General features: G+C 38.8%; 4 protein-coding genes across 8 annotated transcripts; all 4 read left to right on the top strand.

The window, feature by feature from the left end:
- Positions 1-33,945: 33,945 nt before the first annotated feature.
- Positions 33,946-41,069, top strand: LOC104451657 (jacalin-related lectin 4). Of its 2 annotated transcripts, none has more exons than XM_018876777.2 (8): positions 33,946-34,546; positions 35,531-36,569; positions 37,065-37,511; positions 37,763-38,206; positions 38,657-39,184; positions 39,305-39,730; positions 39,891-40,340; positions 40,600-41,069. In XM_018876777.2, exons 1-8 carry the CDS (start codon positions 34,041-34,043, stop codon positions 40,864-40,866), a joined length of 4,107 nt encoding a protein of 1,368 aa, XP_018732322.1. In that variant the 5' UTR covers positions 33,946-34,040; the 3' UTR covers positions 40,867-41,069. The 2 variants fall into 2 exon arrangements, with proteins under 2 accessions (XP_018732322.1, XP_018732321.1); XM_018876776.2 differs by having other exon boundaries at positions 39,891-40,358; positions 40,603-41,069.
- Positions 41,070-42,099: 1,030 nt separating this feature from the next.
- On the top strand, positions 42,100-45,233 carry LOC104448871 (ribonuclease P protein subunit p25-like protein). Of its 4 annotated transcripts, none has more exons than XM_010062798.3 (9): positions 42,100-42,201; positions 42,511-42,640; positions 43,302-43,382; positions 43,470-43,558; positions 43,649-43,723; positions 43,833-43,894; positions 43,988-44,047; positions 44,278-44,502; positions 44,867-45,233. In XM_010062798.3, the coding sequence occupies exons 2-9, from the start codon at positions 42,518-42,520 to the stop codon at positions 44,950-44,952; spliced, it is 801 nt and encodes a 266-aa protein (XP_010061100.1). In that variant the 5' UTR covers positions 42,100-42,201; positions 42,511-42,517; the 3' UTR covers positions 44,953-45,233. The 4 variants fall into 4 exon arrangements, with proteins under 4 accessions (XP_010061100.1, XP_010061099.1, XP_010061101.1 ...); XM_010062797.3 differs by having other exon boundaries at positions 42,114-42,239; XM_010062799.3 differs by lacking the exon at positions 42,100-42,201 and adding an exon at positions 42,274-42,293.
- A 4,806-nt stretch (positions 45,234-50,039) lies between these two features.
- On the top strand, positions 50,040-51,631 carry LOC104448870 (expansin-A11). Its single transcript, XM_010062795.3, has 3 exons — positions 50,040-50,254; positions 50,521-50,842; positions 50,980-51,631. The coding sequence occupies exons 1-3, from the start codon at positions 50,116-50,118 to the stop codon at positions 51,284-51,286; spliced, it is 768 nt and encodes a 255-aa protein (XP_010061097.2). The 5' UTR covers positions 50,040-50,115; the 3' UTR covers positions 51,287-51,631.
- Positions 51,632-68,880: 17,249 nt separating this feature from the next.
- Positions 68,881-70,859, top strand: LOC104430774 (peroxidase 64-like). The gene is made up of 4 exons (XM_010043492.3): positions 68,881-69,130; positions 69,384-69,572; positions 69,714-69,876; positions 70,129-70,859. The coding sequence occupies exons 1-4, from the start codon at positions 68,927-68,929 to the stop codon at positions 70,521-70,523; spliced, it is 951 nt and encodes a 316-aa protein (XP_010041794.1). The 5' UTR covers positions 68,881-68,926; the 3' UTR covers positions 70,524-70,859.
- The last annotated feature ends 62,942 nt before the right edge of the window (positions 70,860-133,801 follow it).

Here is a 133,801-nt window from a genome sequence, read left to right as displayed (position 1 = left end):
AAGAGGACATAAAGTCCTATAATTTATACACCAATTGATATGGCTCGTGTAGCCTGGTACAGATTGAGTAGCCTTTTTGTTGATATTATGGACTTGAGGTCCAAGATTGGGAAAATAAAGAAAAGAAAGAAAAATGAGTATGAATGTTGACGAGAATGAACATGAAATAGACATTATCATGCGATTGGGCAATAGTATAGTTATCCTTACTGATATAGAGAACACTTCTGATGATTGGGTTGAGAGGTGGCAAAGATGTGTATATGATTCTTTCTCCATGAGTTGGTGGTGATGATATCTTATTAATCGAGATGAGTCTTATCTAGTGTTTAGTAGAAAATAAATAGTCACCGATGTATATTGGTAAGCCACTACATGGCATTTGCGCATCATGAGATTTATACATTCATTCATATGCATTTGAGTGTTAAACTGGATATTGGCTCATATCATCTATTTTTACTTATTGAACTCATGACACACTGTTTACGTTATCTTAATGAGCTCAAAAAATATGTTCGTTCATCTATTTACAATGATATGTGATATTACTTGCTAATACTATGCTACTGTGATTTCTGATCAATATGTGAGTAGAATTACTAATTTAGACCTAGATTTTTATATTTTAATGAGTTTAGACTCACTTCAAAATACTTTATAGATTGGTCGAGTTTGGAGTTCTAGGACATTAGACTAGTGCTCCCAAAGATATCATTGAGGATTGGATAAGCATGCGTAAGAAAATTAGGAGCATATTTTATGTATTAGGAGTTTTTATTATTTATAACAATAATAATAATAATTTGTGTACATCATTTGAGACTATAATAATTTATTCTTTTGAGATATAAATTGTACGAAAGATTGATGTAAGTGACATAAGGACCTCAAGATGATGGCTGAAAGTGGTGGTACTAGTAACTTATGGAGATATATGACCAACAAGACTAATAAGACCAAGTCTTTTTTAGACTATTAGTTAATATAGATGGTTTTGTATAGGTCTGTTTATAGGGCATCTTTTCATTCGGGTATGTCTTGATGGAAGTATGGATCAATTTAGAGCGGACTGATTGGTTAAGGTTATGTACATTCTTGCCATATCTAAAGTCTGTCAAATCAAAACATGTGACCGAGTAATGTTGAAAATTTATGTAAATGACAATTTCCACTTTCCTCCTTTCCGCCATTGTCTTTGATCGACTTTTATTATGGTTTATTAGCTATTTTCTGGAAATTGTTTATCCAAGGGTTAAGCTTTAAGGGTTACCAGGGTCTATTTGTGGTTTGAGTCACATACGAAATTCATGTAAATGAATGGCAAAGATTCTCAGAGTTATAGACACTTGAGTCACCAAGAGTTTTTTCATCCACTCATTTGTTGCCGGGCCGGTCGCCACCATGCACGGCGGAAAAACCAACCTGCTCAAATCAATTGCAAGACTCCGTGTCCGTCCGTTTCTCAAAGCACTAATCATCACGGTCGCAGTTGGACGCACATAAGAACTGAAAATACTTCTCTATCTCTCCAGAAATTTGAAAAAAAAAACAAGAGCGAAAAGAATGGAAAGCTAGCACGGGCTTTGATGATCTCCGGCTTCTTCGGCCCACGACCGAGGCTCGAGCTTGGCCCTGCAAACGGGGCACACCGAGCGCCAGGCGAGCCACGCGTCGGCGCACTCTTGGTGGAACCCGTGGCGGCAACCCGGGATCACCCGGGCTGGCTCCTCTCCGGCGACCTCGTCGAGGCAGATGGCGCACTCCGTCCCTGCCGCCAGCTCCTTCCCGGTGACCCTCGGCATCTCCGCGAGCTCCTGAGGAGGAGCAGGAGTGTTAGAGAATCAAGACAGCCCAATATTGAGATGAGAACTTATAGAATCAAGCCTTGAAGAAGGGTATTTCCATTCAATTGAACAAAAGAAGGCTTGTCCGTTCTGGCCCGGCGATCAGCGCCGTAATCCGTGTCTTTGAGGATCTCCACGTTGAGGAGGCAAACATAGACCAGGAGCATCTTCTTTTTGTTCAATTGAATGGAAATACGTAATCGAAAACTTCTTCACAGATCATCTGCTGTCATTCTTCATCTTCATCTTCGTATTCTTGATTCTATAAGTTCTCATGGTATCGAGGGGAAGATCAACTGCGTCGAGAATAGAATCTATCAAGTAACGGATCGTGAATCGAACAGGCTTTGAAGCCCTCGGTTCAAGGTAAACACATACAGGTTTAGAGCTCATAAGCACTACTGTTATCATCTTCTTCAAAGAATCATATTAATGGCGATTAGAACTCCAAAATATCCTTTTCCGATACATGTGAATATCACAAACCGGCGAACGGAAGACAGATATTCCTTCAGAAGCCAGAGGATGAAGAACACTGAGAGAAGCATCATTTTCTCGAAAATATTTTGAGCCTAATCTTGCAAACTCTTCGAAAAGGTTTGTAAATCAATTGCTAGAGAGTTTGAATTGTGCAAACATGTCATAAGCATGAACAAACTTTGATTAGAATATAAATCCAAACTGAATTGAAGGATGATATAACCAAGATGTGGTGAGGGTTGTGTATGAGAACTTTCGGACAACCATATATTGTTTAAAGCCTCGGCCGAGTATGATGAGGTTATTGCTCAGGCCATCGTCGATTTTGGCTTCTTCCTCCTGTTTTCAAGCTTCGGATTTATATGCGAAGAGGAGGATACGGAGGTGGTCGGAAGCTATGGTCGTGGCGGGCGGTAACAATAGGGGTCGTGGTTTTGAGAGATATCGGAATTACAGAACAGATATCTTCGAGTCCGGGCAAGGAAATCAACACCTAGACAGAGAAATGTTATCCTACAACAAACCAAGGGTTTAGGCCCTATACTACTTACTCACGAGGTACCAAAATGTCAAGACTTATCCTTACGCAAACTCAAGTAAAAATTTGCGAATGAAAAAAAACAAGTAGCATTCCTAGAGTGTCAAATATGTAAAAGTCTGGACATGATGCTCTTCCCGCCGGGTATCGGTTTGACAATTCTTATCAAACGAGAAGATATTCCAGCAGCCTCAAACAATGCATATTGAAGACTCAACGGGCGGTGAGTGGTAAAGCTGGCTCACATTAGTGCGATCCTGGTATGCTCCATACTTTTTCTAAATATCAAGGACATGATACTGTTATGATAGGCAATGGATCATGTTTACTCCGTAACTCACATTGGCAACACGGCTCAAAACAAAGAACAATACATTACCTCTTAACGATGTTCTAATTGTCCGAGGAGATAAAGAAGAACCTCCTTTCTGGTATGCTCCATACTTTTCTAAATATCAAAGGACATCTAGGCAAACTCACGTAACTCACAGATGACTTCCCTTGTTCTTTTATTTTTGACAAAACTGGTGTTCTTTTATGTAAAGGACAACAATACCAACACAAGCTGTGAAGCTCGGAAGGAAAATTAGGGGTCTTTATCAAGCTAATCCACAAAACCACGAAGCCTTCTTTACTCGGCGACAAAAGACGGTCGGAAGACATATGGCATCAGCGTTTGGCTCATACAAATGCTCAAGTAGTTAAGCATCTACAAAAACAGAAGCTTATACAATTTGCTTCTTCATCTCAAGTTGTTTGCAGCAGCTGTCAAATAGCCAAAAGTTCAGCTCTATCATTTCCTTTTTCGGATTCTCGTATCAAGTTCCCCATTAGAAAGAATTCATTGTGACATATGGGGACCATCACCGATCTGTTCCTTTCAAAAGTTTAGATATTATGTGATTTTTGTTGACAATTTTTCTCGATCTTTGCTGGCTATATCCCATGAAGTTGAAATCTGAGTTTTATGATATATTTGTTCAATTTCAGAAGCTAGTTGAACGACAAAAGTATAATCATCGAGATTAAAATCTTCCAAAGAGTGATGGAGGTGGAGAGTTCGTAAGCTTTAGATTTCAAAAATTTCTGAGTCATCATGGAATAAGACAGTTCATATCATGTCCTCACACTCCGAACGAGAATGGAGTCTCGAAAGAAAGCATCGACACATCGTTGAACTTGGATTAGCTATGCTCTATCACTCAAAAGTTCCACTTGAGATTTTGGGTGGATGCATTTGTGACGGCTAATTACATCATCAACATTCTTCCCACACCAAAGTTGCAGATGAACACACCCTATAGCAAACTTCATCATAGACAAAGGTATGATCATTTAAGAGTATTTGGTCTGTGCATGCTATCCTTGCTTAAGACCATATGCAAGTCATAAACTTGATCCTCGATCTCTTCCCCTGTATCTTCTTGGGTTATAGCACTCAAGACAAAGGGTATCGATGTTTGGTCCCAACTAATAATCGTGTATACATCAGTAGGCACGTTGTCTTTGATGAGTATTCCTATCCTTTTACAAAGAAGCTGATCAATGAATATGGACATTATACAAACTTATACAAACTATGGAGTGAAGGCCTACATTTCCTTGAGTCATCAAGCACCGAGTCACCAGCCTACTAGATCCACTCATCGATCGGCCCACACACGGATCCATCCCGATTTCCATGATTGCTGTACCTATCATCCTTGTCACGCAATACGGCAATCTCGAATCATTTCCTCAAGGAATATGCAAGATGAGACAATGAGGAAAGGACAATTTATAGATGCTGTGCCTCAACATTGTTCTATTTCTCAAGAACAAAATACTACCAGTTCCTTATCCTCACACAATGATCTACGAGCTGAAGGAAGTTCTAATGAAAGGCACTCCAACTCCAATTCCATTCTGTCATCCTCTCAAGGTACAAGTAATACTCATCATATGCAAACTCGACTAAAGTCCGAATTCAAAACCAAATCCAAAGTATGCTTATTTAGCGATTATCAGTTCTCCTATGGAACCAAAGTCTATCAAGTCGGCTTTAGCTAATCAAGCTGGTATAGGGCTATGAAAGAAGAGATGGATGCACTTGCTGAAAATCAAACATGGACATTGATTCCTAGAACTAACCGAGATGCATGTAATAGGCTGCGAGATGGGTCTATAAGACCAAACTCACACCAAATGGCAGTCTTGACGGACTCAAAGCTCGTCTAGTCGCCAAAGGCTTTCACCAAGAAGAAGGACTAGACTTCACCGAGACTTTCGATCCGGTTGTGAAACACACAACAATTCGAATAGTGTTATCTCTTGCTATGATAAGACACGCTTGGCCAATACAGCTTGATGTTAAGAATGCTTTTTCTTCATGGAGATTTGAACGAGACGGTGTACATGGAACAGCCACCGGCTTTATCAGTCCTCATCGGCCAAACCATGTCTGTTTTACTCCACAAGTCTCTATATGGTCTTCGACAAGCACCAAGAGCTTGGTTTGATAAATTCAGCAAGTTTTTAATCGAAAATGGTTTCTTCGCAGCACACCCGATCCATCGTTATTTGTTCTACATACAAATTCACATACAGTTCTCTTGCTCCTATATGTTGATGATATCATCTTGACTAGGAGTTCACCACATCTCTTAAGCAGTCTTATTGAAACTTAGTCTTCGTTTCATATGAAAGATCTTGGGTATCTTCACTATTTTTTTGGGTATTGAGGCCAAAACGAACTTCACGAGACTCTCTTTCGTGTCAAACTAAATATGCTATTGACTTGTTGAAACGAGCTTATATGGCCGATCGTAAACCGGTCTCAACACCTCTGCCTCTTCGATCAATCTCCATGGCCGACACCGCAAATCTACTTACGAGATCCTATGGAATACGAAGCTTGGTTGGTGCTCTTCAATACTTAACCATTACTCGACCAGATCCGGCATTTGCTACTAATCTTCTCTGTCAAAAGATGCAACAGCCTCTTTTGTTGGAGATTTCCATCGATTAAAAAGAGTACTTAGATATGTCAAAGGTACTATACATCTTGGAATCTATCTCCATTCTCAAAGTTCGGTACATCTCTATGGTTTCTCTCGATGCGGATTGGGCTGGTTGTCCAACAACACGACGTTCCACAACAGGTTTTTGCACGTTTCTTGGATCCAATCTACTATCTGGTCGGCCAAGAAGCAACCTACTGTTTCTAGATCTTCAAGCGAAGCGAGTATCGTGCACTTGCTTCGACCACGGCTGAACTCTGGATCACATTTGTGCTACGAGATATATTTCTCTTCAGCCACCTACTACTATATATTGTGACAACAAATCAGCAATTTCTCTCACCGCCAATCCAATATTACATGCTCGAACCAAGCACATTGAAGTTGACTTTCACTTTGTCCGTGAGAAAGTCTCTTGGATCTATTCGTATTCGCATATATTTCTACTCATCTACAATTAGCGATATATTTACCAAGTCTCTATCCCGCTTATCTCATCTTACTCTGAACCAAATTGGGAATCGAATCTTTTACTCTTCCCAATTTGAGGGGGAATGTTAGAGAATCAAGATCGAAGCCAAGTCTCGCAATATTGAGAAGTCAATCACAGGAGGTGAAGTCCTCGACAATTATAGATGTGGATCACCGAAGGCAGTCAAGAAGCAAAAAGAGTTGAAGAAATTGATAACTCATGGATAATGAGTTTCATCAACGGTGGAGATCATACGAGATGTCAAAGACACGGATTACCAAAGTCTCAAGATTGCTGAGTCTCAAGATTGCTGCGGATTACCAAAGTCTCAAGATTGCTGTTCTGTTTTGCTTAGCTGTAAAGTTTGTTAGCGAAAGTTAGTTAGTTTGTTTTTCTAGTTGTTAGTCCTCTGTTTTCCGCATATATACAGAGAGGTATTGTAATCGGTTGATGATTATGGAGAACATCTTCTTTTGTTCAATTGAATGGAAATACAGAATCGAAAACTTCTTCACAGATCATCTACTGTCATTCTTCATCTTCATCTTCTGTATTCTTGATTCTATAAGTTCTCAAGGAGCACCGCGCTCCCGCCGGCGAACGGAAGACAGAGAGCCAAGAACACTGAGAGAAGCATTTTCTCTCTTGCTCTGTGTGTGTGTGTGTTGAACTTGAGAAACTGTTGAAGGTGGGTGGAGAGGGTTGTGAAGCAGGCCATCGTCGATTGGCTTCTTCCTCCTGTTTTCAAGGAGAGGCCCGGGAGGAAAATGGTGAGCGTTTCTATGGATCGCGAGGGTCTGATCTAGTCCTCCCGTATATGCTACTGCTGGTTATTACAAGAATTGTGAGCAAATCCCTCTCGTGAATTTATTAATTGTTCCTGTATCGTGTTTGAAATTACGGTAAAATATATGGCTTTATCTATTTATTAATATTTTCTATGTCGTGTTTGATATTACGGTAAAATATAAGGCTTTATATATTTCAACGAAAACTCAATATTTGGAAATCATTTTTTAGTAATTGATTGGTTACATCGCTTGATAAAATGTTTTTATTCTTGACAATAATTTATGTCTAATTATTTTTGTAGGGAATTAAAATATTTCTCACTCACTTATTTTTGAATGTGATACAAGCGATTAATTTTTTGAAATATTTTTGGAATCTTGAATTTTCCATAAAATAAATGAACTCTAATTATAATTACCATGAAATTATGGTATGAGACATGTTTCAAAGCGTTTTATGCTTGCAAGATAGAGATAGCTATATAACATGACTCTTTTAATTTCATGGAAAATGAACGATTTAGAAGATATATTCATAAAAATGATTGTTTATATCATTTTAAATAATAATGTAATTGCAAATGTTTTTATAATCTATAATAACATACATTTAAACATTTTCGTGGATGACAAAAATAATTTTCATTTCAATATTTTTTGCAAGTGACACGAGCAACTATTTTGGAAAAACATCTTTTAAGATGATAATTATGGATATCAATAACAAGCACGAAGCATCACGAGCAATGCTATATTAGGCTTTTTCTTTTGCGTTTTTGGAGAGTTTAGAATACCCATAAAAGTAAACTTATTAATTACGAATCCCTTTTCAATTCTTCGAATCTTTTTTTTTCCGCTTGCGGTCCAACCAAATCATGTGTAAAAACATAAAAGTAAATTCACTAATTAACAATCCTTTTTTAATTCTTGTAATATTTTTTTTTTCCTCTTGCGGTCCAACCAAATCATGTGTGGTAACACCTCATGAAAAAACGCATGTCGTTTTTTAGGGCCTGTTTGGTAACCGGCCAAACAATGTCATATTCTATTCTTTTATTTCTGGGAGTAGTTTTGGAACAGAATAACGTTTGGTAAAATTTTTGTTCCTAGGAACATATTTGGTGTAGAATCTATAATGAAAAAAGAGAGTTAATTCTTTGTTCACGAGAACAATTCTAGAATCAAGTCTACCTATTCTTTCTTTTTCCTCATCTCATAAATATAAATACTAAATAATAAATTAAAATAAAAAAAATAAATATGTATTCTATATATAGCAAAATTTCAATTCCTACTTCAATAAAAATTTGATTAGTTAATATTTTTATTACTTAGTATAAATATAATTAATCAGTATAATTTCTATGATTTGATACAATTTTAGAATTGAAATAGAAATTTTATGTAGTTATCAAACGCATTTATATTCTTTTTCTATTTCAGAATCAGAAATTTTGTACAGTTACAAAACGTGTTCTTTTGCTCAGAAATTGTTTATGAAAATATAATAAAAAAGAATAATTTCTGATCAGAAATTATTCCCCGGAATCGAATGATTACCAAACGCGCACTTAAAATCCTTGAAACTTTAAAATGCTCCTTCCCTAGTGCTTCCGTCCGTGCGTTGACCTCTGTTTTCCTTGCTATCCGTTCGATCCCGTCAAATTCAGTTTCCAGTCAAAACGACGGTGGCGATGACGTCGAGCTCTCCGGTCTGCTGCTTTGGGCCCTCTCCTTCTTCGCCACCCACCGCGCCCTTGTTGGGAGCGCCCAGCCGCTGCCGCCGGCGAGGTTCGATAGGTTCGTGTATGCAGAGCACCGGGTTGGCGCCTGCACCGTCGTGATTGAGGCCTTCCTAGACCCGGTCTGCCCATACAGCCGGGACTCGTGGCCGCCACTGAAGTAGGCCGTCGAGTACTACAGGCCTCGCGTTTGGCTCGTTGTCCACCTCCTCCCTCTGCCGTGAGTGGCGCGAATCTCTCTCTCGCCGTCGTTGGCATTATCAATTGCTTCTTTTTACTTCAACTTTCCAATGGATGTACAGTTTTTATACTCTCAAAGCTTATCTGGTCCTTGAGGTTCGATTTCTCATATGGTGTTTTATCTGTGTCTGCACTCCCATATACCATTGGAAAGATTTTCCAAATGCCACATAAATAATCTTCAATCGATATTTCACATGTTCAGCGACATCCAATATGCATTAGGATGGCAATGCATCTAACTGTTTCATTAGCTTGTGTGGTCGAATTACTATATGCATGGATCCGCTCTTCTAGTCCGGTATTCTCCACACTAGATTGAAGTTTTTATCTTCGAAGTCATCTTCATAAATTATCTGGATCGAGAGAACATGTCTGATTTCTGTATATAGTTTTTCTTGGGATTAGAGATCTCAATATTGTTATCACTATCCACTAACTTTGCTTTCTAACCTTTTGAACATGCAGTTATCATGATAATGCTTATGTTGCATCTCGTGCGCTGAACATTGTGAATTTGCTAAATACATCAGCAACGTTCCCGCTGCTGGAATTGTTCTTCAAAGAGCAGGTCGGTACCTCCTGTTCTCGTGTCATTGGCGTTTCTTATTACGATGAAGAAAAGCTTGATGGATCACTTACAGGTGATTTTGCCTGAATTGATATCATACAGGGGATTGACGTTGATATTTGACCTATTGCGCCGTCCTTTTTTGTTTATGATACATGGTGGAGCTTTTGGGGTGCGGTCGAGAGTAGCTCATGAGGTTTTGTGATATTAATGTCTTTGGGGGAAATCCGGAGCTTGATAAACTTTCTGAAAAACTGTATGATCTCTACATTGTCTTTTGTGTGTCAAAGGATGAAAGGAAGGTTTTTTTAGCCTCGCCTTATGGAGAGTAGGGTACATACTCTACCCTCATTCTTCTGTCCTTTTTTGATACTCTCATCTCTCACTCACCTTTTTTTTTTTTTTTTCTTTTCCTGATTTGTGTACTTTCATTATTTAGTATATTGTTTTATTCAAGTAATGATACACACCTTATCAAAGAAACTGTTAATTCACACCTGATGCATTAATCACAGACTATGACATGTTTGGCTTGGCTTTCGCCTTTTATTTCGTCTTTTTCTATTTTCAATTTGCAAGTGGATTTTTTTTATTATTTCTATCTATCTAAAAAAGAAAAATACTAAATGATGGTTATTGACACCTAAATTTTGATTAGGTTTTTAATTCGGCCTTAGTTTCTCTATTTATGTTTTTCGGATAATAAATAATAGATAATAACAAGAAAAAACAACAAAAAAAGAAAAAAAAAGAAACAACAATCCATTGGGGCTGGGCCTTGCACCCAGCCCCCTTTTTTCCCCCTTCCGCACGGCCCCAGGCCCATTCCCTTTCTTTTCCTTGGCTTGGCCCCCCCTCCATTCTTCTTTCTTTTGTCGTCTTCTTCCTTCGTTGCCTCTGTGCCTCACGTGCAGAGGCTGGCGACGCGCCAGAGGACCGCCAGCCTAGCCTCCGCCGACCGGCCCCCCGCGCCTATAAATAGGGCATCGAGGGAAGGCCAAAACTACACCGAGAAGAATCACGAGCTGCCAGCTTCGATGACTTCCCCTTGAGAGACTTTAGGGGAGGCTCGAGCAGGCTGAGATTCGGGATATGGCCGGAGGAAGGTGTTGGAAGTATTCCCTAAAGTTACTATGTAATAGTTACTTGTTAGGGATTTTAGTTGTACTATAATTATTATTATTTAATTAATGACAATGACATACTTATTCATTTGTCCAATTATTTTATATTTATGAATGATTCCATAAGATCAGTTGTAACTAAATATATTTTTTGAGACGTCAAGAATATATGTGATGAGTTCATAGTTAGACTAAATCTTTAAATTGTTTCCGGTCGATGGATTATTGAGTGGATATTAATAATCCTATTGAGACCGGTGTGTTCATAACCGCACTATTAAGTATTGGATACTTAAGGGAATGATGAGTCATAAGTCATTGGGTATTGTGATGCCCGAGTTAAGAACACAAGTGCTTGTATTAGACAAGTTCACTGAACGTGACGCATATGGAACAATTAGCGACATAGAAGCTTTTAGCGTGGTCAATGTCTAATTGTTTTTTTTTCTTTTGGTACTTAGGGAACCCCGTACAACCGGTAGTTGGCGGGTAAACCCTGGGCCGATGCTAGCGGAGGACCTACCACCCCTACGTCACGTCAATGTCTAATTGTTCATGCTTTGGTCTTGTGTAAATAATCCTTAAACCTGATGCACAGTGTTAACTTATGTGTTGAACAACTATGGTTCACGGGTACATGTAATGTTGGGTCGTTGATCAATTTTTATACCTGATGGTTATAGTTTGTTCATATACAAAGTTGTATGTGTGCGCAATATGGAATATGTCTCATTGTTACATGTAAGGTATAATAATGATGTCCTATGCGATCTAATATGACACTGCGTTGAAATCCTCGGCCGGGGTTGTAACCGAGAATAAAATGTTTACGTCTTGAATAAAATGCATGTCGATTAGATTTGTGCATATGATTGAATTGGTGACTTGACAAATATTCCATAGTTTTTATTTGATCGGGACATAGTAAGAAAGATGGATTAATTACACTGTAGTCAAAACTAACAGATTCATTATGTTCTTAAAGCATTCATACTATCTGGGTAGTCATGACATATTGCTAGATGTCAATCATGACTTATAAGACCTAAAGATTAATCGGGACAATTAATTCTTTTGGGAATACTAATGTGTTAGTACAAGTCTTATTACCAACTTAGTGATGAACCTAGGGGTATTACACACCATAAAAAAATTAGAATAACGTGGAACAAGAGAGAAATATTGTTGTAAATGTATTTGCAATTACTGCAATCGAATTGAGTCGATTTAAAATTAAATTAAATGACATTTAATTTAATTTGTATTATGTCATGAGCCTATGTGCATATGATGCACACGTATGCCCAAAGTAAATATATGTTGATGTATTCCAAATGCACACGTAAAGATTATATCCTCCTTATAAATGGATTGATTAATTATTTTATTTAAAATGTGTGTTTCTTTTAATAAAAATAGAAAAAATAATAAAGAGGGTGCATCATGCATGAATGGTCAGCAATTGCTGACCATCATGCATTGCTCATGCACAACCGAGCAACCGTCATGCATGAGCAGTTATATATTTTTATTTAAATTCTGTTTTTAGAGGACAAAAAAAGGGTCGCTGAAAATAGAGTAAAAGGTGTGTGTTTTTGTGTTCTTTGAGAGACGCGAGAAAGAAGAGTGTTCTCTCGTTCGGGCTGTGAGATTGCTAGTACGATCATAATAGTGAATATCCGAAAGTTTTCTATTCCATTCGACATTAATTGTTAGTGTGTCTGAACTAAAGGTCCGACGTTTGTGAGGCTCGAACTGTAAAACGTCCGAACCAATTTGTATAAAGCATGTTTCAAGAGGTAATTTGTTTAACTCTCTTTTTATATATTCATATTTTTTTTTATTAAAATGCATGAATAACGCCTTCGGAGAATTATGTATAAAATATATCATCTTTATTTCCGCTGCGTACTTTTGTTAAATTTTACCTATACATGATTCATGAAACTCTAACAAAAGGGTGGCCGGAGAAGAGACGCCAAGAAGGATCAATGGCTGCAAGCTTCGAACCTCCCCGGAGAGACTTCAGGGGAGGCCCGAGGACAAGTAGGCCGAAATCTGAGGTTGGTCACCTCAAGTCATGCCGCCATTCCCCCCTAACGTCGAGCGAGTCAACCAAAGAGGGAAAGTGAGGGTTGGTGGAGCACAGATCTGATCGTCTATGATAAGATCTAGGAGTTGAGCATCACGCTGTCCCTGTTGCGCCGAGCCATTGCGAGATCTAGCTCCGTCGTAGCACCAGCCTAGTGCCACCGCCATCCTCGACGTCGTCACTGTGACGCTATCCACCCCCCAACACTAGATCTCTGTTAAGCTGTGCTGTCACTGTAGCCTCGACACCATCCCCAGCAAACCAGCCGTGACCCCTTGCGGTGCTGGGCTGCTGCCATTCCTTGACGTCCTACTATTGACCCCCCTGACACCATCGCTGCACCGGACTTCCGTCATCATCTAACCACCACTGACAACTCTAGCCGATCCCGCAACCCCCGACGCTGTCCTCGACGATTCGCCGAGACCCCCTGCCGAGTTGGGCCGCCATCACTCCTCACACTGCCATCGTGCCGTCGCTCGCCATGATGCCACTATCGCTGTGTCACTTCCCTGCGATGTCCCAGCCATCCTTCATCGGTGCCGCAAAGGGGTAGGAGAAAGAGAGCCCCAAAATCGGGTTAGCATTGAGTCGAGTGAAAGCCTCCAATGGGTAGCCTTTTGGCCAAAAGTGAGTTGGCTGTGGGTCTCAACCAGGTAGGGCTCTGGCCATCTTGGGTCATCTGCTTGTGGGCGTTGTAAAATTCGTGGGCTGACTTCATGGGCTGAATTCCTTTAAAAAGAAATAAGGAAGCCCAACTTGGGCTCATGCGGCAGGCCCATTTGGGCCGTTGGTGGGCGACTTGGGTCGAGACCCTACCGGGGATCCGACCCAGTCGTTTTTAAAAAATATTTTAATATATTGTAATAATAAAAATAATATTTTAAATTAAAAAATAAAAAATACTTTATTTTCAGAAAAATAAAAAAAAGAAAAAAATCCTATATTTTCCCAAAAAAAGCCAAAAAAGATTTATATTTTCAAAAAAGGTCAAAAATCCAAAAAATATTTTTTTATGTCTAAAAAATAGAAAAAGACCAAAAAATGTTTTTCCTTTATAAATGCATGGAAAATCCCTAAAAAATCCAAAAAATCTTAGGGTTTAAACAAATTAGGTACCGAAAGAACATTAGCGATTAACTAGTGTAATCAAGTCCTTGATCCTAATTTCTCTGGTTGTGCAAGAGTGGTACATCTCCCGATATTTTGCTTAGGTTTCTAATCGACCCACCCCAAACTTATTAGTGTGGCGACTCCTTTTTAAAATTAACTTACAGGTTAAAAATTTGGACTATTAAGTTGTGAATTTGTGGATTTGGGAGAGTCTAGGCTAAACCTAATAGACCTAGCCAAACCATTAGCCTTTGCCGGCGCCCATCCTAACCGGGCTTCAAAAAAAGAGATTGCGACAATGGTGCAGAAAACCCTCTATTTTATTCTATCCTAACTACTACTATGCTACTAACGGAGAGTTTTAGAAGGACATACGTCCTTTCCTTGCTCCCCTCTTTACTTTTATCATATTTACTTCTATTTTCTAATTGTCTATCAATTTTTACCTTTGCCCATTGTTCTCCTTCTTTCTTTGAGCCCTTTTTATATCAAATTTCCTGTACTTTATTTTTCAAACTATATTATATCATTCTTTCAAATTTAATTAGAATTTTCTTAATCATAAAACTTGCAGCACAATCAGGAATTTTGATGCTCACATTTATAATGTCAAAATTTCTGTTTAAGCTTCTCAATGAAATAAGTTCACATTATTAATATACAACTTCATAATTTTAATAACAATGACTGCATTAAGAAAATGTCATACTTGGTTGTGAGTTCACTATTTGTATTTGTAGAGGAGACAATCTATTATTGATTACCTATTCTTATGCTCAGGAGTCCCCGAAATATTTGAAATGAACATAAGATACCATTTAAAAAAGGGCAAATACCACCAAAAAAAAAAAACAACAACAACAAATTATGCCCACTATGACACAAACATCTCATTTCTATTTTTGTATCATTGAAAAGCCTAAGTTTGTCCACTGTGACACAAATACCCTTAAGTTTTTGTTTTGTGTCACAAAAAGAACTTAAATTTACACGTGTGACTTATATACCATTTATTTCAGTTCCATCAAAGGCATATTTGTCATACTGATGTAGATTCGGGATTTTTAATTATAAAAAGCTTGGATATTCGTTTCACAATAGGCAGGTTTAGGGTTTTTAGTGGCACAAAAAGAAGTTCAGGGTATTTGTATCACAATGGGTATTGTTTGGGCTTTTTTGTGGTATTAACCCTTTAAAAGAGTGTCCTATTAGTTTTGTTGTGACAAAACATGGATGGTCCCAAAACTATTCATACCCTCAACTTAATTTGACTAGCATTTCTATATAGGACGGTAGCTTTAGAGTCATTTTTTCATTTGGTTAATAGAAGGGTCTCCAAATATGTTGATATACATGTTGGAACCGTCTGAACCTTACTACAAGAAAGTACTTAGATAGATTGAGATTTATAGAGAATGCTACAAATGTTAAAAATTAAAAAAAAAAAAATGACATGCGAGCTACGATGTTGTGAAAAGATTAATAATGTTGTGATTTTGAAATATTCTCGTTCAAGGCAAGGCGTGGTTAATCTTCTAGTTTCTTTTTAACCACAGTGACTAGCTAGCCTGCAATGCTTTTGGTACTATGTAGCATCCATTGTAATAGCAGATTTAACTCAAATATCTAACTTGGAAAACTCAGCAGATATATCTACAATCCGTGTAAGATCTCGATTCACACAATGACAACCTGTAAGTATCTCCAGCCCCCCTCCAGTGGTCTCATTCAAAAATAGTGACAACTTATGCTATGATGTTATGGTGACCATGTAGACTTTTCAGCAGTAAACTTCACTTTACGCACATTCTGACATTTCTCTTTCTTGGTTGTTTTCTTTCACTGCATAGGCAGCTCTTCTTGGCTGCTTTTCACATCTTACTGAATTTTCATTGATGCTTGGCCAGTTGTTTGCTCCTAGGCTTTGTTTGTGGAAGCAGGGGAGGTGAGGAAAATGGAAGGTGTTTTGTAATATGGAGAGACTTTCAGAACTTTTTGTGAGAAGATAAGAGAAAAGTTCTTTTCTTTCCTTTCCAAACTTTCCTCCCTCTAAAACAGAGCCCTAGTAGCACAAAATGTTTGTTGCATGCAAAAAAGAAACAGTTTATGTATGTTTTTTGTTTTCAGTCTTTTTGGTTTTGAAATACTTGAATTCGTCGAAGGGATTAAGTGTTCTTAATATGTTCGGTACAGGTGAAGTTTTATAATGCCCAGACTGTAAACATGTCAAAGGCAGCTGTGGTGAATTACATTGCAAACTTTGCCACACAAGTCGTCGCGAACTCCTTGAAATATGCAGTTCTGTCAGGGTTCCAGAATAGTCAGACTGATCTTAAAACAAGGGTTTCTTTCAAGGTTAGTTTGGGTTCTGGATATTGATTCAAGGGTCAATTCAGTTTAAATCTGTAGCTTCAGCAAGACGACCTCGCTGGAATTATAGATGTGGCATTACTCGCTTTAAGCATATCTCAGTACAGCTCGCTCATTTGGAATGTTGCTTCTGTTGTTAAAATATGGCTTCAAATTGGGTTGAACAATGAAATCAGATCGAGTAATCAAATCGGACTTTGAGGCGTGATATCACTTTCTTTAAGGATTTATTTGCCCCACTACGTTGCTAATGGTCATCGGCAAATTTCCTCCAGGATACAACAAAGTCTCAAGTGAGAATCTTGGATAGCAATTCTAGTATTTCTCCAGGGTCTCTCATGAGAAACAATTGGAAATAATGGCTGTAGTTTCTCTCGAAAGAAAATGAAAAATGGAAGAAGATTTGTGTTTGATCTCAAAACAAATGTATTTATCTTTTTCTTTCGAATAGAGGCAACTCTACAAAAGGTTGCTAAAGAACAAAGACAACCTTTCGTGAAAAAGTACGTCTCAAAGGTTACGTTGAAAAGATTTAAAAATTCGGAATTAAATAAATAAAAAATAAAAAATAATTGTAACTTTTCATGAACAGTCGCACTATTTCAACAAGATTTTGTAGTTAATATTTTATATAAATAAATCCGAATTTTCTCAATAAATAAAATAATGATCGTTGGTTAATGCCAAATCTCGTCCACGTGCGCACTCACATCTTTTCGATGTGGGACAAGGCACCTCTCAATTTGTTTTATAAACAAATTACCAACAATCCCCCACTTTTGTTTATAAAACAAAAACAATAAATAAAACATTAAAAATATACAGCCAAAATTTCCGTGAGATTAATATATATACATAAAGGTCTCTTTCGAGTTAAACCTTTACTTAGTGCAAGCATCTCAAAGCTCTATCGAAGTGACAAGTAGCTCGGCTTTAAACTTGTACTTTTATATAATAGAACCGGACATACCGCACATACACTAACCTCTTGTTTCAGCGAAGTTCTATATTACTCCGCACTATTATGGCCTTGTGCTTGATCCTGTTTCATGAGCTCTCTAGAAAGCAACCCTAACTTTCGTAAGAAGCGGCACCACTTCTAAGCTCATATAGGTGAAGTATCTATCATGTGTTTCTGTTACTATCAACACATTACATATTTGTATCATACTTCATTAAGAATTCAATTCAGCCTACAAAACGTAACAGACGATATTGACTTCTCATATCAGGGCTACGTCAATATCAAACAATCACATTCAATAACTTGTTTTTACCCATTAAACCTTGTAACTAGTGATGTTCTAGAAAAATGTCGGGTTACCATTATTGGTGATTTCAATTAAAGGGTTTCAACCCCATTTCTTATGAGGTCATTATTACCATGTGTCTTGGTAAAGCCTTCGTCAAAGGATTGGCAAGATTTTTACTTGACCTCACATAGACAATTGTTATGGTACCATCTTTAATCAATTGTCTCACATATTCATGTCTTAGACTAATGTGTCTAGACTTACCATTATAGGTGCTACTATAGGCTCTTGCCAAAGTGGCCTGACTATCACAATGGATAGAAATAGGAGGCATAGGACTAGGCCATAATTTGATATCCAACAACAAATTTCTAATCCATTCAGCCTCTTTCCCAGTTGCCGCCAAAGCAATAAATTCAGATTCCATTGTTGAGTGAGTTATACATGTCTGTTTCTTGCTCGCCCAAGATACAACACCTCCAGCTAGTGTGAAGATCCATCCAGAAGTGGAACGCTCATCTCCCACACTTGTGATCCAACTAGCATCGGTGTATCCTTCTAATATAGCCGAATTATTATAGAACAATAAGATAACTCTCTAATGTTCTATATTGGATTACTAGTATTTACTCAACTTGCATATACAAAAGTAATATCGGGTCTAGTATAATGTATCGCATACATTAAATACCCATAGCACTCACATTAAAAACTCTCCACCATGAATCAAATGGAGTACTCATATATTTGAAAACAAGATGTTTAAATCTATACAACATCTTCTCCATTTAATCACTTTAGCTCAAAGAATAACCCCCACTTTTTTTTTTTTAATACTTAAGATAGTATCGGCTTCTCCTAAATCTTTCATTTTGAAAATGAAAGCTAGATACTTCTTAGTCTCAATGATTCCGATCCTATTATTTCCAAAGTCCCCTTCAGACATAAGCCCACTTCAAGAATATTCCAAGAGGTAATTAATCAAAATTATGCATCATCAAATCTTCATCCTCAATGAAATACATACGTCAAAATAGAAAACCAATGCAATTCTACTCTCTTGGCTCATTTATGCTATTCCATAGAATCAAATCTATGAGGGGCAAGGACAGCAAATAGAACACATTAGAACCAAACAAGGGACACTTGAAAAACCCATTCGGTATCTCCAAATTGCCTCCATAAATAGAGCACTACATATTAGCTCATGCAAATAATGACATTCTCTAACAATCCAATTAATGAGAGCAAATCGAGTATGGAGGTATCAAAAGCACATGAACTTGAATTAAAAGAGGTGAAAACAAGATACCGGCCATTCTAGGAATGGAATCAACAACATCATATAATCCGAAACCTTCTAAAAGAAATAATTAGAGCCATACCTCATTTCTTCATGATATTGAATTTCTGGAAGCTCTCATATCATCCTTCTTAAGACCCCACTGACAGTACCGTTGTGTTACAAATGCAACTGGAACAACTTTGAGTTGAGCACCGTCAAATAGCTAACTTTGGCTAATACCCCTAGGATTGACCGATAACATTATCTTTCTCTTCTAGATTTTTGAAATATTCCCAAAGCATCGTCCAGGAATCCCAGTTTTGTGTAAGAGTCAACCACAGCTCCTCCTACAATAACATCATTTTCTAAACCAACCTTAACAATTTGCCTTGAAACAATTTTGCCAAGCCAACACCCTTGACAGGTGACTAAAAAACTCTGTTGAAATTTTTCAGTTGAAATTCGTAAAGCCTGTGGTGTTTGGCAAGTTATATTTGACAAAACAACACCACTTGTACGAGACAACCCATTTTTTTTTTTTTTTTTAAATCTTAAGAGTGACTGCATCCAGATCATGCAAATGTTCAACAGGTCGCACGACAGTGCCATTTGAAAGGGGGCACTCATATCCCACATCACTAGATCTGGAAAGTTTCAAAACACCATCCACAACACGATATTCAGAGCTCGCCGACTTATCACTGCAATAAGTCTTGTCCACGCTTTGCATCCCATCCAATGGCACTGTAGCATGAGGATCATCCCAAGCCGCTATGCCATTGTGCTGAAATTTAGAAGACAGTTCAGGTAATTCCAACAGCGTACAGGTTTCTTCCATTGAGTTTCTTCATCTTGGAAAGTTCCTTTGAAAGGCTTCTTTCCCCCGCAAATCATACCATATCTGCTTCAAGGAAACAGGAATAGGCCATTCCTGCTCATACACATGAATTAAGTCAAGGAACAACCAAGTCCCTCGACTTTGCCATTTCTCTGTAATCTCGTCACAATCTTGAGTAACTTAGTGAGTTGAGTCAACATTTGATCACCCAATTCCGGAAAGAAAACATTTCTCTTCTCCGCACCAACATTATAAAAAAAAACACTCCTTCTCACCAAGCGTCCATGTGAAACGCATCCACACTCATTCCATATGAGAAGTCACATGGACCAGTTACGTAAATAGGCGGCACTGGCCTAATAGAAGCACGGTAATCGTGCTGGTCAACTGTGCAAGAGACTAATCCATCCACGGGAGGTGGTACACGTACAGAGTCCACGAGTTTGCCAGAGCCATCGTCCTCTTTCCGCGTCTCTTCGCAACAAAGAAGGCACCACAACATTTCAAGAAGCACATATAGCATAGTTTTCTTCTTCATCGGCTAAGCTGGATCCATCCACTCATTGATAGATTGGCAACTGGATTGATGGCTAAAACTTCTGTTACCATCGTCGTTCGCTTCAGGCTCTCGGCCATGAAGCAGAGCAGAACAGAGCACGTAGCCCGACGACTTGGGCCTCTGCAGGACGACACTCCTGTAGTTGCCCCCTTCAGCCCGAAAACAGAGGCGGAAACGGAAGCGTCCCCGACCGGAGTCGCCACCCTCTCTCTAAGTCTCAGTCGAAGTTTCAGTCTCTCTCTGTTTTTTTTTACGTAAGAACAACCGGTCACCGTAGCTTCACGAAACGAACCGACGCCGCTTCCGCCGCCCTGCGAAACCGACAAACTGCCACCCGAATCGGCACCCGCGCTGGTCAAACCGTCGTCCACAAAGCCCGCGTCCGCGTCCTTCCCCGCAACGACGCAAATGACCGAATCCGTACAATCGCCTCTCCCCTCATCCCCCATGCCGCCACCGGAGGACTCGCCGTGTCACTGATACCGCACCGCCCCCACCCCCGCGCCGCGCCACCTGAGACCGGACGTTCCAGATCGCGGGTCGCCGGTGATCTGGAACGCGAGTTTAAGTGTCTCGACCAACCGGCATAAACGGAGAGCGAAAAGGGGGAAAAACGGCGGTCAATAGCGGCACGGCTATGCTCGTCGCGAATACCAAAATGCGCCCGGAATCTTCAATGGCCATCAAACGAGAGGGAGAAGAAAGTCGTGCGTGCGTGTCTGCAAATCCTAGACCGCGAGGGTAAATTTTCTTCTTCTTTTTTTCGTCCTTCCTTCCCTCCTTGCTTCCTTCCTTTCCTTCCTTCCTCTTCTCTCTTACTTTGTGTCAGACTCTCCTTCCAGCGAATTTTCTCTCTCTGCCCTTCTTCCACGCACAAACCCACAATCTCAGCCAACTAGACCAAAGCAGGCTCGAAGTAAACCAAATTATCGTGCAATGCTCACACCAGCAACAGATTGTCCGCCAAGCATGCTCATAAGAGGCCGAGACATACAACTGGGCGACATATGCCAAGACCTTAAGCCTCACCAGCACCTTCTGCTTCCGACGATAAACTCTGATTTCATTGTTGCAAAATAAATCCTTAAAATTGTTGTTAAAATATGGCTTCAAATTGGGTTGAACAATGAAATCAGATCGAGTAATCAAATCGGACTTTGAGGCGTGATATCACTTTCTTTAAGGATTTATTTGCCCCACTACGTTGCTAATGGTCATCGGCAAATTTCCTCCAGGATACAACAAAGTCTCAAGTGAGAATACTGGATAGCAATTCTAGTATTTCTCCAGGGTCTCTCATGAGAAACAATTGGAAATAATGGCTGTAGTTTCTCTCGAAAGAAAATGAAAAATGGAAGAAGATTTGTGTTTGATCTCAAAACAAATGTATTTATCTTTTCTTTCGAATAGAGGCAACTCTACAAAAGGTTGCTAAAGAACAAAGACAACCTTTCGTGAAAAAGACGTCTCAAAGGTTACGTTGAAAAGATTTAAAAATTCGGAATTAAATAAATAAAAAATAAAAAATAATTGTAACTTTTCATGAACAGTTGCACTATTTCAACAAGATTTTGTAGTTAATATTTTATATAAATAAATCCGAATTTTCTCAATAAATAAAATAATGATCGTTGGTTAATGCCAAATCTCGTCCACGTGCGCACTCACATCTTTTCGATGTGGGACAAGGCACCTCTCAATTTGTTTTATAAACAAATTACCAACAGCTTCTGCTGTTGCAGTATAGCACATCAAGAAGAGTATTTGGCACGCCTACTTTCTTCGTCAATGGATTCTTGTTGCCAGATAGTGACTCGACCATAGATTATGATGGATGGAGAAGCATTATTGATCCACTGATGGCTGCACAAGGAGATCCGCTCCCGGCAAATGTTCATCCTTATTAACGATTTTGCTGTCAATGATGTGTAGTCATTCTAAGTCTCTCTCTCTCTCTCTGTATGCTTTTTTATGGATTTAACTTCGTGGTTCAAATGTGCTATGGTAGGTATCATTGCCGCACTGTATAAAAATAAAGACTTTTGACATGTTGATACGGTTTTACCTTAAGCATGTTGGTTCTGTGCATAATTAAGTGATGGTATCGTGCAGGTCAACACAATCTGTGGAAATTAAAAGCATCGCCGGACTTGATGTGCAAGGCCGAGGTCGACTTTGATCAGCTTGTGCAACTTCTTATTCTGAAGGAATTTATGCAACAGCGAACCACCTTGGGTTCAAATGCTGGAGACACCTGACTTGGTTTAAGATCAGAAGAACAGGTCGAGGCAATCATGGTTAACCTTGCATAGATTCCGTGTATTGCTTGTCCAGTTGCACACCTGATTTGGCTTAAGATCAGAAGAACAGGTCGAGGCAATCATGGTTAACCTTGCATAGATTCCGTGTATTGCTTGTCCATTTGCGTCTGGTTCTCTGCTCAGGCTGTACGTGCAATAGCACAGATTACATTATCAGTGTTCATCGTAATTCCGAAGTTCATCTAATGCGCAAAATCTAAGGGCAGAAAGTCAACTTTTAGAGCATCAGCACAATCCTTCGAATCCCACTTTATGGATCGACTTGAATTTGGAAAGAACAATGCGGCTAAGACTCGCCTTCTATAATTATTTGCAAAGTATGTGGCTGTATTTTGTCCTTTATTTAAATGTGTCCACTAAATTAAATAACCGTTCGCAGAGTGCCATATGATAATTCTAGAATCATGACCAACAATTGCTGTCACCTTAGATACACTGGCGACAAATCAAAATGTCGCAGTATCATATTAATGGTAACGAAATTATTTTGCTCTCTCACGGGCATCGGTTGTTTTGACTTCATATTCTGAGTGTTGTCCGCTGTCGTGAGTATTTTGAAACCATGCGTGCTTTGTCGATGAACCGTCGCCCTTGTCGGTCTTCCTGCAATTTGTCTCGGTTCAATTCTCTGTGCTAGGCTGGATGAGGGCTGCGACCCTCATTAGTGGCCGGTGAGCTCCGGCAACCCTTACTGGCCACAGCTTGCCAACAAAAACAAAAGAAGGAAGGAAGGAATAAAAATTAAAAAGCTAAAAAAAAATATAAAATCAAAGAAATATTAAAAATTAAAAAAAAATTGTCTACTTAGCTCCGACCGCACCACAAAAGACAATTGGTGTCTATGTCAATGATTTCCGATCAAATTGGCAAGCTGGATTGAATTGTCATAAATGCAAAATGTTTATTATTTAATTGACAAAAAAGATTTATGATTGAATTGACATAATTAAAATGGGTTTAAAATGTTTTTGGTAATTTTTCTGATAGTGTAATGATGAAACTACGCATGTAAAGGCATAAATAGTATATTAGTTTAATACAAGGGCAAAAACGTGAATTCATAGCATATACATTATTCTGTGAACAGTGAACTTTGTTAATTAAAACGATTGTTAGTGAGTGCGTAAGGTGGATAAATAAAGGAAAAGGAATTGGGTAACAAATCTGGTATTGCAGATTAGATGCTGTTTTATAATTAAAGCAAATTAGATGTCTCATCTTCTAAAACTGAAAATTTGGGGGGCTGTTGGCACGTTAAGGATGCCTATGATTGGAGGTTCTTAGTTCGTTTTAAATTAATTGCCTAATTTAGACAATTTATCTAACTAGTCAAAATTTGGACTTAATTACACATTTTAAAAAGTGGGTTGTTTTGTAATTTTACAAAAATCGGGACATTTATATAGTATCGATAAGATTCATATGGATCAATGAGAAAATGAATGACCTTTGATTCTCAGAGCTAGATTAAGAGATTTTGAGATGTAAGCCACATTGGGGTTTATGCCATGTGATTTGCACTAATGAGATTATGCGACATGTAGTGATTATGGCGGATATGATTCGTAAGAGCCCATTTTATCATATGGAACGCATCAAGAGATTAATGTATTGTAAATTGATGCACAATTATGGAGGAATGTCTATGTTGATATTCTTTGTGACATGTACAAGGTTATATTATTGTTGTTATATATGCATGTGATTGACGCCATGTACGAGGTGAAATGAGAAAGTTAAGTGTCCTTTGTGTAATGGATCACGTGGTTGGACATACATTTTAGTTTTTAATAGCAAGTTCCGAATAACAATAAATTTATGCAATGTAAAAATACTGTGAACTCTTATTCTAAACGATGACTGTTTAATGGATGAGAGTTTGTGGATTTGCAAATGATGATAAATAGATATTTGGTTTTCCTTATTAATATGGGAAATGACAAAAAATTAGTTTGATATTATTTGCATTATCATATATAATTGTACTTAGCAATTGTTGTGTTATAATGATGTGCATCTGAATGATGCCATGTAATGAGTATCTTTGTCATGGCTTATTCACGAGAGAGTGAATTCCTTCATTGTGTATGTGTATAAAACCCCAAAAAAAAGAAAGATTTTTTGTCGTTTAACATGGGTTTGTATAGGGTGACATAAAGTCCTACAATTCATACACCAATTGATATGGCTTGTGTAGCCTGGTACGGATTGAATAGCCTTTTTGTTGATATTATGGACTTGAGGCTTAAGATTTAGAAAAGAAAGAAAAGAAAAAAAAATTGAGTACGAATGTTGATGAGAATGAACATGGAATAGATATCATCATGCGATAATGCAATTGTATATTTATCCTTGTCGATATAGAGGACACTTGTGATGGATGGGTTGAGAGGTGGCAAAGATGTGTATATGATTCTTTTTCCATGAGTTGGTGGTGGCGATATCTCATTAGTCGAGATGAGCCTTAGCTAGTGTTAAGTAGAAAATAGATACTCACCAATGTATATCAATAAGCATTTGCGCATCATGAGATTTGTATGTTCATTTGTATGCATTTGAGTGTTAAATTGAATATTGGCTCATATAATCTATTTTTTCTTATTGAACTCATAATTATAGTGGTTCATATATAACACATGGTTACATATCTTCAATGAGCTTAAATAATATGTTCATTTATCTATTGACAATCATATGTGATATTACTTGTTGATTGTTACCATGCTATTGCGATCTCCAGTCAACATGTGAGTAGAATTCCCAATTTGGACCTAGATTTTTATTTTTTAACGAGCTTAGGCTCACTCCAAAATACTTTATAGATTGGTCAAGTTCGGAGTTCGGGGACATTTAGACTAGTGCTCCCAAAGATATCATTGAGGATTGGATAAGCGTGCGTAAGAAAATTAGGAGTATATCTTATATACGGGGAGCTTTTATTATTTATAATAATAATAATAATTTGTATACATCATTTGAGACTATAATAATTTATTCTTTGAGGTATAAATTGTACGAAAGATTGACGTAAGTGACATATGGACCTCAAGATGATGGTTAAAAGTGGTAGTAAGACTAGTAACTTATAGAGATATTAAGACCAACAAGACTAATAGGACCAAGTCTTTTTTAGACTGTTAGTTGATATAGATGGTTTGGTATAGGTCTATTTATAAAGCATCTTTTCGTTCGAGGATGTATTAATGGAAGTGTGGATCAATTTAGAGTGGACTGATTGGTTAAGGTTTTGTACATTCTTGCCATATCTAAAGCCTGTCAAACCAAAACATGTGATTGACCAAAAAAATAAAAAATCAAAAAAATCAAAACACGTAACCGAGTAATGTTGAAAATTTATGGAAATGACAATTTCCACTTTCCTCCTTTCCGCCATTGTCTTTGACCGACTTTTACTATGTTTTATCAGTTATTTTCCGGAAATTGTTTATCAAAGGGTTAGGGTTTGAGGGTTACTAGGGTCTATTTGGGGTTTGTGGGTCATTTAGGATTATTTAGAGTTTAGGTTTGGAGTTTATATAGGATTTAGGGTTTAAAAAATAGGGTTTAGGGATGAGGCTTTGCACAGCACTGTGCTTTTGGTCAATATGCAGCAAATGAGGTGGGGCATTAGCATGAAGAACACGGAATGCATCTTGCTCGATTTATTCGATTCCCACAAGATCAATGCGCCATCGTGTGAGACTATCAGAAAAGGGCGTGACGCTTCCTTCTAGATAAAATGTATTTGTCATAGAGAGGATACGAAAGTCGTAAGCAAGAAGTTACAACGAATAAAAGTTTCGCCATCACAACAGACTTTGCCTCTTCAGTTGAAAGTTCAGACTCAATTTCGGGGTGGACTTGGAATTGTACTAAAGAAACTGACGAGGCAACTTGCTCGCTCGAGGACGAATAGGTTTGAATTCATTCCACACGGCTTGCTTGCAGAAACAGATGAGAAATGATTGAACGACGATAGCCGCCCGTCTACTTTGACTGATTGGACAATTGGACGTGTTGAGGGAACGAAAAGGACGGGCAACCTAAGTGATATTTTAAGACGGGTCCCATGCTCGACGTGGAAAGTTGGATTAAAAGGGGAAATATGTGATTAGTCGATTTTGCCTTGCAAAACCGGTTTGTTTTCGTAACTTAGCCCACGTTAAATGAAAGTTACGGATGCAAAGATAATCACATTTATGTTTGATTAAGAAAAGTTGCGATGCATGAATAAAATTCCAGACACATAGGCTGTAAAACGTTACAAAATCAGTTAGATATCGTACTAACAATAATACAAAAGAAGCTTGCTTATTAACTGAGATTAATTACTATTTTTTGAACTGTTACGAACCATGGGACTTTAGAGAATTTGCGACCTCCAAGAAAAAATTAGGCCCTCCAAGAAAAAGCTGCGGAAGGATAGTTTACAATTAAAAAACTATTAGTGATGACAATTATGTACGCCAAAGGAAAGTTAAGATCCCTTAAGTAATTTACTAATAATAGGAAGAGATATATACAGTAAATTTAGGCAAATCACAATTTTTTATGGAACATTACAGACCGTAGTAACCGACGACAAAGGAGGAATTGCGTCCTATTTAGAAAAGTTACGAATCGCATGTAACAAGTAAATTAATTAGTGAGGAGCATTATGAAAGCCAAAGAAAAATCCACAATTCATCAAGCGAGATTGGTCCCCTTTTTCTCCACAGGACAGTAGGAGGACCCGAAACATGGCGGTAACTATATGTACACATTGAGCTTTTCATGATCACGAGTGCTTTTAATTTTATTGATATGGATTCAATATGGTACTGTGACAAATAAATAACACTTTTCATAGAGAGATTCCATTGTCGGTCACCATTCGCTTATCTTAAATGTCACAAAAACCTATCACTAGAGAATGTCTTTATAGTTTTAGTGAACTCACATATGCCTTGTCTTTATAATTAACATTTATTTATGTGTAACAATGCATATGCTCAAAATTAATAACTATATGCCTCTAGCCTTCAATCAAGGTTTTTACAATACATTGAGACTTTTATTAATATGTATTCAACATAATAACGGCACATTCATAAATATTTTATTAAATGCAAAAGTTGATATATATCAAATCGTTACTTAATGTAACAAATACAGATGTAAACTTTATTAAATCAAAACTGAAAATGCTCCCACTAAATAACGGCATCTCATAATGCTCCTAAGCCCATGTTAACGACATGTCATTCAAAAACACAAGGGCAAAGGTCTTTAATTAATGGATCAACAAAGATATTATCTGTGAAAATATGTTCTACTATAACGTTACTATTCTATACCATTTTTTTATAGTCAAAAACTTGACCGTCATATGTTTAGGCCTCTTGAGACCTTTGTCATTATTAAGAAACATCATTGAAGAGTTATTGTCTCAATACAACGGCATGAGTCTATCCGTAAAGTCAAATACAGTCAACTTCCAAATGAGATTTCAAAGCTTAATAGCTTGAGTAATAGTCGAAAAGCATGCTATAAACTCCGCTTACATGGTAAAGAATGACATAGATTTCTGTTTACTGCACTTTTTGCTAATATAAAGATGTATTCCGTTATTGACTTCATATCATTCTAATAGCTAGCAAAGTCTGTCTCCGAATTATTTACTAGCTACAGGATTTGAACATGTGTGCAAATCATTATATAGTCTTTTGTCTTCTTTAAGTATATAAAAACCTCATAGGCATTGACCCAGTGATCATGTTTTGGATTTAACTAATATTTGCCTAGAAGTCTTGTTGCAAAAGTAATATTTGGTTTAGTGCAAATTTACACATACATGATGCTTTCAAGTGCACTAACACAAGGTACATACTTCAATTGAGTTTTCTCAATGTCTGAATAAGGATAATGTGATATATTCGATTCATCACCTTTAATGACATGAGCAATTCCTAGTTTGCAATGATGTATATTGAATATTTCCAAAATTCAATTAGCAAACATCCTCTAGGCTAAACCCGATATGTGGTGAGAATGATCCTTATGGATCCCAGTGCTAAGAACAAAAGATGTCTCATCAAGGGCCTTAATGTCAAATTTTTCGATAATATCCGCTTTGTTGCATGCAGTAATTTAAGATCACTACTTGTAAGCAGGATGTTATGTACATAGAGTGTGCAAAAAGAAATTTCCTCCTGATGACCTTATAATATATATACTAATTTATTTTATTCTCAATTGAATGAAGTGACAACACTATGAAACTTTAACATTTTTCAATCTACACATAAGCTTATTTGAATCATCTGCTACAAAATCTTCCAGTTGCACCATATAGACTTCTTTATCAAAGTATCCATTTAGAAAGATAATTTTAATATTGATATGGTGTAACTCCATATAAAAATGAGCTATTAATGTCATGTTTACTTTGAAAGAATCTTTAGAAGAGACTAGAATATTTTTTTCACTATTCACCCTCTTCTTTTTGATTGAAACACTTGGCTACCAATTTGGCTTTAAACTCTCCAATCTTTCTTTGGAATCTCTTTTCGTCTTATTTACCCATTTGCAACTAATGAGTTCGTGACCTTGCAAGCAACTCAACAAGTTCCCAAACACAATTATGTTTCATAAATTCATATCGTCTTTCATCGCGTCTAACAGATCTCCTGAGTAGAGTTATAACCACTTCATTCTGCATCTAAGAAGCTTGAGAAATTTCATCAAGAATTATCTCATGAACAATATCCTGAATTTCAACAATCTTAATTTGTGGTGTAGGAGACTTCATAATTGTCTATATAGGCAAAGACAAAGACACAATGATCTCCACCATATTATTATCTTTAATAGTCTGAGAGCAGTTATCCTCTGCGGTTACGTCAAACTCTAAAAACTTGACTGTTTGTGATTCTATAATTCTTGTACATTCATTAAAATCAATACCCCTTTGAATGATCTGGGTAAGAACAAAATAATACCGAGTGGTTTTGGATTCCAACTTACTTAACATTAAATTATATAATATCACTTCTGCAAGACACTCTAAACCTTAAGATGGTTCGAGCTAGGTTTACGTCAAATCCATCACTCAAAGAGAATTAATGGAACAATTTTGGTAGAAACACGGTTTTGTATGTGAAAATGCTACTTTCAAAGTATCACCCCATAGAAAACTGAGTAAAATAGTCCTAATAATCATACTCATCATTACATCCATTATGATGCGATTAGGCCATACCATTTTGTTTAGGATTTTCGGGTATAGTAAATTAAGTTACCATCCCAAATCTTCCAAGTATTTGACAATAGCCCTTTAAGCTATGTAGCATTGCTATACTTGCCAGAATACTCACCACAACGGTCAAGTCTGACAACCTTTAAGACTTATCCCAACTGTTTTTTAATTTTTAGTTAGAAAAAAAATCTTTAATTTATCTAGAGATTCAGACTTTTCCTTACAGAAGTAATAGTCGTCAATGACTATATTGAAATAAAAAATTTCTACACAATGTTATCATATATGGTCCATTAAGATAAATGTAAATGACCTCTAACATGTCAAAACTGTCAAGAGTAGATCGAATGTCAATTTTATCAGCCTTTTTACTCTTTCTCTAGACATGTAACAAAGACGTTAATGCATAAGATTATTCCTTAGGCAAAAAAACTTTTGGAAACATCATTTTCAACCGTATATGCAATGTCTATATTATTGTGAGTTAAACACAATTTGTACAATCCATTTGACATAATGTAATACTCGATCCTATTCGAATTAAAGAACACAAAAGTGACATTTTTTTTTTAAATTTATAAAAAAAGTAGCCACATATGCTTAAACAAGATATGGAAACTAAACGTTTTTTTTCTTTTGATACACAGGGAACCCCGTACAACCAGCAGCCGACAGGTAAACCCTAGGGTAATGCTAGCGGAGGACCCACCACCCCGACGTCGCGCTTAAGATCCTGTGCGTCTCGCGGGATTTGAACTCCTTCGTGCTAGGTAGACTTCATGGGAGCTCTTATCTAGCTAGGCCACCGTAGGTGGTGGTGAAAATGAAAGTACATAAAACATGTTTCTTAATACTAGATTAAGGAAATAATCTAAAATTAAAATGATATATCCAAAGTCGACTTTATCGTTATTTTCCAACGTTGAGCTATGATTCATCTTGATTTAGATTCCTTAGATTTATAAATCCCTGTATAATAAACACAACAAACTTGCTGTCCCACTATCTAGCCACCATGAATTGGACGAGCTTATGATAGGTGTTTGATTCATAAATAATGCGAAAAAATCATTAAATATAGGCTCGCACTTAGACAACCAAATTTTGTTTACTTACTGCAGTGTATCTTTATGTGACCTTTCCTTTAAAAACAAGTAACAGTCGCTAATTCTTTTTGAAAGATTCTATCTTAGGATCCAAACTATTAGAATGACTAGTGATTTTATGAGTTCTTATATAGTATGATTTTTAGATTTCAAATCTATCATTCTTAGAACGTAATCCCTAACCTCATCATAACCATTATATCTTATATTAAAGAGTCCTTGCAAATGTGTCCTAGTCTCGATATTAGACAAGACATAATTTTAAGCCATCAAGGCTTTCATCATTTTTTTAGTTGTGCGGTCAGCTAGTAAACCATTTCTTTTTCAAGTGTTCCCAAATAGAGCGTTTCATGGAAAATAGACAAATCCGATTGCTCTTTTTCTAAACAGAAAATCCTCTTTCCATTACTTAAAATTTGAACTTCAATAGTTATGAGGTTATTAACTACAAATAAGGTGACTGAAAAACAAGTAATATATAACTAGCATCATGTGAGCACTGTGTAACTTGAAGACGTATAAGTACATGTTTAGAAAGGTACATGTATAATCACATAATCATCTTTGGGTAGATTACATGATATGTAGTTGTATACTCTCACATGGCAATGGCCATAAGAATATATTCAAACCATCGTGAATTTATCACTTTTGGGTGTATGAACCACTAGGATCAATAATTCCACCATACTAATGTATTCCTCAATAAACTAATACACAATCATTTCCTTTGGGAATATGACCGCGCATTAGAACATGAGACATCCCATCATTATACGAGATTGATATTTCTCAAACCCAATCAAGTGTGCCATTTTGGCGGTCACAACTCAATCGAATCCTCAAAACTCTCTTATACTGTGGATATAAATTTTACTTCTCACATACACCATATACATGTAATTTTAATTTTAGTGACATGGGTAATTTATCACTAAAATCACATATCATGCGAATTACAGAGCTTTATTCATTGATACAAGTTAAGTTATATATATTTTCAATAAATCATACTCTACACGATCTTTATGTGATGATTTACATGTGTGCTTATACTTGTATTTCCAAAATTATAGAAAAATACAGAAGATATCCTAAAAATACCCAAAAAACATGTGTGTTTAGGGTTCCATACATATTTTCAATAAAAAAAAAAAATACATCACACTGTAGAGCATCTCCATACGAACACAAAGACTCCAAAAACGCCTTAATTGGAGTTCGGACGTGCTTGCATGCATGTCTGGAGTGCACGGTGCGTGCAGTGCATGGTGCATGTAGCGCACGCATGGGCCATTTGGACTGGTTTGATCGCCGATCCAACTGGTTGACCGATTGGGTCAACAGTGAACCGGGTCGGGTGGGTCAACAGTCGGATTCAGGTCGGGTCAATGGGGTTGGTTAATGGTCAATCAAGTTAAATCAGCAGGTCAAGTTGGAGCACTCTTGGGGGTTGCTGACCTCAGCATGACGTCAACCCTCACACATGAGTAGTGCCTTGCCTGTGAGAGCACATGAGGGCGCGTGCTCGATGCCCCAGCGGTGCATGGCCGTGCGTGGGGGCACGTGCGGCCTCTTTGGGCAAAGCGTCAGCCATGGTTTTGTTTGTCTTGATGAACCCATTTCATTTTTATAATTAAAATTGATTTTTATTGAACAATAAAAAAAATGAAAATAGGGGCAAAAATCTATGCATTCGAGTTCTAAGTTATAGCTACTCTGATGCCACATGTAAGACGTGAAAACGCAACCCAAATCTCCATATTTAGATATAAGAACACATATGTAATTATGTAAAGACATTTACACACCTAATTTGAACCACCGTTCTTGATGCAGGATAGTGACAATCCAACTCAAGAACTTCTCCTCCATTGCTCCACAAATCATTGGCTCAATGAGATAGCCTCTCATCCTTAGTACTTAGTAAACACACATTTGTGAGGATAATTGTGTGTGTTACGGTTAGGGGAGAGACTTAAGCATTATTTATATAGTTTCCAACTAGGTTCTCTCATTATGGGCCAGGTTCAACTCGATTCACACTGGCCAGCCCCATATTAAACTAATTAATGAACATTCTATCTCACTTTAGACCAATCTTGTAAAAAGATAAATTATAAAATCAATTAATGTAATCCATATTAGGAAATTCCTTACAATAAGAGGCCTCAATGTAAGCATATTTTAATTCACGACTCAATTTATTAGTTGTCAACAAATGACAATTGTCTTCTTTGTAGAAGAAAGAAGGATCGATTTTTTTTTTCTATAAAAAAAGATCCATTTAATATAATTGGAAAACTTGGGAGATTTGGGGATTTTGGGGATTAGGTTTAAATTTGGGAGGTTTAATTTAGGCATTCAGACAATTTCAGACAGAAAAAGACCCTATCTGTGGTGTAGATAATGGCATGTGACATATATGTGGTTGTGGTTTGGCGAAGGTTTGTGCCGCCGGTGAAATGAGAAGCGTCAATGGAGATGAAGTCACGAACTTCCAGAGCTGCCACTTAAGTTTGTCTTAAAATTTCCCGCATGCCAAATTACTAATTAGGTAGTAGTACAACTACTAGTAGGCAAGAGAGGGAGAGATTTTACTCCTGCCTTTCCATCCATTTCCTTTTACCAATGTTGGTGGGAACTGATAAAATTCATCAAATAAATCCAAGTTGGACACGCCAGATTTCCTTATGGCAGTCACGAACATCATGTCTCCAATTGACTTTAATGACTTTTCCGGCCAAACAAATGCATCCCACACCATTCATTGCTTCCTGGGTAAAAATCCACGTTCATATTGAGTTTAATCATTTTCAGAAAATATGGAAAGAAAATAGACAAGGTTAAGGCTAATATTCAAGCAAGCTAGTTGGAGATGACCTGGCCCAAAAAAATAAAAATAAAAATACCCGTGTTGAAATTTATGTCAGTGTCAAATCGTGCATTGTTTCCTCGAAGTCATCGTGAAGAAGTCTCCTGTTAAAGTCTTTTCAACCTTGTACACTTATAGCCTCTCAATCAAAGTTTCTTCACCGCTTATCAACTAGACAAAAAAATCCATGTCTTGTTCTTCTTCTTCTTCGTCTTCTCATCAGTGGAAACACGACGTGTTCGTGAGTTTCAGAGGCATCGACCTGCGGAACAACTTCATATCGCACCTCTTCCATGGGCTGGACCAGGCGGGGATCGACTACTTCAGCGACGACAACAGAGAAGACACTGGGGAGGAGATCCAGGGCAAGATCTTCAGAGCGATCCACTGCTCCAGGTTCGCCCTTGTCGTGTTCTCCCCGAACTATGCCGACTCCAAGTGGTGCCTGTACGAGCTGGTCGAGATCCTCGAGTGCAGAAGGCAGCTCAAGAACCACGGCCACATGGTTGTTCCCATCTTTCACGGCGTAAAACCTGCTGACGTTTCGAACTTGACGAGCGGAAGCGAATTTGCACGAGGTTTCGAGAGGCTGTGTATGAACAAGAGAGACGATGCGCAGATACGAATATGGAGGGATGCCCTAACAGAGGCTAAGCATTTGTCGGGTTTTGATTTGAAGCACCACGTCAATGGGTATGTTCCTGTGATTCTCACTTCATGTCGAAGTTTATTATCTCGATCTGTGAGTTTTCTTTTTCTTTTTTAATGTTATTTCTTTAGGGAATGGAACAATTAGAAGTCTCTTTCGACTTTCCCGAATATTTTGATTCCCTTTTTCCAAAAATTATAAATAAAAATGATGTGAGCGGGGGTGGGTGGATGGGGGATGTTTGTCGTGGTTGTCTCTAAATTGTCCATATATTATTAAATCTATTATAGGATGGCCAATTAAATTATAAACTTTTCATTTATGCCAAATTTTTCCTAAACCTTTTCGACAATTTGCCAATTTATTTTAAACTTTTCAATTGTGTCAATTTAGTTTTAAAACTTTTGATGATGAGTTAATTTATTTTTAAACTTTTGACGATTGTTAATTTAATCATTTTGGCTAATTTTGACTGAAAAGTACTAAAATGACAATTTACTTAAAGCCAATTATCTTATATGCCATGGCTGATGCTGACCTAGATAAGTTTTGCATTTTTTTAAATTTTTCAAAATTATTCATTTTTCTTTTATTTTCCTTTTTCTTTTCTTTATCATTTTTTCAAACTCTAGTCCAGCGAGGTTGCGGGCCATAGGTGAGGGCGCTGTGGCCCTTGCTGGCCTAGAGTTGTAAAAAGAAGAAAGAAAATAAAATAAAAGAAAAATAAAAGAACAAAAAAAATAGAAAAATTACAAAAATTGTTCATGTTAATGTTGACCATCCTTTAACAGTGCCATGTAAGACGGCCGTCATCCATGTTAGCAATTTCAACTAAAATTGCATTAAGAACTAAATTGGCAAATCATTAAAAGGTTTATTACGCATAATTGAAAGTGCTTAGAAGTTAGAATTGAATTGAAAGTCCTATAATATATTTATAATTTTGTGTACAATTGTCCCTGATGTATGCCTATGTTTATTTTTCATACATAGTGCTCACATATGCTTTCCCTCACGTTTAACATCAGAAATGAATCGAAGCTCACCGAAATAGTAGTCAAGTACCTTATCGAGAAAATTCGACCAACACGATCTCTCTACTTCGTGAAAAACACAATTGGAGCAGATCATTTGGCAGAAGATATGATTTCCTTGCTAGGAATTTGCCCCTTAAGTAGAAGGACAAGAAAAAGTTTTTTGGTTGGCCAAAAGGAGGAAGTGCGCATGATCGGCATATGTGGTAAGGAAGGTATAGGTAAGACAACAGTGGCGGGAGTTACTTGTAATAACATTCTTGGCGATTTCGATTGTTTTGTCTTTCTCGATAAAATTGGGGAAGCAAATCGGAGTGATCTTCTCGGCTTGCAGAAAAAGTTACTTCAAAATCTCATGAAGGTGAAAGGACTGAAGACGTATGACGACATTCACACCAACATCAATGAGATAAAGAGTATCATGTATCGTAAAAAGATGCTTCTTGTTCTTGATGATGTTACTAAGAAAGAACAAATGGACTATTTTGGAGCTGGAGAGAGAGAATCGTTTCACCCCGGGAGTATAATCATGGTCACAACAAGAGATCGAACTTTGCTGAAAGTTCTCAAGGTAGATGACGAGTACATTGTCAAAGGATTGAGTCCAGACGAAGCACTTCAACTCTTTCGTCGCCATGCCTTCAAGAGAGAAGAACCTAAAGGATATGAGGAGTTGTGTAAAAATCTAACTCATTATGCAGGAGGTCATCCACTGGCTCTTAAAAGATTAGGTTCCTATCTTAGTAATAAGTCAAAAGATCATTGGCATGAAATATTGAATAAGTTGGTGAGGAGCCCTCATCTCGATTGCATTGATGGAGATAATAGTTCACTCTCTCCTCCATTGCAATCAGTTGGGCCATACGGAGGTCAAGGTGGCGTTTCTTATGATGATGGAACATACACTGGTGTAAGGCAAATTAGTGTCCTTGTTAAGTCGGTTATCGAATCCATCACCATTGATTATGATCAAGATGGGTGTTTGATGCGTTCTCTAAAGCATGGTGGACATCTTGATGGCGAAACTTATACGGTCAGTATCAGGTTATTCTTTAAAGTTTCACGGGGTTATAAGTTTTTCCCTTATTAATTATCATGATTAGGATATTAATATAAGTAATTAGGTGCTTAAATCACTCATTAGCATATGAGACAAGGAGTGATAACCGATCATATTAAACTCTTACATACTATTATTGTAAAGACGTCCATCTAGATGGTAAAATAGAAAAGTACGAAAAAAAAGAGAGTGAAATTTATATTTCACATACGGATATAACTATTATTGCTCAGTCTTTGATACAATAAAGAGGCCGATTGAGTTGCTAAGGTTCATTGTGCCAGCTCTCTCCTGACAGACTAGATTATAAATCCCCCTCAATCCCTTTAGTTGATCTTATGTTTGGACCTTAAATCCTTTCGTAATTTGTCAAATTCGGTTTAGTAATGAATATCCGTTGTTCTGATCCCAAAAAAATAAATAAAAAGAGGATGGGGACACTTACCAAAATTCTTGCACTTGTTGCAGGTCAAGCTAGATTATCCAAATGAGTACTTGACTTCAATCTCGGGCCATATAAGAGACGACCAAACTCCTATTGTCATTCAATCTCTCAAATTCCATACCAACAGAAAGACATACGGACCATTTGGCTCTGAACAAGGGGAATCTTTTCATTTTCCACAAGTTGATGGGGCAAAAATTGTTGGGTTCCATGGAAAATGTGGCAAGCATCTTGATTCAATTGGAGCACACTTTGGGCCAATTTCTCATGCTTATCCTTTTGAAGTTGTGGGACCATTTGGGGGTAGTCATGGTATGGACATTTGGGATGATGGGAAATACACAGATGTAAGGAAAATTGTCGTAGGCTTCGATTCAGTAGTCAAGTCTATCTCTACTTTATATGACAAGTATGGACATCCAGTTGGTCCCCTCTCACATGGCACAAATGAAGGAGGCAAAACATATGAGGTAAGTCATTAGTATTCTTGTTTCCTTTTTTGGATTGTATGGCCGAGTTGCGCTTGATTAAGCTATCGGGAAATAGATGGGCCCAAAAGGAGTTGATATTAAAATCAGAAGGAATGAAACATTACAAATCCAAGAAAAGCGAGCATAATAGTCGTCCTTAGATACATGCGATGTTCATATATTCGATCTCATTTCCTGTACTATTGTCTTGCTTTCCTCACCTCTTCGAATTTTGATTTTTTTTTTCCCAGATTAAACTGGACTACCCACATGAGTATTTGACTTCGGCCTCAGGCCACACAGAAAACGCTTCTGGAGTTGTCATCCTTAAGTCATTAACAATCCATACTAATGTAAAGAGTTATGGACCATTTGGAACAGCAGAAGGAAGGTACTTTTCATTTCCATACACCGGCGGCAAGATCGTCGGGTTCCATGGGAGTTGCGACGGCCCTCGTCTCGAGTCCATCGGAGCTTTCTATGAGCCGATTCCTCATACATATCCTGTTAAGGTTTTTGGGCCTTTTGGAGGTGCAGGTGGAGATTCCTGGGATGATGGACAATATGCTAATATAAAGAGGATTCTTGTCCGCTACGAGTCATCCATTAATTCCATTGATTTTGATTATTTCAACATGGATGGTTCTATTCGATCCGCTAGGCATGGTTCAAAACTCCAGGGACGTATTTATGAGGTTGGTAAACTCATTTTCTTTATTACTTCTCAATGTAAGGATCAAATAAAATTTGCGGTAAGTGAATGATTCTATTTTGTAATAGATTGAATCAGTCCCTAGGACTTCTATAATTAAGTTGTTCCTTGGCCAGATTTTTCCGGCACGGAATTTGTAATGATCCTTATAAAAACAATTAAAAGATGGTTGCTTGTGGTTTTCAAAGGCAATGCCACCTGAGTATAAAACTTTTATCAGTTCAATTGTGATTTTTTGTTTCTTTTTGAAGGAGAGGATTTAAAGTCCCGGCGAGGAAAAGAAAAGTCGATGATGATTTGTATCACCTTTCCAACTGATATTAATGATTTGCCTTATTTCCAAGAATACTAGCTGATTATATGCGAAATACAATGATTCACATCCATTGGACCCCTATATGATTTTTTTTTTCAATTTGCTTCCGATTTGCAGGTTATATTGGATTACCCAGATGAGTTTATAACGTCAGTTGCGGGTTTCTTCACCGCCACTATGAATTCGCTCACATTTCGAACTAATAAAAGAATATGGGGACCGATTGGTAGAGAGGACGGGCAGTACTTCTCCTTACCATCGGAAGCTGGCAAAATTATCGGATTCTTTGGGAGAAGTGGTGATTCTCTTGTATCTATTGGAGCACAAATCGAGCTACACTCTAACATGCTCTACCCCTTCAAGTCTGTGGGATTATTTCAGAGTTCAAGTGGGTCATCTTGGGAGCTCTATCCCTTTGAGCGTTTGGATTTATTTCGGAGTTCAAGTGTGTACTGTTGGGATAATGGCAATGAGCATACCAATGTAAGGAAAATCATTGTTGAATTCGAAACAAGTAAATGGCCATTCATCCGATCAATTCGGTTTCAGTACGAAGAGGAGAATAAAAAATTGTGGCAATTAGAGGCACATGATGGAGTTGATGGAAACACATTAAATATAGGAAGGAATGTCAAGATCCATACGGTATGTTCCCTTAGATACAAATGTTCTGTAAAATCCTTACGGAACCCACATAGCCTACAATGGCGGGAGACTCTTTTGAGACTTAAATCGTGAGTTTGATGGTTGTGTCTATTAATGCAGATTGAAATACATGATCCAGATGAGTATCTGACTTCTATATCCGGGGTCAGGTTGGGCGGCATTAGATCTCTCACGTTTCAAACTAACAAAAGAATGATTGGACCTATTGGTAAAGAATGGGGCAAACACTTCTCATCTCCTGCGACAGGTGGCAAAATCGTTGGATTTTATGGGACGAGTGGAGAACAACTTGAAGCAATTGGAGCGTATTTTGAACCAATCTCATGTCTTTACCCAATTAAGTCAATTGGACCATTTGGAGGCCTAGGTGGATGTGTGTGGGATGATGGGACATTCAGTGGTGTGAGGGAGATTGAGGTAATGTATGACTTTGTTATCCGTGGCATTATGTTTGTGTATGACAAGAGCGGTGAACAAGTTTGCTCAGTCATGCACGGTAGCCGCACCGGACAATTCAAGTCCAAGGTTAGCGTTTGTTTTTCCCTATCCGATTCGTAACTATTTACTGACTCATTCTTATTGGTCGATATGACATTAATATTTTTCGGATCATGTGATTTAGTAAATTAGACTTGGCAAATAAGTCTTGTTGATACCACTAGGATTTCCTTTTGAGATTATATAGGTTAAATTGGATTATCCACGGGAGTACTTGATATCGATCTCTGGTTATAAGCGAGAGGATGGCGACAACGTCAATAATGCTATTGTCGAGTCGCTCACATTTCACAGTAATAGAGGAAGACACGGTCCATTTGGCAAGGACACGGGGAAGCACTTTTGGTATCCATCGACCGGAAGCAAAATTATCGGCTTCTATGGAAGATGCGGCGAGGCTCTCAATTCGATAGGAGTGTACGCGGAACCCCTACCGCACCTGTATCCTTTCAAAACTATTGGACCCTTTGGAGGTACTGGTGGGACTCCATGGGACGATGGAGTGCATTCTGATGTGAGGGGGTTTGAGATCAATGCCCACTTGGTAATTCATTCCATCCGAATTCTGTACGATGACAATGGTTCCTTCGTCATATGCTCTCATCATGGCAGAGAAGAACACCAGTCTTCAAGGCACCAGTCTTCAAGGCACCAGGCTAGTCCATATCTCAATCCCTCTCTCTTAGTTTTTCGGTCTTTTTTTCTGTCTGTAAGTTATTCATGTAGACGTTGCTTCTCATAATGCTCTCAGCTTCATGTAGCACGGATTCATTTCATCGAAACTGAGGCTCTTCTTCTCGCATCCTACGTCTAGAGTTCAAGCTTCAAACCTTCATACATTTTCACAAGTAATACATGTTTGGCTTAGCTTTCTTTTTTTCTTTTTTTTTCTTTTGCAGGTCATGCTTGATTATCCCAAGGAGCGCCTAGTTTCGATATCGGGCTACCGGAAAGGAAATGAAAACAGTCCTGATACTACCATCTGCGACTTGAAAATACACACCACGAAGACCACTTACGGGCCGTTTGCATGGAAATCATGGTTAAAGGATGAAGGTGATTTCCATATCCCATCCGCTTTAGGTGGTGGCAGGATTGTTGGCTTCTTTGGAAAGGCAGGATCACATCTTAATTCTATTGGAGCCCGCTTGGAACCATACTAGACTAAACCCCTCCCACCTGAAGCTTTTTGTTTTTCCCCTACCTTGGCTTGTGATTGTAAGAATGTTCTTTGGAGAAATTGTTCAATCAATCATTAACTTATTGTATAGATGCGAATGTTCTTAAGAGAAATTGTTCGATCAATCATTAACTTATTGTATAGATGCGAATTTAATTCTATACATTTTCAATTTTACCCATTTAATCTTAAATCTTTGCGCAAAATACCAATGTAGTCCTTTTGCCACTTTTTGTTGGAAATTGCTAATATGGTGGTACACTATGTAGGACAACTAACAATAACTGGACCGTCACGTAAGAGTGGTGACCTTCCCAGAGGTGAATTGCTGAAGAGAAAGCTAATAGATTATTAAGTCCAAAAACTTATGTGGACTCTCCCAAGCTTATACTAATTGCAATTTCGAGATTGTTAATTTAATAGCTTTACATGCAATTTAGTTTATTTAGAAATCACTACTGATCAGTTATTGGTAGGTCGATTAGACACCTAAGTACAGTATATGAAAACACTTTAGTTCTATAAGCTAGAGATTCATGGATATAGGGACTAGACTATGTCTGATTAATTCAATGCCCTTTCAACATCATTTCCTTTTATTTGAAAAATATCTTGTAGGCAATCTTAGTTAATTTTAATTTAATCCACTAACATGTGAAATGTGATCACGAGGATGCACAAACAACAATTTGACAAACAATAATCAAGGTAATAAATAAATAAATAAATAAATTGTTAGAAATAATGTTAGCCTCAATATCAAGCAAAGCATATCCTCACTAATTAATTTCCAAATATATGCGAAGTGTTAATTAAAAAATGCATGCATGGCCTAATCATGAATTCTAAATAATACACAATTCTAACATATTCTCTTTGGGTTTATTTTTTATTTTTTTGTTTATGAAAACTAAACCATATTGTAGAAGACCTGTCAAAGCCCATTATCTTACGTCCAATGTGCCATGAACAACCCTGACAGGCCCACCATTGTGGCAGGATCGTGTGCCTAGTGCAACCCTTACAGGCCCATCAAAATTCCCTTCAAAGCCTCTTTCATTGTTTTACGGGCGCAGCGCTCCGGTTCGGGTCGTGCCGGCCCGGTCCGAGCGGACAACCGGTTCGGCTCCAGCTCGGAGCTTTCGGACCGGCTCCTGTGCTGGACCGGATAAAGAGTTGGTTAGGGCGGTTTTTCTCCTCAGGCTGCGGTTGGCGTATAAAAGGGTTTGAGACGCCTTCACTCCATTCCCTAGGGCGTAAAACGCAGGAAGGAAACCACCGAGCCGTAGCAGAAGAAGACGACGCAGAAGAAGAGGAGGTCTCTCTCTCTCTCTCTCCATCCATTTTGCCGGCACGGTAACCTAGCTAGCTTCCTTCCTTCCTTCCTCGTCTCCTGCGACAAATTCTGGTGTCGGTAACCCTAGTCTCGTCTTCCTCTCTCTCTCTCTCTCTCTCCATTTCGCGGTTGCTTCGGTTTCGGTTCGGTCTTTTCTGGTCGCGGGTCGTGAGCTGCGCAATGCGTTGCCGCGGCGTGCGGGTGTCTTCGGTCCCTCTCGTCTCTCTTCCTTTTTGCCGGTTGGGCCTTACGGTCGGTGTTGTGACGCTGGGGGGTGGGGGAAAATCTCAGGGAGGAGATGGATCGGTACCAGAGAGTGGAGAAGCCGAGGGAGGAGACGCCTATTGACGAGAACGAGATTAGGATTACGAGCCAGGGAAGGATGCGCAGCTACATCACCTACGCCATGACCCTGCTTCAGGTTTTTGTCTTTCTTTTTTCTTTCCCCGTTCTTTTGTCGTGTCTGGTTTTGTCTCCGCTATTTGTCGCAGGTTTATGATGATTGTTGTGCGCTGCTTAGAATGAGATGATGTTTGGTGGATTTGAGCCGATTTACGCGCTACGGTGCTAGGTAATATAGAGGATAGTTCGTACTTAGATTTGGGTTTGCTGATAAAGAGAAGTTACTGTTTGCTTTTCCTTATTTATGTATAGAATAAACCCAGCACGTTTTTCTTGTACGAAAACATATTAGAAAGACAATTGCAGATACTTTGAGAGAGTACAAGTGTGATTATTGAGAAAGATAGCAAAATGGGCCACGACTTGACCAACTGGACCATGAGCTTCTTTGGTAGGACCGCAAGCTTTCTTTTTTATTTTTGCTCAAATGCCACTTTACCACGACCGCTAGTGCTTATGTGTGTAGCGCCCCCCCTCCGATGAAAAAATTTCATGGATGAGTAGAAAAGGAGCCTTACCAGTTTTCAACATAGATGCAAATCTGTACGGTGAATCATTGAGACCATGGAAAACTTGCATGTACTTATTAAGCTTCACTTTCTGAATCTCCATTCACCGATGAAAGAAAATTTTTGTATATCTATTTCCACTTAATATACTTTGTTCACCCCATTATCCAGGAGAAAGGTTCGAAAGAAATTGTGTTCAAGGCAATGGGAAGAGCCATCAACAAGACTGTGACTATAGTGGAGTTAATCAAGGTCTGTTTTGAACTATTCCTTTTTGACATGCTATTTACTGTATAAATGTTAGCTGTGGTCTGAAATTGCTTTGGTTATGTATTGTAGAGAAGAATTGTGGGTCTTCATCAGGTAACTTCCATCGGATCTATAGACATAACTGATACATGGGAGCCTTTGGAGGAAGGCCTTGTCACGTAAGTGCAGTTGCAAACTATTACAGTGTTCATTTTCATTATCATAATTGCCCTTTTTTTCTCCATTTGATGTCTCTCTTGTTTGGATAGGTTGGAGACCACAAGGCATGTATCAATGATTACAATAACTCTCTCAAAGAAGGAATTGGACACATCATCTGTTGGGTGAGTTCGTGTTGTTCTTCTCTTGTCATTGAATCTTCATGTTGAGAGTTAGACATGTTAAGAGTTTGGTCTTCTATCCATCACAAGCCGCAAATGCCCTCTTTTTCAGGTATCAGCCTCCGTTACCTGCTGAGATGGTGAAGACATCACCAGAGCTTTATTATGAAGGAGGTACTTTGAGAAATTATTCTGTCACTATTGTTTATCAGTGACTGTTGTGTTGTTTCTTGAGTTTTCTTGTAATTATGTTCCTCATTACTATAGAGGGATCACCTAATGGTCGAGGAAGAGGCCGTGGTGGTAGAGGAAGACCAAGAGCTAGAGGTATAGAATTCACAGAACTGAGCATTCCTTTTAGATCACATGGAAGGGAGTGTTTCGTATGTAGTATCTTGCATTGTGGTTAACTAGATTGTTCTCATACTATGTTGTAGTGGTACCAAAATGCTAATGCACTTCTGAGGGGGGATGCTGATTGACATATATGCTTTGCTGCATCAGCGAGTCCTCAATGTTTGCTTTCAAGTTGTGATACGTAATATTGCTTGTTTCAGGGAATGGTTTTGTGAATTCTGAGTATGACGATGGAGGTTATGACCGCAACCAAGGTTATGCTAGGGGTAGGGGTCGAGGAAGAGGACGTGGTTTTCGTGGCCGCGGAAGAGGAGGATACAATGGACCTTATGCTGATACACAACAAGACAGAGGATACAATGGACCTTATGCTGATACACAACAAGACAGAGGATACAATCAAGAACCACCTGCTCAGAACCGCGGTACTCTTCTAATCATTCTTTTCGTCATGGACAAGTCTGATTTGATACAAGTTTTATGAATGATAGGTTTCAATTATATACTGAACTGGATATACTCTGAGGATAGTGCTATGGGCATGTGTTTTCAACATCTAGATTTTATGTTCTCCATTTAAATGGAGTCGAGATTAACAATTTGTATTCGATATCTGTTTGGATTCACTGATTTCATTGGACCTAAAGAAAAAAATAGGTCGTGACAATCTTAATTATGGTGGATTATGAACATCCCAGACATAGTTGAATTGCTTTCTGAGTTCTATTGGAGATGGTGAAAAAGCCAGTGAAATTATTGATTTTTATCTTTTGATTTCTGTGTATACAGGCCGTGGCCGTGGAAGGGGAACTCGTGGAAGAGGCCGTGGTTACAGATCAAATGGACCAATCCAGGCAACTGCACAAGTTGCATAATACATTCCTGAAAGATTGCGGTTCAATTCTCATATGTGCTTCCTCCATATTTTACTATTATCCATTGCTATTTTCTAGGTTACTCAAATGACATTGTGGCTAGGCTCTGTTTGTGTAACCATTTTAGACTTGATAGAGATTAGGTTCTTGTGGCCATTCTTTCTTTGTTGTAGAGATAGGTGATTGACATGTTAATTTTGACTGAGCAGCACATTCTTTTATTCTAACTACCAAGGACTGAGATTGTCATCACTTGATGTTTATCATTTTGTTGGGGATTGCTTTTAATTGTCCTTGGATTGTGGTTTGTGGTGTTGTATAATGCCCCAGTTAGAAATGGACAGGGGACTGCAGTAAGGTGTTTGGCTTTTGCTTCATATTCTGTGCCAATCTGATAAATGAACCTGTCTGATGCCGTGTGGTCTAAAACTGAAAGCTGTTTCCAAATGAATACAAGGAAGAGAGAAAGAGTATGCATTAACGGTTCTTCCCAGCCGACGAAAGTGGTCAGTGCAATGTGTGCATATCGTTGCACTAATTCTGATTAAATGTACCTGCGCATCGCACTGCCTCACATGTGTACATGTAAGTATTGATATCCTGTGGAAACAGAGCTATGTCTTTTCTTAATGAAATTGAGCACTGGTCACTTATGAATGGGGTCTGAGCCAAGGAAATCTTTGTCTTTTGTTGTTTGTTTGTTTTTGGGAAAGTGAGTCTTGTTGAATTTAAAATCACTGAAAGGCTGGGAGCATCGATTTCTCTACAAATCCTTATGTTACAAGGGTTGCGGACATATTTTATGTCTAAATTGCCCAATTAGGCTGTAGCGATTTATGTCCCACCACAAATGTCTTTATTAAGCAAAGAGGAAAGTCGCAGAGAGCCTCAATTGCCCCAGGAATGGAAAAGGTGACTCTAAAAGAAGTCTTGAGTGGTTGAACTGATAATGGTGTTTGGATTTTTTAATCTGAAGCAAGATCCGTCCATCCCTTGTGGCGAGAAATGAAGTATACCAATCAAAGCAATCAATAAAAATAACAGTAATGAAAATGGAAGCACCGAGAGGCTTCGAAGAGAATGGTCGTACCGAGATTTACGTGAAAACCCTTTGTATGTGAATAGGGAAAAACTACGGAGAAACGGTTCTTTAATCAACTTCGATCACGAGTACAAGCAGGTTGAAACATTCCAAGAGCTATGAAGACGCAAACTCTCACTTCTGCAAATCACCAACTTCAGTCAAGAGTACAAATAGGTGAACCGTCCCAAGAGCTATGAAGGCGCAAACTCTCACTCCTACGAAGCACCAAATCAGAGACTTCAAACGAGTCATGTGCGGCTAACCACAGTCTATAGGAGTAAAAACAACTTTTCTGGATGAACGTTGAGTATAACAAATTCTTAGTCTTATCTGAATGCAATGCAACATTGGATGTGTAGAAAGAGCAAGACTACTCTAAAGGTGTCTGGTTTAGTATTCTAAAAAAACTTTGGGTTTCCTTAGGTTTTTGGGACAAAGTCGAGGTATTTAGTTTCCTTAGCTAGCATTTCTAAAGTCCCCTAATCCAGTGCAAGTTTAAGCCAGGCATTCAATATTTCTGGACTATTGCTTTCAAGGTCAATGCATATTTTTTCGTCCAACTTGCCCTCATTAATATTTTCATATTCTAGTTTGCCATCTTAATCATTCTCTTTGGAACTCACGTTACGAATCTAGATTTGAGTCGTTAGTCTAACCTCCGCCAAAGATTGTGCGAGCCTTGTTGAGGATTGACAATGATTGTGGGTCTACATCGCCGAGGGCTGGATTCACACAAGTCTTGGTTGTTGAGGTTGAGCAACCTTAGCGTTGATTGCCTGAGGTCATGACCATGGGTTGTTTTGCCTAGCTCTTTGATGGTTCAATCTTTACCGGTGAATGATATGCTTCCACGGTTATTCGATATCTCCATTCTCCAGTCGTCATGCCCTCCGATTTTCCTCTCTTCTTTCAAAGATCTTTGCAAAAAATAAACAAAAGTCACTTAACCAAACGATATTTGTTTTGAGGAAATACACCTCGAGTAAAAGATCTTTGGAAAAATGGCTCAAGACTCCCAAAACCCACCTTGAGAGTAGCAAGAAACTTTCTTAGAAACAGACACACTACAGGGTCACGGACTTAGGTTACTACTGACGAGTCCCGCCCACTAAACACACTCCCCCTCTAGTCCCCCGAGGATTTGTTGTTAGTGGATCCCGTAACCGACCACTCAACAAAGTACCTATCCCAACCAAGCACCTCCGAGTTTCTTGCTTGACATCTGCAAGGGTCTTGATCATCATATCTGAAGGACTCCGGCTCGCCACAATCTTCATAATTTTCTTCTTTTCCTTCAAGAGCTTCTCAGATCCATTGATATCGATAACCGACGTGCTCTGTTGTAGCATGATATATGGCATTCATGGCAAGGTCAGTTGGTGTTCTGACAATCACAATACACCACATACACATCTTGCTTCATACCCAAAGGGGAAAAGAGAAAGATGGCTGATGTCTGGGCTTACTTGCTTCGCTTCTCATTTCAGATGGTGACGAGTCCATTTGTCTTTAGAGCATGCTTTAGATTGCATCCTATGTTTAGTAAGTTTAGGACACCTGCTTGCGCCCAACAATCAATGCAATCAAAGATGCTACATGTTTCCCTATCTTAATCAGAACTTACAGTAAGAATTAGGTAACCGCTGATTGCCCTCTCTATTAACATGTGAAAGATCGAAAAGCTGAAAATTGGAGATCTATAATTCAATTGTCTTCAAGTTTCAGAGTGTCCAGATCTTTATGCACCATTTTCCATGTGGTCCAAAATCAGGATAGAATGCTGCATCAAAGCTTTCAGTCCATTTCAATTGGCAACGGGAGGGACAGTCTGATTGTCTGAAGACACCACATTGCCATTAGAACTACTAATGTCTGTATATCTTGCTCATGTTGCTGAGATCCTGAGACTGGACTTGGTGAGCACCTAGGCCTTCTGTGATGGAGCAATCAAAGCCATTGCTGTGTCATGCAAAATTTGGATGGCGTCAAAAGAATCTGGAGACGTTCACAACTACTGGTGAGGCCGAAATTGATATTCAGCTCTGGGATTTGTGTCGTCTCATCTTGATGTGCATAATGAAGTTGTTGGAAGCACTGTAACTTCGATTGGACACCTAGAAGGAGGATAGTGGTTACGAGACACACAAGACAATAGCAGGAATTTGAACTCGTGGATCATATTGAAGGAGGACAGCGACAAAGTGGGAATTCTGAATTTGCCTTTAGGTTATCTAAGTGCTCAGAGCTTCTTTTTTACCGACACGCACTCTTGTTTGCTGATTGTGTATGTTGCTTTTGTCTAGGACAGTATAAATCTACTACGCCGATGTCAGTCGTATCTCAGAAAACATTCTTTCTGAGCCAAAACTTGTAGTCTAGGTTTAGGGTAACTTTTCCTATGTTCCTTTCTTTTATTGTCGATAAATATCAGAAGGAATGGAGACTAACAGCGGATTGGTTAACTCATCCTAGTCCATGTCCTTTATTTCATGTACGGCAGACAAGGTACGCCTCTTATTGCTTGTGTTGGCATAGAATACTTCATGAAGAGGCTCTCTCTCTCTCTCTCTCTCTCTCTCTCTCTTGTTCATTTTTAATTGGATTGGATGGGAAGAGCATGTGCAGCAAGGTGGCATTGGAGTTTTATTGAAAGCAGCACATTCCAAATCGTGCAATTACAAGCAACGAATCTGATAATAGACCCATTTTAAACTACCTCATGAAATGCCTGGACAACCATTACCATTTCTTGTTCACTTATTTAATCTCCCTGTCACATGGATAATACGCCCCTGGGATCAATTTGTGTCCTGTACAGACCCTGATCCTTAAGTCGTTCTTCTCATTTGTCCTTGAGGATATGCCACTGGCTCCTGCCGATGAATGCAACAATCATATGATTGCGGATTCCATCTCTCATTTGTTTAGGCGACAGTGATGGTTTTCCGGAAATTTAGCTTATAAACAATCTGTGAACTAGAAAAATGCTTCACAGGACCATGGAATTTTTGGACGGGCTAGGTTACTGAGTGTACATAATGCGTTTGCCAACAAACTAATCATCAAATGATTCCATCCACATTGTCCTCCATTGATTGAGTCGAACTAAACAAGGTCTGATTTGGTGGATTAGTGGTTATTATTACCATCTTAGTGTGGAACACTGCAGTAGTCTCTAATAATTCAATGAAAGATCCATGGCATTAAAAAGGAAAAGAATTAACTTCCTTCTGGTTTAATTAACTGAAAGCTGTCCAAATTGAACTAACTAGAAATGCCGAATTCTTGATACGCAAGAAATGCTGAATGCAAATACAAGGCAAGAAAGCGCCCCGACAAATGCTGCACCTGCATGTACTGTTTGGCGGGTTCTTCATCTACCTGTTTTGCTCAATGTTTAAGTACGATAAAGACCATTCATGTGGACCAAATTAAACCTGTTTGCAAATGGTGAAAACGTAATAGCCACTCATGGGCATTGCATTCCTTTTCAAACTGGGTGACGTGCAGAGGACAAGAATGAGGGGGTCTTGCTTCATACGTCAAAGAATCGCCAAACCCATGTGAAATACTTGGTACAAAATAAGAAACTCTTAACTCTCTCTCTCTCTCTCTCTCTCTCTCTCAAAAGTCAAAGCCATTTTAAAGATGCCCTGTAATCTTCAAATAGCAACAACCATATGCATTATTAAATACATATCCTCCAAATCATGAACAATTGGAATGGTGGTGGTGGTGGGATTAGATTTATTCACGGCTCTAATGTAGGGGAGAAACTGCATGTGGGACTTATGGAAGAGAACGTGGGAACAATTGAATGAGGCCTCTGAGATCCTCAGACTTTGCTGAGAATATCATCCAATTGATTAAATAACTTCTTGTCCTTAAAAAACTTTCCATGTCTGGAGAGATCACATGTGAAGGTGGTTGTGTCATGTGGGAGTCAATCCAGCCCCTTATTTAAGGTGCGGCACTTCAGGGTCTTTGTCCAAGCCAAGCAGCTCAGATACATCTCTCCCCCAATCACGTTGTCGTTCTCAAACCTCAAGCTCCTCCAATCCTCTCTCTCTCTCTCTCAGATGGAGATGTCCAGTTTGGCTCCGCTTATTGCGCTTGTGTGCTTTCATTTTGCTGTGAGCGCCAATGCATTCACTGCTTCGGGATGGACAAAAGGTCATGCCACCTTCTACGGTGGAAGCGACGCCTCTGGCACCATGGGTAAGTTTAAGAATATAACTTGTTCTCTCTTGTTGAAACGACTCGCCGGTCCACATGGACCCGGTTAGTCACGAAACCTTTCGATACAGATGCCTAGATTAGGTAATGGAATCAACGAACTTTGATTTCAAGAATGCTTTGGCTTCTGTAGGCTCATTGTTGACTACTTTGTAGGGTATAGAATGAGGTGATCTTTGTTTAGTAAGACAATTTACTGATGCCCAGATTAGGGGCTCTCGAGTTTAACATTAGTCGGTGACGTGCAGGAGGAGCTTGTGGCTATGGGGACTTGTACTCGACTGGGTATGGCACCCGAACTGCAGCGTTGAGCACCGCGTTGTTCAGCGACGGGGCTTCGTGTGGGCAGTGCTACAGGATCGTCTGTGACTACAAAACTGACTCCAGGTGGTGCATCAAAGGAACTTCCATCACGATCACTGCCACCAATTTCTGCCCTCCGAACTCCGCTCTCCCGAACGACAATGGTGGGTGGTGCAACCCGCCCCTCCAGCATTTCGACATGGCTCAGCCCGCTTGGGAAAAGATCGGCATCTACAGAGGAGGAATCATACCCGTCCTGTTCCAAAGGTCTGTAATCTAAGCTTTCTTTCGTATATTTTCGGTCCATGCCGTGATCGACTCAACCTACCACCTCACGTCACAACCATCTTAAATTGATCATTTGCTCTGAGACTAAGTCATAGGTGGGTCATAATCTTGTGCAGGGTTCCATGCAAGAAACATGGTGGAGTAAGGTTCACCATCAACGGGAGAGACTACTTTGAGCTGGTCCTCATAAGCAATGTTGCCGGAGCTGGGTCGATCAAGTCCGTCTCGATCAAAGGCTCGACCACAGGATGGACCGCCATGTCAAGGAACTGGGGGGCTAATTGGCAGTCGAATTCGTACCTCAATGGCCAATCCCTTTCCTTTCAGGTCACCACCACTGATGGAGTGACCAAGATTTTCACAGACATCGTGCCACCAAACTGGACATTTGGCCAAACCTTCTCTAGCTCGGTTCAATTCTAGTCGAATTCGAGAGCAGCTTTGGAGGTTCACGGTGATTGATTGGACCGGCCGAGGCGTGCTTTATTTATTTTTCATGAAGAGCAGCCCGCCACATTTTCAGTTTTGGGGAAGTGAAATCGATCCGTGAACTCAAAAGTCTCTGAAAATTATCAGTAATTGTTGAGCCAAAGTACAGAGCGAAGGTTTTGACATTAAACATACTCTGTGATCATCAACTTGTGAAGGTTTGAGGTTTGATCAATGTGATTTGTTGCTGCACTGTAATAAGAAGCTCGGTCCAAAGGGCATATATATAATATATATGATTCGCCTTATCTTTCGGATTCAGTTGCTTGTATAATTATAAATTTATAATACATGTATTACTAATAAAGTCAGCCAAATGTTAATTTTCGTCCCCTCTGTGATGGCAGGAGTACATGGTGTCGGTGATTTATACATTTCCGTTTTCTCCCTGTATATCTATGCTACTCTTTTTCTTTTGTTTTTCCTAATAAGACATGCAGCAAAAAATAAAAATAGTAATGACGCAAAAATTGAAGGGTTAATATGCAAAACAGCTTTTGCTGCTACAATTGTGGACGATATGGCGGAGGAAGCGGATCGCGATCCAACTCCCGACCGTGGAATAATATTACATGAAGTAGACCTTTCTTTTCAAAATAATTTAAATCCAAAGAAAGTTATTAACAAAATCTTTCTTTTTGGTTCTCCATCTTAATTTTTATTTTTTCATTAAATTTTTTCGAAGGCGGGAATCGTGAAAACAAAAAAAAAGGCTACCTAAATCGATTTGCAATATGCATGGGACATAGTTCTAGTTTCTTTTTATGTGGGCTAAAAGTGTTATTTTTCACGAAAGAAACTCATTTGGTACCTAGGGTTTTTTTCCTTGTTAATTGAACATTTGGTTAATGGATCTAATGTGTAGGAAAGGTAAATCTATGAAGCTCATTATGTCACACTCAAAATCCAACAGAAAAAAGGGGTAACAACACAACCATCATTCTCTTCATTTAAATGATGCAATTTCAGAGTCAAAATAATATATCAAAGTTTCTATGATCCAACAAAACTTATGAAAACATCTCCAACGCAAACCAAAAATTCAACTACTAAAAGTTTCTTATTATTAGCACCCTTGTCCTATTATATGTTAATTGAAGGACTGGAAAAATATATGAACAGAATGGTATGAGCAATCACCACCTGATTTATGGTACATCTCTTCTAAACAAATCAAACATTCACAATGCATATTTATAAAACAACTTATAACTCGTCAATCCGTACAATATACATAAAATAACAAAATGAGTTATATATTTTTGATGGAAGTTTTCATATGTAATCAACAATATCATATCATCAATAACAAATCAACAATGAATGATCCATTCCATTGATTAATTTCTATTGAATAAGGGCGCATTTGTTCATGTTTCGTTCAAGAATTGTTCGAGTTCGCCCAGCCAAGGCGAGGCCAAGCCTCGCCAGGGGTCGGCGACGCTTGGCCTCACCGGGGGCCGACGACCCTTCAACGAGGTCGCCGGCCCTCAATGGCCCTCAATGGCCCTCGACGGCCGGTCGCCGACCATGGCCGAGGCCGGCGACCGGCCAAAAAAAAAGAAGAAAAAAAGAAGAAAAAGAAAAGAAAAGAAAAGATATGAGAGAGAAACAACTTTTTGTTCTTCAAAAGTGTTTCTGGAACAAAAAAATAACTTTTTTTTGTTTCTTATTTTTGTTCTAATTTTGTTCCCAGAACAAAAAAAAAAAGGTTTTGAACAAAAACGCAAACAAATGCGTTTCTGTTCTTTTTTTGTTCCCGGGAACAAAAAAACAGAAAATCTGTTCATGAACAAAAAATAAATAAACACAAACATGCAGGGCCTAAATGTCGATATTCAACTCCATCGACGAATCTAATGCTCAATATCTAATTATGGTCACGCTTAATACCCATGACAAAGGCAATCAAGTTTACCCCATAGGCTAGATCTCCACCTATATCAACTGATAGTTTGATTCAGAAGGACGTTTTGATAACAATGTGCATACTTATTAAAAGTACTGATTTATCAATCAAGGAAGAAGGATTTGGAGATATCAATCAAAATCCAATCAAAGTCACAAGCTAATTCTTGGAGATGCTAGAATCAAGAGATTGACAACTCTTGTAATATATCTACCAATCTTAAAGTTGGGATCCTTTCCTTGCTCTTGTGGTGTTGTAAGGTTGCCCTTGTGCTGGTTGTTTTCCTTGTTAATAGCCTCTTTGGCTGCTTTTGTTGTTGTTTTGGCTTTGCCCTTGGTCTTTTTACCTTAGCATTCTTCCACTTGCTCTTACCTTTTGTCTTCGTGAGTTTAAGTTTTTGGTGCCGAGTTCTTGCTGTATAGCTATATATAGCTCTTTGGTTTAAAGTCAATATAATCTTACCTTTTACCCCCCCCAAAAAAAAAAGACAACTCTTGTAATATAATGATCTCTTCATTAATTATTGTTCACTATTATGTTATAAGTATAGCATTTGTAATATCTATATATATTGAAAATCATCTCAACAATTGTACATTGAGTTCAAGAATCAAACACTTCCGTTCTTTTATGGTGTCGGAGCAGATTTTTTTCGAAAGAAATCAATCCTTAACCATGGCTTTTACCAATCCTAAGTATCCATATTCCTTGTCTTTGAACATTAGCAATTTTGTGTCACCGCAACTAACACAAACAAATTATTCTTGTTGGAGAGCTGAGATGCTTGAACTAATTGAAAGCCAAGATCTGGTAAGATTCATTGATGGCGAGTACCAAATGTCGAGTCCAACAATAGTAACCTCCTCTGATTCTAGAAAAGAAGTTAGTGTCTCAAAGGAAGTGACAAATCCAGAGTCTTTACAACGGAGAATGTCAGATCGCCTTTTGTGGGGATAAATCATTGCAATGCTCTCCAAAGTAAGTTTTTGCTCAAGTAATAGACTTGAAGACATTTGCTAAGGTGTAGTTAACTTTACAAAATACTTTTGCCAAGGTATATGAGGAATGTGAAGTTTTAATATTTTTGGATAATCCAAAAATGTCATAGAGATATTTTTTTCATCTCTTCACGAGTATTTTGATGCTTTTCAAAAATATTTTAATGAGTTATTTGCTATCGAATATCCTCTTGAGGACAAGAAGAAGGGTCTCTTTGTTATGAATGGCTTAGGTGATCAATATGATTCATTCACATCCTCTATGTTGAAGCCTCCAGTGTTGGTATTATCTAACCTAATTTCTCAATTGCAAAGCCTTGAGAGTCGGCTCACAAATAAAAGTTCCCCTGTAATTCAACACAAGACGGCTTTCTTTGGTCAAAGAAGTAAATTTAAGAGCAGCAAAAAGGGGAAAATAATTCCACCATTCCAACAACAATTATTTTTCTTCCCATGGAAGAGGGTTTTCTCACAATGGTCTAAGAATGAAAAATTCTCAGGCTAATTTTATGCATTCACAAGGTCACAAGCCACAATTCAATCAGAGCATGACCAAGAAGCTTGTGAAAGGAGCATACAAAATTGTTTCTTGTCAAATATATAACAAGCAGAGACATGTTGCTTTAGATTGCTTTAATCGGTTTACTCAATCTTTCCTCCCATTAGATGTGCCAAAGGCATTTGCTGCACTTATTGTTGGAGATAATCAAGATTCAGAATGGTTCACTGATATTGGAGCTTTAAATTGCATGATCTTAGATGAGGGTAACCTTTTCAACTTAGGACCATTTACTGGGAAAGATTGTGTAATGGTTGGAAATGGTGATTCGCTTAAAATTTCCCATACTGGTGATGCTCATATCAATTTGGGCCAAAAGAGCATCGACTAAAGAGTTCTACTTGTTTCTTAGATGAAAAACAATTTATTATCAATAAGCCAATTTATGGCTGACTATCTTATAAATTTTGAGCTCTCTACTACTGGTTTTGTGATAAAGGACAAGAAAATGAGAAATGTTCCGACTATTGGAAATCATGAAGGTGATTTCTATAACTTGAAGACATCAAAAGAAGCACTATTTTTGAATCGGTTCAAGAAAGTTGATGAAAGTACTTGGCATAAAAGTTTGGGACATCCACAATCAATGACAATCCATCATTGGCAAAAAAAGAAAAAGAAAAAAAGAAAGAAAGAAAAAGGCGATATTGTAGTTATTGCTTGGAATAAATCTACTACCATATGTGATAATCGTCAAATGGGTCGATGATCTAAACTTCCCAATTTGCCTTTCAAATCTAGTACTACTAAGCCTTTTGAAAAGATACATTGTGATTTGTTGGGGAAAGGCTCCGATAATTTTATTTTAAAGGTTTTAGTATTATGTTTATTTTGTGGATGATTATACGTGATATAATTGGTTGTTTCCATTACGTCAAAAATCCAACTTTTGTGCATGTTTTCTCAATTTTGAGAAATATTTGGAAAGACAATTTGAAGGGTATATTAAAATATTTCAATCTAATGGAGAATGAGAGTTCAACTGAGTAGACTTCTTACTTCATTTGCAAAAGAATGGCATTATTAATCAAGTATCTTGCCCAAATACCCTAGAGCAGAATGGAGTTGCTGGTCAAAAACTTTCAAACGACAATTTTTCTTTTGAATAGGCTTCCTATAAGAGTGTTGGGCAAGAAATCATCATATGAATTCTTATTTATTAGAAAACCATATTATAATGCTTTGTGAGTTTTTGGTTGCTGGTGCTTTCCTTATCTTAGGGACTACACCAAAAATAAGCTCAATGCTCGATCAGTACCATGCGTGTTTCTAGGCTATCATGATCGTCATAACAGATGTCGATGTCTCTATCCTCCAATTGGCCAAATCTATATATTACAACATGTCATTTTTTATGGAACTGTATCTCCTTATCTCGTAACCAACTCAGTATTTTAGGGTCAAAGTGATAAAGTAGGATATCAAAATTGATAAGCTGGCCAAATCAAAACACGACAGCGTCGGACTCGGAATTTTCACCTTTGTATTTGCAAACCGCATGAAGACTTATTAAATTCTACTACCTATGATACTTCTCATGAAGATAATGTTGATTGAGGTGCATCGCATGTTTACCAAAATCATGTTGAAATTGGTGACTCATCAAGTGCTTTGCTTAATTCTCCATGCAATTTGGCAAATGAAGATTCTTCGATGGATGTCCTTTTTGATTCTTCAATAGCACGTTCACCCACTCCAAATCATTTAATGATTACTCAAGCACGTGCTGGTATTGCGAAGCCTAATCCAAAATATGCCAATTTACATATGATGGATTCTACACTGAAGGAGTTGAACAATGTAAAATCTATTTTGAAACATCCAAGGTGGTTGGCAGCAATGAAAGAAGAGCTCAAGGCATTGTATCATAATAAAATTTGGACTGTTGTTCCACGTCCTTCAAATACTAGTATTGTGTGATGTAGATGGATTTTTTAGTCTAAGTTAAAGGTCGATGGTACATTAGAAAGATCAAAAGCAAGATTGGTTGTTAAGGAATATACTCAAGTAGCAAGAGTAGATTGACTAGGAAGTATAAGAACAATCCTCACTATGTTTGCAAACTAGAGAGAGTTTTGTATGGTCTTAAGCAAGCGCCAAGAGCATTGTTTTGATAGTTTTGGCTCATTTCTTTTAGCATCCGATTTCTTTTGCAATATTGCAAATCCTTTGTTTATTAAAAAAATCATATCATGGCATTCTTGCTCTGCTTTTATGTGTAGACAACATGATTGTTACAAGTGATGATCCAAAACTACTTGATGGATTCATCTCTACATCGAGTAGTGAATTCACAATGAAGGATATGAGGCCGTTGCACTATTTTTTAGGAGTGGAGGTTAAGATATTCTCTAGTGGCCTTTATTTGTGCCAACAACAATATGCTTTGTTAATTCTTAAATGTGAGCAAATGGAGGGCTGCAAGCTATTATCCACACCTATGGCTGTTAGTTCTCATTCTAATACGGATGCAACGGTATTTCTTAATCCTACGCTATATCTAAGTACTGTTGGAGCTCTTCATTATCTCACGATTACATAGCCGGATATTTCATATTCAGTCAATTTTGTTTGTCAATTCATACATCAACCTATCGTGAGTCATTTTCAAATAGTGAAATGCATTTTGCATTATGTAAAAGGCACAACAAATCAAGGCATGCAAATCTTGTTCAAGTCGACTTTGGACTTGTATTAGACCAAAAAAAAAAAAAAACTTTGGACTTGCATGCTTTTAGTGATGCAGATTGGACAAGTTGTCGCTTGACTTGCTGATGAACTACCGGATTTTGTACTTTTTTAGGTAGCAACTATATATAATGGAGTGTTAAGAAGTAATGAACAGTTGCTCGATCTAGTGTCAAGGCAGAGTATCATGCAATGGTGTCAACAATTGTAGAGATTACATGGATATCATTCCTTTTAAGAGATTTGGGTATTCATCTTTTCCGTCTACCAATATTATTTAGCGATGATATTAGTGCACTTTACATGTCGATTGATCATGTGTTCCATGCAAAAACTAAACATATCGAATTAGATTATCATTATATGCGAGAAAAAGTGGCTCTTGGAACACTTGTGACTAAGTATGTTCCATCTGTGCATCAAATTGCTGATCTCTTCACGAAACCATTACCTAGAATGCATTTGGAAACTTATGTCACAAATTTGGTATTTGGGATTCTCCTATTTGCAATTTATGGGGGAGTAAAAGCACTGATTTATCAATCAATGAAGAAGAAGCTAGAGATATTAATCAAAATCTAATCAAAATCACAAGTTGATTCTTGGAGACGCTAGAGTCAGGGATTGACAACTCTTGTAATATAATGATCTCTTCATTTATTATTTTCCATTGTTATATTGTTTCCTCACGAAGCGTGACATTTATAATTTCTATATTAATGGAAATCATCTCAACAATTATATGTCGAGATCAAGAATTTAACACTTTTGTTCTTTTACTTATTCCCCCCATGGGTTCTTATCATAGTGATCTGAGCATTATCCATCGACCTCAATTTCCAATAACATGCAACCAAAGCTAAAAACCATCTCAAAACTTTAGTTTATTAGCCAAATAATATAACTTCTCATGATTCAATATATATCAAAATAACTTTCATAAACCACATTCATAAATCAAGAACTTTTCGTGGTTCTTTCATAAGAGGTTTTGCATACCATTACAGGCAATCGATGCAAAATGTAATCCAAAGTTATCTCACCATTTCAAAGAGACAAAACAGTAGTAGATGCTCAATTCAATTTTATACAACAGAAAAATAATAATTATTTCTTGACTCATAATATAATTAATTTATATTGCTTTCACAGTAAAAGTTTAAAGAGATAATACCACTCACCTAGAAAAGTTGAAAACCAACATATGAAGTTTACTAAACTACATTTAACCGTTGATAAAACGACTTCTACGCGCTAATGAAGAAACTTGTTAATAGAAAAGTTCATTTTTTATCCATTATGCATATTATCCGTTACAAGTAACTTGTACGCGAAATTTTAGAATTTCGTTCCCATCGAATTGTATTTCGGAATTAATTTTTGTCATACCCCATAGCTCCACAATGCCCTAGATATGTATTAGTTGTTGCAATTCATAACCGATTCGACTTGTGGATATCGGAATCAACTATACGCCAAGATGTTTCTCTCCTTTGTTTTGCCCTTTTTTCCTTTTCATAAGCGAGCTTGTTTTTCTTGTTTTTGCCGTTGCTCTCTTCCTCTTTCTTTTACGCTCACTTGCACTATTTGTTGAGAAGAGAGGAGAAAATGGGTTGGCCTTGGGCTTTATAATAATGGGCTGTGATTATTGGGCCATATATATTACACATTATGGGTGTGATGCAGGTGTATGGATAATGGAAATGAAAACTAAGACTCAAATCACGCAACAAATTTGCACATATTCATGTTAGCCATCCAGCATGTAAGTTTGTTTTCTTCTATTAAATGTCGTACTTCATATTATTACAACAACATAACTATACGGTTAAGTTAAAATTAGAGTCAAGTAGTACGTTAAAACTGCTCTATTAGAGTTAAAATTAGAGCCATCCAGCATTTTTTTTTTGTTGAAAATTTATGTTTATTAAAATTGCTTCTCTACTTTTGCGTGTTCGACTTATGTGAACGCAATATTTTTAGAGCTATAACAGTGACAATAATCATAAGACTGAAAAGGAAATATCACTTGAAATTGATATATATAGTTTGGAAGATTATTGAATATGATGGAATCATTAACATTATCAGATGCTGGATGCAATCCATAGTTATTTATATGTATAAATTGTTAATTTTCTTGAATTTTTCTAACCAGTTTCCATGGTCCAATGTCAGCGTACAGGAGCTGCTAATACTATTGTGTGTTAAGCCCATTAGATTCATCCTATTTGGGCCTCTTACACACTCGTTTGTTTTTTATTGGGCCATAAAATAATACTTCTCATTAAGGCTGTGCAGTTGGACTGGTTTTACTTAGAACCGGACTTGACCGCCCAATATTCGGTTTTAGTTTTCAGGTTCCAAGTGATGATCCAAGTAGGAATTGGACTGAATATTGAAGCGGTTTCATAAAACCTAAAAACTATCATTTTTCTCCATCTCTATTTTTCTATGTTCTCTTCAACCTCACTTAGACATTTGACAACTCTCTCTCTCTCTCTCTCTCTCTCTCTTTGTGGCTTGCGACTCATTCTCCTCCTAGCTTGCTCATGGCTCGCCCTTGCTAGTTTAACCCTCTCAACCGTTGCTCATTCTTGACTTTTCTTTGTTTGCTTCCCTTCATTCATCTTTTATGTTAAACTGTTTTGTTGCTTATATTATTTTGCTATAAAAAATGAAACCCAAAAAAAGGAATAAAAAAAAAGAACATGTTTTCATGTAGACCTTGGAATTAGACCCAAAATATAGGATATATTCCAAGGTCGATTTCATAGCTAACAAGATAGATTCTAGGTTCTAAAAATTGGAAACCGATTTTAATAGAGTAGGTTTTAGGTAAGGAAACTACCCGCTCTAGAGTTGATCACCTTTAGTTCTCAATAATCTCACCAATTTAAGTCACTTAACTACACTTCATTAAATATTCTTGTAAATAGTCAGTTATGTCGTAGGAATAATTCTATACGTGTTGATTTCACAGGAAAATTAACAAGAAAATCTAAAATCAATAGCACTTGTGCCAATTTAGTTAGAAACATCTTAATTTAGCAAATTAAGTCCTAAAATTTTTAACGATTTGCCAATGTAAATTATTTGGCTAATTTTAATTATAAAATGCTGTCGTGGATGCTGGTTGTCCTATATGGCATAATCAACGCCTCGTAAACAATTTTTGATAATTATTTTGATTTTTTTCTTTCTTTGTTTTCCCCTTTTATTTTTGCTAGTGGCTAGTTGCCAAGCCATAGGCAATAGTCAATTAGGGTCGCCCTCGCTTAGGCTAAAATTGCCCTTGAAGGTTGGCTTGATTAGATCTAGTGAGGGGGGCCCTTGTCTAGGCCAGGGTGGCCTTGCTGGCCCCCACCAAACCTAGCAAGGGGCTCTTGCTGGTGCTCGCCCTTCCCCAGGCAAGATTAGCCCTCAGCAGCCATTAACTTTAGTGAACGATCACTAGCAAAAAGAAAAGGCAAAGAGAAAGAAACAAAAAAATCAAAAAAATTAAAAAAAAATGATTCATATTTGTACCAGCAATATCACATAGGATGATTGGCATTCACATTAATAATTTTAGTCAGATGGACTACATTAACAAATCGTATAATATTTATAATTAAATTGGCTAAATTAAAAAATTTATGATTGAGTTGATAAGTGTAATATATTTAGAATTTTCTCGATAATTTATCCTTGATTCAGTATATGGAAATCAACAATATGATTCTCATTAAAGTTTGTGAAAATATAATTTCGGACGAGTAAGATTTTACATGTAACCGGGGTTTTGCCTAAGTAAAGTGAGACGTGTATCTTGGACAACCTTATTTTTCGGCAAGTATATCTCGTTTATATAAATAATCAGTGGGCCATAACAGATGTCAAGTCAAAGTTTTTTTTTTTTTTTTTTTTGGTCAAAAGAGGTTACTTTCATTACTTCCTGGGAACAAAACAAGGACATTTACCCAAATCCAAACATAAGATAGACGTAAGACAGTGAGGAGGATGAGACAACCAGCTCGGCGCAAGGGAGTCGTCGCGGCACGCCTTCGCGATCCAATCTGCTGCCCGGTTCATTTCTCGCGGATTGTAGCCCACGGACACTGCAGGTAATGAACCCAGCTTTTGTTTACACTCTTCCACCACCGATAGAACAGCCCAAGGTATTTCGGTCTGGCCCAGAATGGCTTCTGCTGCTGTTGAGTTGTCTATGACGATCTGAACAGGAAGTACTTTAGTTGGTCTCCCTTGTTTGTTGAACTGAAGGGCACTTGTGCGCATCTTCTCCACTAAGTGCAGCCCTTCCTTTAGAGCTAGGGTTTCTGCTACCAGGGCAGATTGAGCGAGGATTTTCTTGGCGAATCCACCCACAAGACACCCGTGATGGTCTCTGCAAATCCCAGCAACCGCACCCTGTTTTGAGGCGCAACTCCAAGACCCATCCACGTTCAATTTCAGCTCACCTTTTGTTGGTGGTATCCACTCCTCCCCTCTCCCACCTTGCTCGTTCTTTCGGTTCTGCTTTGTGGTATTGGGGCTCCATTTTCTGTAGAGTTCAAGATCATAGCTTGCGTCCTCCACAATTTGTTGTGGTTTTAGTTGACTGGATCTGAAAACCCACGCATTTCTTGCTTTCCATATCGACCATAAAATACCTGCAAGGAGTGCGTTTGATTTCCACTCATTCTTGTGAAACAAGTTCTCCAAGATCCATTTATCCAATCTTGTGACTTTCTCAATGGCTGTTTTCAATTGTATGCGGGGTCTAACCATATCCATTTCGTCCGGGGGACATAATAGGAGGAGATGTTCGAGAGTTTCTGGGGCTTCGTGGCAAATGGGACAAAGTGGATCAGGTAACATTTTCCTCCTGTAGAGATTTTCTCTTGTCGGCAACGCATTATTACAAACGCTCCATAGGAAAAATTTCACTTTCGGGTAGTGTGGGGTTTGCCAAATTGTTGTCCATAGACCTCGGGGTGGCTGATATGACGATGATGGTTGGTTTTCTTTCAGCTGTTTTTTCTGGGAGCATATTTTGTTGTAGCCACTTTTGACCGAATAGGAGCCCACATTATTGCCCATCCACGCTATTCTGTCCATTGATGAGTTTGAACTGAGTGGTATTGATAGGATCTCGTTGATAACTTGCTCGTCGAACATTTCCTTTAGCTTCGCCACATCCCATTCTTTTTCTTCGGGTACTATCAATTCTGCGACAGTCGTTGGTTCATTTAGATTTGCACCTCCTCCGATCCGGCCTCTAGGTAGCCACACATCTTCCCTTATTCTGATCTGTTTACCATCACCCACCAGCCATCTCGTCTCCGATTCAATCGCTTCCCTTCCTATCAGCAAACTTTGCCAGCCCCATGAGGGGCGACTACCCTTACCAGCTCGCCAAAACTCTCCTTGTGGATAATAAAGACCTTTAACAACTTTTGTCCATAGGGAATTCGGATCCTGAACAAGTCGCCACGCTTGTCTCCCCAGCATAGCCTTGTTGAAAGACACTAAATCTCTGAACCCTAATCCTCCGGTGTCCTTCCTTGTTCTCAAAGATTCCCAGCTCTTCCAATGAATTCCTTTTCGGTCAACGGTTTGTTTCCACCAAAAGCACGCAATTCTTTTTTCTATTGCTTTACAAATAGAGATCGGTATCTTGAAAATAGACATTGCATACTGTGGAAGAGCTTGTACAACTGTTTTGATAAGTACCTCTTTCCCTGCTTTAGTCAACAATTTCTCCTTCCAGCCCTCTAGCTTCGAGTTGACCCTTGCTAGGATCCATGCAAACATATGCTTTTTTGATTGTCCCCAGTCAGACGGAATTCCCAAGTATTTGCCTGTCTTGTCTATAATAGGGACTCGTAGTTGATTTGCCAGGTTTCTCTTTAGAGTTAGTGGACAATTCTGGCTAAAGAAAATACCTGACTTGTTTAAGTTGATGGCACATACGATGCATAACAATCTTGGTTTAGGATATTCGCCAGGTTTTGACATTCCATAATTGTTCCATCCAAGAAAAATATGGCGTCATCCGCAAATAAAAGATGAGAAAGAGTTGGACACCACCTATTTAATTTGATTCCCCTCAGACTTCCATCGATCTTTATGCTCATTAGTATAGATAGCACATTTGCCATAAGAATAAATAAGTAAGTCGAAAGTGGATCTCCTGTCTTATGCCTCGAGATGGCCCATTGCATCGACTCTCCATTAATTTTCACACTAAAAGATACTGTGGAGATGCCTGTTTCACACACTAGACCCATTCCTTGCAGAATCCATTTTCTTCATACACTCACATAAGAAATCCCATTCAACTCGATCATATGCCTTTTGCATGTCTAATTTAAGAAGCTGCTGAGCTTTCTTTTTCCTCTTGCGAATGCGCAGTTGATGTAGCACCTCCTGAACTATCAAGATATTGTCCTGTATTTGTCTTCCACTCACAAAGGCACTCTGTTCTATTGCAATGATTTCCGGAAGCCATAGCTTAAGACGGTTTGCCATTACTTTAGAAATGACCTTATAACTGAAATTACATAAACTGATGGGTCTGTATTGAGAAATATGTTCTGGTGTTGCTACTTTTGGGATGAGAACAATGTGTGTCACATTCAGTTTAGGATCGAAAGTACCCGTAGTGAGAAAGCTATCAACCATCTGGAATACATCTTGCTGAATGTCAGTCCAATAATGATGATAAAATTGCCCACCAAGCCCATCTGGTCCAGGTGCCTTAGTGGCTCCCATTTGAAAAACCGCCTCTTTTACTTCATCCATTGTTACCCTCTTCATCAAGGACTCATTCATTTCTGCATTGACAAGTTGTGGGCATTGATCTAGGACTGGTTGAAAATTTCTAGGACCTTCAGTGGTGTAGAGGGATTGGTAAAACTGGCCAATGTGTCGCTTTAGTGCTTCAGGTTCCCGACACCAATGATCATCATCCATTTTCAGCATTGTGATTCTATTTCGTACCCTCCGCTGGACCGTAGTAGCATGAAAGTATTTGGAATTTCTATCCCCCCACCTTAGCCAATTTATGCGGGATCTCATACTCCAGTACATCTCTTCCTGCCTCCATAATTGTTCAATCCGCTCTTTTATTTGTTTGATTTCCTCCCAGAACTCAGCTCCTTCTGGGCTATTTGTCAGCACAGTAAGTCTTCTCTTTAAAAGTTCTATCTGTTTATGTGCGTTCGAGAATTTCCGTTTACTCCATTCTCCTAATGCACTAGCCACCTTTTGTGATTTTAGAACTACATCTCCCAGTGTGTTATGGTGATCATTCCATGCTTCTTTAACTATATCTCTACATTCTTGGTCTTCTAACCAAAATGCCTCAAAGCGAAACTCTTTTTTCCTTCGGAGGATATTCGGGTGTAGAGTGAGGATAAGAGGACTATGGTCAGAACCTAATGCTGGCAAAGCAACAGCCTCTGCATTTGGAAACTCCACTCTCCATTCTATGTTGCATAACACCCTGTCAAGTCTTTCTCTTACCAGATTTTCCCCCCCTCTGTTATTTGACCATGTATAGGCACACCCCTTACTTTCAATATCCATTAATGCACAGTCATTCAGCACTTCCCTAAAAGCCACCATCCGATAATGATCCATCCCTCGGCCTCCTTCCTTTTCCCAGAAATTAAGAACCTCGTTAAAATCCCCCATGCAAATCCATGGTAGTGAGTTACTATGGTGGATCGCTCGAAGTTTCTGCCATAAACAAATCCTCTTCTGGAAATCAGTAGATGCGTGTAGAAAGGATATTCTCATCAGGGTACCGGAAGTAGGATCCCTACATATAATATCGATCAGCTCGTTTGAATGCTCCTTTACCTCCACCTTTAAGTCCTCATTCCACATTGCTGTTAGTCCCCCTGCCGTGCCAATTGGATCGATAATAAACGACTCCTTGAACTTAAGTTGCTGCCTAACTCTGTCCACCACTGCTTTTCTATTCTTTGTCTCCATTAGGAACACCAATTCAGGTCTATCAAGAGCCACAAGGGCTCGAGATCTTTGGACCGTCGGGCGGACCCCAATCCACGCGGTTCCAGCTCAAAACTTTCATTTATCCCCCGGTGGCTTATTAGGGCTAGCCACCAAAGCCCATTCATGCGCTCCCTTATCTACTTGGATAGGTGTTTCGAGAAGCAGAGTCTCGTCAATTGTATTTGCATCCATCCCCTGTAAATTATAACTCTTCGCCCTCTTCATTTTCTTGGTCGCTGGAGGAATATGGCCCTTCTTGCTCTTTTTGTATGTTGTTGCTGTGCTGTCCAACACTGTTTCTGTCCATGATGAGTCCGAGAGAAGGAGTAGAGGGCCCGTGTCTCTTTTGCCTTTCACGACCTTGGGCTCACTAGCTATACCTTTCCCTTTTAACTTTAGTAATTCTGAAGATTGATCTTCCAAGGGATAGTTCAATTGCTGTTCATAATTATCAGTACTGGTCGGGATCTTCTTAGTGCCAGCCGGTGGAGTTTCCTCAACTATTTCCTGCTCCTCATTTGGTATCTCATCCCCGTAATACATTTTCCAGAAAGGGCTATTTTCCTTTGCTTCCGCTTTCAGCCAAAATCCGAAGTTTCCAGCTACTTCCTCCCCCGGCTTTGGTTCCTCATAAGGGATTTCCTCACAGGTTGTGGCATAATGACCTATTCGGCCACATGAATAGCAATAGTAAGGAAGCCTCTCGTACTTAAAGTCCACCCATATTTGATCATCATCAAAATTCACCAATGCTCCTGGCCATAGGGGGCGTGATAGGTCTAGCATCACTCGCGCTCTGCCCACTTTACACGGACTGCCATCTTTGCCATCTATCTTCAATTCCACCACCTTGCCTATCTTCCCCACCACCTCCAGCATTGTCTTTTCAGTTATTCGAATTATCGGAATTCCCAACACTTGCACCCAAAATGCACAATGAGTAAAGACATGCCTGTGGATAGGTACCTTTGGTTGTAATTTCTGTAGAATAAGCAGGTTCCCTGAGAAACACCAAGGGCTGGCATCCAAGACTCTTTTCAAATCAGCTTCCTCTCTGAAAGTGAACGAAAATAGGCCCGACTGCACTACCTCACACACTACATTTTCAGTTTTCCAAGCCTTCTTCATTGTGGATAAAAAGGCCGGAAAGTTTACATTAGGCCTGGAGAATAGTTTCCCTAGCAATGTGAGATTACAAGCCTTCCATTTGTCCTCAGGAATTTCTTCAAACACGTTGGCTACGAAATCCTCTGACCACATTTGCCCCATTCGTTTACATAGTGCAGCCAACCTACGCTCTTTAACTGATTCATTCTCCATTGCAACCTCTTTCTGTTTTACAGGTGCAAATTCAGGACATCCTTCAAGACTTACCCAGAGCAGGAAAGACGTCAAAACTTACATATACCGAGTGGTGGAGCCGAGAAAAACGTGGATGAAGGGAGCTCGAATACCGCTGCTATCTCTGTTTCACACACCGTTCTTTGCCCAGAAAATCCATAAATTCCAGTCTCCATCCATGCTCGTAAGGGGCTGTTGTAATGAGTGATAACAGATAATGACAGTGAGGAGAGATTACTTTGTGACGATAGGTTCATCCATTTTTTTTGTCGGTGCGCGGGTTGAGGAATTTTTTGTCATCTTGTGTTTCGGGATTCATTGATTTTGGGAAATTTAGGGCTTGGGGATTTAGGGCTGTGGACACACTATCACCATGGATAGAGATGGAGCTCTTCCGAGAGAGAGAGAGACTCTTACGGAGAAGAGGGTCTTGAGTTTCAAGTCAAAGTTCAGAAAGCAAATTTATTATGAGTTGAAAACGCGACTTTACAACTAAATTTGAAGTGACAAGTTATGCGTAGCCTAGTACTCCTAGAATATATTATTTGTAAGTGGCTCATCCGATGAGAACTGTCTACTCTTGCGTTATCCGTCATGAGAACATGTTTGACTCACCTAATGCGCAGGATTTTGTCCGTGCCACTCAATAATTTCCTTATAAAAGAAAGGAGACGACGTGGGTTAGTTATTTAAATTTCTGGGAATAGCATTATTCTGTTATGCAGTAGTTGGATGCAGATGGACTAATGGATCCAACGGATTAAGTCTTTAAGTACTTTCAACTTATCAAGCCAAGATAATGCATCGAAGACTAAAACAAAGAAAATTTTATAGAGGGTGCAGCGCGTACTTGACGAATGCCCTAAGACAAAAAATATCAATTTGCCATCTATAGAGTTAGACCCCTGAACCATTTTATAGGTCACTTGTACTATTCATGTTGCGTAATCGATTGATTACATTGCTAAACTTGCTCTAATCATATGTTCTCATATGCCGTTAACTTTTAATCACGATTGGTGGCGCTATTCCGTATGTACAAAATATTCATCTTGACCTTGGATGGACTCCAATTTGATGAGCTAATCGAACAAGGAACAACTAGTTGACCCGGATTACATTACTCCAAAATGCCTTTAGTCGTTGGACCCTATCACCAAACATTATTCTCCTTGTCTCTCTTATATCATAGACTTTGCAGGGTCTACTTCTATGCTAACGAACTCGCTTTTGCAAGGTCTAATTCTTTTTTTTTTTTCGAACTTTAATCTCTCTCTACTTGGTTTCAAATCAATCCCAAAATTAGAAGAAGAAACGTGGATGAAAGTGACTTATCACACTATCGGCCGCATATGGCACTGAATCTAATATCGCATGCGCAGAAGGTGAGGCTAAAAATTAAAGTAATTACTATTAATTGTATTTCAAATTTGCAATTAACTGACCTCAGCTCGATTTGGTTTCGTATTGAGCTGTGAAGTTACTCGGCTGATTACAACAATTGAATTTAGTCCGCGTGCACAAGCCTTCTGAAGGATAGAACCCAGACACCCACGACGACTGACTCAGTAGATTCCGTGCTTGTGCTTAGAATGTCTCGTTCTGGATGTCCAGATGATGGACCGAAAGTTCTGTCAATGATAGTCGCCCATTCGACAAGGACCCCAGCTTCTACTGTCGGTCAAAACTTTCATATTTTTTGGATTTTAACTTGACCTATATGATCTTGAAACATCTGTTTAGACACAGGATCAAAAGACTATTCATTTCCCTCCTGATCGGCAATTACACCGAGTGGTTCAAACTAAAAAAGTAGTCATCAAATGTGACATCAAGTTGTCGTTTTATGCAACGAGTTTGCTTCAAGAACACTACTTTCCTAGACAACAGTGGTTCTTGATCACCAAATTTGCTAACCAACCCTATCTTTTCTCCAATTAACAACCTCAATCTGTGTGTCGCGTGATCCCTGTTGTAATCACTGTATAAATACCATTGTCAAGTCCTTCACGATTCATCAGGAAGCACTAGTCCCGTGTGACTTTTTCAAAATCTACTCAGAAAAAGATCCGAGTATGGCATCCCTAGTTGCTCTCGTCTCTGCTTTTCTCATCCTTCAAATTCTCTCTCCTGTCGACGCACTAAGTACAAACTACTATGACCACACTTGCCCCCAGCTCGAGGCTACGGTCACGGCTGCTGTCAAGCAAGCCATGATGAATGACAAAACTGTTCCGGCTGCACTCTTGAGGATGCACTTCCACGACTGCTTCATTAGAGTATACCTATTTCTCTACCTCTCCTTCTTAACCTTGGTCTTTCTTTCCATCTTTGTATAGTAAAACCTGCCCATACGGATTCCTGATTCGTATGGTTAGTTGGGTATTCCATCGATCCGGATTGATCCCCTTATTTAAGGCTCCATGTCATAAAACAATGTATTTTACTCCATTGATGATCACTTCCTCATGTATAGCTTAGGTTATATATGTGGACTTCTATGATGTATGTTGGCTTCTTTATGAAAAATAGGGGTGTGATGGTTCTGTTCTGCTGAACTCAACGGGAGGCAACACAGCAGAGAAAGATGGGCCTCCCAATATCTCACTGCATGCCTTCTACGTTATCGACAATGCGAAGAAGGCAGTGGAAGCACTGTGCCCCGGTGTTGTCTCCTGTGCAGACATCTTGGCTCTCGCTGCTCGCGATGCTGTTGCTCTGGTTCGTCCTCATAATTAGAATATGTCAATCTATATTGTGGTCATTTCGACTTGTGCGGTTCACTATTGCAAGAGGAAAAAGTAAAATAAACTTCCAACTCATGATGAATTTTCTTTTCTATGTGATGTTCTCGGTGTATAGTCTGGAGGACCCACTTGGAATGTGCCAAAAGGGAGGCTAGATGGAAGAACATCAAAGGCAAGTGACACCAGGCAATTACCAGCCCCCATCTTCAACATCTCTCAACTCCAACAGAGTTTCTCCCAGAGAGGCCTTTCCATGGAAGATTTAGTGGCTCTATCAGGTAAGACATTACACAAGCGTTTGGTAAAACTTTTAAAAGTTAAAAGGTTTGAATGGGTCAACATTTTTTCGCCTAGATTTGATTGCGATTTCAACTATGAAAAAGATTATATTTGCCTACTTTGCACTATCCATTCACAGGATACTTTTTTGACATGACCACTTAGTTTTTAATCGCATCATCACAGGATGTGATTTGGCAGCTACGCCGTGTTACCGTCATGTAACATTACTTTTATCCGCATGCATGCAGGAGGCCACACGCTGGGATTCGCTCACTGCTCATCGTTCCAAAACAGGATACACAACTTCAGCCCCACCACCGACGTGGACCCATCGCTGAGCCCATCCTTCGCGGCGAACCTACGCAACGTGTGCCCGTTGGGCAACACGGCAAACAATGCCGGATCGACGCTGGACTCAACCACCACCACCTTCGACAATGTCTACTTCAAGATGCTGCGTCAGGGCCAGAGCATCTTCTCTTCGGATCAAGCCCTGCTCACGAACCCGCAGACCAAGGCCTTGGTCTCCAAGTTCGCGAGCTCGCAGCAGGAGTTCAATAAGGCCTTCATCCAGTCCATGATCAAGATGAGCAGCTTGACCGGCGGCCAAGAGATTAGGCTCGACTGCAAAGTGGCTCGTTAGATACGTCTTATTTGACTTTAGTGTGCTTTCGTGTGTGTGAGAGAGAGAGAGAGAGAGAGAGAGAGAGAGAGAGGAAGATGAAAGAATATTTTTATTTGGAGAAAATAAGGTAAGGTTTATTAATGTGGGTGTCGATTTGAATAATTTGGGTTAGACTCTTGCTGTTGTGTATTACACCATTGAAAGTGAAGGGTGACCAACAGAGATGGAGCTATTAAGAGTGGTTAATAATTTGTTGATAGCTTGGTTGTCGAGTTTCAGATGTGATTCGTAGGTTCTGCATTTGTATTTTCCCAATCATATTTATGAAGGGTGTTGTGCTCAACTTGTTTTTTTTTTTTTTTGGTGGTCTTTCTGTCAGATGAGAAAGTGTATTTTAATCATATTATTAAAAAAACGTGATTGATTAGTATATCATAGAGTAATCTGTGTATTACGGGAAATGCTAAGACTTTTCTTGGACCTAAAAGAAATTACAAGATTAGATTGACGAAACGTGGTGTATCCATAGCAGCAATACTTTTTAGGGTGCAGTAGGACCATGCCCAAACAGAAACTATATCATTAAGAAGAATAAATATTTTGTAATATGTTGTCCTAGGAAACAAGCTTATTCTAGTAATTGCAAATATTTCTCTGCGATTAACGCAATAATTTACTGGCTCCCATGGGTTAAATCCAGGCCTCCTCAAATGAGCCCATCATGTAAATAGCCCAACAGAAGTAGAGATCTTTCGATGCTTTCTATCAATTGACAATAGAGTCAACGATTTAAGGATGGATTGATCCCCGGTAGAATCGAAATCTACCCAACTAGACTAGTTCCACATTCTAGTACCTGAGAACCTAGCCGGGTCACCCTAAAACAGTTTTAGAACTGAACCAGTAGATTCCAACGTCACCTCTAGATCCGGGAAGTGGGTCTTTTTTTTTTTCCCTTTCCAGTATATTAAACGGCTAACCCTGTACACAGTACAGTACTTTCGGGGAAAAAGAAGAAGGAAATATTGTCCAACACCTGTAGTTACAGAACTGGGAATAATATCAACCCAACAACCTCAAATAGAATATTTGCATTCGAAGATTTAGGTTAGCTGACTTCAACGCTTGGTTCAATCTCCTGAGTGTATCCGCTCTTCTTAGTATATCGGATGACTGAGAATCATCAGTTAGCTTAGTATATCCAGGTTGCTCGCTTATATCTAGTGAAGTATAATTTTCTTCGAACTTCTTTTTCATTGATTCCTCTCCTTGACGAGAGTTTTTGTTGTAAACTTTGCTCATTGTGGAATATTCAAGAAAGATTCTTTCATTTGATTTCTCATCGAGTGCTAAATATTTAAAGTGCCAAAATTTAGTACAAGTGGACACTTGAGTGTTAAAATTTTAAAAAGAGTAACTTAAATGCCAAAATTAGAGAAGAGATGAATACTTAAGTACCAACGGCGAAAATTTACTGTCAAATTGCTAACGTGACATTCTCCAGCAACATTTTTTTACTGACATGGCAATTATTTAATATATATATCCACATGAACAAGGCGAACGACATCACACCATCCATACAAGTAGAGGCGAACACTAAACAATGTCATTTTGGTGTGATTGATAAGTGACGTTGCTTAGCGTATTTAATCAAGCATTGTTTCATGCTCATCATCTTTCTCACACTTGATTCTTCACACTTGGTCGCCATTCTCACTAAGGCTCTATTGCTGCTTGCAGTTCACTCACGGTCGCTCATTGGTTGCCGTCGTCGCTAAGGTTCAAGTGCTGGTGCAAGCTAGTGCAAGCACTAGCACCTTACACTAGCACACTACCTCCACAGTGGTGGTTGGCGGTGGCAATTGGTGGTTGGTGGTCATGGTGGTTTTGGGAATTTTGGCCGATTTAGGGTTTTTAATTTAGGGGACAATGGAGATGATGTCATTCTGCACATTGATTATTGAATAGACATTTTGACAAGCCACGTAGACCATTTTTACTATTAAAATAAAGTTACGTTGGATTTTTGGTTAGTCCAGTTGGAGTTGACACTTAAGAGTCCATTTTATTTTATAAAAAAAAAAATGACACTTAAGTGTACCTTTGAAAGTTTTGACATTTAAGGATGCGTTTGGTAACGTTTCTATTCCGGAAAGTAATTTTTGAACATAATTTTTTTTTTTTCTGTTCGAGGGAACAATTTATTAGCATAAAAACGTATTTGGTAACTGTAAAAAATTTCTACTCCAGGAATAGAAACGCGTTTGGTAAACTTGCATAATTTTTTTATTTCTTTTAATTTTTAAATATTTTTATTATATTTTTCCTTTTTTTTTTTTTCCTTTTTCTTTTTCTCTTTGGCTGATCGTTGGTCATCGCCATGGCCCGCGACAAGCTGGGAGGCGTTTGGTGAGCTTGCTGGAGGCCAGCCTGGCCTTGGCGAGATTGCTGTTGGCCAGGCAAGCCTCGCCAAGCCACCAATGAGGCTTTGCCTCGCCCAGGCGACGCGAGGTCGGCCTCACCCTGGCCTGGCGAGGCCTGGCCTCGCGCCGGCTGGAGAGGCTGAGCCTCGCCGTGGCCACGTGAGACTCGGCCTTGCCGAGCTGTCGCCAAGTGATGTCGTCCTGGAGGTGGCCCGGCGAGGCTCGGCCTCGTCGGTGGCTAGGCGAGCTCGACCTCACCCAGCCTAGGCGAGGCTGAGCCTCGTGCGGCCATGGCGAGGCTTGGGCCGATGAGCCTCGTTGTGGCTTGGCTTCTCCAAGGGTCGGCGACGCTCCGGCGTGGTCACCGGCAAAATGAAGAAGAAGAAGAAGAAGAAGAAGGCCTCGTGCGGCCATGGTGAGGCTTGAGCCTCGTCGTGGCTTGGCTTCTCCAAGGGTCGGCGACGCTCCGGCGTGGTCACCGGAAAAAAGAAGAAGAAGAAGAAGAAGAAGAAGAAGAAGAAGAAGAAGAAGAAGAAGAAGAAGGCCTCGTGCGGCCATGGTGAGGCTTGAGCCTCGTCATGGCTTGGCTTCTCCAAAGGTCGGCGACGCTCCGGCGTGGTCACCGGCAAAAAGAAGAAGAAGAAGAAGAAGAAATTGTGTTCTGGGGAACATAAATAAAAATTTGCCAAACAAGGCTTAAGTGTTCATTCGTGCCAAATTTTGGTACTTGTAGTGTACTTTTGTCTTACTCATCAAATTAAACAACTAAGTTTGGTTTTTAAAATAAAAACACCACAAGTGCCATAATTTGAAGTTACGACCGACAACAATGCAGTTTATCTTAAATAAGTTGGATGCCTTACAATCCACAAGGTAAGGATAACAACTTTGTCCTCATCGAGTTTGTCCTTAATTAGTTGGATGCCTTACCTATGTGTATGTATAACTTTGCTTATCAAACTGATCCCGAAAGATTTATTTATTAGGTGATTGTCATCCCCGACAACAACCTCCATGACCTTTGTATTCAATCGTATAACCCATATGCCATGTTGCAACATAACTATCATTTAGAAAAACTATGCATACTTGAGTTGCCAATCCATTCAACTGGAATTGTTGAAGGACGTTCAGAGGGTAGGATCTCCACAAAGCCATCGGAGCTATCGAAAGAATATGGCATGTTTTTAATTCCCATCAGGCCTACGTCGAGTCGTTGGCTTCCCATTGAAGGACAAACTCCATTTCTTCCGACAACCCCACTCCTCCCCAAAATGTACGTGGTAAGCCACTCACTAAATATAAGAACATATATGCCTAGTAGCTAACTTCAATAAGTCCTTCGAGCAAAATCAATCACTAACTTTCTGTGATTTTGTTCTGATTAAAAGGAATATTGTTGAAAAATTTTAATGTGCACATCGCAAAAAAAAGAAGAGGAAAAATTGCTATAAAAGGTTCATCATGCATTTATCCTTCTCTTTATGTTACATACATGACACATCTACTATGGCGAAATTTTGTTTCATATGTAATGGTAATCAACTATGCCAATATTTGTCATTTATATGGTGCGATATCATTGTATTGTTAGGGGATTGATTTTTTTAATAAAATCCAATTGACTTGGATTATAAAATATATAAATATTGTATGTTATTTTTTATACCGATGTATTTTCTTGAGTTGATAATACTTACCATTTTATGACGAAATTTATCTTCCTCCAAGCATCCCCATATTCTTTTTGTGAATTGAATAATTCTCAGCTAAAGGGAAAAAACAATGGTGCTAGTTTCCTATAAAATCTTGCAAGTAAAAAGACTTACTTGAGAACCTCTCTTAATTTGCAAAAATGTCACAATCTTCCCTTCCTGTTGAAAGAAAAGAGGAGTAGGTTTAAGGATATTGCTTAAGGAGGGGAGGGGGAGGGGGGGGGAGGGCAATGGCCCTTGATTAGACATAAGCTCTCCCAAGTTCATATTTCATGCAACGTGTGAACTTCATTTTAAATCTTGATTAAGCTTGAGGGATTCTAGGAATAGCCACTAACATTTTGAGGTTAACTAACTAAAAACCAAACAAGGCACAACAGTTTTGTCTACTTTTCTATGCAACTAGAGATTTTTTAAACTTGGGGACTTGATTGCACTAATTATTTAATTAGTGTCTTTCGGTACCTCTAACTTGGTTTGGCTTTTTTGACCAATTATGAATCTAGAAGTACATCAAAATCGCTAAGTGTCCATGCAAATGCTGTTGAGGTGTTTATTATGATCTTAAGGGTTCTCCTAACCATTCTAATAAGGAAAAGAACAAATAATATATAGAAAGTGCAGGAATTAAATATCCAAGTATTGAAAAGGCTTAAAGTAAAATATGAGAATGAAAACCCAATACTCATCGCACAGATAATACACATGGCCACGTTATAAAACCTAGGACATGATCCCTTATGAGCTAAATTCACATTGAGTTCAATTTCTTACCTAAAAAATTCAATTTCTTACCTAAAAAATTAATTTCCAAAACTAAACTCATATTAAAGATAAACACCAAAATCCCTACACAAAAGGTCGTGTTAAATAAATAAAACTAGGCTACATCTAATACTAAAACTTGAAAAACTCTAATAAAGATCGATTTCGAAACATTTTCTGATTTTTTAACATTTTTCGAATTTATATTTATTAAAATTTTCTTAGCATTTTTTTAAGAAAAAAAATTTAGGCCCGGCCCGACCATGGACTGATCTGATCTCACGGGTCGGGGCAGTAGACAAAAATTGGGCCATAATAAGAAGTCCAGACACTAGGATATTTAAACTCAATACCGAGTAAACTCAGCCCAATCCATCAATGACCCGAAGCCCCCATCAAAGCAGATCAAGCCCGACTTATCAAGACAAAACCGACTGAAGCCCTAATCAATTAAAATTGGATCAAACCCAAACCCAGCAATATCTCATAGCCTAACTAGACCCATTTTTCTTACCATTTTCCTTTTTTTCTATTTTATTTTTCTTAATGGGCCCTTTATATTGCGTTTTCTCTACTTCCGCTCCTTTTAACTCCCGATCCGCCGTGTTCTTCCCAGAAACTAGCGACCATCCCCCACCCCATCCCCACCCCAAACCACCCCCTCCCTCCACGGGCCAATCGGACTCCATCTCCGGCTGTGCTAGACCTTCATCTCCGACCACCATCGTCCATCACTTACCATAAATCAGTCTAACACCACCGGGCCATCACTAACCACCGCCTTGATTTGCTGCTGGAAAACCAAGTTCACCTCCGACGACCACCATCAGGCCAGCCATACGTCGTGTTCAACAGAGAGAACACAGCACATGTCAAACGAATACAAAGACGCAGCAACTTCATTATTCATGAAAATCAAGCCTAACAACTTAGGATCAAACAAATCGCACCAAGCGCCAAATCACACCAAGCGCTTGGCATTGAAGAAGAAAAAAAAGGAACCGAAAAAAAAAAAAAAAAAAAAAAAAAGGAAAAAGGAAAAATATCTCTTTGATTTTTTCTTCTTTGCCCATGTACCTTTAGCAAGTGTCCCCAAAAACGAATGGATTAAGAATACTAAAAACCCAAAATTGTTATACATGTGTCTCAAGCTAATTTTTTTTTTATCATAAAAACTCCAAAATGGTACATCTTTGATAAATTTACCTCATGTTAGCTTTTGTTAAATTTTACAGCCAAACTGCTAAGTTAGATGGCATGTGACCTTTGACGAATGTTCCAGTTTAAAATTTTACTCTCAATTTGTCATAAGTATACAAGTTTATGATTTTTAATAGAGAGTAAATTTGTCATAAATATATTAGTTTGAGACTTTTGGTAATAAAAAAATTAGTGAAGAGTAGATTTTTTTTACAAATGTACTAATTTAGGATTTTTGATTGCCAAAAAATTAATTTAGAATAAATTTTTCACAAATATATTAGTTCATGGTTTTTGTGATCAGGTTATCTTATTTTCTGTCCTTTTTCTGCCACCTCCTCCGTTCAGGCTCCAAAATCTCTTTTTAACGAGAGAGTCACCCTTTTCACTTAAAAATGAAGAAGAGAAATTTGAGTTTTTATTTGGTCAGTGAGAACTTTGATTTTCAAGAGGACCCTTTTTATTTTGCACGGCCGCCAACCTCCTCTTTAAAATAGGTTTTTTTTTTTTTTCTTCTTTAGAGTTTTTCTTACCCTGATCCAGTGTGGGCCTTCCTTCTCATTTAAGTTCTATGAGCCATGGGATCCATGAAGTAATGGGCTATACTAATTTCTTTAAATCAAAATAGTGGGCTTGATAAGCTAGGCTCTTTTTTTTTTTTTTTTTTTGGTTAGAAAGGTAATATTATTATTACTACCGAAAAGTAGAAGGAGCGTTTTGCATAATATCGAAGGACAACATTTCACGCAAAAACAAAGGAGGATTAATAACCCAATCTGTAGGTAGCGAACCAGCTTGATGGGCCTTCGTGGCCCAGTCCGCAACCTTGTTCATTTCCCTCTTGCAATGGACGATCCTGAGATTAGGGCAACATTGAAGCAGCATCGTGCAGTCTTCGAGCAAAGATATGATCTCCCAAGGTGGCAGTTCATGGTTACGCATCGCCTCAACAAGAACTGAGCAATTAGTTTCCAAGGTCATTCGATCTGAGTTTTTGCCCGTGTTCAGCAAGAAGTGGAGCGTGTGGTTTAACGCCATTGCCTCTGCTTGCAGGGCCGAGGAAACGACCACCGATCGAGCAAAGCCATTGATTAAAAAGCCTGACGAGCTTTGACAAACACAGGCGATCGATGCTTCTCTGTTATGAGGCTGGTAAGTTGCATCAATATTGAGTTTCATTTCTCCTTGATCTAGCGGATGCCAAAACGAATGCTGATCTGGTTGCTGTGTTCCCTATCTCTGTTTCTACCGAGATGGATTTCGATTTGCTATGGTGCTGGCTATGGCTGTTTGCACTATGTGGTGCGGTTGGGGTTGCTGCTAGTGAAATATGTAGTTATTGCGGGCCTTCCAAATGTGTCAGAGGATGGATGCGATCGTTTCCAAGTCAGGTAAGTCACCTTTGTGTTCTGTTAAGCTGACCAGCCATGCTTCTACCCGATTTACTCCTTTGATATGATGCTGGATGTTGATTTCTGGATGTTCCCATATTTGTTGTGTATGATGCTCACTTTAGTATTAGAATTTTTCACCGGATCACTTAAGTGCCTAATAAGAGAAAAAACAATTACTTAAGTGCTAACGGTGAGAAGTACACGTGGCTTTTATAATTAAAAATTTCATATGTCTTGCTATATTATTGAAAAATATTCTAGTACACGTGGCATTTCCACGTGATGTGCTTGACACTGAAGTGATTGCTTTTTAACAACAATTGACACTAGAGTGATTACTTTAAATAAAATTGAGCATTCAAATGATCACTATTTATAACTTTTAAACGATGTCATTTAAGGATTATATGAAATTAATAAAATATAATTACATTGGATTTTCGAGGACCCAAATTGGAGTTGGCACTTAAGTGATCATTTTAAAAAAAATAACACTTAAATTATTTGAAAAAAAATTTTGGTATTAAATTGAACACCGTACACAAATTTGACACTACATGTGTCTTTCTTCCTTAGGAAAACTATGGGAGAAGTACACTATCAGTGCCATAAGTTGTGTATAGCGCTCACTTTGGTATCAAAAGTTTATGTTGGATCACTTAAGTGTCAAATCGGAGGAAAAACGATCACTTTGGTGCCACCGACGAGAGATTCCATCCAAAATGATTATATGGCTTTTATATTTAAAAAAAAATCAATAAGGCCTTTAAACGACGTTGTTTTTTGTCTTCCTTAGAAAACAATATCGTTTTTCCATCCTAAGTTGATGGCCTCGAGAAAACGACGTTGCACAACTCATTTGGGTTATTTATTTATTTATTTATTTTTAATTTGGGGATTGAAATTAGGGTTTTTGTCCGATCCTCGCCCAACATCGGCCGCCGTTGCTCGGTCTCTGTCGCTCGGCCTCCGTCGTAGTAGCACCGTGTCCTAATCATGGTGACATTTTACCAGCTTCAACATCCTCAAAATTTTTTTAGCAGGGACCACATCCAGTAGCTTTGAGTGGGCGTGGAAGGCGAGCCTTTGGCAGCTCTGGCCTTTGATCATGAGCCAGTGGCGGCACACAAGGGAGCACTGGCTTGGGTCGCTGGAGCCTAGGTACTGAGAGACGCAGGCTAGACACTTGTCGGAGAGATCAGAGATGGAGAGGGAGAGATAAGGGGTGGCGCACTCGTTGGCGGCCTCCCCGAGCATTGGCCAGGTCACGGCCTTCGACTTGGCCACCGAGTGGCTGTCCTCGGGGTTGGGGTCGGGGTCAGGGTTAGGGTCGGAGCCGTGACCGCCGAGCATGGGGCCGTTGAGGACGACAACTAGCCCATCGCCGTTGGCTTATCTTCTCTCTCTCTCTCTCTCTCTCTCTCTCTTTCTCTTTCAATTTAGGGATTTAAGGTTTTGAATTGGGGGAGAGACACGTTTTGTTGTTTAAATACTAATTGTACTCTTCGACGAGCCACATCAGCTTCAAAAATTAATAAAAAAGCGCTACGTCGGATTTCCGACCAACTATATCGGAGTTGGCAATAAAATGATCATTTTTCGAACTTTTTGGCACTTAAGTGATCCGAAAAAAAACTTTTGGCACCAAAGTGAGCACCGTACACAACTTATGACACTAATAGTGTACTTATTCCGGAAAACTACTCAAATTAGCAAACCAACTCAAACTAGGAAGCCTATTTAAATTGAGAAAATCTGTGCAATTGTTAGCAAAATCACTACAAGTGTGAAGGCAAACTTCAATCAAAACATTTCAAACTAGACTTAAATCAAAACAAGACTTATAATTACATCTACTTAAAGTCCGCATTGAAATGAATTACAACCAAGACAATCAAGGTGAAAAATAAGACAGGTTATAATATTAATCCAAAGCACACTAATCGCAAATTGAGATCAAACACAGGAGATTCATGCTCTTAAAAGAAAACATTCAAACAAGAAATCGTGCTGTGTTCTTGGTTTGAAGTTGCGAACACACTTGGCAAGATAGACGTTGGGCCCAAGTCAACGAACAATCTCTTTACTTCCGCTCCTTTAACTCCCAATACGTTGTGTTCTTCCTAGAAACTGGCGACGCCCCTCCTGATCGGACTTCATCTTTGGTTGCGCTAAACCTTCATCCCTAACCACCATCATCCATCACTTACCATATATCAGCCTAACACCACCGGGCCATCACTAATCACCACCTTGATTTACTGCCAGAAAACCAAGTTTACCTCTGACGACCACCATCATGTTGGCCGTTCGTCGCTTTCAACGGAGTAAACACGGCACATGTCAAATGAAATACGAAGACGCAATAACTTAATTATTGATGAAAATCAAGCCTAACAACTTACGACTAAACGAATCGCACCAAGCACTTGGTGTTGAAGAAGACAAAAGGAAAAATATGTCTCTGCTCTTTTCTTCTTTGCCCGAGTACCTTCGGCGAGTGTCCCTAAAAATGAAAGGGTTATTAACACTAAAAACCCACAATTGGTACACATGTGTCCCAAATGAATTTTTTGATCACCAAAAATCCCAAAATGGTACATTTTTGACAAATTTAACTCATGTTAGTTTTCGTTAAATTTTACAATGAAATTGCTGAGTTGGATGATATGTGACCATTGACGAGTGTCTTGGTTTAGAATTTCACTCTCTGTTTGTCATAGGTATATTGATTTGTGATTTGTAACGGAGGATAAATTTATCATAAATGTACCAGTTTTTGGTTTTTGATGGTAAAAAAATTAATTAAAGGTAAATGTCATAAGTGTACTAATTTATGATTCTTGATGATAAAAAATTAATTTAGAATAAATTTGTCATTAATATATTAATTTATGGTGTTTTGTGATCAAACTATTTTTTTTCCTTCCCTTTTTGTGCCACCTCCGCAATGTCCAAGTCCCTTTTTAATGAGAGAGCCACCGTTTTTTCACTTAAAAAAAATAAAAATAAAGAGAACTTTGATTTTTTTTTTTTTTTTTGGCTGGTGAGAACTTTGATTTTCACGAGGACCTTTTTTTCCTTTGCACAACCACCAACCTCCTCTTTAAAATAGGTTTTTTTTTTTTTTTTTCTTGTTTAGAGTTTTTCTTACCCTTGATCCATAGTGGGCTCTCCTCATTTAAGTTCTATGAGCCATGGGTATCGTGAACTAATGGGGTATATTAATTGCTTTAAATCGGAATAGTGGGCTTGATACTTTAGGCTTGGATGAATTGGATTGAATGTTCAGGCCTGTGTGAATTGACTAGGCCCAAAGAATCAGATCAGATTCAATTTCATTCATTTCTTTTTTCTTTTAAAGTTTGATTTCGTCGGTAAAACTTGAGATGTCAACATGATTTATATGGTTGTGTTTGGCCACCAATCCCCTTGACTCACTTCTTTTTCGATCAATACATGCCATCTCTCTTTCACACATGCATGTGTAGAGGGGGTGGAGAGAGGGAGAGAAGGGAGGGGGGAGAGAACAACCGATGAGTTTTTATTTTAATGTCACAAGAGATTTATGGATTTTCATTTTTTTTCAAGGAGCTTCTTGCGCATCCCTTTTTCCTCAAGATCTCCAACAAAACTTGTTCCTTGTGTGCAGTGGCAATTACAGGTAGAGTCATCTTGACACTCACAACAGCTTACTGGACCGCATTCTGAATCAATAACACATGACTGTACTTCCATGCTTCGCATACCTGCCATATAACATCAATCATCAATCAGTAAACATCTTTCTTATTCTTATTCGTGGAGAGAGAGAGAGAGAGAGAGAGAGAGAGAGAGAGAGAGAGAGAACCGATGGCAATTAGCAAAAACGTGAGCAACATAATGGATGTGGATGGTTTCACCATTGCTCCCAAGTCAAAAGGGCTTTTGCAGGGATAATATGTTAATGGTTTTGCTAAGGAGAAATACTTTAGTGATCTATTTGTTTCACTATGCTTGTAATATCAAGGTATATATAAGTCCAGCCACTAACGATGTTTAGAGAAGCTAATTTGTAATTGCCAAATAATTAAAATCATATCTTCTCTTTCATATCCCTTAATGTGTAATTACCCAATCGGTTTCTTCACCAACTATAAAATATCGACATTGCATTTTATACATATCCAACTTTATTAGCATTAACCAACAAGTTAATAAAGTTGATACCAATATCAGGGTATATATATGCCAATAAAGTTAGTACCAATATCAGGGTATATATAAGTCTAGCCACTGACGATAATTAGAGAAGTTAATGTGTAATTGCCCAATATTTAAAAACATATCGTCTTTCATATCCATTATTGTGTGATTGCCCTATATGTTTCTTCACCTATAAAACATTGACTTTACATTTTAAACATATCCAACTTTGTTAGCATTAACCATCAAGTTATTAAAGTTAATGGCAATAAAATAATATTTAAGCCATGCTAGGTTGACCATGCCAACTAATTGTTAATTATTTCAAATCTTGACGTCTTAGAAAATATTTCCCAAAAATGTCACATTTTTAGGGAAACAAACGAAATTGAAGTTTCCCAAATCATGAAATAATCTTAAAGAAGGAAACTTACTCAAATTAGAAGTCTATTAAAATAAAAATAAATAAATAAATACATAAACTAGGAACAAACCAATTTAAATTAGGATACCTATTCAAATTACGAAATCTATTTAAATTAAGAAGGCTATTCAATTTGGGAAACTTACTGAAATTAGAAAATCCGCTCATATTAGGAAACCTACTTAAACTAATTAATTTATTCAAATCAGGAAACGTACTCAAATTCGGAAGCCTACTCAAGTCAGGAACCTACTTGAACTTGGCAACCTACACTAATTAGGAAACCAACTTAAGCTAGGAAATCTACTAAAATTAAGAAACTTATTCAAATTAGGAAACTTACTTTAGGAAATCAACTTAAATTAGGAAAGCAACTTAGAATAGGAAGCCTATTCAAATTGGATAACCGACTTGAATTAGAAAGCATACTCAAATTGGGAAACCAACGTAGACAAGGAAAACTACTAAAATTAGAATTAATTAATAAATAAACACACTAGGAAACAAGCTAATTTAAATTAGGATGCCTATGCAAACTAGAAATCTATTTAAAGTAAGAAGGCTATCCAAATTGGGAAATTAAACTAGAAAATCCACTCAAATTAGGAAACCTACTTAAACTAATTAAGTTATTCAAATTCGTAAACATACTCAAATTGGGGAGCCTATTCAAGTTAGGAAACCTACTTGAACTTGGCAACCTACACTAATTAGGAAAAGGGAAAATGTCACAAAGAATCCCTAAACTTCCACTTAATGTGCAATCTCATCCCTAGACTTTTAATTTGTTCAATTTGATTCCTGAATTATCGATAAATGTCCGATCTAGTCCTTGACTATCTAAAAATTGTCCAATTTCATCATTCCGTTAGTCAAAGTTAACGGAATTGGCTTACATGGCTTTTAGTATCTTAAATATAAAATAAAAAAGGACATGTGGAATATCCACATGGAAATTACCTTTAAAACAAGTTAAATTATGGCCACCGTCCAAAAAAGAGATACAAAACCACTTCTTCTCTTTGCGTTTGTGATCAGTGCTCTCATCTCCAATTGACCCCTAATTTGTTTTCCTTTTTAAAGATATATATTGACTCATAATTCTAATAATCCAACTTAGTTCCGTGTCATCAATTAATGCTCCGCGTCATCACTTAATGGCTTGAACAAATGGAAGGACTAGATGGAACATTTGTTAATAGTTCATGGACTAAATTGAGCAAATCGAAAGCTCAGGGATGAAATTGAACATTAGATTAAAGTTTAGGAACCATTTTGTGACATTTTCCCTTAGGAGAACAGCTTAAACTAGGAAATCTACTCAAAATAAGAAACTCATTCAAATTAGAAAACTTACTTACTCTAGGAATTCTATTTAAATTGGGAAAACTATTTAGATTAGAAAGCCTATTCGAATAAGCTTACCTACTTAAATTAGAAAACATACTCAAATTAGGAAACCTATACATAGGAGGAAAGCAACTTAGATTAGGAAAATGGCAGAAGAACATTAGAATTTTAAAAGTTGTGTACCATACTCACTTTAGTATCAGAAGCTTTCGCTGAATCACTCAAATGCCATAAGTTCCAACATCGAGATATTCCGGTCCAAAATAAATATGAGGCTATACGACTTGCTCTATTACTTAAAAAAATTCTACTACATGTGACATTTTCGCGTGATGTGCTTGGCATTGAAGTGATTACTTTTTAATAACAACTGGCACTAGAGTGCTTACTTTAAATAAAATTGGGCACTCAAATGATCACTATTTATAATTTTTAAACGATGTCATTTAAGGGTTATATGAAATTAATAAAATATAGTTATATTGGATTTCTAACGACCCAAATTGGAGTTTGCGCTTAAGTGATCGTTTTTTAAAAAAAGTGACACTTAAATAAACCAAAAAAACTTTTGATATTAAAGGGAGTGCTGTACACAAATTTGACACTACTTGTGTCCTTCTTCCCTAGGAAAACTACTCAAATTAGCAAACCAACTCAAACTAGGAAGCCTATTTAAATTGAGAAAATCTGTGCAATTGTTAGCAAAATCACTACAAGTGTGAAGGCAAACTTCAATCAAAACATTTCAAACTAGACTTAAATCAAAACAAGACTTATAAATTACATCTACTTAAAGTCCACATCGAAATGAATTACAACCGAGGCAATCAAGGTGAAAAATAAGACAGGTTATAATATTAATCCAAAGCACACTAATCGCAAATTAAGATCAAACACAGGAGATTCGTGCTCTTAAAAGAAAGCGCTCAAACAAGAAATCGTGCTGCGTTCCTGGTTTGAAGTTGCGAACACACTTGGCAAGATAGACGTTGGGCCCAAGTCAACGAAAATCTCTTTACTTCCCCTCCTTTAACTCCTAATACGTCGTGTTCTTCCTAGAAACTGGCGACGCCCTTCCTGATCGGACTTCATCTCCGGCTGCGCTAGACCTTCATCCCTGACCACCATTGTCCATCACTTACCATATATCAGCCTAACACCACCGAACCATCACTAATCACCACCTTGATTTACTGCCAGAAAACCAAGTTCACCTTTGACAACCACCATCACGCTGGCCGTTCGTCGCTTTCAACAGAGTAAACACGGCACATGTCAAATGAAATATGAAGATGCAATAACTTCATTATTGATGAAAATCAAGCCTAACAACTTACGACCAAACGAATCGCACCAAGCACTTGGTGTTGAAGAAGACAAAAGGAAATATATGTCTCTGCTCTTTTCTTCTTTGCCCGAGTACCTTCGGCGAGTGTCCCTAAAAATGAAAGGGTTATTAACACTAAAAACCCACAATCGGTACACATGTGTCCCAAATGAATTTTTTGATCACCAAAAATCCCAAAATGGTACATTTTTGACAAATTTAACTCATGTTAGTTTTCGTTAAATTGCTAAGTTGGATGATATGTGACTGTTGACGAGTATACCGGTTTAGAATTTCACTCTCTATTTGACATAGGTACATCGATTTGTGATTTGTAATGGAGGATAAATGTCACATCTCAATTTTCCAATTCTATTTTCAATAAATTGAGATGGCATTTCATCTTTGCACATATAGTTCTTTTCCTTGAGTCGGCCACTCATGTGAAAACTAGTTTATCAGGTGAAGCCGTTAAGAAATTCTAATGCATCAGACTCGAGAATTTGACTAGGAAGCAACCTTTCGACTGAGCTAATTTGCAAGGGTCATTACGGCACAATTAAAAAAAAAATCGACTAAAGACCAGAGATAGGTCGACTCGACAAAGGCATGTGATCAAGTGTGGGTGATTCCACTAGATTGCATAATTCTTATCGATTGGCACTGGACTGGCTTTTCTGTCGTTTGGGTATCCTGTGTCCGTATTTGAAACCTTGAGGTTACCACGACAATCGAGAGTCGCCAATGTGTAAAAAATGTACATTGTGGCTTGATCAACCACATGTCAAATGCATAAAGATTTCTAAAAGCTACCCGGTAGATCAAGACGTGCTAATATTGTGCTAGAGTGAAATCAACCGTGAATTTGAGATCGAATTCAGAAATTGGAAATCCGGGTGTGTCACAAATCATTTTAGGATCATTAACTCATCTTCGGAAGATTTTTCATGCAATCAGAGTTTTTCAGCAAGTTAATCAGAGTATGACTAATTTGGCTCGAGAAATTAGTAAGCCTACCTTTGGTCGCGCTCTTGGGACTCAAGAAGATTCTATGGACAAGTGAGGCTGTGAATTAAAGTGTGGTGACATTGGATTAATTTTATAGACTTCAATTTGGTTCAATTAGAAGAGAATGGAATGAAATTGATACAAAATTTCATGCCACAACGGAAAATGAAATTGCACCCATTGAAATAAGGTTGTGGGAGATTGAGGTAGTGGGGTGTGACATCATCAGGTGATGTCATGGTGGAGGCCAAATTGAAGGAGAGCTTGACAAGTGTCGCAAACCATATGGCTCACCAAAAGTGGGGGTGTCACATCAAGTCCTTCTTCTTCCTTGGGTTTGTTTTTGGATTGGAAAGGGGGAGAGAGAAAGCTGAAGCAACCATCCGGACTCCCTTCGTGCGACGCCTCCATCTGCTCGACTGGCCGCTCGTTCGCACGTCGCCGGAGCTTGCTGTCGTCGATCGCCACCGTTACACACTGTCGCAGCCTGCACCTCACCCCGCAGGCCTCCGTCTTCCTCTCTTCCGTCCTGCTGCCGTCGACTTCTTCTTCCTCTTTGTGCTGTTTGGAACCTAGCAGCAAGCCAGCAGCTCCACTCGTCGCCGTCGCACGTCGATGGACCGCACGTCGTCACCGCTCGCCGTCCTGTGCATAGCTGCTATTCCTCGCTCGCCTACACTTGGCCAACGCCTAGCCATCCCCATCTGTCTCAGTTCGTGTGTTCTAGGAGCTGCCGGAGCTCGTCCCCACCGCTATGAGCCGTCGTTGACTTCCCCACTGGCTTGTCCAAGCCCCGCCGGTCTCCTCCGCCCATTCCAACCCGAACTGGCCGCCGTCTCCCCCACTGTCGGCGTCAACCAGCAGCCAAGAAAATGGGTATCTCGTCCCGATTTTGACTCGTTTTGGCTAGCTTCCCGACCCCAGGTGCTTGGCCTGCTTTGAAGAAAGTTGTTCCCCTCGGCATCGCCGTCGTTTTGGTCCAATCGGTTTGTTAATCGGGTGAGTTTAGCTCCCTAATATTTGATTAGCGAGTTAATTATGCTTAGGGTGTTTTTAGTTTAAGTTAAGTGAGTTTAGGTGGTTTGATTGGTTTAATTAATTGTTGTTTAGATTAATAAGTTTAATTAGTTTAAAGCATGTTTAATTAGGGTTAAGAAGGTTTATTTTATAATAAGCCTTGATTAGACATAAATGATTTATTTTTGATTTAAATAAAGATTTCGAAATTATTTAATTATTTAATAATATATTATTATTCGAAATTATTAAAATATTATTATTTAATTAATTTTCGGAATAAATTTAATTAATTATTAAATTTCGAAAATTTTGTCGGGACCATAAATAATCGAATTTCGTTTGATCGCTGCTGTGTAGGAAGATTTTGAAATTGACGATTGGATATTATAAATTGAGTGTGGATCGTGAAAAATTGGGATATTATTATTTAATTAATTTTCGGAATAAATTTAATTATTTAATAAATTCCGAAAATTATTTCAGGACCTTATTTTCTCAGAATTTCGTGTGATCGTTCTTTGTGCATTTAGAATTTGAATTTGATGAATGGATGTGGCAAATTGAGTGTTGATTGTGATAAATAGGAATTTTATTCATAAAAACCCAAGTGTCAGGTTTGAATGCAAAAATTAGATTTTCAATATAATATTAAATAGTGGGGTTTGAAAAAGTGAGATATTGGTTTTCTGGATTGAAGTTAATGTGCCCCCACACACGTGGTTAATTTATGGACTATTTTTAATATGAAGAAAAATGGTTGATATCACTATTTTAAGTGGAAGCATTGAGTGAAATGCAAAGTGTCTCGGGCCAAATATAAATTGTTGTATGATAATTAAGAGGAGATCATCCTGGGTTGTTGAGCCGGACTTGCCCTTATATGGGATGCCCACGCAGTGGTTGCGGGTCGTAGTTGATTTTGGGCCCATGCTCCTTCGGGAACGCCGTTGACGTATTGACGAAGCCACGCTCCAAGGTGGGGAGGTGATGCCTGGCTATATGCCAGTAGATAGCCGAACTGCGAGTAGGCTAGGCCCTTGTGTGGCAGTGAATAACAATTGGAATGCATGTTGAGTGTTGTTGATGTGTCGGATTATGGGACAGAATTTTGTGGCATGGAATGGGATGTGTCATAACGATTTAGTCATATAATTAGGACCCCGTGGTTGTCGGTTATATGAAAGCGAATGCATTCTGGTTGTTTAAGTTGGTATTACTATATGTGGTTGGATGATATGAACATGTGATTGAGTGATATGAATTGTGCTAACCTGCAGAGGCGAGGTAAGTCCTCTATGTGGTGTGGCTAGGCCACCTTTGGGTGTATTTTCTTTCTAATAGGGGTTTAGGGGTTGAACTTGCTGAGACAATGTCTCACCCCGTTGTGGGCCAAAATTTCAGATCCTTAAATGGCGGTCGTGGAGGACCTGAAGCCCTAAGTTTGGAAAGGTGGAAACTGAAGGATCGGTGAACATGTCCTGCTAGTTGGTCTTAGGATATTTCCCCTTTTGTCGAGCTGGTCTATTTTGTAGACAGTCCAGTGTTGTATTTAAATCTATGTGTTTATAAATGAGTGTTTGGTATTGTGATTGATTGCCTGCTTTTCTATCCCAAGTTAAATGTTGTTAGGGGATTTGTTTCGCTTCCGCGTGCGTAATAAAATGAATGGGTCGGCGACGTATCTTGGGATGTCGCATATTTGATCGACCACAGTGGGATGTGCGCGCGCTCGGGGTTCGGGGCGTGACATCCCCATTTAAGTGGTATCAGAGCATGGTCTATGTATGGAGTGATAAGGTGGGATGAGTCATGGGATAGTTAGTAGGAAAGACTTTTAATATGCTGATGCATGTGGTTGATAGCTGTTTGGTAGTGTGTTTGTGGGGTCACTCAAATTCTAATCTGGTGTTGGAATTGGAAAATAGGTGTCTATAAGGAACCTGTAAGATGGGTGACCAGGAGTGGAGAACTCCCTGGAGGAGGTCGGTAGGACCTGTATCTCGGGGTAAGACGCTGACAAGAGTCGGTACCTGAGGTAGAGCGCAGGCTCAGACCAGCGCGAGTGTGAGAGTACTGCCACAAGTCGGTACTGAGAGTGTAGCAGCACCAAATGATCCTAGGTTCGATGGGATCGTTCAGGCACTAGAGTCTTTGGGAAGCATTTTGGGTCGGCAAGCACAAGATCAAGCTGCTGTTGTTACCGCTGACACTGCTGCCGCTAATGCTGTAATCGCCGTTGTTGTTGCACCTGTTGAGACCCAACTTGGAATTGTGATCAAGGAGTGAGCCGCCCCATCTAGGTCTCAGTTCAGTTTAGACAGAGTTGAATGTCGATTTGGGAAAGACCAATGTAGAAGGAAAGCACTTTAAACGTCCCACTTGAAGAAGTATTATGAGAAAGCCAGCACCCAATCTGAAGGGAGTGTGTCGTGCCTATGGGAAAAGGCATGGACCAACCCTATGCCATTTTAGGACGGGTGCCTATTTTATGTGTGGCCAGCAGGGTCACATGGCTAGGAATTGTCCGTGCAAGCTGATGGGACAACATCTGCTACTACCACTGCCACCAATGGATCAAAATAGAGAGAATGCGCCACATGACGCACCATGGGGTACTTGGATAAGGCCCCTAGTGCAAGAAATGGTGCATGTTGTCATCCGAGAGGAAGTAGAGGACTCACCAGATAGATGTCGAGTTTGTGGAAGGAAGCATGGACTGACTCAGTGTCCAAATATAATGGGAGCATGCTATGGATGTGGCCAGCACGGCCATCAAGTGAGGAACTGTCCTCGTAGGTCTAGGAGAGCACCGGCACCGCTACCATAGTTAGGGCGCCACTAGGATGGCGTAAGGAACAAGAATGATTCGAACCATACATCGATCATAAGAAGAATGTTTTTGAGATTTTTTTATCAGAGTAGTGTAGTATAATTTGTATCACTCTGCAAAGGTGAGCAAAGTCGCAGATGCACTGAGTCGAGAGTCTTTAGTTGCACGGTTGGTACTCAAGGATTGGATCTTATTTGAGAAAGTTTGAAATTCAGTTGTCAAATCTAAGGTAGGCCACATTTTGAATCTTATGACCACCTTCAGAATTGAGCCGAGAGTACAAGTTAGAATCAAAACGTTTCAGTTGACAGATTCAGAAATTCAGAAGATTCTAAAAGAAAATGCAGATGAGAGAGAGGTTGATTTTCAGATTTTTGAAGATAGAATGTTAAGGTTCTGAGGACGATTGTGTGTAAATGACGATACAGAGATTAAAGAAGAGATCTTATGGGAAGCTCATTGTAGCAACTTCATCGTTGTCCATACAGTACGAAGATGAGTTAGAATCTACATCATTAGGATTGGTAGATCGGTATGAAGACAGATATCACTGACAAGTCGCAAGTGTCAAATGTGCTAGCAAAAGAAAGCACGGTTTTGCAAGTCGGGAGAACCCTTTGTAATCTCCCGAGATCCTCGTGTAGTAGTGGGATTAGGTCAATGGATTTGGTGAAAAGTCCACCAAGAAGTCAGTGCGTTAATAATTTCATTTTGAGTAGTAATTGACAGATGTATGAAATTAGCCCACCTTATGACTGTGTGGAAGGATCTTAATTTGATTAAGCATGCATAAGTGCAGGTGTGTCGAAAAGGTTCATCTGCTTAGAGTGTTAGTGTGAGAGTTAAATGAGGCTTAGACCAGAGGTTCCCAGTTTCAGCAGAACAGTCAGATGGTTCCTTTTGAAGCAGAGCAGAGTGTACAGGACTTCAGTCGGTTGAGATGAGATCAGAGATCAGAAAATCGCAGGTCCAGAGTTGGTTCAGAAATCAGTGATTTAGTCGTAGTTATCAGAGACAGTTTTGAGACTGCTCAGAATCGCCAATTTAGCTTCGCAAATTTTGTGTTGAAGACCTTTAGAATTTTAAGTGGGGAAGTGTATTTTCCTTGGGTGTCACCCTTGGTGAGAACGTCTTGATCTATTAAGGAAGCGAAGATGAATCGGCATTTAAATCGGGATCCATTGAAATTTGAGTTCAAAGGAGGGTTTTAGCTTTAAATGAATTTAAGAAGCATTTCGAGACACTGTCGGCGCCTCTAGCCAAGTGGTACCAAGGAATAAGCGAAAGGTCTGAAGTCGGGAGTTCGAATCCCCAACACGGCAGTTAGCCGATTAGTGGAAAAATAAAAAGGAAAAGAAAAGGAACCAATTTTTTTTTTTTGGGTAAAAAAAAGAACCAAATTTTTGCAATTCTCTTTTTGCAAAATTGGGCAAGAGTTTAGTATTTTGGATCTAAAGTGGTTTGGGTGAGATAGAAATGATTTGGCAACATTGGTACAAAAAAAGCAACCTGAGAAAGAGAAGACTAGATGAGACGACTGTACTCCCACCTTTTTGTTTAAGACTTGGTAAATGTTTAAATTTCGATGACGGAATTTTTATAAGAGGGGAAGAGTTGTGACATCCCGATTTTCCAATTCTATTTTCAGTAAATTGAGATGGGTATTTCATCTTTGCACATATAGTTCTTTTCCTTGAGTCGGCCACTCATGTGAAAACTAGTTTATCAGGTGAAGCCATTAAGAAATTCTAATGCATTAGACTCGAGAATTTGACCAGGAAGCGACCTTTCGACTGAGCTAATCTGAAAGGGTCATTACGGCACACTTAAAAAAAAATCGACTAAAGACTAGAGATAGGTCAACTCGACAAAGGCATGTGATCAAGTGTGGGTAATTCCACCAGATTGCATAATTCTTATCGATCGACACTGGATTGGCTTTTTTGTCATTTGGGTATCTTGTGTCCGTATTTGAAATCTTGAGATTACCACGACAACCGAGAGTCGCCAATATTTCAAAGATGTACATTGTGGCTTGATCAACCACATGTCAAATGCATAAAGATTTCTAAAAGCTACTCGGAAGATTATGATGCGCTAATATTGTGCCAGAGTGAAATCAACCGTGAATTTGAGATCGCATTCAAAAATTGGAAGTCTGGGTGTGTGGCATCCCAAAATTCATGACGACCTCTAGCTACATTAAATTCTATGAATAGGTGATGGAAGTACCATCAAGTTATGGCCATTTAATCCATAATTTGCAATAAGATATATGGCCAAGCTTTTAAGGGATAATTATGTGATAGGAAAGAAAATTCTATCATTGGCCATGTGCATCATAAATTGGAATTTATGGATTTGTGACTATAAGTTTAATGGCCTTATTATTTATGCAATTAGATATGATTTAAATGATGATTAAGATATATTATAAATAAAATAGAATAAAATAAACTTGGGTCATTTAAGTTTGGGCTTTAGGCCCAAGTGAGATGGGCCTAAAATGGGCCATAAGCCCAGCCCATGAAGCCCATTGGGCTGTCGGTGCATGAAGGGGGAGGAGGAGCAGCCGCATGGCCTCCAAGTGTCTTCAACCAAGGAGACACTTGTCTCCTTCTTAGGGACAAGTGTCCCCCATGCAAAGAGGGGGTGCATGAAAATATATAAGCATCCAAAAGAGAGAGAGAGAAGGAGAGAGAGAGAGAGAGAGAGAGAGAGAGAATGGCTGGTGGAGGATTCAGCCAAAGGGAGAGAGTTGCCGAGAGAGAGTGAGGAACCGAGAGAGAAAGGGAGAAGCCGCGTGGGGGAGGAGGTCCGTTCGTCCATCGCCGGTGTGCCGTCCGTGTGCTCGTATTTGCTCGGTCTTAGAGGCAAGTTGGGACTGATTTCCACCCCTTTGCATGTGTGCCTTGCATGTGTGGTTGAATTTTGGATGTTTAGAGGTTAGAAATCGAAGTACATGAGGTTTGTTCTTGAGAATGTTTGCTGTTTTCGTGTGAACTGCTCGACCCAGAATCTTGTGAGAGCTTGCATGCATGTTTTGAGTTCGATTTTGAATTTGATCTCTTCATGAAAGTTGTAGCTAACATATTAAAATACAACATACTAAAATTTGGTGGACAATGATGGATATTTAAGGGGTTAATCTCTCATTATACGGAGACCTCAGATCTGGAACGATTTCACTGACATCTTGATGAATTTGTGGTTGCATGTTGATTTGTGCTAAGAATATCTCTTCAATTTCTTCATGAAAGTTGTAGGGGACATCTTAAAATATAACATACTCAAATTTGAAGTTAAATGAACAAGTATAGCCTAGTAAATCGACTAGATCTTGAAGATGGTGATTCTGGAGATGTATTTTGGGACACTCGAGACTTCATGGACCTAAATGACGATGATAATATGGTTATTTGACTTGGATCTCTCATGAAACTTGTAGAGGAAATCTTGGTGTATAACATATCCAAATTTCATAGGAAACGAAAGAGAATAGGTAGGTGAAATCTCAGTATTTCGGAGAAGCATACACTGGACGATGCGGTAAGGGATCCAGAAGCTTCGTGAGACTGTATAAAATAATCTAAAAATAATCTGGCTTGGAAGTATTCATGAAAGATGTACGAAAATATCTTGGCTATAAATCGGTAAAATTTCGTAATTTTTGGAGGTCATATGGATATTTTAATTGAATTTCTTCAGAAACTGTGCATTCTGATTTTACCGAAAATGATATGCCATTTTGTGAGAATTGCGAATTTGTGTGAAATTCTATTTGGCCATATATTTTGCATGGAATGATTATCCTATTGGCTAGTTTATGACTTGCCTTAATTTTTGGGAATTTATAGATATTAAATTTAATATTTTTGAAAATAACAAAAAGCTGGAATTTAAATAAATGAAAAAGGGCATGAAAAATGGATTATTTTATTGGCCATAAATTCCATTAATTTTATTTCATAAATAATTATACCATGTTGCATGTATGGTGAGGTCTTGATGTATGCATGACATTGAATTTGAGATGCATGTGTGAATTCCATGCCAAGTATGACTTGTTGGATGTCATGCCATATGCCATGCTAAATTAAGACTGAAATCGGTAAACATGGATAATGTTAAATGAGGAGATTGTTGTGGTGGATGATGATGCCCGGTGGCCCAGTGGCGTAATTCCGGAGATTCCCCGGGAGTGTCGGGATGCCGGTGGTATACGGTACGTAATTCCAGGGCCTGGTGGTATGTCGGTACATAATTCTGGAAGCCTTGTCGGAGGTCTTTGCCCGAAAGGAATGCCTCGCGATGCCAGGATTGGGGTGCGGGATGCCCGGCCAGGGAGTGTAAATGCCGGAAGCCCTGTCGGAGGTCTTTGCCCGAAGAGAATGCCTCGTGATGCCGGTTGGGATGCGAGATGCCGGAATGTGGGGGCCGGACACCGGTGGCCTCGGGAGGCCGAATGCCGGAAGCCTCGGAGGTCTTTGCCCGAGGGGATGATGAAATTGATGATTTGAGGAATGGGTGATGTGGTGATCAAATTGAAAGCTAAAAGTGGAAATTAAACCATGATATGATATGCATGATGATGATGATGATGATGATGATGATGATGATGATGATGATGATGATGATGATGATGATGATGATGATGATATGTGATGTGAAATAATGATGATCACCCATGATAATGATGATATGCATGACGACGATGATGATGATGATATGTGATGTGAAATAATGATGATCACCCATGATATGATATGCATGATGATATGCATGGTGATGATGATAATATGTGATGTGATATGATGATGATTACCCATGGCATGATGATGATAATACATGATATGGCATGATGACATGTAAGATATGATGATGCCATGATAATGATGACATGCGTGATGTGATGAGGCCACGATGATGATGATGATATATGATATGGCATGATGACATGTGTGATGTGATGATGCCATGATGATGATGACATGTGTGATGTGATGATGTCGTGATGATGATGACATGTGTATAATATGATGATGATGACATGTGTGATGTGATGATGTCGTGATGATGATGACATGTGTATAATATGATGATGATGACATGTGTGATGTGATGATGTCATGATGATGATGACATGTGTATGATATGATGATGATATCACGTATATAATGATGATGACATGTGTGTAATATAATATTGTCATGATGACGACTATATGAGTATGACATGATGATACACATGTATGTGTTATGATTACGGTGCTAATGCATGATGATATACGCATGGCTTCAAGGTAAGTAATGCCTGAAATGCATGTATGATTTGTATGATTCATTGAGTGGTTTATTGGTCCTTTACTCGCGCGAGTGGTTGTACTTCACCCTTTTTGGGACCAACATTTCAGATTAGTAGATGGATTGAGCGGTTGGATATGACCGTGAGGAGGAGGATAGCAAAGGAAGGAGCTTTTAGACGCTGACACTGATCGATAGACTTTAAGTGTACAACTGTTGGAGGAGATGTCGGTGATCCTTTGAAGTATAGCCATGCATAGGAAACTATGACATTGCGATGTACCGACTAAAGATGTCCATCTGCTTTATGTAAATAAAAGTGTTCGACTTTAAACTTATATAAGATGTTTAGTAGGTGTGCATCGTTTTCTGAATATAGGGAAGAGAGTTTGTTGGATGTGCTTCCGTATATGAATTGCGCAAGGGACCTATAAAAAAGAAGAAGTGTAAACCCCCTATGTTGTAGGGATCCGCTGCAATTGAAATTGTATCAGAGTGACATGACATAGAAATAGTGAATGGTAAGCGAACTGTGGCGACCCTAATCGGATCGGGGGCCGTCGAGGGGTGCCACAGGGTGTGTCACAAATCATTTTAGGATCATTAACTCATCTTCGGAAGATTTTTCATGCAATCAGAGTTTTTTTGTAAGTTAATCAGAGTATGGCTAATTTGGCTCGAGGAATTAGTAGGCCCGCCTTTGATCGTGCTCTTGGGACTCAAGAAGATTCTATGGACAAGTGAGGTTGTGAATTAATGTGTGGTGACATTAGATTAATTTTATGGACTTCAATTTGGTTCAATTAGAAGAGAATGGAATGAAATTGATACAAGATTTCATGCCACAACGGAAAATGAAATTGCACCCATTAGAATAAGGTTGTGAGAGATTGAGGTAGTGGGGTATGACATCATTAGGTGATGTCATGGTGGAGGCCAAATTGAAGGAGAGCTTGACAAGTGTCGCAAGCCAATTGGCTCACCAAAAGTGGGGGTGTCACATCAAGTTCTTCTTCTTCCTTGGGTTTGTTTTTGGATTGGAAAGGGGGAGAGAGAAAGCTGAAGCAGCCGTTCGGACTCCCTTCTGCTGCCGTCGACTTCTTCTTCCTCTTTGTGCTGTTTGGAACCCAGTAGCAAGCCAGCAGCTCCGCTTGTTGCCGTCGCACGTTGTTGGACCGCACGTCGTCACCACTCACCGTCCCGTGCACAGCCACTGTTCCTCGCTTGCCCACACTTGGTCGACACCCAGCCATCCCCGTCTGTCTCAGTCCACGTGTTCCAAGAGCTGCCAAAGCTCGTCCCCATTTGGCCAAACACCTTTTCCCCACAAGCTCTCTCTTCTTTCTTCCTTCCTTTCTTTTTCTTTCTCTCTCTCTCTCTCTCTTTTCCCTCGTGTGAATTCCCCTCCATCGACTGCCCCTTATCAATTTCAACTTTGCTTCTCCTCCTCCACTTTTTACTTTTTGACTATTCAAACTCTTATCTTCTACTCTCTCTCTTATCCCTTCTTCTCTCTCACTCTCTCTCTCGGTACACTCTCTCTCCTCTAGTTCGAGCAAACTAGCGAAACAGAAGCAGAAGCAAGCACAGCATCACCGAGAGGAGAAGACCGAAGTAGCTCGCTGTCACCGCCCGCGTGTCGCCTTGCCGCTCACCGCTCACCCTCCACCTCTTCCTCACCCCCCTCAGCCATCGCTGCCGCCCTCCTTCTCTTCCTTTCTATTTCGTGCGAAGCCCAGCGGAAGCAGAAACAGAAGCAGCGGCTCTTGTTGCCTGAAGCCGGAGCAGCAGCCGCTCGCCGTTCCGCCATTCACACGTGCACTGCCCCACCGAGCTGCTGTCCATTTCCCTCCTCACGCCAGTCTAGCGCCGTCCAACTCCAGTCGCCTCTGCCCAGTCCCGTTCAACCACCTCAGGCTGCGGTTCGGCCACCTCCGGCCACCGTATGCCGGCACCTCAACCCACCGAAGTCCCCTCGCCCTCCGCCGGCCTTGCCTCGCCATCTCAGCCCCGGATCGGCCCTCAACTAGCAGTGAACAGAGAAGTGTAGAATGGGTATGGCAGCAACTATTTGGCCCGTTTTAGCTGTTTTCCCGAGCCCGGATGCTCGGCCTGCTGTGAGGAAAGTCGATCCTCGCGTCGATCCCATCGTATTGGGTGAGTTTTGCTCACTAATGCCTTCTTAGTTTGCTAATTATACTTAAATGTTGATTAGATTTAATTAAGTGCAATTAGGTGGTCAGATTAGAATGGATAAGCGATTATTAGTTGATTGCATTGCATTGCATATTAGTTAGGTGGTTAGTGTACTTTGATAGAGAATTGCCTATAGTATTTATTGGATGCTTCTTGGGATTTTTCCCGACCCTTATCGGGTGTTAATTAGGCAATTCGAGCCTAAATGGAATTTTTAGGAATTAAATATTAATTTTCAAATTAATTATTTAATTATTTATTTTCTGGAAATTCAACTAGGATGGCCAGTGATCGGGATTTTATGCTGATGATCATGGTGTAGTCTGTTTATTTAATTGAGCTTTATGTTGTGCTAAATTGGAATTATTGTATTAATTTATTTAATTTTCGAAATTAATTATTTAATTATTTATTTTTCGGAAATTCAATCGGGATGGCCAGTGATCAGAATTTTGTGCTGATCGTCAAGGTGCAGTACATTTATTTAATTGAGATTCGAATTGTGCCGAATTGATTTAATTATGATCATGGTGCAGTACATTTTATGATATATTCCTATTAGGTTGATTTTGATTATTTGGTTGAGGAATTTAATTACGAAGTGCAATATCGTTGGTCATGGTTGATTGGTTAAGTGAGATCGTAAAGCCATTGAATCTTGATTGGTCGAGTGGGACCGTAAAGCCATTGAATCTTGATTGGTCGAGTGGGACCGTAAAGCCATTGAATCTTGAAAGGGTCGAGTGGGACTGTAAAGCCATTGAATCTGGAAAGGGTTGGGTGGGACTGTAAAGCCATTGAATCTTGAAAGGGTTGAGTGGGACCATAAAGCCATTAAACATTGAAAGTGCCGAGTGGGGCCATAAAGCCACTAAATCTAAGAAAGTTGCTTGATGGAGCTGTGATTACCACCTATAAATAAGTTGTGTCCTAAGGACCGTGATTCATAATTGTGAATTGATTGATTGAATGGAAATGACCATGAGTGGTCTTGTTGGCGTGTAATCGACTAGGTCGATTTGATCAATGCTTCGATCAGTGAGGTGATTACTTGGGTGCCTAGTTAATCTGTGCTAATATGTAGGTGGAATCTGAGGTCAAGGTAAGTCCTCTGACTCATGTTGTGCATAGGCAACCCTAAGGCGTATTAGTTTACTAATCGGGTCTTAGGGGGTAGAACTTGCTAAAACGTTGTCTCAGTGGTTATTGAATAACCATTTTAGGACTTGGATGAGGAGCCTAAGGAGGAGGAATCTGACGAGGAGATCCCTGTTGAGGAACCCGAAGAGGAGTACGTGGAGGAGGACCCCGAGGATGACCCCGAGTATGACCCGAATGAGGACTGAGATCCCGTCCTGTCTTGTCAGACATTGTCTGCATGTGAATAGATGTTAGATCAGACTTACGTATATATAGTATTATAGAATACTATGAGATGCGTATAAAAAGGTGTGGTTGTAAATTTTCAGTATAAAAAATATATGGCCTGCTTTTCTATCCCATTGTTTTATTGTCTGGAGATTTGTCACTGCTTCCGCATGTGCATATAAAAATGAAAGGGTCGGCGATACATAGTCCTAGGATATCGCATTTTAAAATCGACCAAAAGTAAGAGATGTGCGTGTGCCTGAGGATCAGAGCGTTACATCTTTACTTCCGCTCCTTTAACTCCCAATACGCCATGTTCTTTCTAGAAACTAGCGACGCCCCTCCTGATCGGACTTCATTTCCAGCTATGCTAGACCTTCATCCCTAACCACCATCGTCCATCACTTACCATATATCAACCTAACACCACCGAGCCATCACTAATCACCACCTTGATTTACTGCCAGAAAACCAAGTTCACCTCTGACGACCACCATCATGTTGGCCGTTTGTCGCTTTCAATGGAGTAAACATGGCACATGTCAAATAAAATACGAAGACGCAATAACTTCATTATTGATGAAAATCAAGCCTAACAACCTACGACCAAACGAATCGCACCGAGCACTTGGTGTTGAAGAAGACAAAAGGAAATACATGTCTCTGCTCTTTTCTTCTTTGCCCGAGTACCTTCGGCGAGTGTCCCTAAAAATGAAAGGGTTATTAACACTAAAAACCCACAATCGGTACACATGTGTCCCAAATGAATTTTTTGATAACCAAAAATCCCAAAATGGTACATTTTTGACAAATTTAACTCACGTTAGTTTTCGTTAAATTTTACAGTGAAATTGCTGAGTTGGATGATATGTGACCATTGACGAGTGTACCGGTTTAGAATTTCACTCTCTGTTTGTTATAGGTATACTGATTTGTGATTTGTAATGGAGGATAAATTTATCATAAATGTACCGGTTTTGGTTTTTGATGGTAAAAAAATTAATTAATGGTAAATGTCATAAGTGTACTAATTTATGATTCTTGATGATAAAAAATTATTTTAGAATAAATTCGTCATAAATATATTAATTTATGGTGTTTTGTGAGCAAACTATATTTTTTTCCTTCCCTTTTTGTGCCACCTCCGCAATGTCCAAGTCTCTTTTTAATGAGAGACCCACCCTTTTTTTCACTTAAAAATAAAAATAAAAAGCACTTCGATTTTTTTTTTTTTTTTTTTTTTTGGCCGGTGAGAACTTTGAATTTCACGAGTTTTTCTTACCCTTGATCCATAGTGGGCTCTCCTTCTCATTTAAGTTCTATGAGCCATGGGTATCATGAACTAATGGGCTATACTAATTGCTTTAAATCGCAATAGTGGGCTTGATACTTTAGGCTTGGATGAATTGGATTGAATGTTCAGGCTTGTGGGAATTGACTAGGCCCAAAGAATCAGATCAGATTCGATTTCATTCATTTATTTTTTCTTTTAAAGTTTGATTCCGTCGGTAAAAATTGAGATGTCAACATGATTTATATGGTGGCGTTTGGCCACCAATCCCCTTGACTCACTTCTTTTTCGATCAATACATGCCATTTGTCACAAGAAATTTATGGATTTTCATTTTTTTTCAAGGAACTTCTTGCGCATTCCTTTTTCCTCAAGATCTCCAACGTAACTCGTTCCTTGTGTGCAGTTGCAATAACATCTAGCGTCATCTCGACAAGCACAACAGATTAGTGGACCACATTCCTCGTCACCAATACATGACTGTACTTCCATGCTTTGCATACCTGCCATATAACATCAATCATCAATCCGTAAACATCTTTCTGATTCTTATTCGTGGAAGAGAGAGAGAGAGAGAGAGAGAGAGAACCGATGGCAATTAGCAAAAACATGAGCAACATAATGGATGTGGATGGTTTCACCATTGCTCCCAAGTCAAAAGGGCTTTTGCAAGGATAATATGTTAACGGTTTTGCTTAGGAGAAATGCTTTCGTGATCTTTTTGTTTCACTATGCTTGTAATATCAAGGTATATATAAGTCTAGCCACTGACGATGATTATAGAAGCTAATCTGTAGTTGCCAAAAAATTAAAATCATATCTTCTCTTTCATATCCCTTAATGCGTAATTACCCTATTTGTTTCTTCACCAACTATAAAATATTGTCTTTGCATTTTATACATATCCAACTTTATTAGCATTAACCAACAAGTTAATAAAGTTGATACCAATATCAGGGTATATATATGCTAATAAAGTTAATATCGATATCAGGGTATATATACGTCTAGCCACTGATGATAATTAGAGAAGTTAATTTGTAATTCCCCAATAATTAAAAACATATCATGTCTTTCATATCCATTATTGTGTGATTTCCCTATATGTTTCTTCACCACCTATAAAACATTGACTTTACATTTTAAACATATCCAACTTTGTTAGCATCAACCATCAAGTTATTAAAGTTAATGCCATTGAAACAATATTTAAGCCATGCAAGGTTGACCATGCCAATTAATTGTTAATTATTTCAAATCTTGACTTCTTTTAGAAAATATTTTCCAAAAATGACACATTTTTAGCGAAACAAACGAAATCGAAGTTTCCCAAATCATGAAATAATCTTAAAGAAGGAAACTTACTCAAATTAGAAGTCTATTAAATAAAAATAAATAAATAAATAAATAAACTAGGAACAAACCAATTTAAATTAGGATACCTATTCAAATTACGAAATCTATTTAAGTTAAGAAGGCTATTCAATTTGGGAAACTTACTTAAATTAGAAAATCCGCTCATATTAGGAAACCTACTTAAACTAATTAATTTATTCAAATTAGGAAACATACTCAAATTTGGAAGCCTACTCAAGTTAGGAACCTACTTGAACTTGGCAACCTACACTAATTAGGAAACCAACTTAAGCTAGGAAATCGACTCAAATTAAGAAACTTACTCAAATTAGAAAACTTACTTTAGGAAATCTACTTAAATTAGGAAAGCTACTTAGTATAGGAAGCCTATTCAAATCGGATAACCGACTTGAATTAGAAAGCATACTCAAATTAGGAAACTAACTTAGACAAGGAAAACTACTCAAATTAGAATAATAGAATAAATAAATAAATAAATAAATAAATAAATAAATAAATAAATAAATAAATAAATAAATAAATAAATAAATAAATAAATAAATAAATAAATAAATAAATAAATAAATAAATAAATAAATAAATAAATAAATAAATAAACAAATAAACAAACTAGAAAACAAGCTAATTTAAATTAGGATGCCTATTCAAATTAGAAATCTATTTAAAGTAAGAAGGCTATTCAAATTGAGAAATTAAACCAGAAAATCCACTCAAATTAGGAAACCTACTTAAACTAATTAAGTTATTCAAATTCGTAAACATACTCAAATTGGGAAGCCTATTCAAGTCAGGAAACCTACTTGACCTTGGCAACGTACACTAATTAGGAAAGCAACTTAAACTAGGAAATCTACTCAAAATAAGAAACTTATTCAAATTAGAAAACTTACTTACTCTAGGAATTCTACTTAAATTGGGAAAACTATTTAGATTAGAAAGCCTATTCGAATGAGCAAACCTACTTAAATTAGAAAGCATACTCAAATTAGGAAACCTATACATAGGAGGAAAGCAACTTAGACTAGGAAAATGGCAGAAGAACATTAGAGTGTTAAAAGTTGTGTACGATACTCACTTTAGTATCAAAAGTTTTCACCAATTACTTAAATGCCATAAGTGCCAATGGCGAGAAATTCCGGCCAAAAATAATACGAGACTATATGACTTGCTATATTATTTAAAAAAATTCTAGTACTGGTGGCATTTCCATGTGATGTGCTTGGCATTGAAGTGATTACTTTTTAACAACAACTAACACTAGAGTGAGTACTTTAAAGAAAATTGGGCACTTAAATGATCACTATTTATAACTTTTAAACAATGTCATTTAAGGGTTATATGAAATTAATAAAATATAGTTATATTGCATTTCCAACGACCCAAATTGGAGTTTGCACTTAAGTGATCGTTTTTTAAAAAAAGCGACACTTAAATAATCCAAACAAAACTTTTCGATATAAAAGGGAGTGCCGCACACAAATTTGATACTACTCGTGTGCTTCTTCCCTGGGAAAACTATTTAAATTAGCACAGCAACTCAAACTAGGAAGCCTATTTAAATTGAGAAAATCTGCGCAATTGTTAGCAAAATCACTACAAGTGTGAAGGCAAACTTTAATCAAAACATTTCAAACTAGACTTAAATCAAAACAAGATTTAGAAATTACATCTACTTAAAGTCCGCATCAAAATGAATTACAACAAGGCGATCAAGATGAAAAATAAAACAGGCTATAATATTAATCCAAAGCACACTAATCGCAAATTGAGATCGCAGAAGATTTGTGCTCTTAAAAGAAAGTGTTCAAACAAGAAATCGTGCTGTGTTCTTGGTTTGAAGTTGCGAACACACTTGGCAAGATAGACGCTGGGCCCAGGTCAACGAACAATTAGTATGCTCTTGCAATTGAATTAATCAAAAGATTAGAAAAAGAAGTTCAAACTTCTACTTTCAAAATCCGTGAGTGAGGACTAGCTTTGAAGGATGGATTTTTTGCCTCATGAATCAAAAAATTATTGGGGCTAACACAACAATGTAGAGTAAAGTAAATATGTTTTTATAAAGAGACTTAAACTTTTTCGTAGAATGCTTGCAAATGTCGCTTAACTAGAGTGATAAACAGTTGCGTAGATGCTGGTGCATCTATGTAGACGAGTCCTTAATTTTATTCATTTTCTTTCCATTTTTCCCCTTTGGTGCAAAAAGCCTTGCCTATGTGTGTGCCTTATCTTCTTCCTTCAGATTCAGCTATTTAGATGACAATGGAAACATGTAATATTAGGAGTGTACCTACGGCTGGAGGAAAAATAGGTATGGTTACGTATACATACCAAGTTTATTAAGGATGAAACTTGGTGATTTGGCCAGGAAAAAAGAAAAGAAAAGAGAGGATGAAACTTAGTAAGAATGTCAATTTCCCTCTCTTGATAGCTTTCACCATTGTAGAAATCTTCATTTTTGTTCCATCGACATTGTATGAAAAAGGCAAGCAACAGTGTAGAATCATCCCGAGAGTAAAGCAGAATAATTTATTCTCTCTTCTCCATTTGCTCGTCTATAGAAAGCTCCAGGTGATTTTCTCAGTATCATCTTCCAACGACATATATTTCTCTGTTTCTTTTAGTGGAAATTCTCCGTTTTCTTGTGGCAGCTTTTGATGTCTATTTTCATGTTCTTAACAAAAGTTGATGGATTCTCATCATCATGATTAATAAAAAGAATTGTTATATACCTTGCGAATATATACAAGATTCAGTTCATTTTTTATTTTTAAAAAGAAATTCCTCAATATCTTTTCCCCAAGAATGCATATCTAGAATTCACTTAATTTATTTTAGAATAAGAGTTGTTAGATATCTTCCCTTACAAAAATGAATAAATGAAAGATATTTCATCATTTACGAAAATATTTTTGAATAAATTATTGTTGATAATGAACATTTTTTTATTGATTAATTATTTTAAACGATATAAGTGATTGATTTTAAGAAAATATTTTTCAAATCGTTCATTTTCTGCAAAACAAATGAGGCCTAATAAGAAACAAAATGCATGCAATATGAGCATCTAATGAAGCCCTCTTGTCATGAAACATCTCAACAAATAGTTATTATTATTATTATTATTATTATTATTATTATTATTATTATTATTATTATTATTATTATTATTATTATTATTATTATTATTATTATTATTATTTTTGGATAAGTGCATTAGAAATCCTAAAATTTATCACGAAAATACACTTGAGTTCTAAAATTTTCAAAAAGTCCAATTAAGTCCTAAAACTTGTCTTGAAAATTCAATCAAGTCTTAAAACTTTCAAAAGGTTCAATAAAGTCTCAAAACTTGTTTTGAAAGTGCAACCGAGTCTTAAAATTTTCAAAAAAGTGCAATAAATAGAAGGACTTAGATTGAACCACTTTGACAAGTTTTAGGACTTGATTGTATTTTTTGAAAGTTTTAGTACTTAATTGCATTTTATGATAAGTTTTAGGACTTAATTATAATTTTTGAAAGTTTTAGGACTTGATTGTATTTTCTTGACAAATTTTAAGACTTCCAATGCACTTATCCATTTTTTTTTTTTTTTTTGGGTAGAAAAAGCCTCATTTCATGTGACTTCAAGTAGGTAAAGTAGAATAAGAACCCAAATGGGCCTCAGAATAAAGAACATCCAACAAAGGTTGGGGGACTTGAGACCCAGTTTAGAGGGAGCAATTGACGAAGTTAGGCTTTAACGACCCAATCCATAGCTTTATTTTGATCTCCGAAGCAGTGGGTCAAGCGTAATTTGGGCAAAGAAGAAATTGTGGCTCGGCCTTTCTTGATAAGTGCATAGACTTCCCACAGTACTTGGCTTTCTCCCAGAAGTGCCTGAACTAAAGTGAGGCAGTTAGATTCTGATATTGCTAGTATAAGTACCTAGAGGGGGGTGAATAGGTATATAAAAGATTTTTCTTTGATAATTGCACAATACTAGACAGTTGATGGATTTGAGACAAACGATAATCAAGGTAAGACTGAGAGAAGAGAAAATCGAACACGCGGTTTATAGTGGTTCGGCTTATATCAAGCCTAAGTCCACTCTTCTTCACTGACAACCTATTGGCTGGATTCCACTATGAACAAAAGAGAAGTTACAGCACAGCTTTGCCTTGATTCCACAGTGTAGATGTTCTACCACACCTCCTCAAGATTTCTCACAAATATAGACTCTCTTTTGTATACAAGTATTTGCTCAGAGTAATTGTCTAAACAAAAAGGAGCTTCAGACTTTGGAAATCTTCTATCGTGCACACCTTGAACAACTAAGACTGTCTTCCTTATATACTCCTTTATGCCATCATACCCGTTGGCACTTACCAAAGGAATTCCTCCAATCTACCCGTTGGACGGAATCAATTAGGAAGATTGTTCAAGCTATTAAAGGAACGTGTCGATAGCCCATCAATCTGTTCGCCCATACAATCGGGATCTCGGTTTCCATAAGTAGAACCTTCCAATAATATTTAAGCAATCACCGGATCTTCAATTATCGAGTCAATCTTCGATCAATCAAAGGACTCCGTTATGTCTTTTCCAGCCACGAGATCTTCTCCAGTTGATAAGGTTAAATCCTTAATGAAACATCCAGTTCTGGATAACCTTTCTTCAACGGATTAGAGACTGTCAATGAGGATAGACTTTGAGTCTTTGAGTCTGGCTGTCCGGAGGTCTTTAGACTTTAAATAGTAGAGTCTGCAAGTCTTCAGACTAGACTGATGGAAACGTTGTCAACTTCAAAACATTTCAAGAAGATTTCTCCAACAGATCCAATAGTTGTACTTTTGCTTTTTCCTTTTCTCTTTTACCATGCTTTTTGAACTCCACCCCCTCCAAAAGAGCTAGGGTTCAGCATGAAGTGCATATTGCACTCTCAATTGATGCGCAAATCCATCGATTACTACTCCGGCGACATCTTTGCACATTCTTGCGATTGTTCCTATGTTTGTTCCGGCTTTGAATGCTCAATCAATGTTGATTTTTAGGGACTTTGAGGTAGGGGGAAACCTTCTTGACGAAGAGATATGGTCTTGCATTGAGCAATTCTTCTTATTGGAACTCCAAAGTTTGAAATTTTCATGCTTTGTGAGTGTTTCAGCTAGCATATTTGCTTGAAAGATGGCCCCATTCCTCTCTTTCCAAACAAACCAGAGTACTTCGGCAACTAATTTGAGGGTGGGTCTTTCAAGTAAGTTGCTCTTGTAGTTAATGAGCCATCGATCTATCCTAGTAAGTCCTTCACTCTTTATTTGGATGCGGATTTGTGAGTTTGACCACACTTTGGTTGTCTAGGGGCAGAAGAGAAATAGGTGCTTTGTTGTTTCAGGCTTCGTTTTGCACAGATGGCATATCGAATCATGTATGATTTTTGTCCGAATTAGTTATCCTTTGTGGGGAGTGCATTCTGGCATAGATTCCACATAAAGACTTTGATTTTTGGTAGAGTTTGCATGTTCCATATCTTGCACCATAGAGCTCTAGGCTTTTGGTACGAGGGTGATGCTTCAATATGCAATGAGTTTGTATCTGCTTTTCTTAACAGATTATACCCACTTTTTACTAAATAGATGCCTGATGTTGCTGTGATCCAAATAAGTTTGTCTTTTTCTCGTATGGACAGAATGGGGATCGCTAATATTTCATTGGCAATTCTATCTTGAAACAACTTTTGCAGTTTGTCTTCTTTCCATGAGAAGCTATGCTTATCAATTAACTCAGTTACAAGCTTAGGGTCTTCTCGATCAGCTGGTCTTGTAATTATGCCTAGCTTTAGCCACTTATCTTCACATAATCTAATTGATTCTCCATCGCCCACTGCCCATTGAATTGATTATGATCTTGCACCCCTCCTAATTAGTAAGATTTGCCATCCCCACGAAGATTGGTGCCCCTTCCCTGTGTGCCAACAATATGCATTGGGAAAGTATAGCCCTTTAAAAAATTGAATCCATAGTGTGGGATTTCATTATATTCCAACTTTTCTAGTGTATTCCAGCTTTCAACTCATTGTTTTTCCATCAAAAGGAAATGATCTTTTGCTCAATATTTTTACAAATAGATATTGGAGTTTTAAAGATTGACATTGCACATTGCGGTAAAGCCTGAACCATTGCTTTCAATAGAATTTCTTTCCTTACTTTGGACATCAAATTTTCCTTTTGTCCTTCCAATTTCATGTTTGCCCTAACCAATATCCATGCAAACATTTATTTTTTGAACTTCCCCAATTAGAGGGAATGCCTAAATATTTCCCGGTTTTTTCAATCTGTAGGAGTCTCGGCTCCCATGCCATATTCCTTCTTAAATTCTAAGGGCAGCTCGAGCTAAAAAAGATCCTTGATTTGTTCAAATTTACTGTTTGACTAGTTGCAACACAATATTGATTTAAGATATCAGCTAGTTTTTGGCATTCATAACCTTACCATCCAAGAAGAAGACAAAGTTGTCCACAAGCAGTAGGTGGGATAGTGTGGGGCAATGTCTATTCAGTCTAATGAGTCTAATGCCTTCTATTCTCCCCACATCAACTGCTTTTTTCATTGGTAGAGATAAGACATTTGCAACAAGTATGAAAAGGTAAGGGGAAAGAGGGTCTCCTCGTTGAATACCTCAAGTTGGTTGAAAATAAGATAGAGATTCCCCATTGAACTTCACGTTGAAAGAGACGGTGGTCACGCATTGCATGATCCATCGTACCCATTTAGTGTAGAAACCCATCTTCAACATACAAGCCTTTAGGAAGTAACATTCAATTTTATCTCTAAGCTTTCTTCATGTTTAGTTTAAGCACAGCTTGGAATTTTTTTCTTCCTTTTCCTAGTTCTAAGTTGGTGGAAGACCTCTTGGATTATGAGAATGTTATCTTGAATTTGTCTTCCACTCACAAAAGTACTTTGTTCTATTTCTATTAGCTTAGGAAGTCATTGTTTAAGTTGATTTGCCAACACCTTTGAAATGATCTTATAAGTAAAGTTACAAAGGCTAATCGGACGAAACTGATCTAATTTTCTAGGTTGGGGATTTTGGGGACAATTGTAATTTGGGATCTATTCAAAATCGAGTTTAGAAACCCTTTCTCCATGAAGTCCTCTACCATTTTCAAAATATCATTTTGAATGTCCATCCAATGATGTTGATAAAATTGACCATTCAAACCATCTAGCCTTAGGGCTTTAATTGTACCTAGTTGAAAGATAGTTTCTTTTACTTCCTATAGAGTAATTCTGGCTATTAACGTTGCATTCATTTCATCCCTCACTATAGTAGGGCATTGGTCAATGATGGGCTGGAAATTGTGAGATTCAATCAAGCTATATATTTCAGTAAAAAATGCTAACATTGCCTCTTTCAATCTTCCTTGGTCTTTACTCCACTCACCATCCGAAACTTGGAGCATAGAAACTCTGTTTCTTTGTTTGCGTTAAATCGTGGTAGCATGAAAGTATTTAATATTCCTATTGCCCCATTTTAGCCATGTAATTCTTGATCGCATCCCCTAAAACATCTCTTATGGCTTCCACAATAGCTCAATATTTTCTTTTACACTTAAGACCCTCTTTTTGTCATACTTAGCCTCTTTGATATTTATGATGGATTCAAGTTCTTTTTTTAATGATCTAATTTGCTTCTGGGCATTTGAGGATTTTTTACTTCAAACCTCCAATGATCTTGTGACTTTTTGTAATTTTGCCCACAAACTTAGATTGGTCACATTTGGATCATTCAAAAATATGCATATGATGCCCCCATATTCCATATCTTCCAACCAAAAGGCTTCAAACTTGAAGTCCCTTTTTCCGCTTCGACCTTTCAGCCAAGAGAGACATTAGTAAGGGATAGTGATAAGAACTTATCGTTGGCAAGGTGAATACTAAAGCTTCTGGGAAAGAAACGCTCCATTCTACAGTGCATAAGACTTGGTAGAGTTTTTCTTTGATAAAGTTATCTCCTTCTCAGTTATTCACTCGTGTAAGCGCACATCCTTTTCCTTCCAATTCCATGAAAGAACAGTCATTTAGGACTTCTCGAAATGTTGCCATTCGGTAATATTCAGCTAGTCTCCCTCCAACCTTCTCTTAGTGATACAGAATTTCATTAAAATCACCAAGGCAAATCTAAGATAGAGAGTTGTGAGACTTGATATATTTCTATTCGTCCCATTACATTGTTCTTTTTTGGAAAGTATATGGTGCATGCACAAACGTACTTCTCATAATTGTCTTGTTACCCTCCCATGTACAAGTAGCATTTATAAACTCAGTAGAGAAAGAGTCAATTGATACCTGAATTCATTCATTCCACATAAGAGCTAGCCTCCCTACAATCTCGATTAGGTCCACAACAAAGTAATTTTGGAACTTCCTCCTCTTCTTTATTTTGAGCACCATCTGTTCCTTGTTCTTTGTTTATATTAAGAACACTATATTAGGCCTGTTATGAGCCACTAAGGCCTTCAATTCTTGAATTGTCAAGGGGTGGCTTTGCCCCTGACAATTCCAGCTTAAGATGTTCATTGGTACCTGATATCTTATTAGGGCTAGCCACCAAAGCCCATGTATCTTCTCCCTTCACAATTTGGATAGGGGTTTCTAAGAGTTGTGTCTCATCCAAATGCTCTTGGTCTACCCTCTTACTGCCATAAGGGCTAATCTTTTCTGTTTCTTGCTTATATGCTTTCCTATTTCTCCTTTTTTTTTTTTTTTGGTTTAGTTCTACCATGAGACCTTGTGTCTGAGTTACAGGAGAGTTTCCTTTGTTTGGCCATGTTAATAATAGAAATGGAGCATTAGGTTTCCCTTGTATCTCGCTTGGAATATCATGATCCATTTCCTTTCTTTTTTCAAGGCTATCCATACAGCTACTGTTCTGGGGGGATTTGTTGGTAATCTCCATATGATTAAGAACTTCTTGAGTTTCAAGTATTACTTCCTTTGTTGCACTATTCTCTTACTCATTTTCATAAAAAATCTTCCATATAGGACTTAACTCTTGGCTATTGCCTTTAGCCAGTACTTGAAGCATAATTCCTCAATTTTGTCCACATCAACTTGGTTTTTAGCACAATGGGTAGTGAAATGACCCAATTTGCCATGGGCTTAGCAAAAATGAGGTAACCTCTCATATTTATACTTTAGATAGATTTTATTCCTTGCACGTTTAACAACACTTCCTTGTTTTAAAGGTGCAAATATATCTAATTCAACTTTCACTTTCCCTGTTACAAAGGCAGTAGCCCCCTTCGATTCCATTTTAATCTCTACAACTTCTCTTAAATCGTTCATAATCCCTCTTACAGCTTCTTCATTTCGCCATTCTACCAGGAGGCCACAGATGTGTACCTAGAAAGCTCCCCGAGAAATTATAACATCGAGGGGGAATGTTAGGTTCCCAAGGTTTAAGCAGCAAACAATAATTTGCAAAGGACCACAGACCTCCATTCATCACATGTTTGGATTCCCCCTATGTTTTGAAAGCAAATAAGAATAGTCCTTACTCCAGAGGGGTAATATCTACACTATCTACTTTCTATGCCTTCTTCATAGTACTTTGGAAAACTTGAAAATTAATAGAGGGATTCATAAATAACTTCCCTATCAACATAGCACAACAATCCCTTTTCATGCTCAGAAGTATTTATGTCCTCCAAAACGATTATATTATCTATTAACCACATGTCACCCAATTCCCTATAGAGAAGCTCTAGGCGAGGGTCTGCTCTTGCGTTTTCCATGTAGGCTAGCCAACCAAGCATCAAATCGGGAGAGGATTTGGATTGGACAGCAAGCGTAGTGGCTTAAGCCCTATAGGAGATGCAAAGAAACAAACCTAAGGCAATGAAGGGTGTGTAAGACTGTGAATCGGGAGAGGTTATGTCTATTAATGTATAGATCTAACAGTGTGATACTAGATGATGTGCACAGCTCTCCTGAATATCACACAGAGGATCTAGGGTTTCGCTAAGAGAAAGAGCAGGGGTAAAGTTAGGGTTTTAGGATGGAAATGAAAAAGAGATTCTTGGGAAGGAGGGCATGGCTATGGGAGGGAGGCTACGTTGAGGTCTAGTTCCTGTTTTACTCTATCTTGGTAAAAGTGTTGCATTTTTGTGAGAAGGAGGTCAAATGCAGCATGGAAAAAGCTTCATTGATGAATGGAATAGTTCCCAAGAAATACTACAGGCCCAAGATAGAGGTATTATAATCGTAAGGAGAGACGAAGGGCAAAAAGCAGGGGGTTAGGGGTTTTGATTAGGGTCTGGGTTGAAGGGGAGTGGGGCCATGACTACACCAAACGTAGAGGAAACTCTTCTCGCGAGAGAGAAATCTAGAACGGGAGAGCGAGAAGCTAACGGATAGTTAATTAAGGAGGAGAAAATTAAAGCATATTCGGGTGCCAATAGTCTTGTTAAAAGGTAGCTACCACAAAATTCTAATTTGACAAGCAACCACTTATAAGATAAATTGATCATTGACCACTTTGATTCAGCTCATGGACTAAGAGATCAAGATCTCTTCCATGAGCAACCATCTTAACCTATTCATGGTGAGAAGGCACAAGTATATATGCTCTTTAAACACCTTCACCTGCCCACAAGAAGTAGGCGTTGTGCACATTGAACTCCCTTGCAACCTCCCTCATGATCTTGCCCTTCTTTGTGAAATTCCTCACCGCCATCTTGGCCCTCAATCTTCCATACTCAACCTTGTCATGTAGTCTCGTGGCCCACCTGCTTACGGAGTCCATGTCATTGATTAGTATGAACACCCCTTTTACTGTGATGTCTGCTGGAAAATAAAGAAGAGGAGGAGGAGAAGAAGACATATATTGAGAGAAGATACATAACATTGTTTGTTGTCACCAGAAAATTTACCAAGAAAGTGACAATAAAATAAACAAGAACTAGATGTGAGGTAAAATTAACCGAAATGCTTTAAGATGATTAGTTCCAACCAACAGTGCTAAGCAACTTCACGAACTTCGCCTTCCCAGATACAACAACTCAAACCTGTTATTATTAGTATTATACGATTATGACTTTGTCAAATATTTCTTGAAATCAACACACTTAGAGGAAACTAGAAGAGAGGAAATGTTGGTGATTTTTTGCTTCTTATCGGAATTAAGATTTTGAAATCTATTTATAGAGTTTTTGAATTCATGTACAGAAACGGTATATGAACCATGAAATAAATAAATACAAGAATCTAGTATATACATGAATTAAATAGATATAAAAATCCAGGAGATACATGAATCAAGAATTAAGTAGATACACAAATCCAAGAAATACATTGTCATGACCTCCTTTTTTCAGGCACTCTTATGCACAGGCACGTGCGGAGGCTAATGGCTCACTAAGTTTATTGTGTTTTGCTCGGGCTCTCCTAAACCCACCAATTCACGACTTATGGTTCATGTTGTTAACTTGCAAGTCAATTTTAAATAGGAGTCGCCACTAATTGATTTGGGTAAGTTAATTAGAAACCCAAGTGAAATATCGGGAGAAATACTTCACTCATGCGCAACTAGAGAAACTAGGATTGGAGACTTGATTACACTAGTTAATCACCAATGCCTTTCCGGTTTTTTGAATTTTCTAAGGATTTTTCCATTCATTTGTAGAAAAAAAACATCTTTTAGGTTTTTTTCTTTGGTTTTTTTGGAAATGTAAATTGTTTTTGACTTTTTTGATTTGTGGGAAAATGTAAAATATTTTTTGGTTTTTTTTTTAATTTTAAAAAGATAGATTATTTTTATTAATATTTTTATTTTCGATTTTTTATTATTATACAGGAAATAAAATGAAAATATACGAACCCGGATTGGTCAAATCTAGGTGCTGGCCCGATTCCGGGTCACGCTTGCCTAACCCCAATGACGCGCATGCCTTTTGTCCTCATTTTTAATTTTTCTTTCTCCTTTTCTTTTGTCACTTCCTTATTTATTGTTTTTTTCTTTTCACGTGGTCTTCTTTTGGAAGACCCTCTGCACAAGTTAGATTTAACAAGAGAGGGAAATACCTATTTTGTCTTTTATCATGCTATATTTTCTCATTTGTTATACTTCTCTTTCTTTTTCTTTTTTTTTCTCTTTATTCCCGTCCTCTCTATCTCTCCACGTCGTCAGACTAACAAGTGATAAGCTCCATCTTTTGTACTTCACGGACCAAGAGACAACAAATAGCCTCCATCCCCTTTTTATTTTTGTTCCATTTTATTTTTTCGGGTCATGTGAGGTCGGGAACTCACATGACCCGAATGACTGCAACTTGGCTGACGGACGAAGGAGAGTGTGAAAAGAAGGTACTTTAGGCATTTGGTTGAAGGAGCCCTACTTGGCTCGGTGACGTCACACGGTAGACGAGCTCGACAGATGGGGCTATGTTTGCCTGCCTCACTCGTCTTTGGGCTAAGATCCTCAGGAAACCAACACCAAAAAAACAAGACAAATCTAAATGGAACCTACCGCGGCTTTGGCGTGAACAAAGCGTGACGACGGCTAGTGACTCGCCCTTCAATCTACCCTTACTCGCAACTCTCAACTCACCCTTTCAGCCTCTCCTCAGATTTGGCTTTTCTCTCTTTGGCTTGCTTACTTTGGAGCCTCCCCTGATGTCTCTCAGGGGAATTTCTCTGAGTTTGTTGCCTCCTCGAATTGAACTCACAACTCGCCTATTTATAGGCGAGGAGGGTTTGGTCAACGAAGGAGCTTTAATCGTTGATCCTTGGCTCGCCGGCCAGACTCTCTTAGCCGAACCGGTGTCCTATCTCTTCTTCTTTGCAAAGGCATGCTTGGTATTGAAGGCAGGCATTGATGGCGCCTGAGAAACATCCTGTCTGTCGCCTATCTACCCTCCTCTCTCTACTGTAGGTAGTCTGCACCCGTCTCTTCTTCTCTACATGTGTGAGTTGTAGAGAAGAGGAAGGAGGAGGCGTAAGGGCTGGGCCCAGGGAAAATTAAAGGTGGAATGGGCCGATTCATGTGTGGGGAAGAAAAAGGAAAAAAAGGGGGAGCTGGGCGTGAAAGCCCAGCCCTCGTGGGCTTTTTTTTTTTTTTTTTTTAATGTATACATAATTCTATTTATCTGAAATAAGGTAAGAAAAAGAAAACAAAAATAGATAAAAAAAAACTTAATGGATGCCAAAAAAAAAAAACTAAGACCTAGGTAATGCGAAAATTATTTTTGTTAGGGCCAAATTGTTCCATGATTTTCTTATGCAATTTAATTCAAAATACACAGTTAAAATTTAGGTATCAACAGCTGCCCCTTTTTGAAGGTGAGCTTGAAAATGTTGCATTCAAAGACGAACCAATACCTAAATTTTGTCCATCCATATACAGTAGATTATATCTTGTTTGGGGCTAGGTGTCCTATACAAAAAAAGAAAAAGAAAAAAGAGCAATATAAAATTATATATACTAAGACGGATAAAAAGATACTTGTGATTACTTACTAGGAATGAGTGATATGGGGTGCGAACCTTAAGTTTACCAAATATTAGGGTATCATCTTATCTGATGACGCGAGGAAGTTGCTTTTTCAAGACTCGAATCTTTCTTCGGTCGTTTTGATGGGAAATTGCTTTTCCAAGACCCGAACTATTCTTAAGTCGCTTGTTAGAGCAACAAGCTATTTGTCTAGGACCCGAACCTTTCTTTGGTCACCTGTCAGAGTAACAATTTGTTTACTTGACTCAGGCCTACGGAAGCACACCGAATTGATGAAGATGGAATTCGAGCTACAGAAGCACGTTGGGTTAATAAAGGGGGACTTTGGGCTACAAAAGCACACCAAGTCAATGCATGTAGACTTTGGGCTATAAAAGAATGTTGTGTCAATGCAAGGGGACTCCGAGTTACGGAAGCACACTAGGTTAATGTAGGTAGACTCCGGGTTAAGGAAGCACGTTGGGTCAATGTAGGTGGACTTCGAGTGATGAAAGCATGTTGTGTTGATGCGGGGGGACTCCGGGTTGATGCAAGTAGACTCCAGGCTATGAAAGCACTTTGTGTCGATGCAGGTGGACTTCGGGCTACAGAAGCACACCGAGTCGATGAAGATGGACTCTGGGCTATGGAAGCATGCCGGGTTAACAAAGGGGCACTCCAGGCTACAAAAGTATGTCGGGTCAATGCACATAGACTCCAGGGTACGAAAGCACACCGTGTTGATACAGGAGGACTCCAGGCTACGGAAGCACGTCGAGTTGATGCAGGTAGACTCCGGGCTATGGAAGCATGCCGAGTCGATGCAAGGGGACTCCGAGCTATGGAAGCATCCTGTGTTGATAGAGGTGGACTTCGAGTTACAGAAGCATGCTGGGTCGATGTAGGGGGACATTGGGCTATAGAAGCACGCTGTCTTGATTAATGGGGACTCCAGGCTACGAAAGTATGCCAGGTCGATGCAAGGAGGCTCTGGGGTACGAAAGCACATTAGGTCGATGTAGGTGGACTTTGGGTTATAGAAGCACGTTGAGTCGATGCAAAGGGCTCTAGGGTACGAAAGCACACCGGGTCGAAATAGGTGGACTTCGAGCTATGGAAGCACATCGGGTCAAAATAGATGGACTCCAAGCTATAGAAGCACACCATGTTGATGAAGGAGAACTCTAAACTACGAAAGCACGCCGGGTCGATGAAGGGGGGCTCTAAGCTACGGAAGCACGCCGTGTCGTTTCCCCCCAACACTTGGGAATGTCTCTCACCTTCTTGGATATTCATGAAAGTCTCTCACCTCCTGGTAATTGGTGGAGTTCTCCCACCTCTTAGTAATGAAGGTCTCTCACCTCCTCCTGGTAATTGGTGAATGTCTCTCACCTCCTGGTGTAAGAAATTTTCGATGTGGCATGATGCTTACTTGATCAAGTGGGGAACTGGTTGTCTATTCAACATGCGACTTTTTCTTGAGTGCACCATAATGCAATAAAATTGGGGAATACCTGAGTAACTACAGGCCTACAAAGTAGTGGAATATTTGAAGAACTATAAGAATTCAATGATATAATTTAGGGACAACTCAGGTAGGTTGAGTGTCAAAGAAAGGGAATACTTAGATGATGGCAGGTACTCGAAGATAATGGGATACTTGGGCAATCACCAGCATCCATGCTCTAAGGACAACTCAAATAGGTCGAGTGTCGATAAGAGAGAGTACCTAGATGGTGGCAAGTACTCAAAGACAATAGGATACTTAGACAGTCGTAAGTATCCATACTCTAAGGATAACTCGAACAGATTGAGTGTCAATAAGAGAAAGTACCTAGATAGTGGTAGGCACTCGAAGATAATGGGATACTTGGACAACCACAAGTATCTATATTCTGAGGACAACTCAAACAAATAGAGTGTCAATAAGAGGGAGTATCTGGATAGTGGCAGGACAATGGGATACTTGGACAACCACAAGTATCTATATTTTGAGGACAACTCGAATAGATTGAGTGTAAATAAGAGAGAGTACCCAAATAGTGGTAGGTACTCAAAGACAATGGAATACTTGGATAGTCGTAAGCATTGGAACTCTAAAGATAATTCGAATAGGTCGAGTGTTAGAGTACCCAAACATTTGCAAGTACTCAGGGGCAATTCAAACACAAGGGTTTTTTTTTTTTTTTTGGAAGTAAGGGTAGATATATGCTTACTTGACGATATCTCTAATTTCTGAAAGTATGTTTCTCATTAAACAACACACAATGTGCACACATGATTGTACATACTATAAATTCATGAATTTAAATGTATTTCATGCATGACAATTTTGTCAATTTTGCATCATCTAAGTCCCATTGGAGAAAATTTTTGAAAGACAATTTTCATTCATAATGTATACATCTTAAACATGCCAAATGAGGGACTTTTAGTCTGAAAGGACTTTTCACTCACTCTCATGGAATAAGCTGTTTTATCTTGACAACTAATACGAGATTTATAAGGATCACACCATCTTACTGTCATCATGTCAGCAGGGGTCCGAGTATTCTTGCAAGCGGTACGACTTTACCAATCTGAGAGGTCTTTGTTGGGACTGCAATGTAGGCTTGGTTAATGGCTTATCAAAGGGGACCATCATGGTAAAGGTTTATGAAAGAAATGCTGCACAATCATATCCGTGTTTCTAGGTCAAGAACCCTGTAAAAGAGATAGAAATAATCTTGCTCGTACTTCTTCGAGCGATACTTATAAACATATGAAGTCCTATGTTAATTAAAGTGTCATAATCTGCAAAGACTTTTACAAAGGGGATAAGTGTTCCGGAAGTCCTAAAACTTGTCACGAAAATGCATTTTAGTCCTAAAACTTGCAAAAAGTACATTTAAGTCTTACAACTTGTCAAAATGTTTCAAACGAGCCCTAAAATCGACGCCATCTAATTTCTTAATGGAAAAAGCCGACGTGGCCCCCGCGTGGCTTTTTTTAATCGTTTCTCTCTCATTCGTTGCAAATAGTTAAAAAAAAGAAGCCATGCATGCAGAACAACGTCATCTCCTCCGTTCTTCTTCAACACGACGTCGTCTCCCCCTACGTCTATACGTCTTCTTCACAGTTGTGTTCCCCCTCCCCCCTTTATCTCTACTTCTTCTTTCTCTATTCTGAGTGTCCGCTAAGCCCCAAATTGAATTCGTTCGAACCCAAAGCCCCAAATCGATCTCGTCCGAACCCTAAACCCCAAATCGAATTCGTCCGAACCCTAAGCCCCAAATTGATCTCATCGGAACCCTAAACCCCAAATCAAATTCTTCTGAACCCTAAGCCCTAAATCAAATTTGACAATCTACAGTTATCATGCGATTTGGGGCCTCATTGACCTCGAGTTCGACGCTCGTTGTGAGTTCGTGTTCTTTCCTTCCTTTGATGATTGCGCGTTCGTGCGAAAATCTCGCTTGCGGGAGTCTCGACATCTCAGCGGCGAAGCGATTGGCGTCAGGGATGATGACAGGGTCAACAATGCTGATGGCGACTCCTCCTCATGCAGGTATCGCTCTCTGCATTATAGCATTTTGTTGTTTTCCATTCTCTAATACTAGTGACAAATTAGAACATTGATACAGAAGTAAGTTATGGTTATCTATTCATGCAGTGCATATGAAAAGAGAGATGTTTTTTGGAGATTGAAAACATCTCCTAAATCTCTCAAGTAAACAAATTGCATTATGTAGAAGTTACTAATATGAAGATGTTATGAAGGAATCATAATATAGCTAATATACTTCTATTAGGTTCCTATAATACGAAGCCCAGAAGAATGAGGGCAGCAACATCTGAATCAAGTGGCGTAACTCCTAATGAGGTCAACTCGGAGCCAACATGTTATTGTGGTCTTCAATCGCCAATTCTTATGGTAAAGACAAGGAAAAACGCAGGAAGAAGGTTCCATGGATGTGCTAAGTTTGATAGTTTAAGTTGTTGCAATTTCTTCATGTGGGTGGATCCAAAGATACCAGATCATGTGAGGGACATGATAGTTGACCTCCTTGAAAGAAATCAAGCATTGTCTGAATCAAGCCAATCGAGGGGTGACGGAGTCGATGTGAGCTCATTGCTAACTGAAATGAAGACTCAAAAGGAGAAAAGTAGACATTTAAAGGAGGAGCTCACACGAGTAAAGAAAGGAAAGATGCTATATCAATTAACATTCATTCTATGCATGTGTTATATTACTGTATTGGTTATATGTAATGTGAAAGTTGGTGGGAAATTTCCAAGTCTTCCATAGTACATTCTTTCTAAGTTTGTAAATTTGAACACTAGCTGTGGATAATTGAGATGAGAATGAAATCTGATGTGAGTTTGTAGTTTGCAAGACCGGTTACTTGCTATATGAGAAATTGCTTTTGCATTGCAAAATGTTGCTTGATTTGTGTGCTTGTCAATAGCACTACATGAGTTATTGCCACCAAAATAAATTTGGAACTTCGAAAAATGGTGACAACTCCCTTATTATGCAATCGAGATTGTTAATTGGTGATTTCTTCATGATTTTAATAACGAGCTTGCCTCAAATGGAATGTGTCAAAATTCAAGTGAAATCAAAGTAGTTGGTTACAATACCTAAGTTACCTAATCAAATCTTCCATGTATCATCCAATGCGGGCCACAGAGACCACGTAGAGCAAAACCCCATCATCTAAAAGGAAAAATTAGTAATAAGAGGTGATGTTATCGGTTACCATTAATGCCCCTGAGGAACTCGAGAAAAATGTATGGGAAGAAGATGACAAAAGTATTGGAAGAATGAAAATTCTGCATGGCCAATTTTAGTAATTACCAATTAACAATCTTGAAGAGCAACCACTTTCGTGCATTATCCAAACAAAAACCAAGCATCCCACATAACTCGTTGAAACACGATTCATTGACAAAGCAACATGCTTACATTTTCAATGCACACAAGGTTTTGTTCAACAAAATGCCTGCACTTTTAGTGCACAAAAGGTTATGTTCAACAAAATATGCACTTTCAGTGTAGAAAAGGTTCTATGCACAAACGCTACACGTCTCATACAAAAAACCAGCTAATAATTGATATAAATTCACCTAACAACACCAATTTCAGCAAACATATCAATCCAATATGATGGTCTCTGGTGGTCCAGTAGGTTGAGCTTTCACTTGATTCAAAATTCTGGCGCTTTTCCTTATATATGGTCTCGCAGCGATAGGCTTTGGAGGAGCTATTGTAGCTTGAGATGACTGAGCCTGAGGTTGTGATAGTGGCTTTGGCTTCATCGCAACATGCTTTTGAGGAAGTAATGTTGCACAAGATGATTGAGATTGGGAACTTGCTTGGGGTTGTGATGGTGCCTTTCGCTTTAAACCAAGATACTTCTAAGCTATTGTAGCCTGAGATGACTAAGCTAGGGAATTGGCCTGAGATTGCGATAGTGGCTTTGGCTTCAGCACAACATGCTTTCGAGGAGGTAATGTTGCATGAGATGATTAAGGTTGGGAACTTACCTGGGGTTGTGATGGTGCCTTTTCGCTTTAAACCAAGATGCTTCTGAGCTATTGTAGCTTGAGATGACTGAGCTTGAGAATTGGCCTGAGGTTGCGATAGTGCCGTTGGCTTCATTGCAACGTGCTTTGGAGGAGCTACTGTTGCATGATATGACTGATGTTGGGAAGTGACCTTAGGTTGTAACAGTGGCTTCGGCGTCATCGCAATTTGTTTTCGAGAGCTGCTGATGCATTATATGACTGAGGTTTTGCACTGACTTGGGAATGCACCTTTGCTATTGACGTAGCTCTTGAAACTACCCCTTTCTCCGGTAGGTTAACGATTCTTGCACCAATTGTATTAGGCTACATAAGAATGTGCATCTTTTTAGCTTAAGGAGATAAGCAATTACTATTATAAAATTTTAAAAATATTACTCGCCTTGCGAATATGAAGGTTTTCCATAGGATTTGCGTCAACACCCAACCCTACCATTTTCACCCTCTTAGCTTGTCATTCTCTTTGTATCATGTAATTTTCAATGGCGGGTCTTTTTAAACTGAAATAATAAAAAATTCATTCAACATGAGAACGTAGTCATAATACATGTATACTTGGGGATTGAGGTATTACTCACCGGAATTTTTTCAAGTCTATGCTTAGCCATTATATTGGCCGGTGCACTGCCTTCCCCTTGATCCGAACAAGCTTCACCAAAAGCATTGGTGTGGCACCCTTCGACACGGCCGCCAATCCGCTAGGGCCGCCACAGCTCGCTCACCTATCACTTATCCTAATAACATTCCACTCCGATACCATTTCAATTATAGTGGATCCATAAAACCTGGGGGTTCGCATCATTTAGATCGGTCCCAACGCAGTTCATATAATAGAAGCATACTTATCATCTCCCTAACCTGTACACAAACTAAATAATACAATGCAATACACACCAACTACAATTTTTCATATATATATGCATTTTAGGGCCAAATCACTTTTATTTACATACTAAGATGGATTTCACAAGTTGGTACAACAAAAGGACCAAGAGTTTAAGTAAGCTCGGCTAAATCCAAAAAGAAACCCAATTATACATCAAACGTGAACATCTATCCATCAGGTAGTGTCGGCCATCCCAAAAAGTGTCAACCCTCACCAGTTACACACTCCTATCACACCCATCCTGGTGCATCAGCCGGTGGCGGTGGCAGCATCCCCATCATCCTCCCATCTCAACGAACACGAACACATAAAAGCTCTTATACAACGGGCCCGTAAGGTAAGCCCACATCATACATGACCAAAACACGGATGCGGATAAACACCAAACCATGAACACCAACGCAGGGGTGCTTCGAGCACTCAACCTCGACATCAGACGGTAATCCATAAAATGTATCATGCATGACGGGTGATATAGGCATCTCTCAATCTGAAATGTTAGTCTCCAAAGGGGTGAATACAACCACTTAGCAGTAAAGATCCATCAAACTACACAATGCAACAAGCAAGACAATCAAGATATCACGAGTAAAGCACATATCATTCATGCTATCAAGCATACATCACTATGCAGTCGTGCATATATCACCATGCAATCATGCATATCTCGCCATGCCATCGTGCATATACCACCATGTAGTCATGCATATCTCACCATGCCATCGTGCATATATCACCATGATTCATATCATCCATGTTATCAAGCATACATCACCATGAGATCCATTCATGCCTTTATGATTGCATTTTCAATATCAAATAACATCAATTTACTTTCATAAACAGATCATGCATAATGCCATATGCATACACCCATGCACATGATTCAATTTCAATTCTTATCTTTCACAAGGATCTCATTAGTTTTTTTTTTTCTTTTCCAGGGACCAATGTTTGTATTTCACAATTTATCGCTCGCATCTAACTTGGCATTGCGAGGAGCCTCCGGCACAAACCTCCGGGCATCTTGCATCCCAACTAGCATCACGAGGAATCCCCCTGGCACAAACCTCCAGGGCTTCCGAAATTACGTACTATCACACCACCAGGCATTCCCCCTGGACATTACGTACCGTATACCATCGGGCATCTCGAAACTCCCAAGGACCTCCGGGCATGTATCGTAATACAACCGGGCATCCGGCACAAACCTTCGGACATCTCGCATCCCAACTAACATCACGGGGAATCCCCCCTGCACAAACCTCCAAGGCTTCTGAAATTACATACCGTCATACCACTAGGCATTCCCCTTGGACATTACGTACCGTATACCACCGGGTATCTCGAAACTCCTGAGGACCTCCGGGCATGTATCGTAATACAACCGGGCATCCGCCACAAACCTCCGGGCATCCCGACATTCCCGGGGCATCGTCGGCCCACACTTCCGATGGTCTCGTTATTATCTCAATTTATGATCACATATATGTCTCATTTTCAACATGGCATTCGATGCAACAATATCAAAGATCTCAACCAGCTTTTGATGTCATATGATATTGCCCAAATATCACCATATATGCAGCACACATAACACCCATGATGTCATATTTCATGAAACAATTCATTGGCTTTTGAAAATAGAACTAATTTTCGGGTAAAACAGAATGCACCTATTTAGTAATAATTCTTGGAAAATTAGTAAAAAATATCCATAAATTCTGAAAATTTAACATGATGTAAAAAAGATCTAGAGGAAGATATTTCATGAAGAACACCATGTCACGAAAGTTCCACATCGATCACATAGATCCACACATCACAGCAAAAGAAATTCCAGCACCACTTTTGCACAGTTTCGGAAATAATTTCAATTAAACCCTTAAATGAACTCCGAAAATTATGAGATTTTAATATGTTATAGCTGAGATCTAGAGGTAAAAGTCCCATGAATAAATATAAGTCTAATTCATTCTGGATTAAAATATATAATTTTTATAACTCGCCCTAACTCTCGGTTCACTGTCCAGACTCATCCTCTTAAAAAAAAATCGTTTTCCCTAATCATTACTTGTCCATTTATCCTTAATTTTTAAGGATGTATTCTACCAATCTTATCAAGAACACGAAATCAAATTTGGACTGGATAATTTTATAAAATTCACAGAATCGCACTAGGTCAGCATAACGGTTTCTAGATTTAGCTTCTCCAAAGAAAAATGGTTTCACTGACCTATACTTGTTCGTTTCCTCTCAAATTTTGATATGTTATTCTACATAAAGTCCTCTGAAACTTTCATCAAGAAGTTGAAGTCAAATTCCAACTAGAACATCGCATGCAGCTCACGAAATCATCAAAAGTTGAACTGTTTTTCCAGAAACAGAACACTAGGCTAGAACACAACTCCAAATAACTTCGAAATTTCCACACTTCACCCACATCCGAAATTCACCATTCACCTCACACAAAACACATAAAGCAAAGGGTAGATCAATGGACTCTACTTGCCTCTAATCCAAGCAAAAACACAGCAAGCAAATGGCAGGCTCGACAGTGGGACTCGGCGGCTCGACGGCAGCTAACAGCCTCCCTCTTCCTTTCTCTCTTCCTCTCTTCCTCTTCTTCTCTCGCATGGTAGCTCTCTCTCTCCCTCTCGGCACTCCTCGCTCACTCCGCCCACTCTCCCTCTCTTTTCTTCCCTTTTGCAATGATTTGCAATCATTAGATTGCATGCAAATGCCACTTGGCCAAACCCCTTAGCCACTTGGCATTTTTCCCATGCAAGATGATGGGTAGAAGATGGGACAGCCTCTCCCTCCATTCCTCTCTTCCCATGGTCGACGGCAGCCCCCTTCCTTTGGGCTTCGCGGGCCAGGCCTAAATGGCCGAATGGTGGGGCTAGTCTTGGGCCTAAAAATTCTACCCACTCTTCTCTAATTTTTTTCCCATTTAATCATCATCTAATTACCCATTCATATAAATACCTAATTGAAATTTATAAAACCATAAAACTTGCAACATAATTTAATAAATTCCAACCTATAAATCACACAGCCAAGAATAGAATTTTCTTTCCTATCAAATAATTATCCATTAAAAAGCTTGGTCTTAATCTTATTGCAAATCATTGATCAAAGCACATCTAAGAATTGACATGAGATTCTAGGATGCCACTATTCTCCCCTCCTTAGAGAATTTTGTCCTCGAAATTAGACATTTCCTATGTCTCTTGAAACAAGTGAGGGTACCTTTCCCTCATCTCATTTTCACTCTCCCATGTGGCTTCCTTCACATCATGATGTCGCCATAATATCTTAACCAATGAAATTTTCTTGGTCCTAAGAATTTGCTCCTTTTTATTCAGTACTTGCACAAGCTCTTCAATGTACCTTACTTTCTCATCCACTTTGATGGCTTCATGATCGAGTATATGACCAGGATCCGGCTGATACCTTCTTAGCATCGATACATAGAATACATCATGCAAATTTCCCAATTTAGGAGGCAACGCCAAATGATAAGCTACATTTCCTATTCTTTCAAGTATCTCAAAAAGTCCAACAAATTTAGGGCTTAACTTACCCTTCATTCCAAATCGAGATATTCCTTTCATAGGGGATACTTTAAGGAACACATGATCTCCCATATTAAACTCTAAAGGCGTGGCACCCCTCGAACGGCCCCCAAACCGTTAGGGTCGCCACAGTTTGATTACCATTCGCTTGACCAGATAACATGTCGCTTTGATACCAAAAAGGGCGGCTGTGGCACCCCTAAACACCTAAGGTCGCCACAGGTACCTGTTGCTAACCACATCTCTTAACAGAAGTATGGTAGCTCATAGGCATATATTTATTTATATTTTTTTATATATATATATATATATATATATCAGTCCTAGCGCAACTTATTAGCGGAAGCATAATTGAAATATCATCATCTCTCCCTCCATCTATCATGATACAATGCACACCACTAAGCGCCATATGAAAAGATAAAGCTAAGCCACTTTTATTTACATATTTTCATGATGGATTTCCTCGAGTCGATATAACAAAAGAAGGGCCAAGACTTTTGACTACACTTGGCCACAACCTCAAAAAGAGACAACTCGACCCTTTATGTCGATCATGCAAAATCCTCCATCTACTAGTGTCGGCTATTGTCCAAAAAGTTGCAGCCCCTACTTCTCCCGTGCGTGCAGTCACACCCATGCCGGTGCGTCAGGCGGTGGTGGCGGCAACATCCCCCGCATCACTCCGTCTCGACGAACGTAAATAGATATGAACTCCTGAATGACAGGGCTCTCAGCCAGGCCCACCTCATACATCACTAATGTGCGAACTCGAATGAACGTCAAACCAGGGATGGTAGGATAGTCGATCTCCACACACTCGACCTCCACATCTGAAGGAAGGCCGTAAAAGATACCCCGCGTGACAACATGGAGTGGCATCTTTCTAATTTGAAATGTTGGTCCTCGAAGGGGTGAGTACAGCCACTCAGCAGGTAAATGACCCAATAAACCACTCAATGCATCGCACAATACAATCATAACAATCATAGCGTAACACATGTCATTCAAGCATCCATGCATAATTTACTTTGATACCATGCACATGTCATCATACAGCATGTACATACATCCTCATATAATCATCACCATCATGTCATACACTTACCATCGTCATGTCACATATGCCATCATGCCATAGGTGCACATACATCCATGCACTTACCATCATCATGTCACATGTACCATCATGCCATAGGTGCACATACATCCATGCACTTACCATCATCATGTCACACATACCATCATGCCATAGGTGCACATACATCCATGCACTTACCATCATCATGTCACATGTACCATCATGCCATAGATGCACATACATCCATGCACTCAACATCATGCATCCATGCATACATATTGCCATACCACGCATGATTCAATTTCAATTTCCAAATTTTATCTTTACATTTCGAATCGCCACATTTCTCTTTTTCCCGGGACCAGTATTTGCGTCCCACATTTATTGCTTGCACCGAATCTTGGCATTGCGAGGAACCTCTGGCACAAACCTTCGGGCATCCGACACAATACCTGCCAGGCATCTTGTACCCCAACTGGCATCACGAGGCATCCCCCGGCACAAACCTCCGGGCATCTTGAAACTCTTGAGGACCCTCTGGCATTCAGCCATTTAAGGCCACTGGGCATCCAGCCTTTACCCTTCTAGCCAGACATCCCGACACTCCCGGGGCATCGTTGGCTCACACCTCCAATGGCCTTCTCACTTATCTTAGTTCACATTTTCAATTATAGCTCAATTTCAACATGACATATGATGTGATGGCAAACAAGATCATTTTCATCATTTGATTCTTATATGCATTTCCAATCATCATCATACATGCAGCAAGATACAACCACTAATGACAATACAATCCATGGGGTCCATACAACTTAGAATAATCCATATATCATGTCTTTTTGAAATTTACCAAATTCCAGCTTACACAATTTCGAAAAACATATAAATTAAATATCCATATGATCTTCAAAAATCATACAATCAGAGCATGTAATAGACAAGACATAAAGGTAGCAATTTCATGAAGAACACATGCCCAAAAGAGCTTCACACAAGAAGATATAGCTCACACAATACAGCATGCAAAATTCGGATAAAATCAGATTGCGCAGTTCTTGAAATATTTCGATTAAAATACCCAAATGACCTACAAAAATTCTGAAATTTTACCAGGTTATATTCAAGACCCTTTTTATGGAGACATTTAGGCCAGATTCGCTCTAGATAATTTACTATAGACGGTCGAAGCTCCTGTTCCTAGTACCGAACAGTCCAGTTTAGCTGTCTCCGAAAAATTGAGGTTTCGCCCACTTATCTTTCTTCATTTCCTCAGAATTTTGATATGTTTTGCCTCAAGAGGTCCCCTACAACTTTCATTAAGGGATCTAGGTGAGATTGTCAAAGGATAGTCACCATATAGTCCACGAAGTCTCGGGAGTTCAGTACCATACTTTCAGATCTGCCGTCTTCAAAAGAAAACCGTTTCACTAGGCTAAACTTGCTCGTTTTACCTCAAACTTGAGTATGTTAGTATTCAGGATGTTCTCTACAACTTTAGTGAAGAAGTCGATGTGAAGTTCTCAGTAAAAAGTGACATGCAGCACACAAAACCACCAAGAGGTCGACAAAACAGTTTCAGATCTGGCGTTTTCGTAGAGGAAGGGTTTAACCCCTTAAAACTCAGCCATTTTGTCCCAAATTTTAGTATGTTATACTTTGAGATGTTGTCTACAACTGTTGTGAAGAATTCAAAGCCAAAATCCGACTCGAAACCCACATGCAAGCCTCTACAAAATTCTGGGTCAGGCGGCACACTCGAAAACAGAACACATTTTCAAGAACAACACACTCAAGCTTCGGCTTCTCACACCCTAAACATCTGAGATTCACCACCATTCAAACACACAAGCAAGAAAAAACATGCAAGAGCAGAATATAGATCCCAACTTGCCTCCAAATCAAGCAAACAACGGCACACAGACGGCGACGGACGAGCGGCTTCTCCCTTTCTCTCTCGGTTCCTCACTCTCTCGCAACCCTCTCTCTCTCTCACTTGACTTGGGCAACAACCCCCTAAACTGGCCACTCTCTCTCCTTTTATTTCCCCCACAAAATCATCATTTGCAATGATTAAGAGCCACCCACAATGGCCAATGCATGAAGTCTCCTTTTTGCCACTTGGCAAGACCCATGCATAATGGGCTTGGAAGTGGGCCGGCCACTCCCCCTCTCCTTGGTCAATGGCAGCCCTCTCCATGGGCTTCATGGGCCGAGCCAATTTGGCCCACTTTATGTCCAATACTCTTGGGCCTAAAGTTCAACCTTAAATAAATCCCAATTTTACTTTTAATTATTCATCTTTAATTCTCTCTTTTATAGATTTCAAATTTTAAATTTCATATGGCCATAATCTTGTAACATTTAATCTATAGAGATTAAATCTATGAGGTGCATAGCTAAGAATAAATTTTTTCTCATTAATTTATCCTATAATGCTAATTTTAATAACTCATGAACACGTATATATATATAACACTTGATCTCAAAAGAAAACCAATGGCTAAAGCATAAACCAAAGGTAATTTCATTACCTAATCATGGGCTTTAATTCATCTAGAGGTTGTCTTGAATTTTGGGATGCCACAAAAGGTCTCCTACGCTTATCTGCGTAGTCTTTCTACCTACTTTGCGCCATTCTAAGTCTTTTCCTTATTACCTCCATAGCCTCAGTAGTAACTTGTACTAATTTAGGTCCTGTCAAACTCCTTTCACCCACTTCATTCCAACAAACAAGAGTCCTGCACCTTCTTCCATATAATGTTTCAAACGGAGCCATGCCTATACTTTTATGAAAACTATTGTTATAGGCGAACTCTATCAAGTGCAATTTTTCATCCCAACTTCCCTTAAAATCAATAATACATGCTTTCAGCATATCTTCCAAAGTTTGGATCATTCTTTCTGTTTGTCCATCTGTTTGAGGATGAAAATTAGTAATAAATTGAAGCTTCACCATAAAGCATCTTGGAGACTTCTTCAAAAATTTGAAGTGAACCTAGAGCCTCGATTCGATGTAATCGTTACAAGAATACCATGTAAGCGTATTACTTGGCTTACATATATCTCAACAAGTTTACTCATCGAGTAGTTTACACGGATAGCTAGGAAATGAGCAGACTTAGTCAAACGATCTACTATTACTCAAATAAAGTCGTGACCACTTGATGTCCTTGGCAATCATTGCACAAAATCCATTGTTACATGCTCCCATTTTCACTTTGGCATGTCCAATGGTCTCAATAGTCCTGTGGGTTTGTGGTGTTCTGCTTTCACTTGCTGGCATGTTAAACATTGAGAAACATGCTTAGCTATATCCTTCTTCATGCCCACCAAAATTGTTGACGTAAATTCCTATACATTTTCGTACTCCCCGGATGAATACTATAATTACTCTTATGTGTTTTTGATAGGATTTCCCTTCTCACTTCTTCACTATCAGGAACACAGAGCCGTCCTTTGCATCTTACTATTCCATCATCAGAGACTTGAAACTCTGGTCTTTTCCCTAAAGACACAGCGTTTCATATCTTCAAAATCTCCGAGTCAGATTTTTGTAAAACCTTAACTTTCTGAATGATTCAAGCTCAATCCTTAATGCAGCAAGCATACCAGTAAGGTGATCCATTTCCAACTTGAAGTCTGAATCCACAATTGACTTTAGCAGATTCCACTCTGTTATTCTTAGACTAACCATGTCCATAGCCGACTTTCGACTAAGGGCATCTGCCACCTTATTTGCTTTTCCAATATGGTATTGTATTTCACAATCATAGTCTTTCAATAACTCCATCCACCTTCTCTGTCTCATGTTCAACTCTTTTTGCGAAAACAAATACTTCAAGCTCTTATGATCTGTATAGATTTCAAACTTCTCTCCATACAGATAATGTCTCCATATTTTCAAAGCAAACACTATAGCTGCCAATTCCAAATCATGGGTTGGGTAATTTAACTCATGAGGTTTCAACTGCCTCGATGCATAGGCTATGACCTTACCATGTTGCATCAAAACACATCCGAGTCCTTTATGAGACGCATCACTATACACCGTGAATCCTTCAGATCCAGATGGTATAGTTAGAATTGGAGTGGTAGTCAATTTTCTTTTAAGTTCCTGAAAACTTCTTTCACATTCTCCACTCCATTCAAATCTTACATTCTTTCGGGTCAATTTTGTTAAAGGGCAAGCCATATGTGAAAATCCTACGATAAACCTTCTATAATAGCCAACCAATCCTAAGAAACTCCGTATTTCAATTGGCGTTGTCGGTCTCGGCCAATTCACTACCATCTCAACCTTTGCAGGGTCCACTGCAATTCCATTTCCCAACACCACGTGTTCTAAAAATATTATCTGATCCAGCTAGAATTCACACTTACTGAATTTGGCGAATAACTTATGATCTCTTAGCATTTGCAACGCTATCCTTAGGTGTCGTTCATGCTCTTTAGGTCCTTTAGAATATATCAGGATATTATCAATGAAGACAATTACAAACCGATCTAGATAATGCTTAAATATCCTATTAATTAAATCCATGAATGCAGCCGATGCATTCGTTAATCTAAAAGGCATAACTAAGAACTCGTAATGTCCATAACAAGTCCTAAATGCAGTCTTAGGAATGTCTTCTTTCTTTATCCTTAACTGATGGTATCCTGAATTTAACTCAATTTTAGAAAAGACTGAACTTCCTTGCAACTGATCAAACAATTCATCAATTCTAGGCAAATGATACTTATTCTTTATAGTCACTTGGTTCAACTATCTATAATCAATACATAGATGCATCGACTTGTCCTTTTTCACAAATAGAACTGGTGCACCCCAAGGTGAAGCACTTGGCCTAATAAAAGCAACTCTTGTAGTTGCACCTTCAACTCCTTTAACTCGACTAAGGCCATCCTATACGGGGCTTTCGATATTGGTCCTGTTCCAGGCATTAGTTCAATTTCAAACTCAATCTCTTGCTCTGGTGGTAATCTAGACAACTCCTTAGGAAACACATCCTGAAATTCCTTGACTATTTGGATCTCACCGATTTCAGCTTCTTTCTTAGTAAGGTCTCTTACTATTGCTAAGTATCCCTGACATCCTTCGTTAAGTAGTTCACAAACTTCTACCATCGAGATAATGGCTATAGAGGGGTTTGTCTAACCTCCAAAAGATTTGAAACTAAACTAATCAGGCAACATGAACTGGATCACTTTCCTATAGCAATCCACCTTAGCCCTATGCTTATGGAGCCAGTCCATTCCTATGATAACATCGAAGTCATACATAGCCATCACAACTAGGTCTATTTCCATATCTTGCTCTTCTATAGTTATCTTAAATTTTGCACACATCATTGTAGATAACACCATATTCTTTAAAGGCGTGGAAACACAAAGAGGCGTCTCAAGAGGTGTAGCTTCTATTTCACTCAATTGCCTATATCTTTCAGATATAAATGAATGCGTAGCACCCGTGTCAAACAATGCATATGCCTTCTTGCCATTTATGAAAATCGTACCTGATATAACAATTTTGGAAGCTTCCGCTTTCTCTTGGGTGACCGCATACATCCTTCTCTTGAGGATTCCTTGGTAGGTTTGGTCTAACAGCACTCTGTTGTGCTTGTCGCACCAAGCCAACACTCATCTGCGACCTCTCTTGTGGATAGTCTTTCTTGAGGTGACCTACTCGTCCACAACCATAGCATTTCGGCTATCCATTGCAAGGTCCTGGGCCATGTTGTCCATCACGCCTTCGACAAACATCAAGCTGATAGGGTGCTTTCCCTTTATTCAGGCCATCCCTAGCTCTTCCAAAATTTCCAAAATTGTTCTTTTTCTTAGCATCCCAAGTTTGACCTTGACTAGGATAGGGTCTCTTACCCCTTCTAATATCACTAAAGCTCAACTGTCTCTTAGACTCTGTTTGCTCTCTCACCAGCTCTTGCTCCACTAACTATGCCCTCTCATAAATCTCATTATAATCCCTCATATTTAAAGGCACCATTTGTTTCCTAATATTGGTCCTCAACCCTTTCGGGAATCTCTTAGCTTTTTCCTCACAATCCTCAATCAATCTAGGAGCATACCTAGACAATTCAGAAAATTTTGCCTTATACTGATCCACTGTCAGCTCCCTTTGTTCCAACTCAACAAATTCAGTGATCTTCTTATCCTTAGCACAATCAGAGAAATGCTTCCTATTAAAAGCTCTAACAAACTCATCCCAGTTTATATCAGTTGTTGGTGGAAAGATCGTATCCCTCGAAGCTCTCCATAAAAACTTTGCATTTCTCTTCAGCTGGTACTCTGCCAAAACTATCTTCTCAGCATCACTGCAGTCCAACAACTGGAAAATCTGTTCTATCCTATCAATCCAATGTTCTGCCTCCTCAGGACTTCCCATTCCACTAAACTTAGGTGGCTTCAACTTCAGAAATTGCTCTACCAGTCCTTAAGGGCGGCGTTCCACTCCGGGTTGTTGCTGCGCTTGCCTTTCCATCAGATTTCCAATATTTGCAAATGCCAGTAGGATGTCTTCCATTCGAGGTTTAGCCCTTGTAGCAGAGGCTTCAGCCCTCGATGGATGACCACTTCCAGCTTGCACCTTGACTTTCTTGCAGTTTCCAAGCATTTGCCTCATGAATAATCTGAGACTCACTGTCTCCATTTAAAAGCAACTACCACTATATAAGTAACATATACACGTTACTGGCACCTAAAGACAACTCAAAATAAACTATTAGGGATCTACAAGTGAATACCCATCACCCGTTATTCAAAGTTAACAAATTATTCCATTTAATATCATATGGTGTGCATTGTCATCATATTCCTCAATTTCCAAATGAGCCTCCTTATCACTTCATCTATAACCATTGCTTTGATACCAAAAAAGGGGAAAGTCGCACCCTTCGACACGGCCCCCGATCCGCTAGGGTCACCACAGCTCGCTCACCTATCACTTATCCTAATAACATTCCACTCTGATACCATTTCAATTGCAGCGGGTCCATAAAACCTGGGGGTTTGCATCATTTAGATCGGTCCCAGCGCAATTCATATAACAGAAGCATACTTATCATCTCCCTAACCCATACAAAAACTAAATAATATAATGCAATACACACCAACTACAACTTTCCATAACTTTATATATATATATATATATATATATGCATTTTAGGGCCAAATAACTTTTTTTTACATATTAAGATAGATTTCACAAGTCGGTACAACAAAAGGGCCAAGACTTTTAGTAAGCTCGGCTAAACCCAAAAAGAAACCCGACTATACATCAAACGTGAATATCTATCCATCCGCTAGTGTTGGCCATCCCAAAAAGTGTCAACCTTTACCAGTCACACGCTCCTATCACACCCATCCTGGTGCATCGGCCAGCAGCGGCGGCAGCATCCCCATCATCCTCCCATCTCGACAAACATGGACATACAAAAACTCTTGTACAACGGGGCCATCAGGTAAGCCCACATCATACATGACCAAAACACGGACGCGGATAAACACCAA

This window comes from Eucalyptus grandis, chromosome 6 (assembly GCF_016545825.1).
Source record: "Eucalyptus grandis isolate ANBG69807.140 chromosome 6, ASM1654582v1, whole genome shotgun sequence".
Taxonomy (NCBI): Eukaryota; Viridiplantae; Streptophyta; class Magnoliopsida; order Myrtales; family Myrtaceae; genus Eucalyptus; species Eucalyptus grandis.
Note: the sequence above shows the minus strand (reverse complement) of the source record. Positions and strands in the feature narration are given on the sequence as shown.

Bases quoted from the DNA above. Each gene is read 5' to 3' on its own strand.
- LOC104451657 (XM_018876776.2), top strand. From the start codon at position 34,041: ATGTCTTGTTCTTCTTCTTCTTCGTCTTCTCATCAGTGGAAACACGAC. The intron at 39,731-39,890 runs GTTAGCGTTTGT...GAGATTATATAG, and splicing joins CCGGACAATTCAAGTCCAAG to GTTAAATTGGATTATCCACG. The intron at 40,359-40,602 runs GCTAGTCCATAT...TTTCTTTTGCAG, and splicing joins ACCAGTCTTCAAGGCACCAG to GTCATGCTTGATTATCCCAA.
- LOC104448871 (XM_010062798.3), top strand. From the start codon at position 42,518: ATGGATCGGTACCAGAGAGTGGAGAAGCCGAGGGAGGAGACGCCTATT. The intron at 43,383-43,469 runs GTCTGTTTTGAA...TATGTATTGTAG, and splicing joins CTATAGTGGAGTTAATCAAG to AGAAGAATTGTGGGTCTTCA. The intron at 44,048-44,277 runs GTATAGAATTCA...TGCTTGTTTCAG, and splicing joins AGGAAGACCAAGAGCTAGAG to GGAATGGTTTTGTGAATTCT.
- LOC104448870 (XM_010062795.3), top strand. From the start codon at position 50,116: ATGGAGATGTCCAGTTTGGCTCCGCTTATTGCGCTTGTGTGCTTTCAT. The intron at 50,255-50,520 runs GTAAGTTTAAGA...GGTGACGTGCAG, and splicing joins CGACGCCTCTGGCACCATGG to GAGGAGCTTGTGGCTATGGG. The intron at 50,843-50,979 runs GTCTGTAATCTA...AATCTTGTGCAG, and splicing joins ATACCCGTCCTGTTCCAAAG to GGTTCCATGCAAGAAACATG.
- LOC104430774 (XM_010043492.3), top strand. From the start codon at position 68,927: ATGGCATCCCTAGTTGCTCTCGTCTCTGCTTTTCTCATCCTTCAAATT. The intron at 69,131-69,383 runs GTATACCTATTT...TATGAAAAATAG, and splicing joins TCCACGACTGCTTCATTAGA to GGGTGTGATGGTTCTGTTCT. The intron at 69,877-70,128 runs GTAAGACATTAC...GCATGCATGCAG, and splicing joins AGATTTAGTGGCTCTATCAG to GAGGCCACACGCTGGGATTC.